General features: G+C 34.2%; 3 protein-coding genes, 2 long non-coding RNA genes, 2 other non-coding genes and 1 pseudogene across 9 annotated transcripts; 4 read left to right on the top strand and 4 right to left on the bottom strand.

The window, feature by feature from the left end:
* Positions 1-17,714: 17,714 nt before the first annotated feature.
* Positions 17,715-23,247, top strand: LOC107945572 (glucan endo-1,3-beta-glucosidase 4). The gene is made up of 5 exons (XM_016879631.2): positions 17,715-18,052; positions 19,014-19,154; positions 19,996-21,243; positions 22,667-22,694; positions 22,782-23,247. Exons 2-5 carry the CDS (start codon positions 19,091-19,093, stop codon positions 22,918-22,920), a joined length of 1,479 nt encoding a protein of 492 aa, XP_016735120.1. The 5' UTR covers positions 17,715-18,052; positions 19,014-19,090; the 3' UTR covers positions 22,921-23,247.
* Positions 23,248-39,060: 15,813 nt separating this feature from the next.
* On the top strand, positions 39,061-69,012 carry LOC107945580 (probable acyl-activating enzyme 18, peroxisomal; annotated as a pseudogene).
* A 12,932-nt stretch (positions 69,013-81,944) lies between these two features.
* On the bottom strand, positions 81,945-82,016 carry TRNAE-UUC (transfer RNA glutamic acid (anticodon UUC)). Its single transcript has one exon. It is a non-coding gene; the product is annotated as a tRNA-Glu (tRNA).
* Positions 82,017-86,374: 4,358 nt separating this feature from the next.
* LOC107945590 (probable polyamine transporter At3g13620) lies at positions 86,375-88,014 on the bottom strand. The gene has a single exon (XM_016879649.2). The coding sequence runs from the start codon at positions 87,863-87,865 to the stop codon at positions 86,474-86,476; it is 1,392 nt and encodes a 463-aa protein (XP_016735138.1). The 5' UTR covers positions 87,866-88,014; the 3' UTR covers positions 86,375-86,473.
* Positions 88,015-100,350: 12,336 nt separating this feature from the next.
* Positions 100,351-101,512, top strand: LOC107945597 (uncharacterized). The gene is made up of 2 exons (XR_001696636.2): positions 100,351-100,952; positions 101,230-101,512. It is a non-coding gene; the product is annotated as an uncharacterized lncRNA (long non-coding RNA).
* Positions 101,513-105,315: 3,803 nt separating this feature from the next.
* LOC121205294 (small nucleolar RNA R71) lies at positions 105,316-105,421 on the top strand. The gene has a single exon (XR_005900378.1). It is a non-coding gene; the product is annotated as a small nucleolar RNA R71 (small nucleolar RNA).
* A 10,939-nt stretch (positions 105,422-116,360) lies between these two features.
* On the bottom strand, positions 116,361-119,178 carry LOC107945604 (uncharacterized). 3 transcript variants are annotated; one of them, XM_016879669.2, is made up of 3 exons: positions 118,498-119,172; positions 117,380-117,459; positions 116,361-116,600 (listed from the first exon to the last, which is right to left on the bottom strand). In XM_016879669.2, exons 1-3 carry the CDS (start codon positions 118,999-119,001, stop codon positions 116,567-116,569), a joined length of 618 nt encoding a protein of 205 aa, XP_016735158.1. In that variant the 5' UTR covers positions 119,002-119,172; the 3' UTR covers positions 116,361-116,566. The 3 variants fall into 3 exon arrangements, with proteins under 3 accessions (XP_016735158.1, XP_016735165.1, XP_016735172.1); XM_016879676.2 differs by lacking the exon at positions 117,380-117,459 and having other exon boundaries at positions 118,498-119,178; XM_016879683.2 differs by lacking the exon at positions 116,361-116,600 and having other exon boundaries at positions 117,380-118,116; positions 118,498-119,098.
* Positions 119,179-120,922: 1,744 nt separating this feature from the next.
* Positions 120,923-122,121, bottom strand: LOC107945625 (uncharacterized). The gene is made up of 2 exons (XR_001696644.2): positions 121,584-122,121; positions 120,923-121,289 (listed from the first exon to the last, which is right to left on the bottom strand). It is a non-coding gene; the product is annotated as an uncharacterized lncRNA (long non-coding RNA).
* Positions 122,122-144,179: the final 22,058 nt, after the last annotated feature.

The following is a 144,179-nucleotide window of genomic DNA, read 5'->3' as shown; positions in this document are numbered from 1 at the left end:
ATCTGGATGACTCGAAGATTGAGGCAATATATGCTATATCATACGACTTGGCTAATTTTGAAACTTAATCCATTAAAGTACATGATAGAGTCAACAGCCCTAAATGGAAGAATGGCAAGGTGGCAAGCACTACTTTGGGAGTTTGATATAGTCTATGTGAGTCAAAAGGCTATAAAAGGAAGGGCGATAGCAGAATTTCTGGCTAGCAGATCTCTAGAAGATTATGAGCCATTGAGCTTTGATTTCCCTAATGAGGAGTTGATGTATGTGGCAACTACTGAAGAATATCCATGGAAGCTGAATTTTGACGGCACATCCAATGCGGTAGGAAATGGAATTGAGGCAGTCTTGGTATCCCCAAATGGTGATCATTATCCATTTACATGTAAATTGGATTTTGATTGCACGAACAATATGGCCGAGTATGAAGCATGCATCATGGGGATTCAAGCGGCCAAAGAGCGAAAAATTAGAACCCTGGAAGTATATAGAGACTCTGCGTTGGTAATTTACCAGCTTAGGGGTGAATGGGAGATAAGGGACCCCAAATTGATTAATTATCGAAAGGTAGTTTTGGAGTAACTTGAGGAGTTTGATAACATCACCTTCAATTATCTCCCACGGGACGAAAATCAGATGGCAGATGCTTTAACAACACTGGCTTCCATGGTTAAAACAAATAAAAAAGAGTATGTGAGACCAATTCAGATGAGTATTTCTGAGGTTCCATCTCAATGTTGTAACATCGAAGAAGAGGAAAAGGATGACCATCATTGGTATCAAGATATATTACGGTATGTGAGAAATCGTGAATATCCTGAACAGGCAACTGAGAATGACAAAAGAACCTTAAGGAGGTTAGCCTTCGAATATGTACTAGATGGGGACATCCTTTATAAAAGAAGGAAAGATCAGATGCTTTTGAGATGTGTCGACGCTGTGGAAGCCAGACAAATCTCGGAAGAAGTACATGAAGGTGTTTGTAGGACACATGCTAATGGCTTTACAATGGCAAGGCAAATCATGAGGTTTGGATACTATTGGTCCACTATGGAAGGAGATTGTATCAGCTATGCCAAGAAGTGTCATAAATGCCAGATATATGGGGACAAGATTCATGTACCATCTTCACCTTTGGATGTTATGACTTCTCCAAGGCCCTTTTCCATATAGGGCATGGATGTCATTGGGCCAATATCACCAAAAGCTTCGAATGGGCATCATTTCATTTTCGTGGACATTGACTACTTCACGAAAGGGGTAGAGGCAGCTTCATATGCTAGTGTTACCAAGTCAGCAGTAAGTCGATTCTTGAAAAAGGAGATTATTTGTCGATATGGAATGTCTAAGAGGATCATATCGGACAATGCATTGAACTTGAATAACAACATGATTGCGGAAGTCTGCAGCCAATTCAAGATCAAACATCATAATTCATCTCCATATCGCCCAAAAATGAATGGGGCAGTGGAAGCTGCCAACAAAAATATCAAGAAGATAGTGGGGAAAATGACTGAGACCTACAGAGATTGGCATAAGAAATTACCATTTGCACTCTTTGTCTATCAAACATCCGTCAGAACCTCTACTGGGGCAACTTCTTTCTCGTTGGTTTATGGGATGGAGGCAGTGTTACCCATTGAAGTGGAAATACCTTCTTTTCGAATTTTGTTAGAGATAAAGCTGGATGAAGCAGAATAGATTCAATCGCAGTATGATGAATTGAACTTGATTGAAGAAAAGAGGCTAAGGGCTATTCATCATGGTCAGATGTATCAGAAGCAAATGATGCGAGCTTATGACAAGAAAGTTCATCCAAGAGAATTTCACGAAGAGGACCTTGTACTGAAAAAGATTCTTCCCATACAGAAGGACTTTAGAGGAAAATGGATGCCTTTTTGGGAAGGGCCGTATGTTGTAAAGAAGTCTTTCTCTGGTGGTGCATTGATTTTGATAGAAATGGATGGGAAAAGTTTACCCAATCCAGTGAATTCAGACTCAGTCACGAAGTACTTTGTCTAAAGAGAAGGGAAGCCAAGGTGAAAACCCGCAAATAGCGCTTTGAGACTTCTAAAAAAAATGGAGAGGCTAAGGTGAAAACCCATAAAGGGCGCTTTGAGACCAAAGGGGTTTTGAGTTGAAAACCCGAAAGGGCAGCTCAAATTTTGAAAAGCATGCAGTGACCTTGCTATACCGGATTCGACAAGAAGTGGAGTGTGTTACATACCGGGGCATTAACAAAGTACTTTTGATCTTCTAAACACATGTTAAACTCAAAACAGTCTTCATGGAGTTTGTATACAGAAGCCCAAGCTGTGATATGTAGGGCATCTGATTTTTGTCTTGTTTACTATCTTTGGATTCTTTTTCTTCTCAAAGATATGTTTTCAGATTAATTTCCTTTTGTATTTTTGATGATTTATCTAACTATTCTCAAGATCAAATTAGTCGTCTTCCATTACTCATAAAGTGTGTTGCATTGAAATAATGATTGATGAACTAAATATTTTTACAAACGAAGTTTTGCATATTACTCTGGAAATCTTTAAATAATACGAGAAATTAAAACAGAACAATTGTTTGAAGAATTCCCATGAATGAAGGTCGGAGGTACTCGAGAAAATCTATTCTTCAGTCCAAAGGATGATTGGACAATTCAAACAATTCAATCCTAAGAGAGGATCATCTCCAGCAGGTCGTAACATTTGAAGAATGGTACAATAGGACCAATTTGATTCAAAGCATACGAGCAGAGTATGATTGATACTTCGAGTAAAATAAAGATGAAACTTTGATGGATGAATGAGTAAAGACGTCCGAAATAGGAGTCATTTTCATAACATTTTGCATCATAATATGTCTAATTAGGAGCATTTGACTCATTTCGATCATGGTATCCTAATCATTAGGCATGAGCACATACGCATTCTACAGGTTATGTCCTTTAGGGGACAATGTAGATCACCGATAGCAGATTTGGCATCTCTGTATTGACAAGGAACAAATCGAAGAATCAGATTTGGCGTCTCTGTATTAGACGGGGAGCAGATCAAAGATAGCAGATCTGACATTCGTGTGTTTACATCGAAGCAGATCGAAGATGATAGATTTGGCATCTCTATTAGACGGGGAGCAGATTGAAGATAGCAGATCTGACATTCGTGTGTTTACATCGAAGTAGATCGAAGATGACAGATTTGGTGTCTCTACATTAGACGGGGAGCAGATCGAAGATAGCAGATCTGACATTCGTGTGTTTACATCGAAGCAGATCGAAGATGACAGATTTGGCGTCTCTGTATTAGACAGGGAGCAGATCGAAGATAGCAGATCTGGCATTCGTGTGTTTACATCGAAGCAGATCGAAGATGACAGATTTGGCGTCTCTGTATTAGACGGGGAGCAGATCGAAGATAGTAGATCTAACATTCGTGTGTTTACATCAAAGTAGATCGAAGATGACAGATTTGGCATCTCTGTATTAGACGGGGAGCAGATCGAAGATAGCAGATCTGACATTTGTGTGTTTACATCGAAGCAGATCGAAGATGACAGATTTGGTGTCTCTGTATTAGGCGGGGAGCAGATCAAAGATTTCAGCATGGCGTCCTTGAGTTTGCAGGGAGCAGGTTGAAGATAGCAGATTTGACATTCCTGAGTTACAGTGAAGCAGTTTGAAGCTATCAGAATACCTTTAAAGAAGATGAGGATCAAAATTTCGAGCCTTGGCCAGGCCGGGCAAAATTGGTCCTTTTATAGTCTTTGCTCTATTTCCGTTACACGGCAATGAGCAAAGAGGGGCAGCTATAGGAACCCATTTTTGCCCGGGCCCGTGAAATGAAATAAACAAAAATTTATAAACCAAATTAAATAAATAAAGTGTCCCTGTTAATGTCCAATTTACAATAAACAGGCCTAAAGGCCTGATAACCCAAAACTCGATTACATTTTATAGCCCAATTAGTCAAAACCAAAATAACCATTAACCCAATACCCTTTTTCACTAGTAACCTAAGCAACTACTCGGTTACACCCATTAAACCTCCTAACCCAACAAATAAACACGACCCAAAAGGCCCAAACCATTAACAGGATCAGAGGACCTAGGGTTTTCTGAAACCCTAAGTGCCGCAAGCACCCCGACACCAGGCCTCATCTTGCGCCGCAATCGGCGTGCCAATCCCTCGTCACCGGGTCTTCACTCACCTGCAAAAGGAAAGAAACAACAGAGACAATACAAATATGGCAAGAAATAAAATCAAATATTGTAAATATTATTTTATGTTGATTTTCAGTGGCTATAAAAGCCCGAATCAAAACAATGTAATGGACTACGTTTTCTTACATGCACATATACAATAAAAATCAGGAAAATACAGAGGTAATTTACATCTACAAACCCTGTTTAATCTTTGCTTTAGTTTTGATAATTTCTTCTTGGTCTTTCTATGCTAACAGTGAAATACACTATCGAAAATCAATTTTTTTTTATTTATCGAAAGGAAACCCAACGTTTTTGTTTCTGTTGAATTTTTTTTATACAAACTATCGTCAAAAAGGAAAAAGGAATAGATTACCTACGATTTGACTCGAAAAGGAGTGTTTTTGGCTTTCAGGCCACCATGTGTGGTCGCGCCGATGGTGGCGCATAGGGCGAGTGCAGTGGATGCTCGTGGGGCCGATGGCCAGATGTTAAACCGGAAAAGAGGAGGTTTCAAAGGATTTTCAGAATTTTTTTTTAAAGGACTAAGTTCAAATGTTTTTTTTAAAAAAAATAACTTGTATAATGATATGAAAACGACGTCATTTTTACTTAATTCAATAAGTACCAAAACGACATCTTTTAGGGCTAGGATCCGCGTGTTGACCCGATAATCTGGTGAGGGTTCGCGCGTTTTTGATAAAAGGGCTAATTGCCCAATTGATCCTTCCGCATTTTTAATATTTATAATTTCATTTTATTTTTATTTTAATTTGGCCCTAACCTTTTATTTTTGTTTCAATTTAGTCCTAATGGCCATTATAAAACTTATTTTGGGAACGAAGTCGTTTTGGGGATTCAGGCTAATTGCCCAATGAGTCCCTCGAATTTTAGCGCGTGTTTCAATTAAGTCCCAATTTTTTTATTATTTTAAAATTAACCCTAGAGTTTTATTTTTATTTAATTTTAATCCTTTTTAAATTTTTTATATATAACTTATTTATTTTAAATATTTTATATATTATTTATTTTTACTATAAACATTATTTATATATGTAAAAAAATTATTATATATATTATTTTTATTTATGTATTATTTATTATATTTATTATATTTTATTATATATTTTATTTATATATTATATTATAATTATATATATTATTCATTATATTATTTTATTATTTATTATTTATTTTTATGTATAATTTTAAAAATTTGTAAATTATTATTCAATAATACATATATCATTATTAAATATTTAGTATATTATGTAATATTCTAAAATTTCCTATAAATTTTTGTTCCTATTTAATATATAATATTATTTTTTATAAAATATATATTAAATTATTATATCATATAGTTTTTTTATTAATTAATTAACCATTTTTAAAAAAAATTCTCCTTTATTATTTATATATTGTTTTAAATATTTTTAATACCTCATTTATTTTTAACGATATTTAGTTTTCATCTTTATTTTTGACTTATTTTACATATATTCATAATTTGTTGATTTATTTTCTTATTTTTTTTATTTAGTATTGTTTTAGTATGTTAATTTTATCTCATAAATTATTTGTATTTTTATGTTATTTATTATTTTTATATATTTGCATGGAAATTGATCATTTATGTTGTTATTTTAGGTTATACTTGTATGAAATATTATTGTGTGTACCATGTAATTTTATATTTTATGTTTATTATTTTCTATGTTTATTTGCATGACATATAAATGTATATATTATGTAGTGTATATTGTTATTTATTATTTGCTATGTTATATTCGCATGAAGTATTAATGTATGAATTATATAGTTTAGTATTGATATCTTGTAATATGTTAATATTATATCCTGATTGCATCATTGTTTAAAAAATATATACCCAAAAATATTTTAAAAAACGAGGCAATGTTTTTGTGTTTAGGGATTCGGGAAATGGTGCCCTAACATGCTGGGTTGCGATTCCCTATTTGTCTAAATACCTAAAATATCCTTCTAAATGAATTTTGTAAATTAAGAGATGATTTTTGTTACGAGAGTTTAAGAATATCGTGTCCAATCGTGCTGGATGTGATGTTCGTATTCTTTCGAGGCAAAGGAATCTCAATTTCCAACTCAAATTATTTCGGTTTTAAAAAAGGGATCATTTTTTTTAAATTCTCTCAAACTTTTAACATTAAGACAGAAAACTATTCAATTTGGTACCAATTTTGGGCGTTGCGAGGGTGCTAATCCTTCATCGTACGTAACTGACTCCCGAATCCGTTTTCTCACATTTTCGTAGACCAAAATATTTTATAAGGTGATCCAATCACACCTTAAAAGGTTGGTGGCGACTCCCATTTTCGTTTTCAAAAGTCGACCCCATTTTTCCAAAAACTCATTAAAAAATAGTTTCGACATCCCAGACATGGTCTTACATGGGATCACATAACGATGCCAAAGCCATGTCCCAGACATGGTCTTACATGGGATCACATGTCACTGCCAAAGCCATATCCTAGATATGGTCTTATACAGGAGCTCATTCACTCAAATATCAACATGATGATACCCTAAGTATTCCTCAAGTTCAATCGGCTTATGTCGCCACAATTCTTTAACAAACAACATTAATGAAATTCACCAAGACAATTAAACCATTCGTATAATATCAAATAATAAGCACATAATAAAATGTTATATTAATTATACACAAACTTACCTCAGTTCAAAATATGGACAATTACTTCGATTTAGTCCTAAATCTTGCTATTTCCCCTGTCTAGGCCCAGACTCCGTTTTTCTTGATCTATAATAGCTAATTTCACTTATTTAATATCCACATTATTCAATTTAGTCCAAAAATCATACTATGGAAAAATTACGCATTTGCACCTAAACTTTGACATATTTACACTTTTGTACCTAAGCTCGTAAAATGAAATGTGTTCAATGTCTTTGTTACCCAAGCCTGGCCGATTCATATTCCTTCTTATAACAGCCCACATTTTTCATCAAATCATATTTTGGACACTTATTTTTGCATGTTTTACAAATAAGTCCTTTTTGGTGTTTTCATGAAAAACCACCTAGGAAAATATGTTTATCTAATACTAAACTTTCATATTCCTTGATAAATCATCAAAATACATGTATAACACACATGAGTAAATTTTTGAACATAAACCCTAGCTTAAAAAAATGGTAGAAATAGCTAGTTCATGTTTCAAATATCTCAAAAACATAAAGAACATAAAAAACGGGGTTAGGATGTACTTACTATCAAGCTTGAAAAGTTGATGAAACCCTAGCTATGGTGACTCTTCAGATTCAGTACAAGCATGGGACATATGAAGAGATTTTGGCTTTATTTTCCCTTTTTATTCTTTTATTTACCAAAAGACAAAAATGCCCTTAAAGCCTTACTTTAAAATTTTACCCATGCACGCCAATTTTTGTCCATAAAAATAAAAATTGGGAAAATTGCTATTTAAAGACCTCTAATTACTAATCTAAAGCCATTTCATACTTAAAGCTTCTAGAATCTTTAATTTTGAATCTTTTGCAATTTAGTCCCTAAGGTTAAATTGGACACTTTGCACATAAAATTTCTTCATGAAATTTTCACACAAGTATGTAGTCATATAATGGCCCTTATAAAAATCGCAAAATAATTATTTCTACTTCAGATTCATGGTCACGAAACCACTGTTCTGACTAGACCCTAATTTGGGATGTTACAACTCTCCCCCTTAGGGATTTTTGTCCCTGAAAATTTTACCTATAAAAAGGTTTGGGTATTGACTTCTCATTGTTTCTTTAGGCTTTCATGTGGCCTCTTCAACCCCATGTCATTGCCATAACACTTTTACTAGAGCAATACTCTTGTTTCTTAATTGTTTGACCTCCCGAGCTAAGATTTTAACCGGTTCCTCACCATAAGTTATATTCAGTCGTATCTCCACCTCTGTAGGTGAAATCACGTGTGAAGGGTCAGAATGGTAACGGCGCAACATAGACATATGGAACACATCGTGAATCATTTCTAATTCGGATGGTAAGGCTAATCGATAACCCACCGGTCCTATTCTTTCAGTCACCTCATATGGTCCAATAAAACGCAGACTCAATTTCCCTTTCTTGCCAAATCTGAGAACTTTTTTCCATGGGGACACTTTTGAAAATATCTTATCACCGACTTGAAACTCAATTTCTTTCAATTTCAAATCTTCGTAGGATTTCTGTCTATCCAAAGTCGCTTTCAAACACTCTCGAATCACTTTTACTTTCTCTTCGATTTCTCGTACTAAGTCGACCCCATGAATGTGATTCTCTTTGAGTTTGGTCCAATATAATCGTGTTTGGAACTTGCGCCTATGCAAAGCCTCATAAGGCGTCATTTTCAAGCTCGTCTAGAAACTATTATTACAGGCAAATTCCACCTATGGTAAATATTTTTCCCAGCTGCCCTGAAGTTCGAGAATACAACACTAGAGCATATCTTCCTGTATCGTATTACTCTCTCTATCTGACCATCAGTTTGCGGATGGAAAGCGGTACTAAAATTTAGCTTTGTACCTAAAGCTTCCTGTAGCATTTCCCAAAACTGCGATGTGAATCTCGGATCCCTATCCAAAATGATCGACAAATGTACTCCATGTAGTCTCACAATTTAAGAAACATATAACTTGGCTAGCTTATAGAGTGAGTAGTCGGTACATACTGGAATAAAGTGAGCTGACTTCGTCAGTCGATCCACTACAACCCAAATGGCATCTTTCTTTTTTGGTGAAAACGGAAGTCCCGTCACAAAATCCATAGTAATCCGGTCCCATTTCCACTCGAGAACCGTCACAGGTTACAGTAAACCCGAAGGTACTTGGTGCTGCTTTCACTTGCTGACATATTATACATTTCGAAACAAATTCTGAGATGTCTCTTTTCATGCCCAGCAACCAATACAATCTCTTCAAGTCATTATACATCTTGGTGCTACCCAAATGGATTGACATACAACTACTATGTGCCTCGTGAAGAATTTTCCCGATAAGTTCATCATCCCTAAGTACACAGACCCTATCCTGAAACATCAAGCAACCATCAGTACCAATCCAAAAATCTGATTCAACACCCGACTCACGTTGAACTCTCTTGGTTTGCAAACCATTGTCACCTTTCTGAGATTCACAGATTTCTTGGAGAAACATCAGTCTAACTCTTAACTTTGCTAGTATCGAACCATCATCGGACACTGTTATCTGAGTGTTCATAGCTCTCAAGGTAAATAAGGATTTCCTACTCAAGGCATCGGTGACCACGTTCGCCTTACCCGGGTGATAGACAATCACCAATTCATAATCCTTTATCAACTCTAGCCACCTACGTTGCCGTAAATTTAGATCTTTATGAGTCATCAAGTACTTTAGAATTTTATGATCGGTGAATACCTGACACCTCTCACCATACAAGTGATGTCTCCAAATCTTTAATGCAAACATAATAGCAGTTAGCTCTAGATCGGATAATCTTTAACCCAATCCATTTAAGGATGCATCATTATAAACAATAAATTCTTTTCCCGGCTCGGGTTGCACTAATACTTACCGGAGCCTCAATCAACAATGCCTCTAATTTATCAAAACATTGCTGGCACTTTTCCGACCATTCGAACTTGGTATCTTTTTGCAACAATTTTGTCATCGGAGAGGCAATCATAGAAAATCCTTTAATGAACCTCTTGTAATAGCTGGCTAGGCCCAAAAAGCTTCAAACTTCAGATACGTTCCGCGATGGTTTCCAATAAAAAATGGTCGAAATCTTACTCGGGTCAACTAGGATCCCATCACCCGACATAACATGCCCCAAAAATCTGACTTCTCTAAGCCAAAACTCGCTTTTGCTAAACTTTGCATACAATTACTTATCTCCCAAAGTTTGCAAGATAATCCTCAAATGATCAGCATGTTCAAATTCGTCATGAGAATAAATCAGGATACCATCAATATACCACGAAAAATTTATCCAAATAAGGTCGGAAAATTCGATTCATTAAATCCATGAAAATCGCAAGAGCATTCGTTAGGCCAAAAGGCATTACCAAAAATTCATAGTGACTATACCTCATTCGGAATGCGGTTTTCGACACGTCTGAGTCCTTAACTCTCAACTGATAGTAGCCGGACCTCAAATCTATCGTGAAAAACATTGTAGCTCCCTTCAGTTAATCAAATAAATCATCTATCCTCAGCAATGGATACTTATACTTTACCGTCACTTTGTTGAGTTATCGGTAATCAATACATAACCTCATCGAACCATCTTTCTTCTTCACAAATAAAACTGGTGCACCCCACGGTGAGTAACTAGGTCTCGCGAAACCTTTATCTTTCAATTCTTGCAATTGGGCTTTCAACTCCTTCAACTCAGTTGGAGCCATCCTATACGGAACAAATGAAATGGGTGTCGTACCTAGAACTAGATCAACGTTGAATTCCACTTCTCTAATCAAGAGCAATCCAGACAACTCTTCTAAGAATACATTTGAATACTCACGTACTACTGGTACTGACTCAATTCTTAACTCTGATTCTTTTGTATTCAACATAAAGGCAAGGTAAGCCTCGTAACCCTTCCTTACACATTTCTAAGCTACCATAGAAGAAATCACTGCAAGCAAGCTATCCGAATCATCTGATTCAACCCGGAGAATATCACCACTTTTATATTTCAGTTCGATAAATTTTCTCCCACAGTTTACTACTACATCATGAGCAGTTAACCAGTCCATACCAAGAATTACATCGAATTCATCAAATGGCAAAAGTATGAGGTTAACCGAAAAATAGTGTCCTCTAATCATCAAAAGGAAATTCCTACATACTTTGTCAACTAGTACACATTTGCCTAACGGGTTTGACAATTTTATTATAAATTCAGTAGGCTCAACAAGCATGCTCATACTAGACACCAATTCAATACAAATATAGGAATAGATAGATCCCGGATCAATCAAAGTAATAACAGTAGCATCATAGATAGAAAATGTATCTATAATTACATCTGGGGATGAAGCCTCTTCGCGAGTGCGAATGGCGTACGTCCTTGCAGGAGCTCTGCCTTCGAGTTTCACAGTGGACTCTTTAGGTGCACTCTTACTACTCGCTCCATTACCCGGATTTTTTTGGGTTTACCACGACCAGCAATGTTACCTGATTTGGCACTTTGATATCTCTCATTTTCTGTCATCTCGGGGCACTCTCTAATAAAGTGGTTTGGAGAACAACACTTGAAACAAGTCCTGTCACTCCTACGACATTCACCGGAGTGACGTCTACCACACTATGGACATTTCGACCTACTTGGTCGAGTATTACCCGCACTAGCAATCGAGGTGGTCTGGGCCTTAGTACCCGAGTAATGTTTATCTTTATTTCTATTAAGGAACCCAACAAAAGCATAAGAGCGAAAATTGAAATCCCTTGACTTCCTCGATGTGGACTGAAATGACTTGCTCATAGGACTTTTCCTTGAGTCCCCAGTCTCTGACTCAGCCTTCCTCTTCTCTTTGGCCAATTCCTCACCATATAAGCTCTTCCGATGAGTACCACAAACTCTTTTAGCTCAAGCATACCAACGAACATCTGAATGTCTTCGTTTAATCCGTTCTCATAACTCTTGCACATAATGGCTTCGGTCGACACACATTCTCGAGCGTATTTGCTGAGCCTCACAAACTTTCGCTCGTACTCAGTTACTATCATTCTGTCTTGTTTCAACTAAAGTAACTCCTTCTCTTCTGATCCATAAATCTCTGATTGATATACTTTTTCCAAAACTCCTCTTGGAAAAATTCCCATGTCACCCTCTCCCTCGGTACTACCGAGACAAATGTCTTCCACCAATGTTAAGTCAAATCTCTAAGTAGTGATACCGCACATTTCATGTACTCTTTCAGTGTGCATGACAATTCTTCAAAAACCTAGATGGTGTTTTTGAGCCAAAATTCTGCCCGTTTCAAATCATCGTTAATACTAGCTCGAAATTCTTCAGCCTCTTGTTTCCGAATTTTATCTACCGAGGGTTTATTCAGTCTTATAAAATCCATACCTTGGGGTGCCACTGAAATAGGCTGAGGAATAAGCGGGGGTGAAGGAGGTTGAGCATTCGGGTTCGCTCGAATGAACTCCGTGTACCAAGTATCCATTATATGGAGAAAGGCTTCTCGAGCCCCTTCTCCTCCTCCCTGACTAACCGTGGGAGGTTGGGTATCAGTTGGCACGGTTCCTACAGCAAGAGTCGATGCTTTACTTTCTACATCATCTGCCACAGCCCGATTGGGATCTATTTACTATATGAGAACACAATTAAAAATTGTCAGGAGTCATCACACTATCACAATATATATATGGCATGTATAGTTAAACTCGTACACATACTACGTTAGTTCAAGAATCGACTAAACCATAGCTCTGATACCACTAAATGTAACACCCCTTTCCCGAATTTGATGCCAAAATAGGGTACGAGGCATTACCGGACATAAACTCACACAATCATACAAAAACGGGCCATAAAATTTTACCCAAATTTAAAAAATTTTCATTCACATGCATATCGTCCCTTATGTGGGCCTTCGAGGTCCAAAACATACATTGGGTGTTGTTCGAGACTAAACTGAGAACTTTCGGAACTTATACAATACTTAGAAAATTTTCCTATTTTGGAGGGTCACACGCCCGTGTGGGTAGGCCACACGGCCTCGTGGCTTGGGACACACCCGTGTCCCTAATCTGTGTAACTCTCTATTTATGAACAAAATGTCATCATCCGGCCAAGGCATACGCCCATGTGCTTAGGCCGTGTGGACAATTAAATTTCATAATTTTTCCATAAATAGGTGCAGACTTTACACGGCCAGGGTACATGCATATGTCCTATAGCCGTGTCTATCACACGGCCGTGTCTCAGCCCGTGTGTTTACTACTGGGCATTCTGTTTGTATTAATTAGGGTGCAAGGGACACACGGCCAAAGTACACGCCTATGGGGCGAGCCCTGTGTCACAGACAATTTAAACACATGCTCGTGTGTCTGCCCATGTGGACAAATTTAAGGTCATATTTCAAGCCATTTGCCACTCTTATTTACACAACACATTCATGGTTCCAAAGGTACTTAAACTCTCTCATGAATCTAGTTTGTGTATTCAATTTCTCAGCACTTTAGACTAGATTAAGACTCCATATCATAACAACTCTATTGTACCAAACACACATGTATCCATGAGCAATAATTATTAAATTGGCATGCATGCATTTTTATATCAATCCATATGCACACACAGTGATCTTCATCATTCAACCATCATACACTAGACCGATGTCATAATGGAATTGGCTCATACATGCATAAGTAAATTGGTTTACAACCCAATAGTCATTATAAGTCATATCTCATGGCCTTATACAAAATGAATCATAACACACTCATAAGCCAATACATTGGCTAAACTAATATGACATGTAACAAAACAACCAAGTTCCTATACATGCCATACTCAAAATAAAGAGACTAATTATACCTAAAAGATCCGATTGATAGTGTGATCGAGTCTCAGACGCCCTTTGATCCCCGAACTAGCTTGGTGAAACTATAAGAAAAAGGAAAGAGAGGGAGTAACCATAAAGCTTAGTAAGTTTATATGTAAATAACAAACAATGAAAATATGTAACTCCAACACATACATAACATCACTTAATTCATTACATTCTCCATAATCACTATTACCATATCCTATCTCGTTCAAATCTCACAATGCCTCATAGAACTCAAAATCATGATTTCTCCATTTTAATCATACCAAAATTATATCATTCTGTATTCTCGATAACTACGAGTTTAGCGTACTTACCTGTACCCACTCAAGATAGTTATACCTCGTCATTCTTTTGACACATTCTGGGACTACCCGTTGAACCGCTTGGAACACTAAGGGTTATTCCGGATATCATCTACACAAGGTAGAGTGCCAATGTCATAGTCCAAATATGGTCTTACATGAGACCACATAATGATGCCAATGTCATGTCCCAAACACGGTTTTACATGGGATCACACATATCGAAGCCGATAGCCCAGTTATGGTCTTATACGATGTCCCATTATGATGCCAATGCCATGTCCCGAACATGGTCTTACGTGGGATCACATAACGATGACAAAGCCATGTCCCAAACATGGTCTTACATGGGATCACATGTCACTGCCGAAGCCATATCCCAGATATGGTCTTATACGGGAGCTCATCCACTCAAATATCAACATGATGATACCTTAAGTATTCCCGAGGTTCAATCGGCTTTTGTTGCCACAATTCTTTAACAAAAAACATCAATGAAATTCACCAAGAGAATTAAACCATTCGTATAACATCAAATAATAAGCACATAATAAAATGTTATATTAATTACACACAAACTTACCTCGGTACAAAATGTGGACAATCACTTCGATTTAGTCCAAGATCTTGCTCTTTCCCCGGTCTAGGCCCAGACTCCATTTTTCTTGATCTATAATAGTAAATTTTACTTATTTAATATCCACATTATTTAATTTAGTCTAAAAATTATACTATGAAAAAATTACACTTTTGCCCTTAAACTTTGACATATTTACACTTTTGTACCTAAGCTTGTAAAATGAAATGTGTTTAATTTCTTTGTTACCCAAGCCTGGCCAATTTATATTTCTTCTTATAGCAGCCCATATTTTTCATCAAATCAATTTTTGACACTTATTTTTGCATGTTTTACAAATAAGTCCTTTTTGGTGTTTTAATGAAAAATCACCTAGAAAAAGATGTTTATCTAACACTAAACTTTCATATTCCTTCGTAAATCATCAAAATACATGCATGAAACATATGGGTAAATTTTTTAACATGAACCCTAGCTTAAAACAAGGGTAGAATTAGCTAGTTCATGTTTCAAAGATCTCAAAAACATAAAGAACATAAAAAAGGGGCTACGATGTACTTACTATCAAGCTTGAAAGGTTAAAGAAACCCTAGTTATGGTGACTCTTCAAATTTGGCACAAGCATGGGAAAGATGAAGAGATTTTGACTTTATTTTCCCTTTTTATTCTTTTATTTACCAAAAGACAAAAATGCCCTTAAGGCATTCCTTTAAAATTTTACCCATTAATGCCAATTTTTGTCCATAAAAATAGAAATTGGGAAAATTACTATTTAAGGACCTCTAATTACTAATCTAAAACCATTTCATACTTAAAGCTTCTAGAATTTTTAATTTTGCAACTTTTGCAATTTAGTTCCTAAGGTTAAATTGGACACTTTACACATAAAATTTCTTCATGAATTTTTCATACAAGCATGTAGTCATATCATAGACCTCATAAAAATCGCAAAATAATTATTTCTACTTTGGATTCATGGTCTCGAAACCACTATTTTGTCTAGACCCTAATTCGAGATGTTACATGCCAAATGACAAAAATACCTTCAATGAGTCGCATTTTTATTCAATTAAGCCTAAAACACTGTGAATGCCTCATAATATGCATTGAAGATATTTCAAAAGTCCAAACCCCAAAAAAAAATTCAAAGAATATAAAATTCTAGGATCGAAAATAAATTTTTTGAAAATTTACCGTATGGAACAATCAATTTATCAAACCAATGTGCATTCCTAATAAATTTTGTTGGATCCAATTGTGCATTTCATCCCTTTACTTTATAAAATTGAGATATTAATCACTCTATTTTGATTTATCATAATTTGGCCCTTATATTTTATGAAAATTGTCAAGTTAGTTCAACTTTTGATAAACCAGTAAGCTTAAATTGTTGATTTTTGCTAGTTTGTTGCATATAGATTGCTGGATTATTTATTTTAAATGATTGAATTGTTGAATTTTCAGGTTTGAGATTTAACAACAAGGCTTAACAATATTACTCAATTGGATTAACTTTTCAATTTTCTTAAAGCACAAAGATCAAACTTTGATAAATAAAGGGACTAACTTATCAAATTTCATAAATTAGAGAGATGAAATTTAAAATTAGACCAATTTTATTAACATTGTTTTAAAATTATTTTGTTCATATAATTATATCTTGACCTACATAATAAATTAAAATTAATAAATAGAGTAAAAAATTGTATGTAACAAAATATTATTATAAAAATATATGACCGAATATTAAAAATCATAAAAGCAGCAAAACCTAATCGCTTAGTAAACAAAAATTTAATAAAAAAATAGAAAATCAATTCACGCTACACTCAATTCAGCCTTCAATTATAAAAAAAATCAATTAAAACGAAAATTATACTATCATTGATCAGTTTAATCATTACGCTGCTAACGTAGCAAATGAAAGCTACGAGGAGTTGACATGTGCCATGCCACGTGAATATGTATGTTGATGTGTCATGTCATAGTAGCATTTTAAAAAATAAATAAACATTTTAAAAAGTTATTAAAAATTAATAAAAATGCATTAGAATGAACTTGAATAAATGATTGTCCATATTTCTTTGAATCTAGATATATATTTGACCAAATTTATTTTGAATGAATGTAAAACTACAAAAAAAACTATAAAATTATTAATTTTTAAAATTTTTAAAAATTAATTAAAATGCAAGTTTAGAATGAATATAATCAATTGATTTGTTCAGAACCGTAAAAGATTTTAAAAAATTATATACATATAATTTCTAAATTTTTTAATAATTATTTTTATATTGTTATAATTTTTTTATAATATCATACTCGTACAAAATTAATTTGGATAGATAAATGTCTAGATTCAAGTGATGTAAACGTTTATTTATCCTTATTAATTTTGGATACATATTTTTATTAATTTTTAAATAAATTTTTAGATTTTTCAATTTTTTTATAAATATGGAGTCAATATAATTATTTACATGACATGTTACATGTCAATTTCTAATGGGTTCTATCTATCACGTCAATGATTTGTAATGATTAAATTGATTAATAAAGTTTTTCATTAATAAAGGGAGACAATTGATTTTGTTTTGAGTCATAACTAGATGCACTAATTTTCATAAAATGTTTATTTTATTACTAATGGCTTCTAATTTTTCACCACTGAAAATTTTCGTTTATGTAATTATTTCATAAATATTATAATAATTAATAATAAATTAAAGAACTTTTAGCTTCTCTTTTTTAAGTAAAGGGAGAAATTTGGGGGCGGCGGAGATGAAAATTAATTAACTTTTAAAGGAAAAGGTAGATTAGGACAAACAAAACCTAATGTAAAATACTGCAAGAAAGAAAAACAGCAAAAAGTTACAAAGAAGTCTCTGGGTTCAGACATTTATTCAGTAGCGTTCAGACAATCAAACACAGTCAAGCTTAGGTTTCCTTAACTCTGAATGCCAAAATATTTCTAAATCTTCCGTTGTTAACATTAATTAAATACTGAAATGAATTATAAAAGATCGCATATTAAATAAATAATATTCTATTTTTCATGATTTTTAAAGAATATTCAGTAATTTATTAAAATATTTCATTGTTTTTTTAAGGATACTGTAATAAAAAAACACATGTTTTGTTTATTTTATTACCATAAGAAGGAAGAAATAATTAATTTGAATTAAAGTGAAACAGTGGGTGTATTTAGTGAAGCTTCAACCGCGTTTTCTACTTTCCTTTCCCTGCTGTTCTGGCTTCCACATTTATGTACAGAAAGTTCCTGTGGGGCTTTTGAACTTCTTTCTGCTGTTTTTTCTCCAAGTATTCTTTGCACTGGATTATTAGTTTAGTGTCTTCTTTTTCCCTTTTTCTGCAACTTGGATCAGGTACTTCCTTCTCTTCACTTCTTCCACTGGGGGACCTTCTTTCCCTTTATTATTTCAAGTTTGGCTTCCATGTTGTTTGAATATGCAATGTTTTTAGTTCTGGGTATTTTGGAATTACTGTTTTCCTGCACTCTGTATTTTCATTAATGTGCTTTGAATTAGAGTTTTTTCAGTTGATATTATCTACTCTTCTTATCCACTTCCAACTATGGATGTTCTCTTGTTCTGTTATACCGCTTTCTGGGACTCTCTGTTTCAGCAAAAGCATACAAAATGGTGTACATAAATTACGAAAAAAAAAATTACTGTCCTTAAACACCAATACTGCTTTGGGTACAATGAATCTTGCTAGTACTGGGATTTCTGCTTCCTCGCTGAAGAGATGATGCATTTGATGAATGAATGTTATGCAATGTCTTGTTCGTTTATTTGGGTTAAACTATGTGCCCAGTCCGTGTACTTTAGGCTTAGTAGCAAATTAGTCTCTCTATTGTAAAAATGGACAATTTAGACCTTGCACATTCAATACGGAAGCAAATATGTGAAATTATAAATGATGGTACGGTTAAGAATTGATGAATGTTGATTTCTCGTGTTTTAAAGTGATCTGAACAAAAAATGAGCACTTTTATCATTTTCATGTTTACAAGTTTAGCCTTTTGCTTTAAAAATAAATGCACAAGGATGAAATTACTCACTTTTATGGTGAAGAGATCAATTTGCTTTTCAGCCTATAGTACAGGGACCTGCCGGTAGTTTAACCATTTATTTGTAAGGAGCCAAAATAGGTCCACATCTGCTTTTGCTGTCCTGTAATACATGAATGAAGATTCTTTGTAATGTTCCTTGAATTGTTATATGTAACGTTAGCCTTGTGCAGTTGAATTTGATGTCATCTACCTGGTTAGTACGTTTCAACTTTTATCTGAATTAAACTATCTGATTCTGCTTTTGTTTGCAGAACACGTGGCATTTAAGCGCTGCTGAGAACAAACAGTGCGAGACTGGCTATTTAGATTGAAGCTTTTTAACAATCAAATGATTCTTGAAAGATGTCTTGGAAGCATGCTCCTGGTTCTAAGCATGCTCTCCAATGTGCTAGGTAATTTAGCAAATTTGTTGAGGGTTTCCTTTTTTTGGTCAGTTTCTATATGGGATGTTGAATCTGTACAGTTTGAGGCATCAGTTGTAAAAAGTGATAATCGTTATAATTGATTTTTCTAGTCAATGAGATTGTGTTTTGATTTTACTTATTCTAATAGTAATAACTGTTTGTACTTCTAATGGCTCAAATACTGCTGTTGAAAGTCTTTGAAAAATTGAAACCATGCTAGTTGTGAAGTTCCTGGTAATAAGTACTTCAAATCGGTTTAAGATTCAATTTTATTTTCCTAGTATTTAAAAGGTACCTATCAGACATGCTGTCAAAGATCTAGGGACCATTGAGATCAAAGGTCTTTTTTTTGGCCTCAACTTGTTTTGAGCTTTTTTTGTGTCATGCATTACTAGGTGCTTGTTTTTTTCAGAATTATGGAGAATGATGGTGAAATATTGAGGCTTTTATAGCTAGGGTAGGTAGTTCATTGAATATTATAAAAGTAATCAACCAATGGTTCCTTTATTTACTACTTTTCAAGAATAGATTGAAGCAAAAGCAAATGGGTAATCTACATTAAAAGGTCATTCCTTCAACTTGTTTTGAGCTTTTCTTGTGTTATGCATTACTAGGTGCTTGTTTTTTTCAGACTGATGGTGAAATATTGAGGCTTTTATAGCTATGGTAGGTAGTTCATTGAACATTATAAAAGTAATCAACCAATGGTTCCTTTATTTACTACTTTTCAAGAATAGATTGAAGCAAAAGCAAATGGGTAATCTACATTAAAAGGTCATGTAATAGTGTTTCTTGTAGATTCTTACTGACTAGATTCTTGATTATATAGGTGCATTTGTTGGGGTAAACATAGGTACTGATGTTTCCAGCATGCCGCCAGCTTCAGATGTGGTTGCTATTGTCAAAGCCCATCAAATTACTCATATACGACTTTATGATGCTGACCCTCACATGCTGAAAGCCCTTGCTGGAAGTGGGATTGAAGTAACAGTTGGAGTGACAAATGAGGAAGTCCTAGGAATTGGAGAATCCGCCTCAGCTGCTGCAGCATGGATCAACAAAAATGTTGCCGCTTACATGCCTTCCACCAACATTACAGCCATTGCTGTTGGCAGTGAGGTTCTTACCTCAGTCCCGCATGCTGCCCCAGTTTTAGTTACAGCTATGAATAACCTGCACAAGGCTCTTGTAGCTGCTGATCTCAATTTTCAGGTTAAAGTTTCAACCCCGCAATCCATGGACATCATCCCCAAGCCTTTTCCCCCGTCTACTGCTACCTTTAATTCCTCTTGGAACTCTACAATATACCAGCTTCTTCAGTTTTTGAAGAACACGAACTCCTATTACATGTTAAATGCCTATCCGTATTATGGTTACACTAATGGAAATGGCATTTTTCCAATTGATTATGCTCTTTTCAAACCTCTTCCCTCTGTCAAACAAATTGTTGATCCAAACACTTTGTTCCACTATAACAGCATGTTTGATGCAATGGTTGATGCAACCTATTATTCTATGGATGCTCTCAATTTTTCTGTGATCCCTATCGTTGTCACAGAAACTGGATGGCCTTGGCAAGGTGGATCCAATGAACCTGATGCTACCGTGGAAAATGCTGAGACCTTCATTAATAAATTGATCCAGCGAGTTTCCAATAATTCTGGTCCACCTAGTCAACCAACTATTCCTATCAACACATACATTTATGAATTGTTTAATGAAGACAAGAGACCGGGCCCTATCTCTGAGAAAAACTGGGGGTTACTTTTCACAAACGGCACTGCCGTTTTCCCTCTGAGTTTAGGTGGTCCTGGTCAGATCACTGGAAATTCTACTGCAGTTTTCTGTGTGGCAAAAGATGATGCTAGTGAAGATAAGTTGCGAGATGGGCTTAACTGGGCATGTGGGCAAGGCCAGGCCAATTGCAGTGCTATACAATCAGGGCAGCCGTGCTATCTCCCGAATAACATCAAGAACCACGCATCTTATGCTTACAATGATTATTATCAAAAAATGCATACTGTTGGTGGGACATGTGATTTTGATGGTACAGCCACAACTACTACGATCGACCCAAGTAAGTTCGCACAAGTTTTCTCTTCATTATGCTCTTAATTATCTGCAATATTTATCTGTTAAAATGCTTAAGTAGAATTTTAACTTTCAATCTAGTGAGAAAATTTTGCTAGCATGCTTATATGCTGCTGTTTCAAACTCCAGGTTTTGTTTAAATAGTTGATGGTTCTTTAATAAAACCAATTGTTTATTTTATCATTCGACCTAAAACCAATTGCAATGGCTACTGAAGTCCGACTTGAATATAACACCACTTGTTTTATTTGTTTAATTTATTTTGGTTGCTTTGCCACCTAGCTTGCCCCCCTCCCCTTTTTCTTAATCATTTTATCTTTAGGTGTTGATCAGTTTTGAGGTTTTAGCTTTCTAGATTTTATAATAAAGGGAAACTGTTAGGGAATTTAATAATTGCCGGTATGCACGACCACTACAATTTGTTGAAAATGTATATACAGTCATTGTCGACATGGCATTTTTGTTGAGTTGTCACTTATCATTACATTGTATTATCTTTTCTTCATTAGACAAATATAGATTAGCAAGATTCTAAAGTTGATCAAAATAATACTTTGCATACCAACAAAGTGTTGGGTGTAATGGTAAGTCACATTGCACTCCCCAAAAAAAGAATGTAGGTTCGAACTTTGGAGATGATAATGTTGGGAGGTGCTGCTACGAACCCCGAACATGGATAGTAATACGGACATTCCAAAAACATAAGACTTTACATTCTTGATTGAAAAAATTTAGGATACTTTAGATCTAATCAGGGCATTAACTTTCTACCAACTAAGCTGATTTGCCTTTGGGCATCAGCCATTAGCTATTGTTGCAATTGGTATGTTACAGTATTCTCAAGACTAATTTCGGATCCATGGATGTACATTGCCTGTGCCTTGGTTGGATTTTTTTTTTTTTTTTGAAGTATGTTTCGGTTTGGTAACCATATTACATTGTAGGGGAAATCATAGTTAGAAGTTGTATGCATGCATCTATGAATAGTTATTACATGTTTTCTGTGTGCCGAGTGTCTTTTGAGGTTTTTTCCCCTATGAAAGATCTATATTGCTTTGACTTTTCATTTGTTTTAAAAATACTAGTTTCCTACATGTTTTCGAACATGGATATAGGGATATGATTCTCCAAGAACCCTCCAAATACATGGAAAAATTTGAATACACCCACTTGGACACATATCCTACTGACACCAAGCCTGAGTAACATAGATCAAGATTGTTTCCTTCCAAGTGTTATTTATGTGAAAATATGCTCAAATTCTTTTCTATAAGCCCTCATATTGCATTTCATTGCTATCTTATTATGTAATTGTTATGTATTCTTCCCATATTTTCTATTTTTTAGATTGATATCCAGCTTAATCATTTTGAATGGCTAATTACTGCACTGGTGGATAACTTGTGCAGGTTATGGATCCTGCATATTTACCGGAAGGTGGGGTTTCAAATCTTTTACTGTATGTGATTCGTAGTAACAGTGTTTTGCTTAGAATCATGGCATTGTTTTTTCCCCTTTAAACAGTTCTAATTCGAGCACGGGTAGAGAGTCTCTGCCTCCTACAGCACTTGGTCCAATAAGTCCCGGAGGGAGTACAAAGCTTCCGCTGTCCAAGATTCAATTTCTAATCTCAGCAACTTGTCTTCTTGTAGTCTTGCTATGACACTCGATTTACGCCTAGGTGGTGGACTCAAAACTGCGATGAATCATCCCATTTGATAGGCAAGATTAAGTGTGATAGAGAATGTAATGAAATCCACATAAGTTCAATGATGACCGATGGTTATTTCTTTCGGGGCGGTGTTCACATGTTCATCCTTACCGCTTTTGATTCCAAGCTAGTTCATCGGTTTTACTTATCAGTTGCCTTGTGGTATTTTATTACATTTGCATTGCATTGCATTGTAATGATCTTGAAGTGGTAGTAGCCATTGTAGCATTGAATTTTTGGGACAGGAAATGAGAAAACTTGGATTTGTTAGTGGGTAAACTACTAATTTAGTTACTTATATTTTATTTAAGTTGCATTATGGTCACTGAACTTTAAAACCTTACAATATGGTCACTAACTTTATTGATTTGTTATATTTTTGATTACTAATTTGTTAATTGCAACTAACAGTGTAACGATAAGCTAACATGATATGTTATATCATTATTTCAAATGAAAATTTTAAGTTAAATTATACCGTTAGTAACTATGCTTTTTTAAACGTTAGAGCAATTTTTTTTTCTCACGTCCTTTCCTTTTTCCTTTCTCGCGATGAAAGCAATCACCAATGAGGAGCTCCATGTAAACTGAAGAGATTCTCCTAAATTTTAAAGCAATATTTCTAAATGTCTTGAGTTGAAATGCAAAAGAATAAAAATAAGACATAATTTTAAACCTGATTATGGGTTGAGTTTAGGTTGAATCGGTGCAAAATTTTAGGTTCATTTTCTAGGCTCAGGCCTAATTTGGCTTGAGAAAAGACTTAAAATTTTGTTTAAGTTCGGTCCAGATAAAAACTGCTAAACTCGAGCCCAGCTAGATCCATCTGTATTAAATTTTTTTATATAAAAACAAATTTTAAAAATATAAGAGATCAAATACACTAAAAACATTAAAATAAAAATAAATATTTCCCAACAAATTGAAAATACAATAAAACAAATTATACTCAAATAATACTAAGATAGTTACAAATTAGCAAACAAATGTCTCTAAAATAGTAGCATAATTAATAATAAAACAAGAATTATACAATATTCAAACAATAATAACAAAATTGTAGCAATATAATAGCAAAATGGCAGCAAAATAGCAATAAACAGCAACGGCGAAATTTTTTTTAGCCAAATTTTGGTTGGGATAGGCCTAAGTCAAAAAAATATTACAAAAAATCTAGCCTATTTAGAAAATGAGCATTACTTTTTTGTCTAAACCTATTTTTTGGGCCTATATTTGTAATACCCCATAACTGACCTAGACGATAAGGCCAAGCCTGAAGAGTTACTGTAACACCCCGTACCCGAGACCGTTGCCGGAGTCGGACACGAGGGGTTCACAAACTAAATTCGCTTACTATCGCAGTCCATTTTAAAAATTTCCAGGCAGTTGGCTAACTGCGTCACTGTCACCTTAAAAATCATATCTTGAGTTTCAAAACTCGAAAATCAGTTTCGTAATTTTTTCCCTGAAACTAGACTCATATGCCCATCTACATATTTTTTTCTAGAATTTTTGGTCGGGCCAATTAGTACAGTTTATTCGTTAAATTCTCCCCTGTTACAGGGTGCGACTACACTGACCTTCATGCATTACGATTTGGATATCTCCCTACACAGAGTCTCAATACTGATGCCGTTTGTTTCTATAGAAACTAGACTCAGATAGGAATCTATACATATATGGCATGACTCCTAATTATCTCTGGTTAATTTATAATGAATTTCCAAAGTCGGAACAGGGAATCCAGAAACCGTTCTGGCCCTGTCTCACGAGAACCTGAATATCTCTTAACATACTGTCCATATGATCGTTTCGTTACTTTCCTATGAAAATAGATTCATCAAGGTTCGCTTATATAATTTATTCACTATTTAATTCCATTCCTACTATTTTTAGTGATTTTTCACATCCACATCACTGCTGCTGCCAGCATCTGTTTTTTTTTAAGGTAAACTTTACCTATTTCATGATCCTCCATGGATCAACTAGAGTTTGTCATACATATTCCAAAAGTGATCAAGAATAACCCTTCCCATGGCTAACCGTTACCAACATTTCCATACCTCTCGACGGACAACATACAAAACGATTATAATGCTATGATCAAAGTATATTTAAGCCATTTTCGCATGGCTATCCAAATTTACACAAAACTGAAGGGTACATGACCAACAACAAAAGGGTAGTCCTATACATGCCATTTCAAAGTTCAACCAAAATTGTACCAAAAGGGGGCTTTGATAGTGTGGGAGACTTCGACTTCCAAAAATCCCGAGTCCGATAGCTGACGAACCAAAATCTATAAAACAGAGATTCAAAGAACGGAGTAAGCATTTAATGCTTAGTAAGTTTTAAGCAGTGTCAACAGATAACAATCAAATTATAACATAGTTGTTCGTATTTTTTATTTCACTCTTCCTTCGGGCATACCATCCCTTTACCGAATATGCACATCTCATCATATACAATAGGCAGATAAACTTTCACATAAAAGTGAGCTCATGTGACATAGATATATCGTATGATTTCACATAACCTCTCACACTGATCCGATGTCACATAATAATAGGAATAGTCTCATAGATTGCTCTCGTATGCATCACATAACTACCTTATGATTTAGTGCAAATCAAGCTCACATATAAACTTGGAGTACATACCTGTTTAACCTTTCGCATTGAATATATTTATAAGCAATTCTTATTACGAAGTCTTACCCGGACATAATCTCCACACGAAGTTATCGGGTCTTACCCGGACAAAATCCCCACACGTAGTCATCGGGTCTTTAGAGCTGGATATAGTACAAGCACGAAGCTTACAGACATTAATCAGTGATAATATTCTCGCATAAAGCCTGCAGGGTTTTAACCCGGATATAGTACTGACACAAATGCCCTTCGGGACTTATCACATTTATACACTTTCACATCCATCACGTTGGCCACTCGGCCCTGTCACATATATACACTTTCACATTCATCACATCGGTCATTAGGCCTTATCACATATATACACTTTCACATTCATCACATCGGCCATTAGGCCTTATCACATATATACACTTTCACATTCATCACATCGGCCATTAGGCCTTATCTCATATATGCATGTTCACATCCATCACATAGAATCCTAAATCAAAATATAGATTTTCATGTATTCACATCACAATTATCCAAATATACTTCACATACCACATATACTTTCACGTATACACACTGTCTTGGCTGAATCTACATCTATCATTTTCCAATATCACAATTTAGAATTCACGTATGGGTTTAATCAATAGCTTATGAGCAACTAAAACAAGTTTATCAAGGTTTACAACACAATCTCAAATTCAGCACAAGCTGTTTTTCCTGAGCAATAGTCACTAAATTATTTATAACTGGAGCTACAAAACTCCAAATCACTTTCCGTTAATTTTTCCTGAATATAGACTCGTATATCATCCATCCATAAAATTTCCAGAATTTTAGGTTTGGCCAATCAATACCAGATTTTTCTTAAAGTTTCCCCTGTTTCACTGTTTGACTAATCTGACCACTCTTCACTACGAATAAAATTTCTCATTTTACAGAATTCAAAATGTGTTGTATTTGATTTTATTTGAAACTAGACTCATTAAGGAGTCTAAGCATATAAATTTTATCTTATAACCATTTTTGTACAATTTATAATGATTTTCTAAATACAGAACAGAGGATTACAGTGTCATTCTGCGCTGTCTCACACAACTTTAAGTATCTCATTATCAGAAATTCCTTTGCTTACACGGTTTCTTTTATAAAAAACTAGACTCATTAAGCTTTAATTTCATGTCTCATTCAGCCTCTAGTTCAAATCCATAAATTTATGGTGATTTTCTAAAGTCACATTACTGCTGCTGTCCTAAGCAGACTATTTCAAATTACCCTTAAATTCCCAAGCTCAAACACTTAAGAACTTACTATTTGAACTTAGAACATATCATGGCCACATCATATCTTATTAAATCAACTCATCATGTCCTATTATAATTGAATTTACTCAACGTTTAATCACTTAAAACTTACCTCGAATGTTGTCGAACGATTTCGGCGGCTATTCGACCACTTTTTCCTTCCCTTTATCGGATTTAGTTCCCCTTTGCTCTTGAGCTTAATTCAAACAAATTTAACTCATTAAACTCTCATTTTGCTAGCTTATGGCCGAATATACACATAACTTATGTACTTATTCATGTGGCCGAACATACATGTCTATGTTGGGGCCGATTGCATCACAACACCATACCATTTCAATTTTTGGTCATGGTTAAACAAAGAACTTAATGTCTCACTCAAAAATGCTAAAAAGAAGATTCAAGAATCATCAATCCACCATCACATGCACCATTACAAAGCTTCACTTTTAGCATGCAAATGATATCAACACCAATCCACCTTGGCCGAATATCATCTCCATGACATAGTAAAGATTTGAACCATGGGCTATTTAGAACTCAAGCTAACTACTAAAACATGCATGCATCTCATGAACATCATCAAACATACCTTAGTCTATCAAACCACCATAGCCGATTTCCTCAAAGCTCTTTTTCCTTCTTTTTCTTTCTCCTATTCGGCCAAGAACAACATGAGAGCCTTTCTCTTCTTTTTTTTTTGTCATGCATGAGAATGATGAACACATTTTTTTCTCTTTGTTTTCTTCCTTCAATTTCTTATTAGTTTATTGCCCATGCTTCTTATTTTATTCTTCCATTAACACAACATGTTTCATGACATGTTTTGCCCATGCTTCTTATTTTATTTTTCCATTAACACAACATGTTTTGCCCATCATCCCTTGTCATGGCCGGCCACTAGTACTTAAATGGGGGGAAATTGACATGCAAGTCCACCCCTTTGATTACATGCACTATTAGGCCACTTGCATTTGCCTAGCACATTTCTAAATTTTCTCACATAAGTCCTATCAACTAAATTCACATGCAATTAACTAAATCGAAGCTTAAAACTTTCACACATTTATATTCACATATTTTAGGCAATAATTATCACATTCAAATAATTTGGTGACTCGGTCTAGCGGTCCCGAGACCGCTTTCCGACTAGGGTCACTTTAGGGGTGTCACAGTTACAATGAATGACAATCAAAACACACTCTACAAGTTATATTCAAACTCTGTTAAAGTCATATAAAGTTTTAATAAAGATAAATCAGTACTTCATTATTATCATCCAACTAACTGAAACAACAAAACAATTAACATTATTAATAATACTAAACGATATAAAATGCATAACCGAGCTCTCCATCCGCCAACCTGTTCAAACCTGTGATTTACTTGAAATCCATTCAACAATAATTAAATTAATATATCATAAAGGAACCAACTATTTACATATTCAATAAGGTACCGGTAAAAACTAAGATATCCAAGTGCAAATGTTGATTTAGAATCATACAGACAGATAACAAAATAGATGCAATTATTTAATACCAGTCGCTAGACACCATCTCTGACCCACCCAACACACCAAATAGGGTATTTATTACCCTTCCAACCCTACACACCACACAGTGTCAGTTTGAAACATTTCAAAGAATGCAGTCTAGCTGCCAAATCAGAACATAGATACCAATGAGCTATCCACTATTCCAGAACAGGATACTTCCTACTAATTCAATTCTCACCCGATGCATATGCAGATTTTACATGATAGTTAGTATAGAGTTTTATGCAAATACTCAAATATCGTTCATACTCGAATGCAATAAATTACTTTCATTAACATTAATCAAACATAATACACACTGATAATCAATACTTAGGTTTCAGATAACAAAATATCAGTTTATACAGTTTAATTCAGTTCAAACGGCCTTACAGAAGGCTTGTATTCAGTTCGAGCTATGTTCAGGATATGGCAAAATTTCGTAAACTGACCCACACGCCCGTGTGGTTTTACATAGCTTGGGTAATTAGCTTGTGTGGCTCCATACGGCTATGTCTTCCATCCGTGTGATCTTTCTTTTGCAAACTGTAAGCTAAACGGCCTGGACACACGCCTGTGTCCTTGGCCCATGTGAACCTTGCACCATCAAGGCCACACATGGTCTGAACACACACCCGTGTCCCTTACCCGTGTGGCTCTTACTTGGTGAACAGTGAGTTACATAGCCATGTGGCATTGACAGCCATGTTTTTCAGCATCCGAAATTCGTAAAAACTAGAGCTTTCAGTGCACACCTGAAGAAGTTTCGAAGCCGAAACAATGTATAAGATTCCCGAGACCTAAAATGAACAATTCATAACCAATTAAGAAATAATTTGAAACAACACTAAGATTATCACACAACCAACTCCGTCGAATTGTTTCGACACAAGAAAGTCCTAAATCACGTAGTAATTACCTCCGCACCACCGCAATCACTAATCTAGGACATTAAAGGGATCATTATCATCTAGGCCCTCTCTTAAAGAACAATAATCGAACTTATAAACAAAGGATTCAAATAGTTTAACTAAGAAGTCAAATATTTTTCCACAGTGCCAACAATCAACAACGATTTCAAAAATTGAACAACCAAACTTACAAAATGAATGGAAAGGAACTTACCCAATAGTAGTAGCAAATAAAAAGTACAAATCTAAGTCGACAACGAAGAGGAAAAAGGAAAGAAGAGAAGAAGAATAAAAACAAAAAAAAAGAGAAAAAAAAGAAAATGAAATAAAATCAAAAGAAGAAGGAAAGAAGAACGTTTAATTCCTATTTTAAAACTACCAATCAGAATTCTAACAATTAACAAAAATATTTCTATATTGCGTACATCGCGACTCAAACACAAGACTAATAAGGGGGCACATACTTAACCACTGAACCAACAAACTCATCCTTAATATTAATTTTCACAGAATTGAGCTTAAGCCAACAAGTCAAGGATAGAGGTTAGTTTAGAATAAAATAGCAAAAACTTTCTTAAGACAGCTTAAACTCCTAACTTTAAGCACATAAATAGAACACATAACCATAGATACAAAGACTTAATTACTATAGAATTCTACAATTAAACATTCAAATTTTGGGGTGTTACAATGTTTTTGCCCATACCCTCTCACTTTTCGAGTGGGCCTTCTGGTTTAGGCAGACAAAATCATATTTTTATGTTATGTTTTTAATTTTTTCTCATTTTATATTTGTGTCGTATAATTATGTTATATCTGAAACTTTGTGTAACACCCCTAACCCGTATCTGTTGCCGGACTAGGGTTAAAAGGCATTACCAGACATATCAGAACATTTCGCAATCATTTCACAATCAAAAGTCATACATTGTCATATCATAGTCAAATATCAACATAAAGTCTCTTTCTAAGGTCAACGAGACCTTAAACATACTTTGGAGAAGGTTCAGGACTAAACCGATCTCGTATAAAAATTTCCAAACACTTAGAAAAAATTCATGGAAACACAGGTCACATGCCCGTGTGAACAAGCCGTGTGCCTCACACAACCACCAAACACGCCCGTGGTGTAGGCCGTATGAAAATAGGGCATACGTACTAACTTATACCACAGCCAGAGACATACTCGTGTGTCTTGGCCATGGTCAAAACTAACTTAGGTCACACGGCTGACCATACGCCCTTGTGTCTAGCCTGTGTACCCTTCGAAATGGCCACACACGCTCATGTGCCAAGGTTGTATGCCTCATACGGCCTTCAGACATGCCCGTGTGTCTAGGTAGTGCTCGAGACTGACTTTAAATTGTATGACTACCCTAGGGGACACACGGCCGTGTAACATGACCGTGTGTCACACACGGCTGAGACACACGCCCGTGTGGACAAAAATAGACTACTTGAAAAGCCATTTTGCCACCCTATATACATAAGCTTTTAAAACCACATTTCATAACCTAATATGCAACCAAAACATTTCTAAAACAAGCATCACTCATACTTCAATATTACTAATCATTTCCATACATAATTCCAACTTAAACATACTAATTCTATGTAACTAATTCATACCTTAAACACATGATTCATATCACATTTATAACCATTTTAACCACAAAACTAACTTACCAAAAAGACCATTTCACTAGGCCATATATATACACCAAATTTACCATTTTTCATCACATATCATATACCAAAATCAAACCATAAGTTCAACCATAATCAAGCCATATCTCATGGCATGATATACCCATCTCAAAACATACCACATTAATTCTAGCCTATACATTTCATACTTTGATATATATATTTTCAAAAGGTACCAAAATAATATTTGATAGTGTGGTGATGATCTTCGATGATCCCGAAGCTTCCAGTAGCTTCAATATCTATAACACAATGCAAACACACACAAAGCAAGCTTTCAAAAGCTTAGTAAGCCATATACAAATAAACTTATCATTTTAAGCATATAAGCATCATAAAATATATATACTTCATAGCCAAATACTATCACAAACCACTTGGTTTATATACATTTCACATATTCCGAATTCATTTGCACATATAGCATATTTTCTCATACTTATATCACATATCATCACTTGAACATATACTTACTTCTTATTAACAAATGTTGAACACACCTCCACATACCTGAATCGGTTATTCATTCATTCAATCGCGTATTTCTCAGAATGCCCATTGAACCGTACGAAATTAAATAGGATATGCGAATAGCTCGGAAAGCTTGTCAAATGCCAACATCTCAAACGTGGTCTTACATGTAATCAAATATTGATGCCACTGTCCCAGACAGGGTCTTACACGAAATCAAATATGATGTCGATGTCCCAAACATGGTCGTACACGTAAATCTCAAATCGATGCCAACGTCCCAAATGTGGTCTTACACGAAATCACATATCGAAATCCTATGTCATGACATATGTATTCTAACTATTCCTATGGTTCGTACGAGACTTTTCGAACGTCGTCACATTATTGAAACTTTCTCGAATTTCTCATATTCAACTCCAATAGCCATTCATCACTAATCATTAACATATAAGCAATAATAACTCAATTCAAACACATTTATTTGTATATCGACTTACCTTGTACTAGAATGAACGGAAACGAACGACTATTCAACTACTTTCGTTTTCCCCCGATCTAATTTCGTTTTCTTTGGTTCTTGATCTAAACATATTCAAATTTGGCTTATTCAACCTCACATTCATTCAAATCAATCCATAACACATATTTAGGGAATTTTAAAAATTAGCCCTCATATTTTCACATTTTAATACTTTAGTCCTTAATCACAAAAATCACAAAATATACAAAATTTCTATATACACATGCTTAGCCGAATTTTCCCTTAGATCATATAAGCCCACATATTTCATTTATTTCACATTTTAACCCTTCAATTTCTCATTTTTACAAATTAGCCCAAAATACTCAAATTCATCAAAAATCCAAACACAAAACATATTAATCCAACACATATCTTTCATTTTCCATCTACTATCATCACAAAGCTCTCAAAAGCATCAATGGCATAATTCAAAATCATCATCAAATTCTGAAATTTAAGCATGGGCTTGATAAAATACAAAGCAACGATCACAAAAACGTAGAAATCATCAAAAACCAAGCTAATTACATACCTCAATCAAGCAAAATGAGTGTCGAACCCTAAGCTTGAAGATGACTCCTTTTTCTTTTCTTATTTTTGGCAAAAACAAGTGAAAATAAAGCTTGAATTTGATTATGTTTTATTATAAACATTATAATAGCCATTTTACCAATTTAGCCTTAATATAATAAACATTTAAACTTATAATGGATGTCCAACAATGTCCATTTAATATATCAAATGGTCTAATAACATAATAAGGGCCTCGCATTTAATAAACCAAAGCAATTCAGCACTTTAGCAAATAGAACACATCTTTTGCATTTTTTTGTAATTAGGTCCTTTTTGCATTTTTTTGTAATTAGGTCCTTTTATCAAATTAAACACACAATCGATAAAATTTTCATACGAAACTTTCACACATATCAAATATCATACTGTAAACACGAAAAATAATATTAAAAATATTTTTCTGACTCAAATTTGTGGTCCCGAAAATACTGTTCCGACTAGGGTCTAAACTGAGCTGTTACACTTTGGGTCCAAATACCATTATTCTTATAATGTGCACGTAATTTTTTTAAAATTTACCAAAATATAAAAATATATAATTACCTCCAAAATAATATTTGTTGCTTTATAAAATGAATGTACTTTTGATAGCTTTGCAACTAAATTGAAACCTGATTAATGAACGATATTAACTCAATCAAACGAATATCAAACCATCGTATTATTAGGGCAATTTTCATTTTTTTCTTATGTATTAGTTCTAGCCTTAATATATATGCATAATGACTTATTTGGTCCTCCAACTTTACAAAAAATGTCATTTTAGCTTTCATTTTTTTGGCCTTTGAACTTGTTCTCAAATCACCTCGAAATAAATAGAAAAGTTAACGTCGGTTAACTTTGCTAGCGTGACATCCACGTGGAGAAATTAATTAATTTTTAAATATTAAAAAAATAGTTTTTTTATTTTTTTAAAAAAATTTATAATTTATATATTTTTGGAATTTATATATTTAAAAAAATTCATTAATTGCTAACATGGCATGCATGTGTATGTCACGTTAGCAAAGTTAACATATTTTAATTTTTTATCCATTTTGGAGTGATTTGACAAACAGCGCAAGTTAACCATTATAATTGGTGGGTCTCATTGAATTGGGTATAATTGGAGCACCCAATTACACTTTTCAATTCAATGGGAGGGTGAGAATTAGAGTAATTACACATGCAATTACACTCAAATTCAATTTTAAAAAATTATTTTTATACAAGTTATAAAAATTATATTATAAACTTGAACATGTATAAGTGTTTAAGATAGTTATGACAAAAAAAATATTAAATTAAAAATCTTAAAAATTTATTTTATAAAAATATTTTATGTATTTTATAAAATTATAGCAAAAGATTATAATATTTAAAACCTAAAAAAAATTCTAAATTTTATGGCTAAAAATTATTATAATTTTTATGTTATAAAAGTGTTATAATGTATTTATTAGAAAATATTTTTTGTTTTAAAGAAATATTTTCCATATTAACAATATCCTCTTAGTATAGCATAAATAAAAAAAAAGGTTGGATCATACTAGCATGTTGCACATTTCATAATTTGAATTATAGGTGAAATTGAGAAAATTCATACTTCGAATAGTGCATGAAAGAATAAGATCTTAATGATTTTAATGATGGTTGAACTTGGTTAAGGACCAATAAATAATAATAAAGAGCATATGTTAAATATTAAAAATGGAATAACTCTACAAATATGCACCAAAACAATTTGATAAAATTGTATATGATATGTATTTTTCTTATTATTTTTATTAGTAATCATATTATCAACTATTTTTTTTATATTAACATAGTACATATGATGGCTTGATTTTAATTTTTTTACTTGTTTAGAAATTATTTCTTATCATACTAATCATTTTTATAGTAATTAGTACTTTTTTAAATATAAATTATATAAATGTGTAGTTACAGTTTGTACTACCAAACATGACATAAGGAATTATGAGGTAATTACAAATGGTCGCCCAAACACGTTTAAGAATTACAATTCTTTGTAATTAGAATAGAGTGTAATTACTATTGCACAGTGCTATCTAAAAAACCTTAAATAAAGAACTAAAATTATTTTTATTTTTATTTTTTGTAAAATTGGAGGGTCAAATAAGTTATTATGCTTAATATATACATAAGATTGCAATGGAGGGTTGCATTTGCCTCCCTCAGGCCTTGTTTATGCTTACTTGACAAATCTTTTTATTATATACACCGATACTGTGACAGTCCTAAATTGACCCTAGTTGGGAAGTGGTTTCGGGACCACAAAACCTAGTTAAAAATTTTGTAAAATATTGATTTCAGTGTTTTTGTCATGTGAATTACCTATTGTGAAAGTTGGGTGGTCTAATTTAGATAATTGGATGCTAAATTATTTAGTTGGGATTTGATTGTATAAAGGAAAATTTTAGAAGTCTTTTTCTTAAAGTGGCCAATTGTTAACATGGCTAAAATGTGGGGCTTGCATGTCAATTAGACCCCTTTTATTTTAGTGGACGGCAATGATGAAGGGAAATTTGTATCTTTGTGCTTTTTATATTAGTAAAATAATGATAATTGGTTTTATAATATGAAATGAATATAAATATTATAATGAACACATGGTGATAAAAACAAAGCTATATGTTATTTCTTCTCACCTTTGCCGAGAATAAAGAAAGAAACTAAGGAAAGAAGGCTTTGGATAATCGACCATGGAGGTCTAAAATTCAAGGTAATTTCTTGATTATTTGAGCTTCATCTTGATGAATTGAGTTCCTTGCTTGGTACCCTCCTTGACCCATGTTTCTACTTATTTTATCTTTGAAAGTGATGTCTTGGGAACATTCGGTTATTGGGGGGAGTTTTGAATGTGAAAGCTGTACTAGAAATGGAATTTGGAGTGTTTAATGGACTCCATGTTGCTAAAATTTACATGAATAGAAATTTCTAAGCTTAAATTGTAAGAATTTGAGTTGTGTGGTTTAAATTGTCAAAGATGCATTTGGCAATTGATTATAATTTGTTAAAGGGTGTAAAGTATTGATAGTTCTAAATGGTACATAGTTAAATGAAGATGGAAGCTTGATAAAATTTTATTTAGAATGAAAGTAGGAGAAATGTGTATTCGGCCATGTTGTGATGAGTTGAATTTGAATGGTTGATGCTTTAGTTTATAAATGGTCATTAGATGAGTTTTAAACTTGTTAAAGTTTGATAATTTGGGGGTGTTAAATTGGGGAAAACGTGTAATAAAAATAGGTTGATAATGTTTGTTTGTTAATTGATGTTTGCACCATTGTCGAATGTGCTTAACATTAAGGCATGATTTAGTTAAATGCAAACTAATGGAAGAATGGAATTTAGCTTTGCCGTACATGTGTTAAAATGATGGAATTAGTAGGAAATGGGTATGAGCTTGTCAAATTTTTGAAATTAGGACCTTGTGAACTAAATGATATTCGGAAATGGTACTTTTTACATGAGGAATTCGGTGTTAATTGTATTAAATAAGGTTGAGGTAGTTGCTGAATGTGTTTATAATTAAGTAAGGTTAATAATAGAGCAATGAGTGGCTAGTAGAATCTAGTTAGTCTTCTTGTTATATTCGGCCATGAGTTTGTATAATTGGTTTGTAATAGATTAAATTTGTTTATTCAAGCTCAAAAGCTTAGGGAGTCTAATTCGGATAAGAGAAAAAGCTACCTAACTGAATAGTCGATCTGTAATCGTTCGACAACTTTCGAGGTAAGTTCTTAAGTATTTGAGTTTGATTCCTTTGTAAGTTTTAAGTTTTTAAATGGGATGAATAGGAATTAAGTATATACGTTAAGGTCAATGACTTTTCTAAATGATGGCATATATGATATTATGTTTTAAATATGTGAATGAGAACTTTACAGAGTAAATTTGTATAAATCTGCTTGGGACAGCAGCAGTAGTGTGTTTTGGAAAAATTACCATAAATTGTGGGAATTGAGTTAAAGGCTGAATAGATTATGTAATTAAAGCTTGATGCGTCTAGTTTCGTATAAAAGAAATCGTGTAAGTAAAGGGGTTGCCGATAATGAGATTTTTTTTAAGTTGTGTGAGACAGAGTCAGAATGGCTCCGAAATCCCCTGTCCAGTATTTGAAAAAACATTATAAATCGTACAAAAATGATTATAAGATAAGATTTATATGCTTAGACTCCTTAATGAGTCTAGTTTCAAACAAAATAAACGAAAACATATTTTGAATTCTGTACAATGAGAAATTCAATTCTTAGTGAAGAGTAGTCAGAATAGTCAAGCAGTAAAATAGGGGAAACTTTAAGAAAAATCTGGTATTGATTACCCAAACCAAGAATTCTAAAAATTTTGTGGATAGAAGATATACGAGTCTATTTTCATGGAAAATTAACGGCACATCATTTGGAGTTTCATAGCTCCAGTTACAAATAATTTAACGACTGTTGCTCAGGAAAACAGCTTGTAGAGAATATGTGATTATGTTGTAAACATTGATAAAACTTGTTTTAGTTGCTCATAAGCTATTGATTAAACCCATACGTGAATTCTAATTTGTGACATTATAAAATGATATATGAGTGTTAGATGGATCTTTGATATTAAAATTGTGAAATTGTAAGTTTATAAGTATTCGAATATGAAATGATAGTATGGCTTGAAATTGAATTATTCATTGGAAAATGATAGATGTAGATTCAGCCAAGACAAAGTGTATACATGAAGTTTATGTGGTATATGAAGTATATTTGGATAATTGTGATGTGAATATATGAAAATTTATATTTTGATTCAGAATTTTATGTGATGAATGTGAATGTGTATATATGAGATAAGGCCGAATGACCAATGTGATGAACGTGAAAGTGTATTTATATATTGTGGCCAAATGACAAACTGTGGAAGGTGTGTTTTATTAGATATTTGATGAGGCAAATAAATTACAAATATGATAGTCGATGTGAATGCTGTAACATGTGAATAAATATGCATGAAACTTTGTGATGTAAATCCGGGATTTAAGACCCGATGACTATATGTGGTGACTATGTCCGGGTTAAGACCCGCTGACTTCGTCTGGAGATTTCATCTGAGCTAAAGGTCTCGCCGATAATCCGAGTAGAGTTTAAAGCTATAAGACTTCGCAATAAGAATTGCTTATAAATATATTCAATGCGAAAGGTTAAACAGATATGTACTCCGAGTTTATATGTGAGCTTGATTTGAACTAAATCATAAGGTAGTTATGTGATGCATACGTGAGCAATCTATGAGACTATTTCTATGATTATGTGGCATCGGATCAATGTGAAAGGTTATGTGAAATTATACAATATATCTATGTTACATGAGCTCACTTTTATGTGAAAGTTTATCTGCCTATTGTATATGATGAGATGTGCATATTCGGTAAAGGGATGATATACCCAAAGGAAGAGTGAAATAAAAATACAAACAACCATGTTATAATTTGATTGTTATCTGTTGGCACTGCTTAAAACTTACTAAGCATTGTAATGCTTACTCCGTTTACTTTGCTTCCTCTGTTTTATAGATCTCATTTGGAAGCTACAGACTCAGGGATCGTCAGCAACTTGTTACACTATCACTATCCACTGCTTGGTACTGTTATGTTTTGGGTTATTTTATGGCATGTGTAGAATAGACCAGTGGCAGAAGAATATTTTGATTAATGTATATAAGCCATGCGAAAATGACATCTTTTGAATGTGTACTTATAGAAGCTTAAATTGTATCCCTGGCTGTCTTTAGTATTTATCTAAAAGAATGTTCTTTATTTCAAAAAAAATCAAAATTTTTACTGTTCTGATATGAGTTTCAAGTCCGGTAATGCCCCTTTACCTATTCCGGCGACGGATACGGGATAGGGGTGTTACAGATACAAATTAATACATCAATTTAATCTTTATATTATTAAAAAGAATTAAAACATTAATAATTTAAATTTTATTTTTTAGCAAAATTAATATTTTAAAACTTTTATAATTTTGCAAGTTAAATATTTTGTTTGGAATTAAATTGTAATTTTTTTGTTAAAATATATTGTTATCCCTTTACTTTTACATAATTAGAGACGAAATCCCTATACTTTAAAGATTAAAAAAAATAAACTTTTTAAAAATTTAAAAATCATATTCCAATTATATTAATAGTTTTCATCAAAATTGATTAATATTTTTGGACAGGCAAATTGGCATATTATTGATTAGAGTGAAATTTTTAGATTGAAATATTAAAATGAATTAATTGTAAGTTTTTAAGAATAAACACCAATTTTCAAATCTTGTTAAAGTACAAGGACGGAAGAGACATTTTAACCAAATAATTATGGTTAAAATTTAACGTTAAATCATTGGTTTTTTATTAATACAAATGAGTTTCAAGGTAGATGGGAATTAAAATTAATACAATTAGTTTCACATTTAAGATAAGTTGATTAGGTGGCTCACCGTCTTTTCTTGCACCTAACTCCCACTAGCGGCTATTATTGGAACACTCAGACTTGGGTTTCAGTGTTGAGCAGATGGCGAAGAGGCTAGGTGAAGTGGCGTTAGAAGATTTGTACAAAGCAGGCGGGTCAACCATAAGCATAGAGGGAGCCACCCACATTTACCAAGCCATAGCAGCAAGCAAAGCCTCTGACCCTGACCCAAGACGGGTGTGGAAAGAGGTGGTGAGTAGGAGAGTGTTAAAGCCATGGCACCCTCATCACCTGCATCAGTTGGTCTACTATTCTGTCTATGCCATCTGGGATGTCTCCATCAATGGCCCTCCTCTTTACTGGTTTCCTTCCCTGTATTCTCTCTTCCTTCTTTCCTCATTTGCTATTTCCGTTGTGTGAGTCAGCTTTCAGGCTCCAATCGTTATGAATTTATTCAAATTTAAAACTTCTCCAAGTGAAGAACATCTATGCTGAATTTATGTTTTACTCGTATATTTGAGGGATTATATAAATATTTTTCAATTTTAGGAGTTGGTAGTTTTGAGAGGTAAATATTAAAATTATATATCAATTTTGATACATTAATTTTAATTTGATGTATTTATACACATCAAATTTAATTTTGATTCAATTTTCACATTTCATTAAACCGTTATTTATAAGGCATAAGGCACAATTTTAAGTTGGGATATGTCGAAAAGTTCAGATAATACAGGTTTCCGATTTCCTACATTATTTGCTGTGAGTTCAATGAGTTGAATCTAGTATATCTTCTACTAAGCTAGCCTTTTCTTTTTCAGAGATGAGTCCAAAATTACAAACCTGGGACGAATAATGGAGATTCATGGCCCAAAGCTTTTAGGGACTTCATACAAAGACCCTATTGAAAGTTTTAGCCTCTTTCTGAAATTTTCTGTCCAGCATCCTGAGGTAAGCACTTTTTTTTTTCCTTTGTACATTGTGAGGTAAATGATAATCTAATATATAAAGTTAAAGGGGGTCTTTGAATGATTTCAGACTTACTGGTCTATCGTTCTTGAAGAGCTTTCAGTTGTATTCCAGAAATCCCCAAGTTGCATTCTAGATAACAGTAACAAGCTGAAACCTAGTGGAGCATGGCTTCCTGGTGCAGTTTTGAATATAGCTGAATGTTGTTTATTGCCCTCTACTCACCCTACAAAAGAGGATAACAGTTGTGCTCTTGTGTGGAGAGAAGAAGGCCGTGATGATTTGGATGTGAATCGCATGACATTAAAGGAACTTCGTGAACAAGTAACGTATGATCCTGTCACAGTTTGCAATCAGATTGTATGCTCTTGTGGGCTGCTTTCTTTTTCTGTGTTGCATTAATATAAGTGAACGCCTAGATTTTGAAAAATGAACCACAGGGTGGTTGCGAATGCAGTGGATGCCACATTCTCAAAGGGTGATGCAATTGCCATTGACATGCCAATGACAGTGAGTGCTGTTGTTATATATCTGGGAATTATATTAGCTGGATGTGTTGCGGTGTCCATAGCTGACAGTTTTGCGGCCAAAGAAATTGCGACTCGTTTGCGTGTCTCTAATGCCAAGGCTATCTTCACTCAGGTATATTTCTGGCTATCAATTTTTCTTTAAAAGGGTTGTAATTGCCAAAGAGTATGAACCAAGCCATCCTACAACTTTCTGCTTTCCAGTGCTTTTTTTGCATTGGCTGACATGTTTTTATAATATGACATTTGATGCATATTAGTTGTAGGAGCTAGTAAGGTAAAAGTATCATTCCCTGCATTAGGAGTAAGATTGTATTTTGCTCCTTCAATTAAAAAAATAGATAAATTAGTTCCTGTATATTATCAAAGAGCAAATTGATCCTTTCTTTTAAAAAATTTATCCATTTGTACTGTTAAAAATTGACGTAGCTGACTGAATAATTAGTCGGTAACACGTGGCATGCTATGCATACCTCATTTTGACGTGCATGGATCAATTTTTAGCGGTAGAAATGGATAAAATTTTTAATAGAATGACTAATTCGCTCTTTGATCTAATGTATAGGGCCTAATATTTCTATTTTTTTAGTAGAATGGGTAAAATGCAATCTCTATTTTTTTAGTAGAATGGGTAAAATGCAATCTAACACCTAATGTAGGGACTGTTGGAATTCCTAAGATTAAGGACATAAAACTTACCTTATTACTAGGAGTTCTCTTGTAAATAGAAACTAATCTCAGTCACTGATTCTTAGGAAGTTACTGTTTTTTAGGGATTGTTTTCCTTGTTTGTGTGAATTCCTCTCTTTATAGGTGTAAACTAATTAGCAAAATAATAAAATAATCTTTTTCTAAGTTTCTTCATGGTATCAGAGCTTTAGGATTCATTCGATCCTGCTCATTCGTCTCTAATCTCCCTTCCTAAAAATCCTTCCGGTTTAGTCCTCCTCCCATGGGTAACGTCAATGAAACTCTGTCGGAAACTTAGACTTCACAAATAACTCAGAATATCAATCAGGGAATCACTCAATGTGAACTTAATTCCTCCCTTATAATCACCAATCATCGGCTAAATAGGAAGAACTTCTTACAATGGTCTCAATCGGTCCTTATGGTGATTCGTGGTCGTGGCAAATTAGGATACATCAATGGAGAAATTCCACGACCAACCACAGCTGACCCGACTTATGCCACTTGGGAACTCAACAACTCGATTGTAATGGCTTGGCTAATTAATTCGATGGAAGGCCATATAAGCCGCATCTATTTTTTTTTCAAAACTGCAAAAGACATGTGGGATGCAGTCAAAGAAAACTACTCGGATCTTGGAAACGCCTCCCAAGTATTTGAGATCAAGCTTAAGTTAAAGTATATCCGACAAGGGACACTCGAAGTAACTCACTACTACAACAATCTGAAAATGTTGTGGCAGGAACTGGATATGTACTATAAGGCAGATTAGAGTGAAGGATTGGAACACACCAAGTTTATGACTCACCTCAATAATGAACGTCTTTATGAGTTTCTAGCAGGACTGAATCGTGAGTTAGATGAGGTCCGTGGCCGAATTCTGGGCAGATCACCTCTACCAACCATCGGTGAAGCATTTGCAGAAGTTAGAAGAGAAGAAAAGCGCCGTCTTGTCATGATGGGAGACTCAAAGGAACCTAAACCTATGGCACATCTTGGCAACCGGCCTACTGAGACCTCTGCCCTCATCTCCAGAGGTCCACAGCCACAAAAACCACGTGCTGGAAATGATTCTGGATCAACTAGACCATGGTGTAATCACTGCAACCGTGTTGGTTATATAAAAGAAAAGTGCTTCAAACTCCATGGCTATCGTAAAAAAAAAAAAAGAAGGATAATAAGACTGCCCTGTTATCCTCCACTGCTGCAGATGATGGTCTCGATGTTCGCTTAACCAAAACCCAACTTGAGACTCTCCATAAGATACTTGGTACTTCCACTGCTCATGGATCTCTAGCCACCCAAGGTACTGGCCTCAATATTGCCTTTGAATCTAATAATCAATCCTCTTGGATACTCGATTCGGGTGCCTCCAATCACATGACAGGTAACTCCACTTTGTTTCACACCTACACCCTTTATCATAACAAGTCCCGAATCTGCATGGCTAATGGTTCTTACTCACCTGTGGCTGGAGTAAAAGGAGAACAAATAACAGAGAATTTTTCTCTCGATAGAGTCTTACATGTGCCAAACTTGTCCTGCAATTTACTTTCAATCAGTAAACTTACTAAGGATGAAAAAGTTCTTGCTAAATTTTTTGCAATTGGTTGTGTGATATAGGAACAGAAATTGGGGAGGATGATTGGCACTGCTAAAGTTGATGATGGACTATATGTTTGGAATAAAGACAGCACACAAGGAGGATTGGCTCTATCCACTTCAAAAGAGGACACAATTATGTTATGGCACCGTAGGTTAGGGCATCCAAATTTTTTGTATTTGAAGAAACATCTTCCGCTGTTATTTCGAAATAAAAGTATTAATTCTTTGAAGTGTGAAATTTGCCAATTATCCAAACATACCCATGTGCCATTCCCATTAAAACCATATATCCAGTCCCAACCATTTTCATTAATCCACAGTGACCTATGGGGAGCCAGCCGAGTGAAAAATATTACAAGGGCTAGGTGGTTTATAATATTCATTGATGATCACACTAGGGTATGTTGAGTCTATCTCCTCAAAGAAAAATCTGAAACACCCAAAGTATTCTAAAATTTTCACTCAATGGTTCGAACCCAGTTCAACTCTACCATACATACTCTCCACACTGACAATGGGAGAGAATACTTTAACTCTGTCCTAGGCCCATACCTTTCTGACCAAGGCATCATACACCAAAGCTCTTGTTCTGACACTCCTCAACAAAACGGGATCTTCAAGAGAAAAAACCGTCATCTCCTTGCTGTAGCTCGAGCCATAATGTTCACCATGAATGTTCCAAAATACTTATGGGGAGAGGCTTTCCTCACTGCCTGCTATCTCATAAACCGAATGCCATCAAAGGTCCTCAATTTCCAAACACCTTTAAATACCTTTCTAAAGTCCTTTCCTCTATTTCATGTTCCTAATCTTCCAGCCAAAATATTCGGTTGCAAAGTTTTTGTCCATAACAATCAACCAAATCAATTCAAACTTGATCCTCGAGCCCACACCTGCATCTTCATTGGATATTCCCCCACACAAAAAGGCTATAAGTGTTACTCACCAACCTTGCGCCGAATGTTTGTATCTCGGGATGTTACCTTTTTTGAAAATGAACCATACTTTGCAGCATCTCATCTTCAGGGGGAGACTTTCAATGAAGATGAGACCCTTAATACTCTCCTCATTATACCTCATGATCCTACAACTACTATCACAAACAAGCCTAACAACCAAGGTGCTATGGTAATCCCAGATTTAGAGACTGTTTCCCTTATGCAGCAAGAAATTAGCCCGATCCTTCCCAATAACAATACCACCACCGAAGTACAGCCCCTTGATCAAGGAAAATAGCAAAAACAGGTTCCCGAAATACAGTTTTACTCTCGAAGGAATCGATCTCCTGAAACTGATACAGTAGTGCCAATTGCATCCCCAACCGAGGACTGTTCTGAAACAGAAGTCTCACCTCCGTCACCATCTATCTATCTTCCAATTTCAGTTCGAAATGGCACAAGGAGCTGCACTCAACACCCTATTTCTCGGTTTGTATCCTATAGAAATTTATCTAAGTCTTACAAAGCTTTTGTGACTAATATTGATTCTGTAAAAACTCCAAAAAATATAGAAGAGGCTCTTGAATCAGCTAAGTGGAGACAAGCTGTGATGGAAGAAATGAAGGCCCTCAAAAACAATGAAACATGGGAAGTTTCGAATCTACCTAAGGAAAAAAAACAGTAGGACACAAATGGATCTTCACTACGAAATTTAAACCTGATGGCCGTATTGACCGATACAAGGCTCGACTTGTGGCTAAAGGCTTCACTCAAACTTATGGTCTTGACTATGACGAGACGTTTGCACCGGTTGCCAAGCTAAACACCATTCGAGTCCTCCTATCTCTTGCTGCCAACCTTGATTGGCACTTGACTCAATTGGATGTAAAAAATGCTTTCCTCAACAGAGAATTAAGTGAGGAAATGTACATAGATTTCCCACCCGGGTTTGAAGAAAGTAAGGGCCAAGTGTGTAAGTTGAAGAAATCCTTGTATGGGCTGAAACAATCTCCACGGGCGTGGTTCAGCCGATTTGTAAAAGCTATGACCAGCAGAAATTACACTCAAGGGCAAACAGACCACACCATGTTCTACAAGCACTCAGAAAAGGGAAAATGCTGCATCCTCATCGTTTATGTGGACGATATAATATTAACAGGAGATGACTCAAGAGAAATTGTGAGGTTGAAAAAATTCATTGGTACAGATTTTGAGCTTAAAGACTTGGGGAATCTTAAATACTTTCTTGGTATGGAGGTAGCAAGGTCCCAAATAGGTATTTCCATCTCCCAAAGGAAATATGTTCTTGATCTACTGTCAGAAGTTAGTTTGATGGGCTGCAAACCAACTGAAATTTCTATGGAATTTAACCTTAAATTGGGAACTGATAAGGATGGAGAAGAAATCAACAGGGGGAGATATCAACGACTAGTAGGAAAACTCATCTACCTATCTCACACCCGTCCAGACATAGCCTTCAGTGTAAGTGTTATCAGTCAGTACATGCATGCCCCGAGGGAGAAGCACCTAGAAGCTGCATATAGAATATTAAGGTATCTGAAAGGGACTCCTGGTAAAGGCCTGCATTTCAAGAAAACTGCCAACCAGAATGTGGAAGTCTACACTGATGCAGACTGGGCAGGTTCTGTTAACGATAGACGCTCTATAAGTGGCTATTGTAGTTATGTTTGGGGTAACCTTGTGACGTGGAGAAGCAAAAAACAGTCTGTTGTAGCACGCAGCAGTGCAGAGGCAGAGTATCGAGCACTATCTCATGGTATATGTGAAGGAGTTTGGATACAAAGACTTATGGGGAACTAAAAGTGCCTTACACCAAGCCTATGAAAATGTACTGTGACAACCAGGCAGCTGTCAGCATAGCACATAATCCTGTGCATCATGATCGCACCAAACATGTGCAAATAGATCGCCACTTTATAAAATAAAAAATACACTCAGGAGAAGTGTGCATCACTTACCTACCTACTAGACAACAAGTTGCAGACGTATTAACTAAAAGTTTGAACAGAAACATGTTTGAAGAAGTTATTGGCAAGCTGGGTTTGATAAACATCTACACTCCAGCTTGAGGGGGAGTGTTGGAATTCCTAAGATTAAGGACATAAAACCTACCTTATTACTAGGAGTTCTCTTGTAAATAGAAACTAATCTCAGTCACTGATTCTTAGGAAGTTACTTTTTTTAGGGATTGTTTTCCTTGTTTGTGTGAGCTCCTCTCTTTATAGGTGTAAACTAATTAGCAGAATAATAAAATAATCTTTTTCTAAGTTTCTTCAGGGACTTTCATGATACTTTTATGTATCATGCTAGTAATTATCTTATTGTTGATTTGTCTTCTATCCGAAGGACAAAAATGTTCATGAGGAGGCAATAATTGTAGTTCTACTTTTTATTTAGAACCCAAGATTTGTAAAAGAGAAAGGAAATTAGGAGAAGGTTGTTTAGACAGAGGTAAGAGTTACAATCCCAATTGATTCCTACAAATTTGCCAACTATATACAACTAACACTTTCCCTAAAACTAATGTATAGATATTGGTAACCATGAAATTAGGTGAGATAGTAAGAGTTTATCGTATATTAACTAGTGGTTGAAGGTTGGACCTTAGCCTTGAATATGGAACTGCTCTAAACCTTGTGGCCAATGTCTCCCCCTTTAATGGGCTTCTCGCCTTAGGTATGAAGTAGCTTTAAAACTCATGACCAGTGCCTACTTCTTAATGGGCCTACAAAACACAGAAGATTAATTATTGGGCTCACTCCAATAGATTTTCTTAGAAACCAAAAAATATATATAGATATTGATCATGTCCAACTTGTTACGTAGATGGTCAATTAAATTTTCATTCAATGCCTTTTGTGAATGAAAAACGAGTTTGGACTGCATAATGTTTGATTATAGGTATGGAAAACAATATAAATTTAAAATCCTTTAAAAATTTGTAAATTATTTTGAAATGTTTATAAACTTAAAAACAAGTTTTTAAATGACTTGAAAAATATACAAAATTATTTTAAAAATGTTTCTAAGTATTCTTAAGCAATTTTAAGGTTATATAACGGTACAAGCTTATCAATATAACTAAGTCAATAATCAAAATTACATAGAATGGGAGCATTGTATCAATATAACCATGGACAAATCGATGCATCTAAGGACATTTATTGATACATTAAGAATTGTATCAATACGTCCATGATGTCCTTAGATGTATCAATACGCCATGAATCAATATAATTCTCCCCTTCTATGCAATTTTGATTACAAATTTAGTTGTATTGATATATCTCAAGCTTGTACTAATACATAGTCTCAAAATTGCTTAAAAACACTTAAGAACATTTTCAAAGGTCACTCAAAAATATTTCTTATATTTTCTAAGTCATTTAGAAATTTCTTTTTGATTTTAAGAACACTAATTTTTAGAGTTATTAAAATAAATTTTACAAATTTGATTAATAGATTTTAAAATTTATTTTGTTATATAAAATAGTTGAAAATAAAAAAATTTGGGAATTTGAACCACCTTCGATAAAATCCTAATTATCAAATTTAAAATAAAAGGCAAAATTAATGTTAAAGGCCACTTTTTTAAAAAAAAAAAGAAAAGAAAAACAAATTAGATCATTTTTCATCTTATATCAAACGCGTTTTTTCCTTGACAATTTAGCTTCCTTGATTAGATGGTTTAAATGTTGGAAAAAATTGGTTTAAAAGCGATTTTTTATCACAACGGAAAAGTAAAAATTTGAAAACTGAACTATTTTGTGATATTTATAGCAATAAATTTTTCCTAAAAAGTACTTGTATTTTGTATGAGACTAATCCTAGACATTCTTGACTTTCAACCGAATGATCTTCTCCATTATTCTCTTACCAAAAATCGCTTTGAGTGTGGTCTCGAACAATCACGAATCAAATACAAAGCCAAGAATAATTTTATTATTTTCAGTAGGAAAGTAAATCTCTCTTTATAGAAATTGATAGAATTGTTTTTCCTAGAAAATTGAATTTATACTTAGAAGATAAAATATGAATATTTTAGGACAAAATAACAATATCTCAAAATATATGTGTTTATCTCTGCCAGTTCCATCTATTTATAGGAAGGCATTGAAGAATTTTGGTTGAATTAGTAGAATACAAATAATACTTATTTAATACAAAAACAATTCATCTTATTCTACTAGGAGAGAAGGGCGACTAACCTTAGTTAATTATACTAAGGTTACAACCCCTCATACACATTATGAGGGGTTTTGGACCTCTCCTATATAAGGTCCAATTATACATGCTTATTGAACTTTTAACTCGACACTTTATAATTTAATCCAACCCAATATATGTTTTTTTAATTTCCCAAAATAAATATTATTTATTAAATTAATTTTAATTAATTAAATTTTAATTAAATAATTTTCTCAACCCAATTCTAATTTCGTTAAAGTTAAAGCAACTTTACTGTAAAAGAATTTATGAGAAAATATATTTAATTTTCATATTCAACATATTCACAATAACCAATAAATTTAATTTCATTTTCAAACTTCAATTATTAAATAAAAATTCGAAAAAATTAAATTAATTCTCAAGTTATTTCTATACTTAGTGAAAAATCACATTCATTTCCGAATGTAATACATTTCTCTAACTTTATCATATCTATCAACTTTTGTTTCATTTGATTCTAAATGCAATTTGTTTCTGGTTTCAACGAGCTAGCAAAGAGATCAATTGAACATATGTAACTAAGGCTCAAATGATTTATAATTAAGTTCCAAGTTTTTGCCTGTAACACCCTATACCCAACCCGAATCACTGAGTCGAGATATCAGATGTTACAACACATGAACACGTAGCAAGAATTTAAAACAATCGACATGTAACCCTTTTCCTATAACACTTCTTATTATTTTATTAAGAGTCTTCATAATAAAAGAATTAAAGGAAATGTCTAATAATACATCAAACTTTTAAAATCAATATATGACATTACAATTTAGAAACTTTGCCAAGGAAAGACTTTTAAAGCGTAGTGTAATGAATGCCTATTCTTCAGAATGCCCTTTGTATGCATAATATTGTAACTCGCATTGCTACTCTAGTGCATTTCTAGCTTGGTCCCTCTAGGCGTACCCACTCTTAAGTGGAATTTGCAACATAACCAAACTTGATCGCCTTATACACAAATCACCTTGAAGCAATTATTGTTGATATCCTTATTTTGATTATTTTGGATTTCCTTTCTGTCTTCGGCAAATACCTTTCCAATATCAGATGCATGCTATACGCCAACTTCCATACTTGATCATTTTATACACAAATCAACTCATAGGAATATTTCTGGATTCACTACTCAATACGAATCTTATTTCTGTTATGACAACCAGTTGCATTTCTCATAGCAATACCTATACAAACTTACCTTCTGCAAATTTTCACTCAGATGGTCGTTAAACACTTATTCCAGAATGGTGCACTTACAGATATTACTCTTGGTGGATACTCATACTAGCTGATTTTTAAGATGAACTTCATACCGATTCTTAAAATAAATTGACAATTATTAAATTACTATTCAAATCACATCTTATTCTGATAGATGATACATTTTAAATCATTCCAAGGAATCCCAAACAACCATGATACAAATAGACTCCAGATAACCTCTATACTTGACACGTAGATTACTCATATTTGACAAATACTAGATAATTCAGATTACTTTACACATCATAAGCAAATTCAAATCTGACATCTATTAGACTACTCATGATTTCGAATACGTCAAATTACCCATATTGACATACTACTGTGGCAGATTTGCCTTTCAGAGAATTCTTTCAAGAAATGTCTTCAAGTCATAATTAATTTCTGCCATAAGTCTATCAAAGGTAGAGATACTTTTACACTTACCAGTTTTTTATCATATCATTAGCTAGAAGTGAAGTCTTAAAGCTTACCTACATCACGAAACAGAAGCGTTTGACTAGATTTCACTTCAAGGATGTTACATAATAAGTCACACAAATATGACAGTATATGCCATGCAGGCTTTATAGAGGATTACATGTTTATTGTTCCATTGGATTAAATCAAATGGTGTCATGGGGTTTCTCCTACATGGTCTTATACATATTTTCATGTCGTGATTTGTCAGTTTAGTCTACATATCACTAGAGGCATCACTATGAGTATTTTTATTGTTATATAATGTCATAGGTCTTCGTCACATGGTCTTACACATCTTTATATCGTGTTCTGCCAGTCTAGTTTACATTTTACCAGAGGCTACACCATGAGTATTTTTTTTTGCTATATAATGTCATGGGTCTCTACCACTTGGACTTACACATGTTTTCATTTTGTGATCGACCAATATGGTTAGCAATACAGCTGCCCTACCAAAGGCATCACAAATGGATGTTTTACTCAGAATTCACTTGCCTAGATTTCTTCACACACCTGACTAATTCATACGCTATCATATCAGAATTTTACATGCATACTTACCATTCAACTTCTTATTCAAGCAACTCACACGTATCATCCTTACACATATAAAATCTTTACAATACTTCACGTACACACTTACACCCATCAGTTATATTAGATGACATCAACATACTAATTTTCATTGTAATCTAACATATATGAGTCAAAATAAAAACTTACATGAAACTCACCTTCACTATAGCTCAGAGTTCTAAATCTAATCGTCTTTCCCGAAATAGCAGCAACGATTGCTTAAAAGTACCAGAAACTTCATTTTAAAACTCATTTACAGATAGTTTATTGACATCTCAATTACAAAAGACCCTTATGCATAACCTCTTAATTATAATCTATTATTTTATATTTCTTTACATCCTTACTTTTTCAAAATCATAATATGTAGAGCTATTAGACTTACCAAGACGTTGAAATATCCATAAATTATCCTAAAATCCTTAGCTTCTAGTTTAATGAAGAAGGAAAGAATGCTTAGGTTTAATAAGAAGAACCTGAATGTAAAACAGAAAGAAGAAATGTCGTTTCAGGGTTCCCTTCTTACCATATATATATACTTAATTCTCCTCAGTGGATATTGACAAAGGTTACATGCATACAGAAATTGTCCCTTAAATGGCCTACAAAAACCAAAAGAGTTATAAAAGAGATTTATGTGCCAGTGCTAGTTGACCAATTAATTCAGTTGGCTCCTAACCAGATCTTGTTACAAACCTACTTTGCACAATTTTAAAGCAACTGGGTGTATTATACCTAGGTGGTGACTCGCGTATGACGTGGTCTTAAAGACACTTTAGTCCCTTACAACTTTCTCAAATACTTAGTAGGCGCTTCACGTTCAGCCAACACTCTGAGGCATAACCTTCATTTGCCGTACTCTTTCTTAAATCGAATAATATCCCAAGATGAAGTCCTTAGATACTTGTATGAGCAAATACCTTTTGCGCCAACTTTAGTTCACCAAAAGTTTGTAGATTGGTGAACTACACTGCCAAAGTTCGTCAAAACAGGTAACATTCATGTCTACACGCTTTTTTTCTCGAATATTCCAAATTTGGAGTGTGACATCGCATATTAATTATAAACTCATTTATTCATGAAGTCATTCATTTATAGTATCATGACCGAGTTCTCGCCAATTAAATATCTTTACGAAAGCTACTTGATCTGTACTCATCTAATAACATTGTCATAATTCTGTTACCTTTATAGGATATCCTTAATCTCTTTGGGATAAAACCGCTCCCAATATGATCCTATTTTATCTCATGGTAACCATTACATCTTCCTTCATGAAAAGTCAATTACTATCGAATAGTAATTAAGCCATTCATCATAAAAACAAATGACCCGTGAACATATTTACTTTTCATCTATCATATAATTCTAATGAAAGGATATTATTTACCTATTTATTGGGCTATGAATTTCACTATTGCGAATGGTGCTATATACTGCAGAAGTCGTATACCTAACACATCAGCTTTCGATTCTTTATCTATTTGAACTTAGGTTTTCACTTACATCAAAGCATATGACTCACGCATACATAGCCCATCATGCACTCAGGATTAAGATATGTCACACTATGAATATCGTAAGTGAATAAACACAAAAATAAATTCAGGATCTATTCTACCTAGGTCCTGTTTGATGTATTGTTAGTCCAATCAGTCACAACTATATATCTATCTTCTAGGAGTCATTTTCTCCGATGCTTAAGATAAAACATCTTCCCAATCAGACTTGATACATGACATACATCTTTCAATTAGTTTTCTCATTTCTGATTGGACTAAGAACATGTTTAGGTTCATTTACCAAAACAAGTTATTTTTCCATATTACAATTCAACCACGTAATATCGCTTAGTATTTGTTATTCATTAGATAACCAAAAAACTAATATTTGCTTCCATTTAATGTAATTCATGAATAATTTTAAGGGTATTAATATAATTCATGGATAATTTTATAAAATCAATTTGTTCGGAAAAAATTACAAGTATACAAACGAATATATTACACTTAGGGAACTAGATCCAACATTAAATGTAATGGCCGAAATTTAAGGTTATCGGAACAGTGGTTTCGTAACCACAAATCCGATTTAAAGAGAAATTTATTTCAATATTTTTGCATGAAAATTGATATGATAGGAAAATCGTATGAAAATATTGATAGAAAAATTTTACCAATTTAGTGGTTAGTTAGAAAAAGAAATTATTGAAGAAATTGGGTAAAAACAAGATATCGGGACCTCTATCTTGTAAAATCGAGTCGAAAATAATTTTATAAATATTTATGAAATGTTATTAGTGTGATATTAAAATTTCGTTAGGAAATTTTAATGTTTGGGTAGTCAATTAAATGAAAAGGACTAAATTGTAATAGGTGTAAAAGTTGCTAGAGTGATTAAATAGCTTAAGAGTCTAATGAGAAAGGATTTAAAAGGCAATTAGACCCAAAAGTTATTTAGGCTGGACGGCAAGGGTATGAAATCAGCAGAAAAATTGATAAATTAAGGGTAAAATTGGAATATTGCAAAATTAACTAAATAAAGCTAGGACTAAATAGGAAATATCTAGATTTCTCTTCATTTCTCTTCAATTCCAGCAGCTAAAAACGCTATAGGAGGGTTCTCTAAGCTGGTATTCCATGCTTTTTGCACCAAGTGAGTTAATCCTTGCCTTTTTCTAGTAATTTTTGTGTTTCTATGACTTTTACAACAAGGTCCTACTATTAAATTCATTAGTTTTTGATTTCATGGATGAAATTGAAGGTCACCATGGTTGAGTTTTGTAAGATTATGATGAAATAGAATGAAATTAAAGCTTTAATTTGTTTATGAGATGATTTTATTAGGTAATTTCAATAGAAATTGATTTTTAGGACCTAATTCTAAAAATGCTTGGAATTAAAGTCTATTGCTGAAATTCTGATTCCTAAAGGTTGTAAACTAGTTTAAGGTGATAGAATAAAATGTTAATTGAGAAAAATCAGCTCAATTGAGAGGCTAATTGAGTAGGGACGAAATTATCATTTATTAAAAGCTTAGGGGAAAAATGGTAATAAACAGCTTGCACAAAAACAGTTTGGACAGCAGCAGTAGACTAACTTTGAAAAATCACCATAAATTTTAGAAATCGAATTAGAAGATGAAAAAAATATGGAATTAAATATTATTGAGTCTAGTTTCTCATAGAAGAAATATTGTAAGCAATGGATTTGTAAATTTTGAGATATAATGAATTTTGTGAGACAATGTCAGAATGAATTCGGGTTCCCCTGTTTTTACTTTTAAAAATCATAAAAAATTTAAGAAAAACAATTATGGGCTTAAATTTATATGTATAGAATCCTTAATGAGTCTATTTTTAAGAGAAACAAACGAGAACATTATTTGAATTCTGTATGAAGAGATAATTAATTTTTAGTGAAGAAGGGTCAGAACTGTCGACAGCAGAACATGGGTGACTTTAAAGAATAAAATGTACTTATTGGCTAAACAAAAAATTCTGAAAATTTTATGGTAAAAAGATATATGAGTCTAGTTTCAGTAAAAATTAACGGATCTTAATTTGGAGTTCCTTAGCTCAAGTTATAAATAATTTAGTGACTATGACTTAAGTAGACAACTTTGAATGAATTATAAATAATAGTTGAATTATAGAGAATGTTGCATATGAACATGAAATGTATTAAATTGATAATTAAATTTATTTATTTAGATCCAGAAGATTCAAATACGAAGCTAGATCGAGGAAAGGAAAAAGTTCGGGATTAGAAGATTTTTTTTGTTTACAAACAAGTATCAAGGTAAGTTCGTGTAACTTGAATTATATTCTTAAATGCTTGAAATGCATGTTTTTGATATGAATATGATTTGAACGTTCATTATATGGAAATTTATGAAACATTGATATATTTGATAAAATGGGAAGAAACCCCGTTTGAATGAAAGGAAAATTCGATGGATCTCTGTAAAGGAATTGACGGTAAAAAGGATCTAGCCCGGACGGGTGATCCTATCCTGATATAGCCCTCCCGAAGAATATGTGTAAAATGGATTTAGCCCGAACAGGTAATCCGAATTAGGGTCTGAATTTAGCCTGGACTGGTAATTCAGATCCAAGCTCATTAGAGTAATTGTCGTTGCAGGGGATTTAGCCTGGACTGGTAATCCCGCTGCAAGGTTGAGGTTCGCGGGAGTGTGCTCTCTGAAATGGATATGTGCGCACATGAATATGAATTGACGGACCCAGAATTGTACAATAAATGTGTACCTCTGAAAATCCATCGAAATTCTGATAAATTTAACGGGATAAATATGGAAAAATAACAAGGAAATGGAAATCATGGTATTGACGAGCTCATCAATCATAGTATATATTATTGGTACATGGAAATTATTGTACTAACTTGAATGTTGAGTTTGTGCATATTAGGGTAATAATGCATTGAACGGATATAGGAATGTTTATTGTATTGTATTGAAAATATTAGGTAAGTATAATTCTTGTTACATGAGGTTACTAAGCACAAAGTGCTTACCCCGTTTCCTTTTTCCCTGTTTTGTAGTGTTAAGAGCTCGGAGGTCGGATTTGGTAGGAGACGCATCACACTATCAACCTCAGGACTTCGGTATATAAAGAAACTTTATTTTGGAAATCAATGGCATGTATAAGCTAATAAAGTAAATGATTCTGTGAAATGAATGTAGAGTTAGCCATTGGTATGGTTAACAAACCTGGTTTTGGGTATGTGATGACGTTATTTTATAAATATACATGAATTTATCTTGAAATATGTTGAATTGGATTGGTTGATTTGGATTGGTCTCGATATAGTATTGCAGAGAATGTTAGATATCTGTAAAGGGATTATATTGAGTTTTCCTAAAAAAAAATAAAAAAAATTCGTAAAATCCGGTAATACCTCGTACCCTATTCCAGCAATGAATACGGGTAGGGGGTATTACATTAAATGCTTGCATTTTTCACTCATATGGCTTAGGTTTGAATACTTTTTTAAGTTTATTTCATTTTTTTATGAAATGAAGAAAACAAAACTCAACAACTAACTAGTTCTTGTGATCAAAGCATCCTAACTTAAAAGGTACCAACACCAGGCAAAGGTTTATCAAACATATGGAGTTGCAGATTCGATTCAAAGTTGTCAAAGTTATATTTAGCCAAAAATCAATAGCTCGATTCGCTTCTCGACTAATATGAGACATTCATACTTCCCATTCCTGATAGCAAGATCATTAATGATCTAAACCAACGCTAATAATCTACTATCAACCATGTCATCATTTAGAATCGAACAACCAAATTGTTGTCGCTCTCCACCATAACTTTCTTCAATCCTTTATCCAAAGCAATTGAAAGTCTATGACTGATTGCCCACAACTTTGCCTCAAGTATTAAAGCAATTTCCAATCGCCACCCATATCCAACTATTAGTCTTCCTACTACTGCTCAAGAGCTATTTAAAGCAACAGCTAAGGGTTTCAATCGGTTAACCAACCCGAAATAACATCAACTGAATTAACCGACCTTTCAAAATTTTTAACCGTTAACTGAGTCGAAATTTTTTCAAAAAAATTAACCGAACACAAAATTTTTCAGTTAATTCGGTCAGTTAATCGAATTAACCGAAAATTATATATTTTTTAATTTTTGGTTAAAATAAATATAAAATTAACCGAATTAATAGAATTAACCGAATTACCCGAATTACCTGAATTAACTGAATTAACCGAATTAATCGAATTATTTGTATAAAATTATATTTTTTATTTTTAGTTTTAGATTTTTATTTTTATTTATTAAATTATTTTTAATTTTTATGATTGGGTTGGGTTGGGTACTTGGGTTAATATATATTAGATTGGGTATTTGGGTTTATGTTGGATTGGGTTTGAGTGAATAGTGGGCTATTTATATATTATAATTTTATTTATTAATTTTTTCGGTTAAACCGAAAAAATTCGGTTAATCGACCGATTTCGAATCGAATTAACCGTTAACCAAAAATTCAAAAAATTATTAACCGACCACTGACCAAATTAATTCGATTAACCGACCGATTAACCGAATTCGGTCAGTTAACCGAATTTTTTCGATTTTACCCGAATTTTGCACACCGTTAGTGACAGCTCCATCACAATTTAGATTAACCCAATTTGGAGGTGGCAATTGCCATCGGTCAATCCTCATATCACTACGAATTTGACATTATGCTAGGGCATAATTTCTAGAAATCGGTAAGGCCTAACTTCAGTAACAATCAATAGTATCATTCGCGCTATAGTTCTCTCTTTGAAAAATCCCTGAATTACATTTCTTCTAAAGCCACCAAAAATTGACTACAAACAATGTCTTCCACTCAGCCCTTTACACTAAGTCATTGAACCATTATCAAAACAATTAAGCAACCAAGAATACACATTAGAAGAAAAGCTTTCATGCAAGGTTCTAGGAAATATCCTAGTCCAAACTGCATGATCAAATGTTTAATCTCTCAACACATGTATCATACTCTCAGTCAACACCTTTCAACGTTGGTAAGAAGTTTGCATTTCCATAGGAACTATAAAATTTTTTTGATTCTCTAGAGGATTGATAGTTTTCATAAAATAGACTAAAGTGTATCTTTTGGTTCCAATCAGCCATCCATTGAGTGTTTTTAATCTAAAATAGTTAACTTTCTAACCTTAGACCTCTTTCACACACACATTTGTCAACTCCAACAGTGTTAGTTCATGCGAGGACTGAAGCAACTTGTAAAGTAATTGATTGGTCCAACACATGGGCAGCTGAATCCCATCTCTAGTTCCCATAGATATCCACTATATTTGAAACCCATTTGAAACCCAAACATTTTTTAAACCACTGGCCTCTCTATTTTATTTTTTCTTATTAAAAGACTTATATTACGCAACCAAACATCCAGCCAAAATCTCACACTTCTCCCATTACCTAATGCCCAGCTAATGTTACTTCGAAACAACCCTCAGACCTTCAAAAGTGAGTGCCAAACATAAGAGCGGTTACTTCTACCAATAGAGGGGCAACCACATTTAAGGTGGTATTTGCTTTTGAGGACTTGGACCCATAACTCGTTATCTTTGGTGAAAATGCCAATCTCTAATTTGAAAAGAAAAGACTTGTTTTGATCACATAATCGCCTTAATCCAAGGCCTCCATTCTCCACATGTTCACGAACAGAGTTCCATCGCACTAATGTGAACCTCAAATGAAATGCCGAGTAATTTTATCAATTTCATTACACATACCCACAGGAATCATGCAAGTCTGTATAAAATAATTTAGAATGGCTAAAAGGATAGCTTTGGCTAATGTTACCCTCCCTGCCATGGAAAGTAGTCTTGCATCATAGGAATTAAGTTTACTATGAACCTTGTCCACAACGAATTGAAATGTGCTATGTGTTACCCTTTTGTGTAAAAGCGACATCCCCAAATATGTTCCAAGATCCTCGACAACTTGGAATCCCATAAGATGATTTAATAAATTCACATCTTCATGGTCGACATTTGAAAAGAAGTAAACCTTCATCTTCTAGGAATTAATACGGTGCCCAAAAAAGTAACTGAACTTATCGAGAATTGAGCTAACCAGATAGGCCTACTCCATATCTGCTTCACAGAAAAGTATAAAGTCGCCGATGAAGAAGAGGTGTGATACCATTGGACTTCCCCTAAAAAGTTGTACTGACTTCCAGGACTTATCTTGAACTACACCATGAATCAGTTAACCCAATTTTTCCATACAAATCGCAAACATATAAGGTGATGGCGAATTCCTTGCGTAGGTTGAAAAAATTCAGTGAAGGAGTCATTCCATAGAATCTACATAGAATAAGATATATAGTGCATAATAATACAAATTAATTCAATTGGTATTCTAACATCAACCAAAAAATCTTGTATAAAGTCCCATCGAACACGATCATAGGCTTTTTCTAAATCAACCTTGATCGCCATCCATCATTTTTTACTTTTGTGAATTTTCATTGAGCGGATGACTTTTTGCGCAATAATAATGTTGTCAGTGATATAACGACCCAACACAAAGCTGACTTGGTTAGAGGCCACAATATTTGACATAATTGGATTCAATCTATTCACAATCACCTTAGTCAAAATTTTATAAGGCATTGTGCAAAGGATAATAGGGCGATAATGATACAAATTCTCAAAATAGACTATTTTTGGGATAAGGACAATAAGTGTTTGATTCCAAAAACAGATCCAATACTCCTCCCTAAAAAAATCCCAAATCATGGAATAAACCGAGGAACCCACAACACCCCATTAAGTTTGATAGAATTGCGTATGGGATCCATTAACACCAGGTGCCTCCAAAGGGGCATATTGACCTTCAAATCTCATCATTAGTATCCGGGGACTTCAAAAGATCAAATTCATACTGCCCAATCTTTGGGAAAACCCCTCTCAACATCTCCTTCAACAAAATACAACTTATAAAAAAAGGAAATGGCAATAGATTTAATGATTTTATCGTCATAGCACCAATTAGCCCCATCTAATCAGAGAGTCTAAATTTGATTGTGACGGCGACGACTGGTAGAGTTCTATATGCAATAAAAGTTAATCCCTTCCACAAAAACATTCATTTAGTAAGGTTTGGGTTACCATAGCAAACTGTCACAATAAACTAGTAATAAAAAATTATAGATGAAATCTTTAGATGAACAAATTGTGTATGGTTGAACAAAACTTCAACAGATATAGAGTCCTTCCATAAAATCCAGATGTTGCCAACGAAAATTTTTGCTTCAATTCAGTGTGAAAACGGAAACCCAATTTTCAAAATCACACAATCTGCTTGCCGACCACTCAGTCGAGGTCCAAGCAACGCTACCAATGATGGACTAAAATCTCAGACATATTCAGCAAGAGTACGATGAAATCGAATATGACCCGTACCTTGACAATTCCAAATAGAGAACTTACAATTCATAGGAAAGATCCCAAATGTAAGTAAAAAGATACCCATACTTCAATTGACTAAAATTGAGTCAACATCGAGCGCCGACTCCTCATAAGTAGTACTTGAACTTCCTACCTCATTCGCCTTATGATCCGGTTTAGAATCAATTCCTTCCACAATACCACTCATTGCATCCTTGACTAGAATATCCTTACGAGACCCAATCGAAATTTAACCCCTTCCCCTTGAACTTCTCTTTTAGCTTCTCTCCATTTAATAATATTTTCATTTTCCTTGGACGAAAAAATGGTAGCATCCATCATGAATCCTTCACTTGCTCCATCTGGAACCTTCCCTTCATTCCCAATAATATTAGGGTGAGTGTTTTCCTCTACAGAAACAACACAATGACAAGATTGATCAAGAGATAAATATCTCGTCTAGCTTGGTGATGCAAAAGGTTGGGTTCAAAATCTCTTTCCCTTTCTCCAACAAGCCTAGAGTCCAGACCATTAAAGACCACAGTAGCACCCTTTGGACCCTAAATATCACCTTGGACTTTTAACCCAAAGCCCACTGATGTACTACTCTCACCAGGCCCTTTAAGATGTAATTTATGCATCTCTAACCCTGTACTTTACTTCTCTTTACCTAATGCCCGTTTGTTTCTTATTCATAGCTTTAAGCCCAGATTTTGACATCTCTTTCGATTTCCCAATAGAAGGCAAGTTTTGCCCAAACACAAAATTTCATGTTTTACTCCTATTTTTTTCCTAAAATATCTTCCGAAACATCCTCCTAAATTGTAGATAGCACATCAAAATTAAATTTCCCGGATTTGGTGCCTTGATTTTCGACGCCTGAAGAGTTACCTATTTTGGGGTAGTTTTCTTGTCCTACGCTTACCACCATCCAAGAGCCGTAACTCTCCTCCTCCACCCTATTTTTAATATTCACCACCAATAGTTTCTTTCTTTCAACAAATTCTACCTCATTGTTCCTCATACCAAGCGCAAGACATCTCTCCTTTAGATGACCATAGTGCCCACATTGAAAGCATAAGTAGGGAGGGACTCTTATTCAACCCTTTGAAGTTGGCCATCAATTCGGATATTAGAAATCAAAGAGAGCCCCAATTCAACATCGACAGCCATGTGAGCGAATTGAACTCTCGTCCCATTATCTGTATTATAATCAATACGAATAACATTCTTAATCACCTCCCCAATTGCGAGCCGAATACTTTTTTTTTTATACATCACACCAAGAAGATCCGGTAAGCGAATCCTAGCAACCATATTGAAGGGGTACTCTTGCATCGTGCTAAAGTTTAGAGTCCATGGTTGTACTATCAAAAACTGAAAAAAAATCACCCAGTGCCCAAATAAAACTTTTATATAATCTTCAATAGATCTAAATTTGGCCATTTTCAAGATCCATTAGTTGAAACGTCTGAGTTGGTTTCCACAAGATGAAAGTCTTGCTAAAAAGGGTGTTGAAACCAATGTCCTGGCCTAAAAGTTTAATGATCACAGTCTTTGACATGCTATCGCCCATAAGTTAATGCACCTGATTAGAAAAATTAATTGAAGGAATTCCTCCATTATTATTAGTAACATCACCCTTCATCAATTCAATATCCTTCTCAAGGCTCTCACCCAACAGTTTGCTCTCCCCATATTGGTTTAGGATTTTGTCTCAAAAGAACATTTTGTCCATCCCAGCTACTTCCATAATAACATTATCCTGGTCAAGAGGGTTTTCTTCCCATAGCCGAACTTTCTTCGTAGCCCTACCAACTTTTTGCCCCTCCTTGCGATCACCTTTTTTTTTAATTAATGTTTTTAATTATTAAACATATTATTTTCAAGTTTTTAATTAATAAACTTGCTTTTAAGTTTTTTAATTTATTTTTCATATAGATAGAATAATACCATGAAAATAATTTTTTATATATCATTATGTTAAATATATTTTATTTTTTAAAAGCATCAATTGATTTTTTAAATTTATTTTTCTTTATATATAATTTTTATATGTCAAATATTTATTATTTTTTGGTCATTGTAGGTATAGTAGATTCTAATATATAAAATCAATTTATTATTTCAAATATCATTATTTTTAGTAAATATAAATTTTATATGTGAAATATTTGTTTTTCTATCTATATAATGAGTGTGACAAGTTTTAGTATTATATATTTTTGTATGTGTATTTGAAATATTTCACATATAAAATGAATGATATTTAAAAGAAAATTTTGTTTTGAAATATTTTACATATAAAAATAATAATGATATTTGAAGTAATTATTTGATTTTATAATATTAGAATCTATCATACTCACAATGTATGTGGAAAAAATATTTCACATATAAAAATTATATTTACTAAAATTAATGATTTTTGAAGTAATTCATTGATTTTTATATTAGAATTTACCATACTCATAATGTACATGAAAAATAAATATTTAACATATAAAATTTATATAAAAAAATTAACTGATATTTTTAAAAAATAAAATATATTTAACAAAATTATATATATAAATTAAGGGAGGGATAATTATGTTTTCAAAACAAAAGCTCTTTTACACCCTCTTTTATCTTTTTGTACTATTAATATTTTAATGATCTAACTGTTGAATTTAGTATTTTATTCATATAGATCATGCATATAAAATTTGATGAAATTAAACTATTTGATTTATGTAAAAAATATTCAGTCGTTAAATATACATTAATATATTGAGTATTGTAGATTAATATGATAAAAATATCGGATTGATTCAATGATTTGATCATTAAAATATTAACCATACAAAGAGATTTGAAATGGTGTAAAACAGCTATAGTTTTACACGTTTTACTCCGGTGTAAATGGATTATTTCCCAAAAAATAATATTTTCATTACATAATTACATAATTATTGTTTTTTGTCTATATAAATAAAGAAGTATAGGACCCATGTTTGAACTTTGGAGATGACATTATTAGGAGGGGTAGCCACGAACTCCGAACATAGACCGTAAAACAAATACGAAGTATATATAAAAAAGAAATTATTAATTAAAAATAAAATAAAATAACTTAAACGACATGTTTGTTAATTAAAAATTTGAAAAAATCATGCTTATTAATTAAGAATTTTTTAAAAAATAAAATAAGAAACTTGAAACAACATATATTAGGAAAAAAACCAAATAATCAAAGAGGTTGAGTAGAAATATAGGCATTTAACCATCCAACCAAATCATCTATATTACAAATAAAAGCACTTTGGTATCCTAAAAAACGTATTTTATGGAATAAGCTTTTTGTTCGTTTATTTTTTAAATAAAGTAATATATGGTTTAATTCACTATTTTTTTTTATTTGTGGCTTTTACCACTAATTTTGCCTAAAAAAGAAATGAACAAATTAAACTAGAATAAAAAAAATAATGCAGATATTAAGGGATTTTTTCTTGCATTTCTCAATGATTTATATTACATATACAAGCCCAAACTAGGGCATAATGAAGGAAAATCCTCCACTAAGGAAAAAGGAAATAAAGGAGAGATCTAGCATATATATATATACCAAGATTCTCTTTGTTACAACATAGCAAAAATAAGAAAATCAAATCATAGAAAAAAAAAACCTTTAACTATCTCATTGAGAATTCCACAATTAAGAAAGAAAATTAAAGGGTAGAAATTGTCCAATTAAACCCTATAGCAACACTAGTGATTAGAAATATCAATGATTGGACAAATTCCCTACAAACCTCAAATTGATTTGCGACTAGAAACGTCAATTGTTGCACCACTTGGAAACTTGAACTCAAAAAATTTTAACCCTCCCATTCTTTATAAAGTTTTTATGCAGGATTATGTAATCTTCTTCCTATATGCTGTCCAATGAACTTCCTTTCCTAGTTTTACTTTGTCTTGAGGTGCCAATGTTTTCCCCATTTCTTATTTATTTTGAATTGACAGATAAAGGCAAGGTTAAGTGCGTAGCTCTTATGGTGATTAGCTTTCTATTTCACTTTCTTTTGACTCATGCTATGGTGGATGTATATTAGGCCCACTGGCTTTGCTTAAACTTTTTTTATTTGGCTTTGTATTGGAAATGATACAATTTCTTACTTTCAATCTAGGATTTTATACTAAGAGGAGGTCGAAAGTTTTCTCTATACAGGTAAACTCCTTTCCCATGCTTAGATGTCGCAATTTCTTCTTTCAAGTTTTAGCCGGTGGAAAATCCATGTCTTTGTTTTTCTATGTATGTTGCTTGGACTCATGTAAGAGTGCCAAGACGGTTATGGTTAGATTTTGTCTAAGATAGTAGATGTTTGTAGGTCATGTTCTCGCATCCATGTGTCGGAGTCAGAGCAACATAGCTTTCTACCCTCGCTACGTGGGATGTTCCTTTAGGGAGCATTTTGTCCTATGGGGCAAGGAGCTATATAATACCTATTCATGTGAGCTTGCTTGCTTTGGTCACATTCTCCTCATTGAATTCTTCAAATAACAGCTAAAAGTTACTTTGTGTATGAGTGATAGATTCCATGCATCTTTGAAGGTATGAAATGAGGTTCAACACGTAATCTTTCTTATGCAGTCGCGTTGTGGAAGCTGATCCATTTAAAGCTATTGTGCTCCCTGTAAGCGGGAACAGCGTAGGCGTTGAATTAAGAAAACAAGATGTATCATGGAAAGAATTCCTGTCCAGTGCCAGTCAACGTCCAAGGTATTCTTAGGATATTATTAGATGGATGAAGTTTTGGAATGAAAGGATCTCTACCATTCTCCTTCATTCAAAATGGTTAACACAACTAAACACTAGTTTACCTTTTTTTTTTTTTTTGGTGTGTGTGTGACAGATCCAATCATTACTCTCCAGTTTATCGACCAATAGACTCTACCTTCAATATTCTATTTTCATCCGGAACCACAGGTGAACCAAAAGCCATCCCGTGGACACAACTTTCCCCAACACGATGTTCTGCGGATGGGTGGGCTCACAATGATATAAGAGCTGGAGATGTTCACTGCTGGCCAACAAATTTAGGATGGGTGATGGGTCCAATTGTACTCTTCACATGTTTTTTAAATGGTGCAACACTAGCTCTGTATCATGGATCTCCTTTGGGGCGTGGTTTTGGGAAATTTATCTAGGTAATACTTATATTTCTCTTTCCACTAAACACTAAATACTATGAAGGGATCTTCTAAAAGCAATTCTGATTTTCAATATGCATATCATATAGCATCTGAAGAAAAAAATGATTCATTCGAAACAACAGAATTTGGCATTGCAAATCTTAGGAGCAATCTTGCTAATATTATACAACTGAGGAAGATTAAAACTGAAGTTAAGTAATCCTGGGTCTATCATAGCCTTATATGAAACACAAAAAAACCACAAGCTCTAATATGTTTCTGACGATATAGATTCTAGTTCTACACAACAATTAGCAGAGAAAAATAAAATGATGCTGCTTTACCCACACAAGACGTCCTCTCAACTGGTCTGGATAGGGGTTTCTTTTCTTTTCCTTTTTCAGATTACCACTCTACCTTAACTAAATGTATTCGGTTTTGGATTTTTTTTTTCTTTTGACTGATTCACTTATTCCACTTGAAAAAGAAATGGGTAAATTTCAGGTTTAAAATATATAAACTTAATTTTGGTTTCATAATTTACTTGTTTAGTATTTATATATATATTTAAGATTTTTTAATAAATTTTACTTTTTGAATTTATATATATTCATAAAATTTGAGGAATTCTTTTTTATAAATATTTTCTACTTTTGTTTTTTTAGGACCAATTTGCACATTTTCAAAACTATTAGGGACTTGAGGGGTATTTACATCATCTTGTCATTTAAGTTGTAAAATTCAACTTGACTCAAACTCTAAAAATCGAATTACTTATTCAAGCTAATTAAGAAAAATGAATAACTCAATTCAATTAACTCAAAATTCAAAAAAAAAATTCAAATCAAATCGAGTTGTACTCACCTTTTGCTCAGATTTTCTCAAGCTTGAGCCTTTTTGGATTCAGATTTTTGGGGTTGGATTTTTTTAGATTCAAGCTCGGATTGAGCGAGGAGGGCTCTAACAAATTAAACTAATTTTGGATATTCTAAGTTTTAAATATTTCAATTTCAAATGCAATAATTAATTTTACTTTTATACGATGACAAAGCAATTCAAATTTGCCTTATAAAAGGCATAAATTATATATATTTAATAAAATTCTTTTATATAAAATAATTAAACTGTTAATTATGTGTAAAATTTATTATTTGATATGTATATTAATTGACAGAAATATATTTTATTATTTATTATATTATATTATATTATATTATACTAATAATTGAATTATTTTTTATATTTTTTATTAAATTTATAAACTCGATATTCACAGTCTAAACCTAAATAATATACCCATTATTGCCTAAAGTCAAAATAAACTAATTATAGTCCAAATGTGAAGTCTAAAATAAAAAAAAATTAAACTCGATATTCAAATATAATTTATAAAAGTTAAAACTCAATTTAAAATCTAATTTAATAAAAATAATATTTTATTAAGATATCATTTTATGCTTTGTTAATTGTACACATGCATTGCAATATACTAAATTACATATAACTATTGATACTACATCTTTTATTATAATATATATGAATAAATCTCAAAATTTTGGTTTAATGTGCAATTTTATAAATGACATTTTGATTTATCCAATTCTCACAAATTATCAACATAATTATTGATATGGCATCATCTTCTGTTTATATATACATACACAAATAATTATATTTACCCAATATAAAAGTAAATTGAGTTATTTATTTCTTTAAATGTGTATGATTGAATCAAAATTAAAGTTTCATGTATACATAATACATTTGAACACAATAAAAATATCATGCGTAGATTATGTCATTATATATTTTATATTATAATTAAATTTAAATTTTATAGATTTTAATAGTGATTAATTATATTATTTACTATATATAATTATAGTATTAAAAATATTTTATATTCAATTAACTTTTTAAAAATTCATTTCACTTTATAATTTCACATAAAAATTATTATTAATTTTTTTCCTTTTAATAAAATTTTAATATTAATATGTAATATTTATGAATACATTTTCATAAAATAAATAACTACCATTTATTTTTATTTTTTCATTAAGTAATTATAAAATTATATTAATTATTAATATATATTATGATTGTTGAGCTATAAATTCGAATTTTTTTAAACTTTAGATTGAATTTATTTTGAATTTGGGACAAATTGATTTCGAACTTAAATTCTTATGGATTTTAATCTTTCTTAAACTCAAAATCTGTTAGATTGAATTTTTCTTTTATCTCGAAATTGTTACAAGCTCAAATTGGCACAGCGGAACTTTTAGGTAACCTTAATCCCCAAACCCCCCGACTAATTGTACTATGAGGATAACATTACAAGTTTAGTCCACTCTAACCTCCAACCTCCGGTAGTTTGCTACAGCTTGGTGACTGCCGAAATCAATAAGTTTCTTTTGCTATGCGGCAGGAGACTATGAGAACTTCCCTTGGTTTTGGTGAGATAAGGACAGGCCTTCATAGGGAAATGTAGCTGACGGTTTAAGTTGATATTTATAGTAAAAATGTTGGGTACATGCTACAAGTAGTAAAAAAATACTGGATACTACTGTTTAATATCTTAACTCACCTGGTTTTAATGTTGTTCTCTTGCTCAGGATGCTGGAGTAACTGTTCTGGGCACGGTTCCAAGCTTAGTAAAAACTTGGAAAAGTTCAAACTGTTTGGAAGGCTTAGACTGGACAAAGATTAAGTAATTCTTTTAAATTTCAAGCATAAATGTTGTTTCATGACTTGGAATCTCAACAAAATGGACTAAGAAATAAATATGTTTAGATGCTTTGCTACCACTGGAGAAGCCTCCAACGTTGACGACGACCTTTGGCTCTCTTCAAAGTCTTACTACAAGCCTGTTCTGGAATGTTGTGGAGGCACAGAGCTTTCATCCGCGTATATTCAAGGGAGTTTGCTGCAGCCACAGGCTTTCGGAACCTTTAGTACTGCAGCAATGACAGCAGGCTTTGTCATCTTGGATGAACATGGGCAGCCTTATGTAAGAGCATATTCTGTCTTGTTTCTTTCTGTTGTGTATATTACTACATTTACTTTCATCTTTGTGACAGCCAGATGACAAAGCTTGTGTTGGTGAAGTGGGTTTACTTCCTCTCTACTTAGGAGCAACCAATAGATTGCTTAATGCTGATCATGAGAAAGTCTATTTCAATGGAATGCCAATGCATAATGGAATGGTAAGGTCATATGCATCATTCTTAGGATATATAATTTTTTTAGTAAAGAATTCAATATACTCAATGAAGGTAAAAAACATACAAACTACGAATGATCATGGAGCACCTTAATTGTACATTCTCGTGATTTTGATGTATGCACCGGCAGCGCCTAAGGAGGCACGGGGATGTCCTTAAAAGAACTGTTGGTGGCTATTTGATCGTACAGGGCAGGGCTGATGACACCATGAATCTTGGTGGCATAAAGGTACAGCGTTCTCTCTATTTAGTTATCTGATAACGATTCAAATTGAAGGTCTTTAAACTATAGGCCTGCTTCATGACTTACACTTTGCAAGCATTTTGGAGTCTGCTTCCCAGGAATTTCAAGAAGCATTTCTTTTACCATCGATGAAACTGTACTTTCGGTCCCTTAATGTTGTAAACTCAAAAGCAACTTTAGCATGAAATGCAAGTCATTCCTGATATGCAGACAAGTTCTGTTGAAATCGAGCGTGTATGTGACGGAGCTGATGAAAGCATCTTGGAGACTGCTGCTATCAGTGTAGCTCCACTGGGTGGTGGTCCAGAACAGTTGATCATGTTTGTGGTGCCAAAGCAAGAATATAGTCATCAGCCTGAGAAGTTGAAGATATTATTCTCAAGAGCTATTCAAAGCAACCTCAACCCTTTATTTAAGGTTAGGCTACAAGACATAAAATATCTTTTTCATTTTTATACAGTGTCTGGGGACCTAACCTACCCTAATAATGTCATATTTAAACTCCATAAAATTTAAAAATTACCAAGTTAATCCCCATTTTATCTAAGTGTTTACTGAACATGTCGTTTCACTTCTCCCAAGTGGTCTAGCTTGTTTTTCTTTTTCGTTTTTAAATGCAGAAGTAGTTTTAGATGACATCATTAGCTGGATTTCAGGTGAAGAGAACTGGATTTTAGTGGCATTTTACCACAAGGGTCTTAAGGACTCGATTTTGAAGGAAGGCAGCCTATTTTTGGCTTTGCTACCATACCACCGTGTCATGTTCTAAATCTCTTTTGGTTTTTGACGATAACAGGTGAGCTTTGTTAAGATAGTTCCGGAGTTTCCTCGAACTGCTTCAAACAAACTATTGAGAAGAGTTTTGAGGGATCAAGTTAAGCAGAAGCTGTCCCCTCGAAGCAGAATTTAATGGAAACTTAGGTGGTGGTTTAATATTACTCAACCCAACAACACCCAAATATGGATTTTCTTCCTCCCGAGTTATGGTTTGTAACATGAAATAAGGTAAACAGAGATCATCATGTATTATAAGAATGGCTCCATTCCAGTTCCTGGAATTATGCACTTTGATGGTACTTGATATCATGTGTACGTATAAATAAATATAGGCGTTGTTAAAACAGCTATAGATTGTTAAATGAATATGGCCTAGCTAATAAGCCAATTGTCAAATCTAAATTAGTAACAAATTTTACAGCATTTTTGAACATTATTGGGACCATTTTCCACTTTTTGTACAGCATCAAGGAACCCAATGGTCTTCACCTGCATCTCTTTGTAATTTTATACGACAATGAAAGTTGGATGTCTTATACAAGTGTGAAGAGTGCATGTTGGACACTGACAAAGATCCCGGCCGTATGATAGAAAACGAGTAATTAATTAAATGATGTGACGTTAATTTATAATATGATATATTTAAGTATGTTTTGTAAATAAAAGGATATTTCAAAAGAATCTATCTCGGATCATTTAAATAAATTTCTTAACTTTTTGTATATAAATCATAATGCTCTATAGTATTTGTAAATCATAATTAGTTAGATAAAAATGCAGCCTTTTTATGTTTTTGGAGTATTTTTTTTTAAATTCTTTGATCTTATATTAAAAATTATATTTGATTTGGTCTCTGATCATGATTTACTCTATTTGATTTCCTTGATTTGTCTTCCTCTCATTCTCCCTTGCCGAGTATTCTTTTCTTGTTGCTTTGGGCTGTTTCTGCTCCTATCCTACGATGTAGGGTGACTTATCTTTAAGAACCATATCCAACATGTCTCAAGATTAAAAGTTCGGATCTTCAATTTCTTGATTCATTCAATTTTTGGAACAATATGAAGGATAATTTATGATGTTGTCCTCTCTACCGCTACCGTTGATGTGTCCAACATGCCTCAGGTGTTCCCCTTGCCCACATACTGCAGACTTGATGGAAGAAAACAAAGAAGCTCGAATTCTCATACTAACCATTCACAATGCCAACAAAAACTACTATTCTCTATTGGCAGCAAATGAGAGGTAGTCTCCATGATTTTAGTAGCTGGGTTTAATGTAGACACTGCACAATACAACAACACCAAGTTTCAAGTATCAGATTTAAATGGTCTGACAACTACCAAGTAATTGTTTTTTAACTTTGGTTTCGAAAGGAAACAACCCAAAAAGAAAAAAAACTTGGTACAAATAATATTTTTAATTCATTTGTTAAAGTAGCTTTTAACTTGAAAAAAAAAGGGTATTATAAGGGATTTTTAACTTGGATATTATTTCTAACCCTTTGTATTTGCATAAATTACATGATTATTAATTTTGTAATTACATGATTAGTTAATTAATATTGCTTAGTGATAGCATGCAAAGGGTATTAACTGATGTATACTAATTGGATACTGCATGAAACCATATATAAGAACTCTTATTCACTATGTTTATGTTATTGAGATTTGCACGAGCATGTTAGTTAAATGTATTTATTTTACTTAATGATTTTTGACATGCTAAGATTAGGACACAACAACTTGGTTTACTTTCTAATACTAATGATTTTTTTATGAAAAATATATAAACATAAGTTTACTAAATATTCTATCTAAAAAGATTTGGTATTTAAGATTTAAGATTGTCTGTTGTGACTCACCTCTCTTGCGTTGTTTGTTACTCTTATTCTAAGTTTACTAAAATTAGGTTATGATGTAAATATAAATTGATTGTAGTTGTGCTAGCAAGATTAAAATATATTTTTCTCAAAATATTTAAATTCAAAACCTATTATGAATAAAAGAGTTCAAACAAATAAAGAAATTGTATATGCTTTTACTTGAAAAAGTCGGTAAGAAACTATATTATATTTATATAATTTGAAAATTAAAATTCTTATAAGAAAACTAATAAAATACTTTTTTTATTTTATAGAAGAATTATCTTCCTAAATTAAAATATTTAAAAGTGTGGATAATAATAATAGATGGATTGAGGATTTGGTTAGGGCATTATTTGCCAAAGACCACACGAACAAGATTTTGGCTCTTCCTACTTACGCTAATGAGGTGAATGATATTTTGATTTGGGGCCATGCGCCTAATGGGGTTTATTTTACTAGGTTCGGATACAATTGGCTACTTCTTAACTCATTGGGATATGGACCGCATTGTGTTTATTGGAATGGAATTTAAAAGTTAAAGATACTTTCCAAGATCAAGATGGTTGGGTGGAGATTTGGTCATTCATCCTGGCCACAACTATTAAATGTTATTTTTTCATCGTCAAATGACCCTCAATGTAGAAGATGCAGTGGTTCAAAAAAGTATATGATGCATTCCATTTGGGATTACCCTTTCTCAAAAAAGGTACTGATTTTATGTGCTATTGCCTATTGATGATAGCTTATTAAATGTTACATTTTGTAGGGCCATTGGTTGGTTGGAGTTCTCCATGAGGAAGCTCGACAAAGAGGCCTTTACAAGCCTTTTGGTGGTCTTTTAGCATTTTTGAAATGTTAGGAACGTTGATATTACTCAAGGAAAGGCAATGACCCCGCAAGATGCTGTTATTCGTGTTCGAACCTTTTATAGAGACTTGAGCGTTCACAACCTTATTCGTACACCCATTTTGCTTAGGAGGCCGAGGGTTGTGAAGGGAAATCTCGCGTGGAGAGCAGCTCAAGATTAATGTTGATACGGCTGTTAGGTGTGGGTCCCACTATGTGGGAAACCCATAATTTCTGCCACATTTTATTGTCTCTTTTTGGTTTTGTCAAAAGCCATTTTTGGGGGGCTTTTAACGGGTGATGTGGGCAGAAATTTTTGCAGAGCTAAAACAAAAAAAAATCTCAAATTAAAACAGAGAGAAAGAGAGAAGAAAATTTTAGTTTTTCAAGTTTGGTGCAGCAGTGATCAACTCTTCGATCGAAGGTTCATCCGTAGTTCGATTGAGCTGATTTTTGGACAGCAGCTAGGCGATAAGGTGTTCTTGACTTTGTACGGTCGGATTTTTCATTCGAGTCTTGTAGCATCGAAAATACCCATTTTTCAGCAGCTGCGTTTTTGGTGATATTCTCTCATTTTTCTCTCTTTTGCTAAAGATTATATATTGTTAGCCTTGTTGGAGTTGAATGCTTGTTGTAGGCTTGATATTGTGATCTTGTAGTTGAACATTTGATGATAGTGGAACTCTTGATCGGACTCTAAAGTCCCGTGGTTTTTACCCTTGATTTAAAGGGGTTTTTCACGTAAAAATACCGGTGTCTCTATTTATTTTTGTTTTGGTTGCATTAGTTGATTTGTGGTTGATTAAGGTTGCTAGAGAACATATCTTGTGCTTGCCATAATTTTTGACAGGAGTTATAAGGAGAGAAAGAACACCGGTTGTGCTTTCGCTTTGTTTCGGTTGTTAGGTTTCTTCCCAACAAACTGGTACCAGAGCTTGGTTATTGTGTCAAATAATTATGGAAATTAATACGAGCAAGATGATTATGTTGAATGGCACAAATTATCAACTTTGGCGGAATAAAATGAAGGACTTGTTGTTTGTGAAGGCTTTGCATCTTCCCGTCTTTACTACTCAAAAACCCGATTCGAAAAGTGATGAAGAATGGGAATTTGAGCATCAACAAGTGTGTGGCTTTATTCGGCAATTTGTTGAAGAAAATGTTTACAACCACATTGATTAGGAGACACATGCTCGAACATTGTGGGAGAAGCTTGAAAGCTTGTATGCTTCGAGGTCGGGCAATAACAAGTTGTTTTTGCTAAAGAAAATGATGGCGCTGAAATATAAAGAAGGAATGTCTATAGCTGACCATGTTAGTGAATTTCAGAGTGTGATGAATCAGTTGATTGGTATGGGAGTCAAATTTGATGACGAGATTTTAGGACTTTGGTTGCTTGCTACTCTACCAGACTCTTGGGAGACCTTTCGAGTCTCACTCATTAATTCTGCCCCACAGGGTATTATTACTTTGGATTTGGCTAAGAGTGGTGTGTTGAATGAAGAGGTTAGAAGAAGATCTCAGGGTTCTACATCACAGTCCGAGGTGTTGGTTATCGAGAACAGGGGGAGAAACAGAGACAAAGATGGAAAGGGTAGAGATAAAAGCCGAAGCAAGTCAAGATCGAGATACAAGAATCTTGAGTGTCATCATTGTGGTAAGAAAGGTCATATCAAGAAATATTGCTTCAAGTGGAAGAAAGAGAACAAAGGTGGTGGTGATAAACATGATCGGAATGACGATGAAAAATCCGAGCGTGTTGCTACTGTTACTCGTGAAGATCTGTTAGTTATTTGTGATGAGAATTTGGTCAACCTAGCATACGACGAGACTAGTTGGGTGATTGATACTGGTGCATCACTTCATGTCACGTCGAGGAAGGAATTCTTCACATCTTATACTCCTGGTGATTTTGGGGTATTGAAGATGGGTAATGATGGTTTGGTTTCGGTTATTGGTATGGGAGATGTTAGCTTGGTGAGTAACAATGGAACAAAGTTAACTCTCAAGGATGTCAGACATGCACCGGATGTCCGTTTGAATTTGATTTCTGCAGGAAAGCTTGATGATGAGGGATTCTGTAACACCTTCAGTGAAGGGCAGTGGAAGCTGACTAAAGGCTCCTTGGTTGTGGCTCGAGGAAAGAAGAGTTCAAATTTGTACTTGATGCAAGCTTTGACTTCTCGAGAGACGGTGAATGTGACACTGAATGACAGCTCAACTGAGTTGTGGCATAAACGACTCAGTCACATGAGTGAGAAGGGGCTTAGCTGTTTAGTATAGAAGAATCAACTTTCGGGTTTAAAGAATGCTTGATACGGGGTTGCGCGCGGACCAAGATCGAGTTGCCAAGTCACGAGAAACTCCTACGAAAACCCTAAACAATTAGATCTGAAACGAAACAGAAAATTAAAAGATTAGATTTTTGAATTTTCAGATCTGAAATAAAATCCCCAAATCAGCAAAGAATCAAATTGAGAATAGAAATAAGTGTTAGGGTTCTTGAAACCCTCAAGGAGATTGTGATTCTGCCCAATTGAACACCAAGATAGTTTTCCCCAAATTTCGACAATCTAATTTCACCCAAAAAGAGTATGGAAAAACCCTAGAAATTGGGGATTTTTGGGCTGATTCCTTAAGATAGAAAAAGGCTGAAAACACAATAAGAACAGAAAATAGATTAGATAATGATTCAGCACAAGTAGAAATAAAGAAAGAATTGACAGTAAGAAATTAAAAGATAAGTCCTAAGAAGCCTTGAAATCTCGAAAGATCTCACAACTCCCTTCAAACGGCTCTAATCTCCCCTCCAAAGAATATCAATGGCAAGAAGAAGGTTGAAGATGGCCCCCACAATAAAAAAGATTGTTAAAACAACTTCTAAAGAAAACTCAAGAGAAAATCCTTGAAGAACTTAAAGAGAATTTTCACTCAAATCAAATCTAAAATTTTCAATGTAATTGTAATGTCATGTAGGGTGGTTGGCCAAGCCATATAAATAGGCCTTTCAAATGTTTTCCTAATTTAATTAGAACACTAAAACTAAAACTAAAAAAAAAAAACTCCTAATTATTTTAATATGGAAATTCGGCCAAGGGTCTTTTATTTGGGACTCTTGGATAAACATTTAAACTAAGTAAAATAAATAAATAAATAAAAATAAAACTTTACAACTTGGGCCACTTTGACAATTTGGCCTGATTTTCAACTAAGTATGGGTGGATTTCTTGATTGGGCTTGGAATCTTCTTATTGGGCCTTGCCCTCAAGAATTTGGGCTTTTGTGACTCGTATCATTCCCCCCTTCCTCAAAAAGATTCGTCCTCGAATCTGAAAAATCAAATGAACTCGACTTTCCTCTATCGAACGGGACTAATGGCAATTGAGTCCACTGAAAAGAATAGCCATGAGATAGTAAATAGCAATGGAAACAAGCTTGTAGTCCAATCATAAGCATAACAGAACAGGTATAACGCATGTGAATGGACAGATTCAGATTACCATGCAAACAATCTAATTTACTCACCACTGCCTCGTCAAATATTTGAAACAAAGATGGACATGTTTTAAGGCATTCAGTCGTCTCACATTGTTCCCACAAACCATGAATAAATTGCGAGTAATAAATCAAATGGTAAACATAATCGTCACAAGTAGGTATTTGAAAAGATTTACATGGTTCACAGAGTTGCATAATCATACCATGCATTAATCGACGGTCTATAGATTCACTCACACATGCATTATCAAAAACAAGAATCTTTTTATCAACCATCAAAACAGATAGATCATCAATAAATAAAATAGGACAGTCAAGCACGTTTCGATCTAAGTGTTCATCAACACGATCTTTATCACTATCCGAGGAGTACAAAAGTGTTTCAAAGGTTTCAAGCATCTTACCTCGATAAGCAAAAGAATAAGGGTCGATTTTACCTTTTTCATTTAAAACAAACCTTCGTTCATCGGGGGCATAGTGTAGTCGAATCTCCGTTGTTGAGTTAACCTTTGTCAAATGGAACTCAAACTTCATGTACAACCACATAAACTGTTTAAGGCAAGAATATAAATTGAAAACAAATTTGGCAAATTTCGTTACCTTATTCTCCAAAACAGATTTGGACAAATTCAAGGATTTTACACAAGGTAAATCAAGAGAATAACAAATCACGCTTCTTTTCGTAATGACTTTATCAACCACAATCGAAAAGTAACAATTAATCGGATCAAAATGATGGGATCTTTTAAGAACTAAGTCACCAAAAGTTTTATCAATAATTTTCAAATCTGCACTGGACTCGGTTTCTAAAATTTCCTTACCTCGCTTACCTTCGGGATCATGTAGTGTGATTTCATCTTTGCTTAAGTTGATCGTATGAAAGCGTCTTTCATTTGAGAGGTATTGAAGTTGAAAGTTATCTTTCGATCTTTCGGGAACCTGAAAAGTAGCAACACAAGAAAAATTCATATCTTGGTTAGTGGAAACATTCCTCACTAGCCTTTCCTCGTCTTTTTCTTTTGTTTCTTTTTCTAACTCATTTTCTCTTCTTTCTTCAACTTCTTTTTCAATTTTCTTTTCTGTTTCACATTCCTTTTCACTCTCAATCTCTTTTTGCTCTTTTTCATTCTCTTTTTCTTTTTCCTCACTTGTTTTAACAGAATTTCTCAGTTTGATTTGGTCCTCATGGACTTGTTCCGGAGTGAGCGGCACTAAGGTAAGTTTCTTTCCTTGATGCTTGAAAGAATACCTATTGGTACGACCATCGTGAGTGACTTTTCGATCCAGTTGCCATGGTTCTCCTAGCAACAAATGGCAGGCTTGAATAGGCATTACGTCGCACACAACTTCGTCTTGATACTTACCGATAGAAAAGGCAATGCGCACTTGTTGAGTGACCCTAAATTGGCCTTCGTTGCTAAGCCCTTGTAGTTGATAAGGTTGTGGATGCTTGGTAGTGGTTAAGCAAAGCTTTTCCACCATCGTCGTGCTGGCTATGTTCGAGCAACTTTCACCATCAATAATAACTCTACAAAGCTTACCTTGTACATGGCAGCGAGTATGAAAGAGATGTTCTCGTTGCTGCTCGCTCCTTGGTTTTGCCAAAGATGATTGTCCACGATCATGAAAATCATCATCCATTCTAGTGACACGTCGAGGGCCGCGCCTTTGGGGTTGGTTATCCCTATCTTCCTTAATTGGATCTCGATATTGATGTTTTTGATTCACTCGTACCTCATTCAAAGTAGTATTCAATGCTTGAAGTGTAGCATTTATTTGTGTGATTGCAGCAGTATGTCCATCTAACTGTTGTTGGACTTTCATAAGTGCATCATTATTATCACCTTTAGACATCTTCAAAACCTGTAAAAAATAAACACTCAACACTCAAAAATAAAAGTTAGCAAACCTCACCATTAATCACTCAAAAAGAAAATTCAAATTCTCAATGAGGTCGAATTCAATCTTGTGAGTTCTTTATCAGAGTTTATATCAACCAATTAGAGAGTGTGAACCAAACTACCAAAGAATCCTAATTTGCACTAGGATGCCAAAAACTGACGAGACACCAATTGATTCGTGTTGCACCGAGGAAGAAGTTGTGCACACGTTTAAATCCTACTAACACAAGAAACAAGAAGGTGTTAGATAACGTAAAGGAAGAATAAAGGTAAACAAATGAAAACCTACAGCTAAGAATCAATAAAAATTGCTGAAAACAGAAAACCCGAAAAACTGCGGAGTAACTTGACAACTTCGTTCGAGGTGTTCCCGATCTCCAAAAATCACGAAATTAAATCTGGAGTGTCCTTATATATTTAATTTTTGATCTGGAAAATTTGGGCACCAAATTCAACCCGCTGAATATTTTTTTAATTTTTTTATTGGATTTCGTCTTTTTTCAATTTTTTGACTTTTTCGACTTATTTTTTTGCGGGAAATATTTTTGTATATTCAATAACAGTGCCAAAAATATGTATGTAAAATTTTAGATCAATCAGAAAACGTTTACCCACTCAAATGAATTTTTTTCGAAAATTTTTCTGGGTAAAACTGCTGTTTGTAATTTAAAAAATAGAGATCAGTTTAGAAATCAACCAAGAACACCCAAAACGCCCAAAATCTGATACCAAATGATACGGGGTTGCGCGCGGACCAAGATCGAGTTGCCAAGTCACGAGAAACTCCTACGAAAACCCTAAACAATTAGATCTGAAACGAAACAGAAAATTAAAAGATTAGATTTTTGAATTTTCAGATCTGAAATAAAATCCCCAAATCAGCAAAGAATCAAATTGAGAATAGAAATAAGTGTTAGGGTTCTTGAAACCCTCAAGGAGATTGTGATTCTGCCCAATTGAACACCAAGATAGTTTTCCCCAAATTTCGACAATCTAATTTCACCCAAAAAGAGTATGGAAAAACCCTAGAAATTGGGGATTTTTGGGCTGATTCCTTAAGATAGAAAAAGGCTGAAAACACAATAAGAACAGAAAATAGATTAGATAATGATTCAGCACAAGTAGAAATAAAGAAAGAATTGACAGTAAGAAATTAAAAGATAAGTCCTAAGAAGCCTTGAAATCTCGAAAGATCTCACAACTCCCTTCAAACGGCTCTAATCTCCCCTCCAAAGAATATCAATGGCAAGAAGAAGGTTGAAGATGGCCCCCACAATAAAAAAGATTGTTAAAACAACTTCTAAAGAAAACTCAAGAGAAAATCCTTGAAGAACTCAAAGAGAATTTTCACTCAAATCAAATCTGAAATTTTCAATGTAATTGTAATGTCATGTAGGGTGGTTGGCCAAGCCATATAAATAGGCCTTTCAAATGTTTTCCTAATTTAATTAGAACACTAAAACTAAAACTAAAAAAAAAAAACTCCTAATTATTTTAATATGGAAATTCGGCCAAGGGTCTTTTATTTGGGACTCTTGGATAAACATTTAAACTAAGTAAAATAAATAAATAAATAAAAATAAAACTTTACAACTTGGGCCACTTTGACAATTTGGCCTGATTTTCAACTAAGTATGGGTGGATTTCTTGATTGGGCTTGGAATCTTCTTATTGGGCCTTGCCCTCAAGAATTTGGGCTTTTGTGACTCGTATCAATGCTACACTGAAGAATTGTGCTCATTGTCTAGTAGGAAAGCAGAGAAGAGTTTCATTTAGAAGCCATCCTCCTCATAGGAAATCAGAGTTGCTAGAGTTGGTCTATTCAGATGTTTGTGGTCCGATAAAAGTAAGATCACATGGTGGTGCACTTTACTTTGTGACTTTCATTGATGATTGTTCAAGAAAGCTATGGGTTTACACTTTGAAGTCTAAAAATCAAGTCTTTGAGGTGTTTAAACAGTTTCAAGCATCAGTTGAAAGGGAAACTGGGAAGAAGTTGAAGTGCATTCGTACTGATAATGGTGGCGAGTACACAAGGTCGTTTCATGAGTATTGTCTGCGACAGGGAATCAGACATCAGAGAACACCACCAAAGACTCCACAGTTAAATGGGTTAGCTGAAAGAATGAACCGAACATTGATTGAGAGAGTCAGATGTTTGTTGTCAGATGCAAAGTTACCAAGATCGTTTTGGGCTGAAGTTTTGAATACAGTGACACATGTGATAAATCTGTCTCCTAGTGTTCCTTTGAAAGGTGATGTGCCAGATAGAGTTTGGTTTGGTAAAGACGTGTCATATGATCACCTACGTGTGTTCGATTGTAAAGCATTTGTTCATGTTCCAAAGGATGAAAGATCCAAGTTAGATGCCAAGGCTCGACAATGCATTTTTATTGGTTATGGTCTAGATGGTGAGTTTGGTTATAGACTCTATGATCGAGTTCAGAAGAAACTCGTGAGAAGCAGAGATGTCTTTATTGAGGATCAGACCATTGATGACATTGATAAGACAGAGAAAGTGGATTCACAAGGTAGTGGTGACTTGATCGATGTGAATCCGGTTCCCCTAGACTCTTCACCAGATCCTATCCAGGATGATGTGCATGGTGATGTTAGTGGTGACCATCAGACTATAGGTGACTTTGATACTCCCATGGATGATGTTGTGAATGATCAACAACAAGCACCTATAGCTCCACCAGCAGTTCCACTTCGAAGGTCTTCCAGAGATCGACGATCTTTTGTCAGGTATTCTCCTGATGAATATGTTCTTTTGACTAACGGGGGAGAACCTGAATGTTATGAAGAGGCTATGGAGAGTGAATGCAAAGATCAGTAGGTTGAAGCGATGAAAGACGAACTTCAATCCGTGCATGAGAACCATACTTTTGAATTGGTGAAACTGCCTAAGGGCAAAAGAGCTTTGAATAATCGGTGGGTTTACAGGTTGAAGCAAGAAGAGAAGTCTTCATCTCCAGGATACAAAGCTAGATTGGTCGTCAAGGGTTATACTCAGAAAAAGGGGGTTGATTTTGAAGAAATATTTTCTCCGGTTGTGAAGATGTCCTCTATCAGAACTATACTGAGTTTGGCAGCTTGTTATGACCTAGAGGTTGAACAAATGGATGTGAAAACTGCTTTTCTTCATGGTGACTTGGAAGAAGAGCTTTACATGGAGCAGCCAGAGGGTTTTGTTGCACAAGGGAAAGAGGACTATGTGTGCAGATTGAAGAAGAGCTTGTATGGTTTGAAGCAAGCTCCAAGGCAATGGTACAAGAAGTTTGAGTCTGTTATGGGGGAGCAAGGCTACAAGAAGACTACTTCTGATCATTGTGTGTTTGTTAAGAGATTCTCTGGTGATGATTTTATTATTCTTTTGCTCTATGTTGATGATATGCTTATTGTTGGTCAGAATGCTTCTAGAATTGAGAAGTTGAAACAAGAGTTGAGTAAATCCTTTGCAATGAAGGATTTGGGGCCAGCAAAGCAAATTCTTGGCATAAGACTGACACGTGATAGAAAGGCCAAGAAATTATGGTTATCACAAGAGAGGTACATTGAGAAAGTACTTCAAAGGTTTAGTATGGACAAAGCTAAAGCGGTGAATACTCCCTTTGCTATGCACTTTAGATTGAATGTTAAGCATAGTCCTTCCACAGAAAAGGAGAAGGAAGAGATGCAAAAAATTCCTTACTTTTCAGCCGTGGGTAGTTTGATGTACGCAATGGTTTGCACGAGACCAGACTTGGCTTATGCCGTTGGTACAGTTAGTCGGTTTCTTTCTAATCCAGGCAGAGAGCATTGGAATGCAGTGAAGTGGATTATGAGATATCTTCGTGGCACTTCCAACATGAAACTTTGTTTCGGCAATGAGAAACCTGTTCTTGTTGGGTATACAGATTCAGACATGGCCGGAGACATTGACTCGAGGAGATCTACTTCAGGTTACTTAATCACTTATGCAGGGGGAGCTGTGGCATGGCAATCGAGACTGCAAAAGTGTGTTGCATTGTCCACCACCGAATCAGAGTTCATTGCAGCAACCGAAGCGTGTAAGGAGATGCTTTGGACGAAGAAGTTTGTGCATGAGCTTGGTTTTACTCAAGAGAAGTATGTCCTGTACTGTGATAGCCAGAGTGCTATTCATCTTGGTAAGAACTCAACTTTTCATGCTAGATCTAAGCATATTGATGTGAGGTACCATTGGATACGAGATGTTCTTGAAGCTAAGCTGTTAGAGCTTGAGAAGATACACACTAATGATAATGGTGCTGATATGTTGACGAAGGCCTTACCAAGAGGAAAGTTTGAAGCATGTTGTTTGACCTCCGGCATGGAGGCATTCCCCACATAGTTGGAGGGGGAGATTTGCTAGGTGTGGGTCCCTCTATGTGGGAAACCCATAATTTCTGCCACATTTTATTGTCTCTTTTTGGTTTTGTCAAAAGCCATTTTTGGGGGGCTTTTAACGGGTGATGTGGGCAGAAATTTTTGCAGAGCTAAAACCAAAAAAAAAAATCTCAAATTAAAACAGAGAGAAAGAGAGAAGAAAATTTTAGTTTTTCAAGTTTGGTGCAGCAATGATCAACTCTTCGATCGAAGGTTCATCCGTGGTTCGATTGAGCTGATTTTTGGACAGCAGCTAGGCGATAAGGTGTTCTTGACTTTGTACGGTCGGATTTTTCATCCGAGTCTTGTAGCATCGAAAATACCCATTTTTCAGCAGCTGCGTTTTTGGTGATATTCTCTCATTTTTCTCTCTTTTGCTAAAGATTATATATTGTTAGCCTTGTTGGAGTTGAATGCTTGTTGTAGGCTTGATATTGTGATCTTGTAGTTGAACATTTGATGATAGTGGAACTCTTGATCGGACTCTAAAGTCCCGTGGTTTTTACCCTTGATTTAAAGGGGTTTTCCACGTAAAAATACCGGTGTCTCTATTTATTTTTGTTGTGGTTGCATTAGTTGATTTGTGGTTGATTAAGGTTGCTAGAGAACATATCTTGTGCTTGCCATAATTTTTGACAGGAGTTATAAGGAGAGAAAGAACACCGGTTGTGCTTTCGCTTTGTTTCGATTGTTAGGTTTCTTCCCAACAAACTGGTTCCATTGCCGGGAACTGAACCCGGGTCTCCTGGGTGAAAGCCAGATATCCTAACCACTGGACGACAATGGAACCAGTTTGTTGGGAAGAAACCTAACAATGGTAAAACCCCTTTAAATCAAGGGTAAAAACCACGGGACTTTAGAGTCCGATCAAGAGTTCCACTATCATCAAATGTTCAACTACAAGATCACAATATCAAGCCTACAACAAGCATTCAACTCCAACAAGGCTAACAATATATAATCTTTAGCAAAAGAGAGAAAAATGAGAGAATATCAACGGCTTGGCTGGCTAGGGAGCACTTGGCAACCTATGGTGCAATGGTTCGAGTTTCAAAGGGCATGGTTCAAGCAGTTTTCACCATACATCTAGATGGAGCCTTTACACATTCGGCCAAGGCGCTTGCCATTATTGGAGTCTTAAAGATCGCAAGAGCTTGATTATCACCACATCATTATTGACTTGGATTGTTCAACTATTGTTATTCAGCTTAATAGTAGTACCTTGGATTCGTCTTTGTATGACCTAATTATTGGTTTAGTTTTATCATTTTTTCAATAGCCTCATCGATGGACCAATGGGGCTGCGCATAAACTAATTTATTGACCTCTTATTTAAAATATTAATTTACGATTTAATTTCAATTATCTAAATATCATTCAACCATAACTATAATCATCGACATTTTCTTTTAAAAAATACACTACCTAAAAGAAATAATTCCGCACACCAAATCTCAATTTATTTAAATAATACCATAGCTCACCAGTTCAAATCAAGCAATCCCATAGCTTTGAGATTGCTTTTATAATCAGTTATGAACTATAGGTAATAATTGCGTACGGCACCCACAAGTGGGATAGAAAGTTAATGTGGGGATGACACCCAAATTATTTTTGTTCAAATGAATGCCATCCACTTGCAAGTGTCATTTTCAACAAGTGTACGGTACCCATAAAGGGATCATTTTTATGAAATAGAGATATTTTTATTTTTTTATAGAAAATAAAAAAAAATTAGAGCGAACATGTTTAATTGATTTTTTTTTAAAAATTAGAAAATTAAAAAAAATACTTTAATTGCCTTCATTAAAATTATTTTGTAAAATTAAAAAAATTAAAAACAATAATTTTTAACGTTGATGAATGGACACAAACACAAAATATCAAATTTCTAGTGGGCTTTAAATACATTTAAATGTAGAAATTATGTTATTTCTCATTATTCCACTATGTGAAAAAAAGTTAAACAAACGTAGTTTCATATTTTTATTTTTGGAAACAAAATTTTATTTGTAAAAACACCCTCTCAAGTCCTTATCAATATTTTTATTTTGGACAAATAAGTCTCCCCGAGTAATTGAGTAATTGTACTTGAAAGTGATATATATAATATAGTAATATGAGGATAAAGAAAAGGAAATAAAAATAAATAAATAATTATGTTCACATTATAGTTTTTTTTTACACATGACATTATCTATTTGAAGTGCTTCTTTACAATTTGGGTAAATTATTATTTTATTCCATACATTTTAATTCTTTTAAGTTATTTCTTACATTTTGTTTAATATTTTTTATATGTTAAATATAAAGTTGATTTTAAATAAATTTATTTTTATTTTAATATTTACTTAATTGAATTAAATTTTAATGTTATAATATTAAATTTAATGAATATTAATTTGTTAAGCTTAAAATATAATTTTTTTAAAAGACACATTAATAAAATTTATCAAATTAAGATTATATTTTTCAAATATAATAATAATTAATTATATTTATGGATTAAAATAGAGCAAAGATAAATATAAAATTAAAAAATTGGATAATAACAATTTTAATATTAAAACATGTAAATATAAAGAACAAACGCTAACACTCAGGTGGATACTTCCAAACTCTATGGCTCTGGTGAAAGAGCATATGCAGAATAGGTGATCCATGGTTTCGTCCTCAAGTATTTATTAGTTCATGAAGTTGCTTCTAAGTTTCAAAATTTGTAGGTTTCTAAATTCCATGATATCTTTCTAATCTAATTATTGTGGACTGCGCTATCCATTTAAATTTTAAGAGATTTTGAACAAAAGTATTAGACTTGAAAAAAAGTGATCGAATAAAAAATTAGACCTGTTTAAAATATGAGTCGGGATCGGACTTGAACATTCAAGACCTAAGCCTAGCATTTCCCAGCTTGATTTTTAAAGTTTGTAATATTTTATATTATGTAATTTATAACACATAAATTAAATCTATAGTAAAATATAATACTACTATGATATAAACATTAAAAAATGTTAAGATAATTATTTATAATATTTTAATAAATTAAAATTAATAAAATTAATAAATATTGAATTAAAATAATATAAATATATTATTTTATTTTTAAAAAAATATTGATAGACCTAAAATGGGCTTGGGTTAGTCTTTTGCAAATATGGATAGTTAGAGTCCTTAGCGAGTTCTATCAGGTAAAGCCAATGATTAGAGGCATCAGGGGCGCAATGCCTTTGACCTATTCTCAAAGGTAGGATGGCACGGCTGCTTCTTTGAGCCACACCACGGAATCAATAGCTTTGAGTGGGCCATTTTTGGTAAGCAGAACTGATAATGCAGATGAACTGAAAACCGAGTTACGATGCCTAACTGTGCGCTAACCTAGAACCCGCAAAGGGTGTTGGTCGATTAAGGCTTAGTTTGGATGCATAGTATGTTTACGTCCAGTGAGATTAAAAACAGCGGTAGTGGTGAGATTAATTACTGATGCGATGAGATTAGATATTGTAGCGGTGAGATTAAAAACAGCGGTAGAGTATGTGTTTGGATTCAAATGCATCTGTAGTGGTAAGATGATAATAGAAAATAACTATCAATGACATTATATTAGAAATAATATATAATAGAAGTTTTTAAAATTATTTTACTTTTACGAAATCATTAAAAATATGTGAATTTATAAATTCATTTAATAAAATATTAAAATGTATCTTCCGATATTTTATTATATAAAATGGAAATTTTTAATATTTTAAATTAAAATAATTAAAAATTAAAATAAATAATCTAAAAGTAGTTAATTCAAGGAATAGTAAATTAAAATTTCTTTTGATAATAACGTATATTAGTTTGTTATAAAATAATGGGGAAAATGTTTATTATTTTTGCTTTAACCATCAAAGTGTTTTTTTTTACTTTTCTTTATTCAATTTATTAATATATGAAAAAGAACAAAAACAACTTTGAATTTTCAATTGGACATAAATGGAGCAGTGAAAATTTTAGGGTGTGGCGAGATCTATTCCCTTCCACCGCACTGGAATTTGGTCATCCAATGGGAGCTTTGTGCTGGGATTGCACAAAAATCAATAGAAAACACATTGTACTGATGCTAAATGGAGAACCAAAGGAAGCCTAAGACAGCAAGATGGTGGTCATGGAAGTTGAAATCCGCTAAGGAGTGTGTAACAACTCACCTACCGAATCAACTAGCCCCAAAAATAGACGGCGCTTAAGCACAAGACCTATACCCGACTGTCAAGGCAAGGGCCAGGCCTTGATGAGTGGAGGGCGTGACATTCGCCACAAAACTTGGGGTGCGAGCTCAGGCGGAGTGGCCGTTAGTGATAATAGCAAATATTCAAATGAGAACTTTGAAGGCCGAAGAAGAGATGATTTTATAATTTTTGGAATTTTTTATACAATATTAATTTTTTTTCAATTATGGTAATATTTTTATGGAGCTTTGAAAAAATTTATTAATTTTTAAATGATATTGTAAATTTTTAAATATCTTTGTGATTTTATTAGTTTTTAAAAAAAAGATATTTAAGAATTTATTTTTCAAAATTTTATTATTTTTATATTTTTAGAAAATTTTCATAAATTTTTTATATTATTTAAATCCAACCAATTATAACTAAACACATTACATGTATTAATGGAAATTAGTGAACAAAAAGTAGATGAATTCAATTAGTTTTTTTAGATGGATACATTTCTCCAAAACGGAGATTGACACATACCTAAGGGGGGTTTTTTCATCATTTTAATTTCTATTTGCCATAGTTTTTTTTTTTTGAAGATAAAAATTATTTTCTAAAAGTGAAAATAAAAATGAAGAAAATTTCCATAAACCCTTTGTTTTGTTTGATTCTGAAGCTTTAGCTATCTTTACTTCAACTTGATATATCCTAAAGAGAAGACAAAAACATAAGTTGTTTGAGTTGTTTGATGCGTCACTCATCAACTTTATTTTGGTCCCACATTAATACAAGGCATTCATTATGAAAAGAAGAAAGAAAAAGTTAAGCCCCTCTTAATTCACAACTTTGAATCGTTACCTCTATGGTGTAAATATTTTCACTTCTACTCGTAGCTTTCGTAGACACATTTTTTACATAAGCAACAATTAAAAGAATAGGGATATAATCATATTCTTTAACATAATAATTGATAATAAACTAATTTTTACATCAGCAAAAAAAGAATAGGGATATAAGTTATAATAATCACTAGTCACCCTAGCTATTCCAAATCTTCATCCTCAACATTGGTCAGCCTCTTGGATTTGCAGAAATTCATTACAAAGTACCATACGATTGTAACAAGTGTAACCAGACAACTCACTGAAAACACAGTTCCAGTAGCCACTGACATGATATAGACCAAAAACCCTGAAGGGATCAAGCACATCACTACCAAACCAGGCAACTTCATCGGCACTTTAAATGGTCTTTTCATTGTTGGCAACTTTCTCCTCAACCACAGGAATGATGCAAATTCAAGCAACATCCCTAAACTATATAAGAAATTAACTGAAGAAATTAAGGTAGTAAAGTTCATAAAAGAAACTCCAATAGTTATGGAAGTTGAGACCAGAATTCCCACCCAAGGTGTGTTAAACCACTTAGATCTTACCGAGAAACATTGTGGCAAAAAACCTAATTCAGCCATTCCTAGAAGCTGATAAACACAGCTGCTCAACTGTGCTTCATATAGTCCAATGATGGATAAAACAGCACCAATTTCAAGAAACACTTTTAACCATTTGCCTGCGATGATTTGAGCCACATCAGCAAAATACCCTTCAACCCAAGCTTGTTGATTGAGTGGTGTAGCCCCAGTAGCAGCTAAAAGAGGCACTAAGTAAGCTAAACAAGTGAGCAAACCAGCTGAGAAAAGGGCTTTAGGGAATGTCTTTTGGGGTTGCTCAACTTCACCTGCCAAAGTACTGGCATTATCCCAGAAGTTGAGGTTCCAAAAGAGGGTATTGAAAAACAATGACCAATTTTTTTCTACACCTTGATTACCCAAACTAATCCATCTGCTAGGATCAATCATGGGAATTGAAAACAAAGCCAATAATAGGAATGGGATGAGTGAAATAAGACCTAAACACACGGCAGTATAACCCACTATGACCAAACCTGTGTAGTTCAAGAAAGAAAGGAACAAAGTAGAGAAGAGTATAGCAGCATAGCGAGGCAGCCCCGAAGAGAGAAGTGGGAAAACTAACTTGATATAATCGACACAAAGAACTGGGTAGGAGGCTAAGTTGATAACTCCACTGAGGAATTTCCAAGAGCCCATAAGTGAACCCCAGAATGGCCCAAAAGCCCTGTGAGCCCAGATAACGTAGCCACCGTTACCAGGGAAGGCGGTGGCCAGCTCAGCCGTGACCAAGGCCTCAGGTATGCTCCAGATGAAAGGGAAAATAAGGAAACCAAGTATGGCCCAAAGGGGACCAGCGGCACCCACAGCAGCCTCCTCGCCATAAGCACCCCCGGATACCTCGAAGTAGATGAGGAAGATGAGGGGGATGATGGATAGCTTTTTGGGATTATGGATGGAGGCGGTGGTGGTTGGAAGAGTTTCTTCCTGGTTGAGGAGGTAGTCTTGGGCGGAGTCTTCCAACATGATAAGAGAAATTTCAATTTTTGTGGGATTGGGTTTGGATTCTTGAATCTTGAATATTCATTGTTGTTGAGTTATATAATTGTGATAGTAGGACAAACAATGGCTGCCATTTGCTTTTTGCTAACCAAGCTTGGCCCAACCTTTTTTTGTCTTTTTTCCCGTGCCAATTGATGAAGGAACTAGATTCTTTATGTTTTAAGATGTAGAAATGGTAGGACAAAAAAACTGACAGAAACCTACTTTCCCCTTATTAGTATTTCCTTATTTAAAATAAAAATTCATTTAGTAATAATAATTAATTGCCTCATTTTAGGTATGATTGACAATAAAATATATCTTTTTCTCATAATCGAAAGTAAATTATACAATTAAAAGATAGAATAAACTACCAATATCTATAACCACCATTCCTTATCACTTTTAATATTTGGAAGGGTTGATTTTGCAACTGGGGCAGGGCCACCAAGTTGGGAGTCACATGTGATCCACTTTTTCCAAATATCTATGTACTTTTTTCCATATTAAAACATTAATAAATAAGAGATCCATGGTCTGTAAAAAACTTTTTTTTTTAAACTATAACTGGATTTTCCTTATATCAACTTTTATATAACTATAAAAAAAATTTAATATACTGAGGAAACCCTTTTTAATATTTGAGGGAGAAGGCAAAGTAATAACATCTGATAAGGCACAAAGCCCACATCCTATTTTATCTCTCCTCCATGATGATTGGAGCTACAGAAGCTCCGCATGCTTTATATCTTCCTTTCTATTAAAATAATAAAATAATTTGAAAAAGAATGTTTCAACCCAATAATCAATCAAAATTATTAGATTAAATATAAATTTGGTACCCGAACTTGTTTACTTCTCCCAAATTAGTATTTATGGTTTTTTGTTCTAAATTGATACTTGAACTTTTTTTTCGTCAACTAAATTGATACTAGGGGTGTACAAAATTCGAGTAAAATCGAAAAAATTCGGTTAACCGACCGAATTCGGTTAATCGGTTGGTTAACTGAATTAATTCGGTTGGGGTTCGGTTAAAATTTTTTTGAGTTTTTGGTTAACTGTTAATTAGGTTCGAAACTGGTCGGTTAACCGAAAAAATTCGGTTAACCGAAAAAAATTAATAAAAAAAATTATAATATATAAATAGCCCACTATTCACTCAAATCCAATCAAACATAAACCCAAATACCCAATCTAATATATATTAACCCAATTACCCAACCCAACCCAATTACCCAACCCAATCATAAAAATTATAAATAATTTAATAAATAAAAATAAAAATCTAAAACTAAAACTAAAACTAAAAATAAAAATAAAAAACATATAATTTTATACAAATAATTCGGTTAATTCGGTTAATTCGGGTAATTCGGGTAATTCGGGTAATTCGATTAATTCGATTAATTTGGTTAATTCGGTTAATTTTATACTTATTTTAACCAAAAATTAAAAAACATATAATTTATGTTAATTCGATTAACCGACCAAATTAATCGAAAAATTTTCGGTTCAGTTAAATTTTTTGAAAAAATTTTGGTTCGGTTAACGGTTAAAAATTTTGAAAGGTCGGTTAATGTTATTTTGGGTCAGTTAACCAATTGAACACCCCTAATTGGTACTTGAGCCTAACGTCATTAAGTTCAAGACAGGTAACGGAATAATATTGTGATACGTGACATAAATGATGTCATGATGATGTCATAATATAAAAAATTAAAAAAAAAACTTACTTTTCTTTTTCTTTTTGACTTTTCTCCCCCAATTTTTTTGTTCCCTTTAATTAATTTTCTTTTCTTTTGTTTTTTCTGTTGTTTCTTCTTCTTTTTTCTTACTCCCTCAGCCCAAGTTGCTCTTCTTTTTTTTTGTGTAAAATTTCCACTAAACATTGTCGAGCTGCTCCGTCCAGTTCAATTCACTCATCTTTTCCTCTTTAAGGTCTTTAGCAGTGACGGATGATGTCGTCAAAATAATGGCCGCAACATTGTTACGCCACGGCAAATACCAATCTGCTGATATTTGTTAGAAAAATATACTACTGCAAAACAAATTTGTTAACACTGAATGGAAAAATAAATCAAGAATTAAGAAATTAAAACTTACTGCGCCACAGAAAAACCACTACCTTAGAACCGAATTCGCCCTGATCAGTGTAATCGTGCAATGGATGTTGTCCCTCAAGGTTAACACAATGCTTCAATATTCGTACACCCGAATAAGAAAGGTGGAACTCAATTGGTATTGCTCTTCTCAAGAAAATCACAGTAGGATTAATTCCCAATAAAGTTTGGAAGGGTCACAGTTGGTCCTGCTTAAAACCCAAACTCCTAGACAAAATTTTCTCTAATGTGATTTAAGGAAAAACAACATAATTTAAAAGGGAATGAAAAAGACGCGAGAGAGAAAAGAGTTGTTGATTGTTGCGTTTTTCTTTCTGTTGTGAAAAATGAGGAAAAACATCTCTCTATTTATACTAGTAACAGAAGGGTAAATAGTAAATATGCAAGGGCAAAAGAGTAAAGATCGTAGGGCTAGTTACAAAATTGACCCACCATTTCCACACAACAATCAAAAAATATTTCTGTTCTAGATTTTTTGTAAGAGTAAAAAACAAGAAAAAGTAAATCTATTTTAAATCAATTATTTTTCTAGAAAATAATATAAGAATTTTATCCAAAAAGAAACACACGCGATACTTGTCGAAGACACATGTGGATACGAATCGGGCCAGACAGGCGACAACATACGTGTGTTAGGCCTATAGCCCAATTACTCAATGAGAGTGAGAAGTATGGCTATATATAAACCTTCTTAAAAGCCTATACATAACTAATGTGGGATATACCCATTTACCCACAACCCTTTGCATTACCAACAATCCTCTATTAATGCAAAGTAATTTGAAATTTTTGTAAACATCAGAAAGAGTAGAGGTTTTTTGGTTAAAACGTGAGAAGAGCAATAACGAACTTAGTTGCTTAAGCACTAGTATCTTGTGGATTTGAACTAATACATAGTGAAATGAGTGATTCTTCTTTATGCAAGTCTCAAAGCCCAATTTCAAACCTATTGATGTGATGGGCTCACACTATTTATGGCCCAAAAATAATGTCAAAGGCCAAGCAAATCAAATCAGGATTCGATTAAAAACAAGATTCGAGGATGAATCTTTTCGAGGAAAGGGTGAATGATATATGCACAAATGGGGGTGAAATTTATTAAATTCCATTCATCGAAGCTACCAATTTTCAAATTTAAGAAATTTCAAACTTGCGATGACTTTTTGGATGGGATCCAGGTGTTTCTAGGTTGAGATGTCTTTATGACGTTCGAAGATCTATCTCTTAGCTTCGAAATTCACTTTTAATAACTCTATTTTAAGTTTAGGAGCTCAACTTATGACCATTTTAATTAAGACTGAGTGAGCATAATTTTTGGATGTGATTATGATAGGAATTACGAGTTTCGGGCTTTTAATTCGAGTTTAAATCATATTGGATTTGAATTTTCGGCTTAATTTTTATTATATATGAGCCCAATATTGTATTTATCAGCTCTTATTACTTTATTATTCCAAATTTTTAATAATTATTAAGTAGTTTAATTTATTTAAGACTTTTATATTAATAGGAAAGTTTAGTTTAAAACTACTTCTTATTTAGATTAATTAGAGTTCTAGTATACTTAAGAGTTTTATTTAGATTTATTTAGCTAGCCTATATATAGGCCTTTGCATTATACACAAAGCAAATAATTTATTATTATTCAACTTCTCTTTTGAGTTAATAAATTCTCTTTGAGTTTTCTTTGAGTTTTGTTTTCAATAGTTTCTCTTGAGTTTCTTTTAAAAGAGTTTTAACAATCTTTTCAGATTGTGGGAATCATTTTCAAACTTTTTCTTGCCAAGTTTCTATAGTGGAAGGGAAATTAGAGCCGCTTGAAGGGGGTTGTAGATTCTTCTTGTTTCGAAGGCTTCTTAGGACTTCTACAAGTCACGTTCTATCTTTTCCATTTATCTTCTTTATTTTCTTTTTTATTATTCTAATATTTGGTCTTATTATTCTATTTTATTCATATTGATTATTTATTTTTAATTTTTCTCTTTATTTTTTATCTGACTTGGATTCATTTGCGTTTTAGGTTGTTTCAAAATCTAAGTTTCTTTCAAACATCTAAAGCCCTAAGTCAAATCCGTGACTTTGACAAACTTTATGATCCGCTTCTGCATTCATCTGCCTCATTCTTTATCATTTCTCTTTAACAATTGAACGAATCTTAAACTTGTTAAGATATGAGTTAACTCATGACACACAACTAATCTTAGATCCAATTGATGTTCCACGATAAATCAACAAGTTTTAGTCAATGCACCTTAGGATGCTTGTAACGCCCTTAACCCGATCCAATTCGTCGGATCCAAATCTCAGGTGTTACAGTTCCTATTATAAACTTATTCATGTCTAAACGTTTAAACTTTCAACAAAATACATCTTATTTAATAAGACTGCTTTGCTAGATCACGTCTGGGCATACAGTAACTAATTACAAACATTAAACATGCCTCTTCATTCAGCGAGGGTTTACAAGTATATATATTACACTTATTTGGAAAACACATTTTATTCTCACTACGAGGTTTCTAAATAGATTATTTATAATGCTTTTTGTCAGACTTGATCACGTCACCTCAAGCTCACTCTTTATGCATAACATCCCATCTCACAATTCCTCTAGCGTAGCCCTGGTGTTGTCCCTCCTAGCATAGCATCAAATCGGCTTACCTGTGACATAAAAGACACAAAGGTAAGTTCATGAGAACTAAATGAACAAATCTTTCTTTACTTGATTCATACTTGAGAATTCTTTATTCATCTCCTTTACTCTTATCCTTCCCTTGACTCAAGCGATTACATCCTTAAGGTTCCATATTGCCCTGTATCACGCTTCATTATGATATTATAACTTTCTATTCCTATCATTTTTACCTTACATTCTTGATCATGATATTCATGTGATAAGTTTTATAAAATTATAATGAATCGTTCTTGAAACTAACTATTATCACGATGAAGGCAAGTGTACCTATCGAACAGTAGTATAGCTTTAGCAAGACCGGATTGTGGAACCCAAAGGAACTAAAAGTACTAGTAATGACTGTCTTCTTATTATCTAGCCTAAGAATAATGCGGTTTGTTTTAACTAACTAGTTAACTAAACTAAGAAATCACAGAAAATAGAATTGGGGAATTACTTTTGTTAAAACTCGATTGATTGAGACAATACCTAAGGAAAAATCCACCTAGACTTCACTTGCTATTTGACTCTGAATCGGACGGTTTATTCATTTGACTTGATCCGTAGAAATCCCTAAGTTATATTATTATCCCTCTCGAGACTAACAACGTCTAACCCTAGGTTGAATAATTGAAATCTCTTTCTAATTAACTCCCTAGGATTGCATTAACTCGATCTATGGATCCCCTTATTAAGTTTCATCCTAATCTGATAAAATCTTGTCACCCTATCTTTAGGCGTGCAACCAACTCTGCTTAATTGTGACAAATGTACTCTTAGACAGGGTCTATTCCTCCTCTGAATAAGAGATTAGCTTGAATCAATATCCTGGAATATCAAAATAAGAATTAAGAACACATAATTAAGAACAAGTCAAATATTTATCATACAATTTAGAAAATAATAACAAGATTTGTCTTAGGTTTCATTCTCCTCAGGTATTTAGGGGATTTAGTTCATAACTAAAAAAGAAAACATCTCAGAAGAATAATAAATACAAAACATAAAGAAAACCCAAAACTCCTGAAGGGAAATTGAGGGGAGATCTTCAGTCTTGATGATGAATCTGATTTCTGAGATGGATCAATCGACTTTCCTTGAGTAGTTCCCTGCCTCCTTCCCTGTGTGTCCTTTTTTTGTCCTCTAGGGTGTATTTATAGGCTTTGGAATGCCTAAGAACCCTCAAAATTGGCTTTTTCCTGAATTGGACTCAACTTGGGCTTGGCAGGGACACGCCCGTGTGGCACGCCTGTGTGCGATTACTTCAGGTCGTGCTCGAGCCTGTTAGAATGGCACAGGCGTGTGTTCTACTCGTGTGAGGAAGTCCAGGCCGTGTTGATTTCGTATGTTGGCCCATTTTCTCCGTTTTTGGCCCATTTCTCGTTCCTTTCGCTCTTCTATGCTCGTCTAAGTATAAAACATGAAATTAAGGCATTAGGAGCATCAAATTCACCAATTCTAAGGAAAAATCATCCATAAAATGTGTTAAGCATGGGGTAAAAATATGTATAAATTACGGTTTATCAAATATCCCCACACTTAAGCATTTGCTTGTCCTCAAGCAAAATCCTCAACTCATAATCAAAATAAATTCTTTTCAACTTATAATTTCTATCGATAATATCTCAAAATAATCCATAGGTAATCATACATTGAAAATTCAACTGAACGAACATCAAAGTTTCAAACATTCCAAGTTGAGTATTTTATCATGAAAACATAGGTGTCTCCCCTTGTCTAAGTAATTACCTTTGATTCAAAATGTCACAGAGTTTCACATCCTCACTAAAGATTCACTCAAATCACTTGAGGTGTTTAAGGACAATAAATGAAGCACTTAATAGTCAATAATGAAAAGTCATTACCATAGGCTTGCATGAAAATCAAATATCCACCACTATAAATTGAGATGAAACATCAATCAAAAGGTCTTTAGAGGGTTGTAACGAGGCTTGGTTAAGGGGTGTGGCCATAAGCTGAAAGAAATGGTTAGAATCGAGATTGAATTGAAAAATTGCCTAACTAGAAAAATGACTAGTCAACAATTGCGTACAACAAAGCTTTTTTCTCGGAATATGAAATTTAACTTCTTTAGCTCAGAGGATCACTACTACTAATATGTATACAATTTTTTTTTAAAACAAGTCAAATTACAAAAAAGAAGAATAAAACATAGCGAAGCAATTATTCCAACTCAAATCTCGACAAAAATAGGGATCAAATTAATTTAGGGGATTTCAACAATAATAAGTTATGGGTTAATATTAAAGGTAATACAAGAAATGACTTGTTAGCTCAACGGAGTTTACTAAGGGTTAATCGTAGAGGTAGGCTTTTCATGGCATGAGTGGGTTAATCCTAAATACCTTTTTCATTTTGACATATCAAATCAAATAGTGTGGTCTTGACATGCATAATCAAGCAAATTCTAGAATAACAGTTCAATACTGACGCACTTATAATGAAAGTGAGCATGAAAGAAATAATAGATGTTCTAAAGGCTCAAGATCTCACAAAAATTATGGTTTTTTTTATGTTTAAACTTGTGAATTCCAACTCAAGATAATACTTAACCTTGGGGAAACAACCTAAAATTTTAAATTCTTAAAAATTAACTTATCATGCTTAATTATGTAATGTCTTAAAGTTTAAATAATCAATGCATGAATGCCTATGTAATAAAAATCATAAATCAATCAAAATTTATCCTAAACATGATATGAGAGCTTTTCAAGAAAACAAGGCAATCATTCAGGGATTTTTCTGATATAAAAATGAATACCCCCCACACTTAAGATGTACATTGCCCTCAATGTACAAAGATAGATCTATAGAAGAGAATATAAAAATAAGATAGGGAGAGAAGTGAAACTTCCTGAGTGATGAATGAATTTCCTTGAACTGGAGGTTTGGAGAACAATCGGCGTGAGGGTGGAGGAGGATACTCTGGCGGTGGTAGAGGTTCATTAGTCCATAAGTCCTGCGCCAAAAGAATATTATATCTGAAGTTGGTTATGGTCGTGATCGAGCAGGACATGGCAGTCGTGAAAAACCTTTCCTAGTGGAGTTTCGAGTCTTATGTGATGATGAGCTGAAGAGCTCTTTATAATTGTGATAAAATCAGGAACTCTTTAAGAGGTATACTGAAGCATAATTACTCATAATGACATAGCCGAAGAATAAAAATTGTAAAAACTTAGGATAAAATAGTATTAAAAGGAAATAAAATAAAAAAATAATTTCAAAATATTAAAATAAATAATAAGTGTTTATAGAGAAATTGGGGTACACGGCCGTGGGGCACGCCCGTGTGCTCTAAGCTTGGCCCGTGCTTGTCGTGATTTTCGAAATTAGGCGCATTGGTGTACACGGCCATGTTGCACGACCGTGTCAATCTCCGTTTGCTTCTCTCACGCCCGTGTATGAAGACGCACGCCCATGTTAAATTGATAGGTTTACCCACGGTTTCCAAACATGGGCATGTCGCATACCCGTGTTATTTTGGCAGTTTCGCCCACGGCCATGTCGCACGGCCGTGGCTACTTATCGCACCCCGTGTTGGGGAAAACTTTTTTGCCCTGTTTTCACACGGCATAAAGCACGCCCATGTGCTAGGCCGTGTCTGTGTGGGAAACCTGTATTCAAGAGTTTCATTAGTAAGTTAAGTGTTAAACACTAATATTTTAAAGAAGTTAATACAGTTAGTGCTCGGGTTGCCTCCCGAGAAGCACTTATTTATAGTCTAAGCTTGACTTACCTTTCCATTGAATGGTCATGGTGGTTCGAGGAGTTTATACTCCTCATTCCTGCTGTGAATCTCATCAAAATAAGGTTTTAGGCGGGTATTGTTTACCTTAAAAGTGCCGAACTTAGGATGATTTACCTCGACTGTACCGAATGGAAAAATGCTAAGTACCATAAGAGAGATTTCTTCATTCTGTTTGGTAGTGACAATGTGAGGATCTGCGGCATCTAATAAAACTTTATTTCCAACCTTAAGTTGATTTGGAAAGGTATTGAGCTCATCCTGGCGTAGTTTTGTTTTATCGTTTGTTCTTGATTTATGCGTCCGCCATTCATCTAGCTCCTTGATGTGTAGCCTTCGTTCTTCATGAATAAGGCATCTACTATTGCTTGAAAATGGCTCATGTACTTCATTCAAACTCATTTCCTGCAAAGTAGGTTGCACCATATTGTCAGTTTTAGTAGAGTGGTTTAGACAATCACCTTTAATTTTTGATGTGTTGCCGGAATTACGAGCTTGAAGGGTGATTGTTTCGTCTCCTACGTGAAGTGTGAGCTCACCTGTGCCAACATCAATAATCGTTCTAGCAGTTGCTAAAAAGGGCCTTCCTAAAATCAAAGGAATGTTGCTATCATTCTCTATGTCTAGAATAATGAAGTCAACGGGAAATATAAATTTATCGATTTTAACTAGCACATCTTCAATAATACCCTTAGGAAATCGTATAGTTTTATCTGCTAATTGAATGCTCATCCTAGTCTGTTTGGGTTTCCCAAGACCTAGTTGTTTAAACATTTTGTAGGACATGACGTTACTACTAGCCCCTAAATTAGCTAATGTATTATTAACATCTAAACTACCAATTAAGCAAGGAATTGTAAAACTCCCTGGATCTTTTAATTTTTTGGGTAGCTTATTTTGCAGAATAGCTGAGCAAACTGCGTTTAGCTCCACATGCGACGCCTCGTCCAACTTGTGCTTATTTGTTAAAAGCTCCTTTAAAAATTTCATTGCGTTTGACATCTGCGATAGAGCTTCAATAAACAGTAAGTTAATATGTAATTTTTTTAAGTGTTTAAGGAATTTACCAAATTGTTCTTCTGAGCGGTCTTTCCTTGTCGCATTAGGGTATGGCACACGAGGTTTGTATTCTGTACTTACCGATTTTTGCTCATTGTGGTCTACCTCACCTTTATCTTTGCTTATCTTAGTTTCTTGCCTTGGTTCTAGCTCAGGCTCAACGAATCCTTCTTCTCTTGGGTTAGGTTCAGTATTACTTGGCAAGCAACCTTATGGTCGTTCAGAGATTAGTTTGGACAGCTGGCCTATATGAGTTTTGAGCCCTTGGATCGACGCTTGTTGATTTTTAAGTGCTGTCTCGGTGTTCTGAAAACAAGTTTCTGACACCAAAATAAATTTAGATAGCATCTCTTCAAGGTTCGGTTTCTTTTCCTGTTGATAGGGTGGTTGTTGAAAACCCGGAGGATGTTGTGGCCTTTGATTCCTTGACCGCCCTACGAGAAATTGGGATGGTTCCTCCAACCTGTATTATAAGTGTTACTATATGGGTTGTCGAAACCATCTTTTTTCAAAGGTTTTAAATTTAATGAAAAAACCGGGAGGGTCGACTTTTTGAAAAACGAAATATGGAGCCGCCACCAATCTTTTTTGTTTAGGTGTGATCGGGTCACCTAAGGATTTGGTTATTTTAATAAAATATTTCTTTTTACTAAAACAACAATTTTGGTCTACGTAAATATGAGAAAACAGGTTCGGGAGTTGGTTACGTATGAGGAAGGATTAACACCCTCATTACGCCCAAAATTGGTACCAAATCGATTAAATATTGTCCTTATGTCTGAAATTTAAAAATGTTTTTGAAATGCGGTTCCTTTTAATAACATTTGAATAACCCGAGTTGGTCATTAAAGTCATCTTGTTTCAGAGGAATATAGCATCATATCCAGCATAATAGGACACGGTCCTTTTATACCCTCGAAAACACGATAAATTTTGACTTTAAAAAGTTTATAAGTTGAAAATTACAAAAGGATGCCCAATTATTTGGTCCGATGAAAAATCGAACCCACCACAATAGGGAACGATTCCTTGAATTTCTAAGCATTGAACATTGCCTCGCCTTAGAAAACACGAGTGAAATTCTAAAGGAATATTCAATTATTTTGAACAAACAGGAAATCGCAACCCAGCACGATAGGGCACGATTCCCGACTTGCCAAACATCGAGTATTGCCTTCGTTTTGAAGAATTTTTAAAGACGTGGGTGAAATTCCAAAAGAATATTTGATTGTTTTGAACAAACAGGAAATCGCAACCTAGCACGATAGGACACGATTCCTTGAATTGCCAAATATCGAACATCGCCTTCGTTTTAAAGAATTTTTAGATGAATAATTATAAAAATGACTTAAAACATATTAATGCGACTTGTAATGAGACAAAATTAATCATAAAGATTCGGATTTTATAAAACCCCATTTCATAAACCGAGTGGAAAACCATGATATGGGATAATGTACGCATGTAAGATACAATACTCGACGAACAAGAATAATGTGTCTTATTTAATCAACTAACAAAATAAATAATTAAATATAATTAACCTAAAAAATATAACCCGACTACAATCTTGCATGGGAAATAATTGATATATAATACAATAAAGAAACTAATAATATAACAATACAACACCACAAAACAATAGATAAAAATATGCCAAAATAATGTATATAGCATGATATAAAATAAATTGATCATAAAAGCTAGCATGTGCTAGAATCCGAAATATTTTATGTAAACTAGGAATGTATATATGCACAAAAATTTGAGTTAGAACATCAAACAATAAAAATATAGAGTAAGTAATATGTATACTTTAATATATAAATGAATTTCAAAAAGAGTATTATTAGAAGCATTTTAAAAAGACAACTATACTAAAAGATTTAAATCCAAAACTTATCGATTATATACAATATACATAAATATAGTAATGGATGTCAACATAAATTTTTGAATCAATGGCGTACATGTTAGAAAGTTTTAAGACAAATAGATTATATGAGTATAACCATATAAAAATATTTAAAAGAATGTATATGAAATACTATGTAATATGAAACTAGTGATTGTACAAAAATAATTTGAAACAAGGTTTATTCATCCACAATAATTAATGTCCATAAAGTAAAAAAGCTTAATATAAACAACGCTTATACAAAAGGATAATAATATAGGAGAATATTTGAAACAAACAAAATATATAATACCAAAATTAGATTTAAAATAAATAAAAATATATATAAGTAAAATTAAAAAATATGAACATATTCAAAATAGGATTCAAATAAGTAATTCGATATAAATCATGTATATGTATATACAAATATTGATATATGAAAATAAAATATTATATAAATCTTTTAAACATAAAATTACATGAAGAAAATTCTAAAATGATTATATGATATAATAATTCAAAAAAATGTACAAAATGTTTTTTTTAAAGAAATACCAAAATAGACCATACACATATAATAAAGAATGTAAAAAAAAATATGAAAGGTTTTTTTTTAAAAGGACAAAAAAAGGTATGATAAAATATGTTTTATATATGTAAGGTTTTAATATCTATTCAAATAGATTCGAGAGAAATAATATATGTGAAGTAACATAGAATTAATAAGATATATAAAATAAAATCTAACTTTATCATGACCTACGTATATTTAATAGTATATAAGAAAACTTGGAAGATATATTATACAAAATCTTTAAAACCATACAATATACAAAACTAAAGAATATCTTAATAACTCAAATATATATACATTCATATATAAAATAAGTATTGAATAAATAAAAAAGAATAAAAAAATGAATTATACAAATCAAAAGGACTCAATTAAAATAAGATTAAACTAAAAAGATAATTAATAAATAAAATAAGCTACTGCAATTAGAAGAAGGACTAAAGCTTAACGCGCTCGAACAAACGAGGATTAAAAATGAAAATGTCCCAAATACTAAAGCGCAGTGTTTAAACGCGGATTTATTTGAAACAAAATTCAAATTACATGGGCAAATTTAAAACATAGAAATGTGAATAAGACTTAATCAAATGTTAGCGCAAAAGAGGAAGGACCATTTGTGAAATAACCCTTAATAACCAAAACACGTGGGTCTGATCGTACATGGGCGGGTCATCGGGTTTTTTCATGAAACGATGCCGTTTCAATGCCAACACTCCAGGCATAAAACGACGCCGTTTTGAATATGTATGTAAACTAAAACTTTGCCCTAAAACATTCATTTGGCTGATTGTTCTTCCAAAACAGATTTCAAAACCCCCATTTTTCTTTAAACTCTTCAACCCCTCCGCATTCTCAGTCGACTGTTGGGTTTCACCGGCGCGTAATACGCCTCCACCACCACCGAGGCTCTAACTGAATCCGCAAGGATCCGTTCACCTTCGAACCGGAGAAGTAAACGATTAGCAACACCAAAACTAAGGTAGAAATCCTCCCATTTTACGTATTTATGCAATAGATTCAAAAATAAATAAATAAAAATAGCAAATGAGCAAAAAATGGAACACCTTTAACAATGTTTCTTTGGCTAATCGTCTCTGTATATATTTTTTGTATCTTTATCCCTTTTTTTAGAGGAAGTCCCCCTTTTACAATTTTTTGATTTCTCTTTTTATAACCGAAACGAAAAGAAAAATACAATATTCATTTTTGTCCTTTTTTGCTACCATTTCTGCTGCTTTTCTTTTGTCCTTTTGCAGGTACAAGGCCGTCTGCAAGCGTGGTATGCTGGTACGAAGACGTGGAGGCTGTACGGAGGTGGCGCTAGGGCTGGGGTCATTGCGGCGCAAGTAGAAGCTGCTAGGGTTCCTGGCTATGCTTCTATTTTGGGCCATGGGGTATTGGGTTAGGGTTAATGTAAATGTTTTGGGCTGTTTTTTATTATTTGTAAAAAGGGTCTTGAATGTTGGGCTTGTATAGTGTATTTGGGCTGTTTTGTACTAAAGACTTGGACTGTGGACATCTTTTTGGTTTTCTTCTTCATCTTTTTGTGTTTTTAAATTGTTTATTTTTAGTGTTGGGTCCGGGCTAAAATTGGGCATTACATGGGTTATTTTGGGATCTAGAGTTATTGTTACCCATATATTGGACTTGTTCCTCCTCGATGCTAGGGTTGAAGGGTTGATATTCTGTGCATGCTCCTCCTCCATTAGAATCGCACTTCATTTGTAACAGCCTATTTTCAGTGAAATTGGAACAGTGGTTTCGTGACCACAAATCTGAGCTAAAAGAAAATTTTATTTTAAAATTATGACATGGTCTATATTATGATAGAAAGGTTGCATAAAAATTTTGATAAAAAAATTTTATTGCTTTTGTAGTTAATTGAATAAAAATACATTTTTGGGACTCCGTTCTGGTAAACCGGATTCGTAAATATTTTTAATAAATAATTACGAAGTTAGTTGTGTGGTTAATTAGGTTTTGGATAGGTGAATTTGTTAAATTAGAAGCAATTGAGTGGAAGGACTAGATTGAACATAGGGTAAAAGTTGAATTATAAAATAGAGAAAATTCAAGGGACTAAATTAGAAATTACACCATGAATTGACATGTGTGTGGTAAAAATAATTTCCATGTGTATAAATAATATACATATATTAGTAATTATTATATATTTACTTATAACTTAAGTAAATATTATTATATTATTATATTATTATATTATATTAATTAAATAAAGTAAATAAAATAAATTAAATTATGACAAGTGTGTGGTAATAATAATGTAAATGTGTAATAAATACATATGTACATTTGTAATACATATATGTATTTATTTATTATAGATATTATAATATAATAATATAACTAAAATATAATAAACAAAAGAAACAAAAGAAAGAAAAAAGGGAAGAACATAATAGAACCAAAAAAAAAAAAACTGGGGAGAAAGAAAGAAAAGAAAAAGGGAAAGAAAGAAAAGGGAGAAAATGGGGTTTAAGGTTTCAAGTTCAATTGGTAAGCCAATTTAGTTCCTTTTCTTATAATTTTGATGTTTTTGGAATCCTAGAATAAAATACTACTTAGTATATGTTGAAATTTTGAAAGTTAGTAGATTTTTGGACATGGTTTATGTTGAATTAATTGATGAATTAGGGGTTAAATTGATAGAATTTCAAGTTAGAATTAGGTAAAGGATTAAATTGAAGAATAAATTAAACGTTTTGTGTAAAAAGGGACTAATTTGTAAACTTGTGAAATTTAAAGAAAAAAATTCTGAATTTTATGAAATATAAGTGCTGTAAATGTGAGATGTAAAAATCAAATAGGCTTGGAACAAGGATTATTTTGCATAGATATTAATTTCCAAGCCTAAGGACAAAAATGAAATTTATGAAAAGTTTAGGGGCAAAATAGTAATTTTGTCTAGAACATGAGTTGAATTCAAATGAGTATGAAATATGTTGAATTGATGTTAAATTTATTTATATAGACTCGGAAAGATCGAAAAAGGAAAGTGATCATGGAAAAGAAAAGATATCGGATTAAAAGAATTTCGATTACAAGTTGCTATCGAGGTAAGTTCGTATAATTTGAATGAGCATGTAAATATGTTAATTTAAATGTTGTATTGTATTGTATATGATGTATGAAATTGAATATATGAATTATATAGATGTAAAATGAAAGAAATGATACATGTTTGGAAATTAATAAATGGGTGAAATTCCGTTTGAATATTGGTGATCGATGGATAATGGAAATTTTCCGAAATATATGAGGTTCTGCATGTGTTGCAGAAATGGATTGAGCTAGGATGGAAAAATCTGACACAAGCCTTCTCGAGAATTAAAAGTGAATAGGATTTATTCCCGATTCACTCAAAGAAATTAAAGTGAATAGGATTTATTCCTGATTCACTAGAAATATATAAAGTGAATAGGATTTGTTCCTGATTCACTATGGTAACTCAAGGTGAATAGGATTTTCCCTAAAATGATAATCCTGATTTGCTACGGTTACTTGATATGTAACTCGAGAGAGTGCTTGATGATTTAACATCCTAAGGGCTAAATCCTGGATATGAATTGACGAAATATGAAAACGTACACTTTGTGTGTACTCTTAGAAAATCCATCAATAATTCCAATGATTCAACGGATGAGATAGTAAAACAAAACATGAGAAATATGAGATGGAATGAGACAATAGCATGATGAGCTCATCTATGCCTATTGGTACGTTTGTTACTAACGTGTTTGATTGAAATGTTTATGAATAGGCAAATAACCAAAATGAATGAAAATTATGCTTTTATATGATTTAAATATTAAATATGATTGGTAAGTTTGATTCATGTTATATGAACTTACTAAGCATAAATATGTTTATTAGATTTTATTTTCCTTGTCTTATAGTGCTTGAAAGCTCAGAAGAAGTGGAAGACGGGTCGGAGACTTCATCACACTATCATCCTGTCAATTTTGGTATAATGGTTTACTTATCTTGAAAACGGCATGTATAGCTAAATTAGTGAAATAATAAATGTTACACAATGTTTGGAAGTTAGCCATTGGTATGGCTAGCAATGATGTATATATATATAAACATATGAGTTCATAAGGTTATAAATGGTTCTCATACACACATGGATGAAATAGTATAAGTATGGTAAGGAAAAATATGCATATTGATGTGCCATATGGTATATTAATTAAGGATATATGATATTACATAATAGGTATTTGTGATGTTAAAGTAGAGTTTTCTTACATGAGGAACTATGTTCATAATATGATAGTGAAGGAAAATAAAAAGGGAATGATAGGAAATATTGTAGTGAAAGGAAATAAAGGTGTTATAAACTTAGTCATTAATATTTTGCACTAAAACAGTCTTACATAATAGCTGTAGTCTGACTTTGAAAATCCACCAAAAATTGTGAAAATTGAATTATAGGTTAAATTAAATATGAAATTAAATCCTATTGAGTCTAGTTTCATATAAAGAAAACTTTGTAAGCAAAAGAATTTCATATTAAGAGATATTTGAATTTGTGTAAGACAGAGTCAGGATGATTTTGAAATCCCCTGTTCTAAATTTAGAAAATCATTAAAAATTGTAAAAAATAATTTTGAGTTATAATTTATATGATTAGAATCCTTGATTAGTCTATTTTCAAAATAAATAAACAATAACATCATTCGAATTTTTTTCTAAGAGATAATAAAATTTTTGTGAAGAGGGGTCAGGACTATTGGACAGTGAAACAAGGGTGAATTTAAAGAATAAACTGTACTTATTGGCTAGACCAAAAATTCTGAAAATTTTATGGAAAAAAGATATGTGAGTCTAGTTTTAGGGAAAATTAGTGGTTCTCAATTTGGAGTTCTTTAGCTCAAGATATAAATAATTTAATGACTATGACTCAGGTGGACAGTTTTGTTATGAACATAGGAAAATTTTTGAAATTATGTATAATAATTCTATAAACTTCGGTAACATATTGTAACCCTATTCTGGCGACGGATACGGGTTAGAGGTGTTACATCATCACTGGATGTACCTACAAAGAACCAAGTAAACCATCAATCTTTTTATTTAGAAGTTCTACCTGGTTTGATAGCATAGTAACCGAATCGACGTTATAAACGCCTTCCGTTTTAGTTGACTTAGTCTTCATGACTTGCCACTGATAGTTATTCAGTGACATCTCTTCAATAAATTCGTAAGCCTCTTCAGGTGTTTTGTTATTGATGGTTCCCCCGGCTGCTGCATCAATCATCTGTCTTGTCGAAGGGTTCACACCATTGTAGAATGTTTGAACTTGCAACCATAGAGGTAATCCATGGTGAGGACACCTTCACAGTAGGTCCTTGTATCTCTCCCATGCATTGTAAAAAGTTTCTAAGTCCATATGTACAAACGAAGAGATATCATTACGTAATTTGGCTGTTTTAGCTGGTGGAAATTATTTTAATAAAAAATTTTCGGTCATTTGTTCCCAAGTAGTAATTGACCCTCGTTGTAACGCCCCAATTTTCGGGAATTCTGTGAATGTTGGCATAGGTTTAATTATGTTAGTGGGCCTTTAGAAGGCCCAAGCTTAAGATAGAACCCAGCAATTTTAGTTAATTTTTGTTCCATAAGAAAAAGGGGGGTGAAATTATAAAATAGAACCTATGTGAAAATGTTTGAAAATGCTATAGGCTAAATTGAAGTGGCCAAATAAATAGGAGTGCAAAATAGGAGGATTTGCATGACAAACCTCCCATTTTACATAAAGTGGTCAGCCATCATGTTGTTGTAGACAATATGAGCATTTGATATCCATAATTCATGGTACAAATTGATAATGAGTTAGGTAAATGTTCCATGATAATGGGTTAGGTAAATGTTTCATGATAATGGGTTAGGTAAATGTTCCATGATAATGGGTTAGGTAAATGTTCCATGATTGGAATTTCATGTCTTTTGTATTAAAGAATTAAATGGATGAAATATGAAATTTTATTAAAAGAAAAAGGGGTGAAAAGAACAAAGTTTTTTCCATCTTTGTTCATCATAGCCTAAAGTTAGAGAAGAGAAAGGAGAGGAGAAAGCTCTTGAATGTTCGGTCACTTGGGGAAGAAAATTGAAGGTAAGTTCATGGTAGTTTACTTCTATCTTGATGTTCATGAGTTCTTCTTGATTCTACCTTAACTCTTGAAGCATATTTTGGTTTTTAGTTGTGTTGTGAGCATTTAGTCATGAATTAAAATGAAGGAAATGGTTGTTGTTTCATGTTCTTTTGATGAAAAATGGAAGATAGGTGAAGTTGAGCCAAACAAATGAGCATGCATGTGCCTTAGATGCTAAGGGGAAAAATCGGCTGACATGTTGTGCTTTAAAATGATGAAATGGAGATTATACTTAAGTAAAATCATAGATATGTGATGATTGATTGGTGATATACATGTTTAAATGACAAGCATGCAAGTTAGGTGTGAAAGAGTGATTTGGTAATAAATCTGCTTGGGACAGCAGCAGTAATGTGACTTTGAAAAATCACCATAAATTGTGGGAGATGAGTTAGAAGCTTCATAAATTATGTAATTAAATCTTAATGAGTCTAGTTTTAAATGGAATAAACGAGAACATATTTTGAATTTTGTACAATGAGAAATTTGATTCGTAATGAAGAGTGGTCAGATTAGTCAAACAGTGAAACATGGGAAACTTTAAGAAAACTCTGGTATTGATTGGTCATACCAAAAATTCTGAAAATTTTATGGATAGAAGATATATGAGTCTATTTTCAGGGAAAATTAACGGCACTTTATTTGCAGTTTCGTAGCTCTAGTTATAAATAATTTAGTGACTGTTGCTCAAGAAGACAGCTTGCAGTGAAATTATGATTATGTGGTGAATATTGACAAAAATTTGTTAATGAGTTGCTTATTGATTTCTTATAAGCTTACTATGATCTGTAGGTGTGGTTGGCCGAATATTGTAAGGGGTTAATACGTAGTTCGTATTTGAATAGTTAGATTAACGTGTTAGTAATCCAATTGTAGGCAGTTCGTGTGTGGATCTCGTCAGCATATCGTCGCAAACAGGTGTGTAACTAACAGCCTCTTTCTTAGTCTGGATCGGCAAAAGTCGAAATGTCGAAATGCCGAAAACCGGTATTTTGTAGATTTGCGAGTGTGCGAATGCTCGTGAGGTAAATCGATTAATGTTTTCGGTAAGCTGCAAAATTTGGACTGCAAAGTGCATGATTTCTATGCCCTCGATATTTTTGGGCTTAATGGGCCAAAATTGGAATGATGGGCCAACGGACCTAATTTAGTAAGAACCCTCGGTACGTGATTCTGTTAGTACGTGAAAAGTGGGAATATGCATGAAAAACCCTAAAATAGATAAATTACTGAAATACCTTTAAAAGTGGAAAATTTACAATTTTACCCCTAGTAGATAAATTATCGAAATACCCCTAGGGTTAAATTGACCTAAATGCATGTTTGACTATTGTTATTTACTGCATGCCATGTTGTTATTATCTGATGCATGGGATTGGGATATTGACGGAGGAAGTACTGAAAGTGGCTTGTCCATATACTGGAGGCTTTGCCTCAATTTACTGTTAACTGAGCAGCAAGGCTGCAACTGTGGAGTGTTGGGCTGGGTGGGTTGAGCTATTCCCCACATGGAGTGTAGGGCTGGTACGGGTGGAGTGTAGTGGTTGGTGGGTTGAGTAGTCTCCCCAAATGGGCTTGCATATGTTATTGATGTTGCATGTATTTTGAAATGGGCCTATGGGCCATACTGTTATCTGAATAAGGGGCTAAGGCCCAGTTTATTGTAATCTGAAAAAGGCTCTGGTCCAGTACCACTGTTACCTGAATGGGCTTAGGCCCAATAGGCTTGAGCTGACTTGGGCTTTGAATGGGTTTTCCTTACACACTGAGTTTTCCCAAACTCACCCATTTTATTTTCATCCACGCAGGAAATCCCCAACCATAGTGGGCTTGGAGCTGTGAGGGAATTCGGAGTGGCTACCCGTTTTGAAAGTTTGATTTTCTTCTGGTGAACTGGACATCATTTTATTTACGTTTGAAGTTTTGGGTTTTTAAATGTAATAAGGCCGCTTAATTATTTTTGATGGTTTTAATATGTATTACTAAGATAGGTATTACTTATTTTAACTGTTGAAATTGGATAGCTTTAGGGCGCGTTTTCAAAAACAACAATTGATTTCAAAATAACACGACAACAAGCAAAGCTTCCACAATGAAAGTATTTTCCAAAATTAATCACTTTTACTAAAAATGACTTAATCAAATCCGTTTCCTAGAAATATCCATGACGTTAAGGTGTGGCAATGGCGGTATGCATGTCTAGGATTGGATCCGAAGGGAGCTTGGTACTTAAGCAGTCCGATCGACTCACCACTTCTTTTCCGATTTACTACCTGGTGCACAGCTTCCATTCACTTTAACCTATAATGAAATTATCTTTTAAAACACTAAGTAAGTATTTTTGTATCAACAATATAAAATGTTTTGAACGCTTCGATGTGGCATGTCGGATCCGGTCATAACGTCTGGGCCGGGTTTGGGTTGCTACACTCGTGGTAACGAGTTCAATCACTATTTAGCTTTATTCCTCAATGAAAAAGGGAATAACCGAAGACGAATGGTATTGTCAGAAACGCCATTAATTTTAAATGTATCACAGAATTCTAGAAAATTTTCCAAGTGAGTGTTTGGATCCTCATCTTGCAAACCATTAAACTGAACAAATTGCTGTATCATTTGATTAGTGTTAGGTTTTAGTTCAAAATTATTCGCAGCAATAGCAGGCCTAACTATACTTGACTCAGTTCCTGTTAAAATAGGTTTAGCATAATTATACATAGTACGCGGAGCAGGATTCTGATTAACAGCAATCACAGGAGGTAGCGAATTTTCTTGGTTTTCAGCCATCTCCTCGGTTGGCGTTTGAATATTGTCCTCTTGCTCGTTTTCTGTATATCTTAAGCTTCGCCTTATTTCTCTTTGGTTTCTGCGAACTGTGCAATTGATTTCTTTTTCAAAAAGTAGTGGTCCTGACGGGTTTCTTCTAGTTATAAACTATAAAAACCTGCCAAGAGAAAGAGAAAGGAAATTAACAAATAATAATAAAAATAAAATAAAATTAACTTGCAAGAAAAAAATAAATGGCTAAAGCAATAAAAATTGAGTGTTCCTAATATCTTAGTTCTCCGGCACAAGTGCCAAAAACTTGATCGTGATATTCGTGTGATAAGTTTTATAAATTTATAATGAATCGTTCTTGAAACTAACTATTATCATGATGAAGGCAAGTGTACCTATCGAACAGTAGTATAGCTTTAGCAAGACCGAATTGTCGAACCCAGAGGAACTAAAAGTACTAGTAATGACTGTCTTCTTATTATCTAGCCTAAGAATAATGGGGTTTGTTTTAACTAACTAATTAACTAAACTAAGAAATCGCAGAAAATAGAATTGGGGAATTACTTTTGGAAAACTCGATTGATTGAGACAATACCTAAGGAAAAATCCACCTAGACTTCACTTGTTATTTGACTCTGAATTGGGCGATTTATTCATTTGACTTGATCCTTAGAAATCCCTAAGTTATATTATTATCCCTCTCGAGACTAACAACATCTAACCCTAGGTTGAATAATTGAAATATCTTTCTAATTAACTCCCTAAGATTGCATTAACTCGATCTATGGATCCCCTTATTAGGTTTCATCCTAATCTGGCAAAATCTTGTCACCCTATCTCTAGGCGCACAACCAACTTTGCTTAATTATGACAAATGTACTCTTAGACAGGGTCTATTCCTCCTCTGAATAAGAGCTTAACTTGAATCAATATCCTGGAATATCAAAACAAGAATTAAGAACACATGATTAAGAACAAGTCAAATATTTATCATACAATTTAGAAAATAATAACAAGATTCGTCTTAGGTTTCATTCCCCTTAGGTATTTAGGGGATTTAGTTCATAACTAAAAAGGAAAACATCTCAGAAGAATAATGAATACAAAACATAAAGAAAACCCAAAACTCCTGAAGGGAAATTGAGGGGAGATCTTCAGTCTTGATGATGAATCCGACTTCTGAGATGGATCAATCAGCTTTCCTTGAGCAGTTTCCTTCCTCCTTCCCTGTGTGTCCTTTTTTTATCCTCTAGGGTGTATTTATAGGCTTTGGAATGCCCAAGAACCCTCAAAATTGGCCTTTTTTGAATTGGACTCAACTTAGGCTCGGCAGGGACATGCCCGTGTGACATGCCCATGTGCGATTACTTCAGGCCATGCTCGAGCCTGTTAGAATGGCATGGGCGTGTGTTCTACCCGTGTGAGGAAGTCCAGGCAGTGTTGATTTTGTACGTTGGCCCATTTTTCCGTTTTTGGCTCGTTTCTCGTTCCTTTCACTCTCCTATACTCGCCTAAGTATAAAATATGAAATTAAGGCATTAGGAGCATCGAATTCACCAATTCTAAGGAAAAATTATCCATAAAATGTTTTAACCATGGGGTAAAAATATGTATAAATTACGGTTTATCAATTCTTTATTTTGTTCTTTCGTAATTTCTTAACCATTCATGTTACAAAGGGCCTTACAAACAAAATACCTTTGGTTCGCCACTCATGCTGGCGTACTCTAGTCTCGTTGTTTTTACCATGTTACTGTACTGGGTTAGCCATAACACTTCTTACTGATCTTTTCTTTTAGAGTTCACCATACTTATTGATCCTTTAGAAGACTTCACACACTGTTTTACAAGAGTCTGCTATGAGTTCCTTTCTTTTCATTCAGAGTTCATCATATAGGCATTTCTTTCAAATGGTTGCCGCAAGGGTCATTCTTTAGATGGCACCACGAATATCTTCCTTTTCAGAGATAGCCACAAAGGCTTCCTAATCTAGAGATTGCCACAAAAGTTTCCTTTTCATTAAGTACTCGCCATTCCTTTCATACTCTCGCCACAAAGACGTCTTTTAATAGGTTTGTCATGAAGGCTTACCTTTCTAGAGTTTTTCTACAAAGGTTGTCCTTTTAATAAGTTTGCCATAAAGTCTTGCCTTTCAAGAGTTTTGCCATGAAGACATTTCTTTCACTGGTGTTTTAGGCAACAAGGATTTGCCTAGGCTCACATTTCATGAGGTTTGCCCCTCATTGTCCTAGGACATGCAAAAAACCACATTAGGTAATAACCTTCCTTTAGTCTTTTCATATAATGCTATAACACAACTATGGTCTTACATGATATGATCATTTAGGTGCCATGGGCTTGTCCTTTCAGAGATTTGTGTTTTTAGTCCCAACAGGCCCCTTTAAACGACTTTGGAGACAGACACAGATTCACCATGCATTGACCCATCATACAATGGCATGCTCATGACAGACATATCCATACTTCTGACTCATATACATACCATACTTATTCAAATTCATGTCCTCTACTTGGTCCATCAAACTTCATACAATCCATACATGCAAGATCATAAACCTTTCATTTCGCATTAGAGTTATTACATCATACTTTACTTGTAACAACCCATTTTAGACCCTAACCGGAACGGTGATTTCGAGACCACAATCCGAGTCAGAAAAATATAAAAAAATTTATTATTTTTTGTGTTTATTTTGAGTGAATTTATATCTGTGAAATTTTCGTGATTTAATTTCGTCGTTTAGGTGTCCGATTAAATAAAAGAACTTAATCGCGTAAAATAAAAATTTAATGGTTAAATGTGAAAGTGCCTAATTGTTGTTGTCTTTATTAGTGGAGGTACTTATAATGCAAATAAACCCTTGAAATGTTGCATGGACACATTCGGTCAAGAGTAGGTGAATTATAAATAGTTTATATTAAGGTTAAAATAGTAACTTATGAAATAAAATGTTATAATATAAGATATATCATAAAATAATAAGATAAAACATAATGTGCTCATATTTCCTCATAGCCGGATATCAAAATAACCAAAGAAAAGAAAAGAAACCTAGGTTCGGCAATATTCAAGCTTAATCAAGGTATGTATCTAGCTCGGTTTTTGATAATTTCTACGTTTTTGAGATCGTTGCTTAGTAACCTTCAAGGCCCATGCTTTAATTTTTGATTTTGATGAATATTTCGAGTTGTGCCATTGTTGATAGCTTGTGATTTTTGTTATTTGATGATGAAAAATGGAAGATATGTTTTAGATTAACATATTTTGTATTGGAGTTTTTGATGATTTTGAGTAATTAGGACTTAATTGTAAAAATAAAAATTTGAGGGATTAAAATGTGAAATTGATAAAATATAGGGACTTTTATGAGCATGGGTACTATTCGGCCTAACATGGGTGTTGTGAAATTTTGTGTTTTATGCAATAGGGACTAAATTGTAAAAATTATAAATGTTAGGGGTAAAATGGTAATTTGCCTATTTACGTGTTTTTGGGCTAAATTGAATGAAAATATGTTTGAATGAGCTTAATTTTAATATGTTTAGATCAAGAACTAAATAAATCGGACTTGGACTGGGGAAAAACGAAAGTTGTCGATTAGCAGCCCCGTCCCGTTCTACGACATCCAAGGTAAGTTTATAAGAAAATAGGCGTGTTTAATTGTAGTTAGATATTAAAAATACATGCTGTTATGAAATGTTGAAGTTTATATTTGATATAGCCGAATATGGAAAGGCTTGATTACTTCGTCTCTAAATTCGATTCGACTGAGTTACGATGTCCGAAAACCCCGTATGAACCTTAGGAATAGCTAGGATACATATGTCATGACATAGGATTCCGATATATGTGTGCGAGTAAGTCCATGGCATCGATAAGTGTTTACGAGTAAGACCCTGTCTGGGACAGTGGCATCGATATGTGGCTACATGTAAGACCACGTCTGGGACGTTGGCATTGTACGATATGAGTGATAATCTGAGTGTCCTATCCGATTCCGAATGGTTCATTGGGCAACGGTAAATTGTGTACGGATGTGTATTACGAGTTAAATGGCCAGGTATGAATTAACTTGATATCCACTTGAGCTAAGGTATGATAATACTATGAACCTTTGTTATAAATCATGTGTAATGTTAATGAAGAATTTGTGTGTTTGGTATATGTATTTGGCTTGTGAACGAATGATATGTGAATCATTGAAATGTTACTTAACAGGTGTACATATAAATCGTGTATTCGGCTACTTAGGTATTATATAAACATTGGATGACATTTGATGATTCTTAAGTTGTATAAAAGAGTAAATGGATGTGCGGTTATTTTGGCTATTAGTTGGAAGATGATTTATAATGTATTAATTAATAGTATTCGGCTTAGATGGTTAAAAATACATTTCATTTAGTTAATATGAACGAAATATGTTATTGAGTTGTTTATTGCTTATGACTTACTAAGCTGTGGTAGCTTACTTTGTGTAATATGTTACTCTGTTTTATAGATTTTGAAGTCAAGCTACAAGTTCGGGGATCGACAGTCAAGATCATCACACTTTCTACAGCTGTGGTACCTTTGAACTAAACTTGAATTATGGCATGTATAGGCTGGTTTTGGAGTTAAATATTTTGGAAACGAATGTATATACAAGCCATGCGAAAATGGCTAAATTACTTACGTTGGTTTTTGATTGTGCTTTGGTTGTGGTTGTTTCTTTTCTTATGTTCGGTTTTAGATTGATAATGGTATAAGTTCATTTTGATTCATATGTTGTGTGCCATGGATGAATATAGTATGGGTTGTGTATTGAAATGTTGAATTAGGTTAGTGACTTTGCATGAGGTAGGGAGAAATATGCTGTAACTTATAAACATTTATAAGTGATGCTATATGATTGAGTAACAAAGTTGGATTATAATTTAGTAAGTGACAGGATAAGTTCGATCATAAGCTTGCTATATTAATTTGGATTTGTTTGAGATAAGGTGAAATATACATATGTGAATTTGTTTTTATGCTTTACTTTAGATTCGTAAATGCATGGACATAATTCATAGTAAGCCTAGATTTGGGTACTACCATTCGGTGATCAAAGGTAACAAGTAGTAAATACATGTTAAAATTGTTTTGATTATTTATTTGACATGTGCGCTTAAATGAAGTGTGTGCAAGGATTGTTATTAGCAATTTATCTCCAGTTTGATAAGTTAATGAATTTTTGCATGATAATATATTAAATTATCATTAGGGCTCTTTTAGGGACTTATGCTAAATGGTAAAAAAAAAAATGCGGTTGAGTTTGGTAATAAATATTGTATTCTTAATGCGATAATGATTTATTAATTTAACATTTTAATTTGCCTTATAGTTTTGTTTGGTCATGGTCAGTTACAATTACTTATATGTTTATAAGTACATAAAAAGTGAAATAGACTGCCTTAACGTATTACTTATGAATAACATAATAGTTAAAGTAGTAATGCCATATAAATAGATAAAACAAAGAAATAATAATGAGATAACCTGTACATACACGTGACATATGTATCCATTAAGCCAAATGATTAATAATGATGCCATAGATGTGTTCCATGTTTCGTGTATGAAGTAAACATTTAAATTTTGTATGTACATTTTAGATTATACATTATTTGTGATGTATTCTATATCTTAAATTTATTTTAAGATTTGATAATGAATTGAGTTATGAGCTTATATGTGATCTGAATTTTGATTTATAATTTATAAACGACGTTTGTATGAATAATAGTTTAATCGGTAATACCTTATAACCTTAATCTAATGACGGATACGAGTTAAGGGTGTTACATTACTAGTTTCATTTTCATCATTTTATCACCTAGCATAGAAATTTCTAGAAGGCATATTATAAATGCGAGAGTTAATTTAGGGACTCACCTGACTTATACCTCCTTTATAGCTCCAAATTCCGGATCTAGGCCTTTTTCTAACGGTCAGTTTCAATCACTACTACAGAACAGGGAAACCCATTAAGGTCTAGCCATAAACCCTTAAATAGAGCCTTATGTCATTAACCTTACCCGAAAGAATGAACTTATTCTTATAAAACATATCATGGAAGATCTTGGATTTTACCTTGGCATGAACCACCCATAGGTAAAGATCCAGATTAGCACCCCCGCTTTTGTGAAGGGAGGAAGCACTCTCGACTGCTTTAGATCTAGACCAAAGAAATACTTTTTTAAAAAGAGAGGAAAAACTCCCCTTCTCTAATTTCAGATTATCTAAATATACAATGTTTTTCCCTATAAGGACTTGACACACATCAAAAATCTTATTCTACCTACCGTATGGGTGGTTTATAGCAATAAGGAAACGTATACAACAATCCGCAATTATATGTATAAATAATTATTTTTGGGTCAAAATAATGCATAATTTTGCGTCAACAACTATCCTATATACAAGATAATAAAATGATATATTAAAAGTATGATATAGGGATTCAGGAAGGAAAGGAAGGGAAGTGTATAAGCAAAGTAAGGCTGACGAGTTAATGGTTTTGATTTTTAACATTAGATAATGTAAATATTTATGAAAACGACATAGTTTTGCCTTTTTTTTATCTAGATTTTCAGATAACTCGAATTGCGTAATTCATATTTGAGTTAAACTGAAAAATTTAATTTTTTTATTTGAGTTTATTCAAATAACTCGATTAACTTGAATAACTTGAACTATTTAATTCAAATTTTAAATTTTTTATTGAGTTTTTCGAATAGTAATTTCTAGGTCCATTCTAGATGTGTAAAATAGTAATTTCTTTAAAATTTTAAGGATTTTTATAGTTTTGTACTTTTTTAAATTTTTAATAATTATTTATGATTTTTTACAATTTTTTACCATTTTAATATTCTTTTTGTAATATTTGAAATTTACGTCCAAAATAAATTTAGACAAATAGCTGTTTCAATTCATTCCGAAAGTAAAATTTTAGTAATTTTTTAAATAATTTTTAAGGTCTTTTATATAATTTTTAAAATATATGTTGGTATAACACACCACATCAGTAACTTATTAACATAGTATTCTACGTGTTAGCTCTATAAGCCACGTTAATATTATTAACAGTTAAACCAATTAACTAATAATTTCTAAAAAGAGCTAATTAAATAATAATTTTAAGTTCGATAGAATTTATAAAATTAATATTTTTTAAATTGGATTAACAATCAAATTGGTTAGATTGTCGATTCGTTGGTCTAACTGATTCAATTAAAAGATTATTAAAAATTTTAAAAAATTAAATTTAAACAAATAACATTTTTAACCGGTTCAATCGTTTATCAATTTTCAATCTGAATGGTTCAAAACCACTATCCAAATTGATATCTAACCAACTGGTCCAATTCAAACAAGGGTCACATCGTAAAACTGAAACCCCATTTATATGCCTAGCGAATTGAGGCAAAGAAATAGATCTCACACATTAAAACTATAGTTAAAATATGTACGTCCATTATTTACAAAATCTACTTATAACACATTCTGATGCCAGACCCATCCTTTTGGAGTCTGCACAGTACCTCTCTCCATTCCATGCCAATACACCACTCCATGGCACCTACTCCGTAATTAGCTCCTCAATTTCGTTTCTAGGCGTTGGAAGCTGAAATTACAAACGTCACTGGACATTAAACCACAAGGAAACTCAAATCTCAAGCCTCTGGAGCATACAAATAACAAAAAACAGAGTCCGAAAGGAACTCTTAGGAGCATAAAGGGAAAAAAAAGAAAAAGAAAAGAAAGAAAAGGTATTAATTGATTTATCAGCATTAAACTGAGTATAGTTTACAACTAATGTTTTCCCTTAAATGCCCATAATCATGGCCTGAGCTGCCCTGTGAACACAAATAAGTAATTAAGATTATGATGAAATGCTTGATGTCTTGAGTTCCAAATTAAACACCTTCATTAAAGTGTGGACTAGTGAATGGTGTTTCAAGCAAAAAGGAGGAAATCAAAGTTATCAAATTACACAATAGAGAAGCATTTGAATCTAGATTAATGCATGCAGATTGCGCATAGCATGATGACCTTTATTGGTGGGTTACCAAGCATCAAGTATATGTAGATAAATATTTGAAGAAATTGACTGCCATTTTAACACTTCTTTCATCTCCATTCTTATCTTGTTCATGCATGACTAATACCACATTAAGAATATATGCTAAAATATACACTTTTTTCATGTCAACATTCTCCATTTGTCCATGATTCATGGGGCATAATCATCTCGTATATCTACTGACGACATAGATAAAACATCCAGGAGCAAAAGAAGTTTCAAGACATAAAATTGGCAACCAAATAGCTTTTTGTAGATGTGAACAATGAATCATATTCCATAGATACAAGGAAAAGAAATAAAAGGATGAAGATTTTGACTTTAATGTCCCATTATGATACAACTCCAGAAAGAACTGGTAACTTGAATTCAGGTAAAATTTCCTTGTATCTTCATGAAGCTGCATAGAAAAAGAATTTTGAATCTTAAATTAGATAGCCACATTTAGTTGGACTTGGATGATGGGTCCTCCATCTAAGGAGCCTCCAGTATACAATTAAATTTTAATCCTAATAAGATAGTTTGATGAAAGACTTGAAGGACTAAAATACTTTAAAACTCATCTTCTTTTAGCGTATCTTCGACACATTTTAATACTGCCTGGCAGCTCACCAGGCAGGTGACCAATCATTGACTCATACTGTAGACTATAAAGCATAAGGGACACCAACTCACTCAACGAAATACTTTTATTCTTTGCCTACCTCAAGTTCCCCTTACTTTCCTCCAAGAAGTAGAGATAGGGAAAACTAAAGTTCCCAACAATTTGATTACTCAGAAGGAGTAAATGCTTGTAAAATTGTTATGTAATAAGCCATGCCATTTTAAGTAGTTCAATGAAATAAAATCGCATTAGCAAAGACAGAAAGGGGTTAAAGGGGACGATGTGATTTGGTTTTTTTTTTTTTTTTCATCTTTCATGTCTGTTTTACTCTCCATATTTGGAGTTGGTGACTGCTCCTGAACATATGTCTCCTCTTTGAGAATGCAATGTCTCTTAATATTGCACTCAACACTTGATGACATGGATATATCAATATCACCTTCAAAAACCCTCCTGGTAGATAGAAAAACTTTAGAAAAATTTGAAACATAGTATCACCCTACAGCTGATCTTACAGAGTTTTGAGGGGCTGCTTATTTTTGGGGAAATGTTTTTTTTTCCTTATTTACTTTGCTGTAAATATGACAAATAAAACAAGATAAATACTAATTATAGGGTTGCCTTAGTCGGAGATTGAACTAATACTAACAAGAAGATAGTCTTTGGACTAAAGCAAAAAAAAGTAAGGAATCCTCCCAATACTTCTGCAACACCTTCAACTAACTCCCATAAGAAAGGAAAGGAATCTAAGAGTGAGTGGGGAAGTTTGGCTGAAACATGCCTAACTATAAGAATCCAGATACAGAAAACAAACTAAAAAAAATTAGAGTATACCTGAAGAAGTGATTCCGAAGAATATTTACAAGAGCCCGTAACCTCATCACGGCAAGAATGGATGGTTTTGAACTGGTCAACGTCTAGCTTTTTGTTGATGAATCCAACTTGGAAATATATGGAGTCGGAGGGTGGCAAATCGACCTTGATCTCATTCACATCGAACCACAAGAAGAACCGCTGCACCTGAATGCCTTCCAAATCGGTAATGGAGCCATAACCCAGTTTTCCAGTGATGGTCTTTTCGTAGTAGACCAAGTACTCGAATTGAATGTAGCAAGGGCTGTCCAACATGACGATGAACCTCCCATCATCGTGGAGGACGTAATCGGTGACAGTGCTTGGTAGAAGCCCACTGGGGAGACCGAATTTAGGAAGGATATCCCAGACAGAGGGAGGAGCAGGCTGAGGCTCAAGGACTGATAGAGATTTGGGGATTGAAATGAGGAAGATTAGATAGGCTAGAGCTAAACCCAGATGGGAGTTGAAGTGGTTAGCCGCCATGGATGGAAGATGGAAGAAAAGAAATGAAAGTTTAGTGAAGATATTTGAGTCTGCGGTCTCTGTATATCCTTTTCATCTAATATAGAGCCTAATAGAGATTAAATCTATTAACGAAGACCGTAGCATGGTAACAAGTGTTGCGGCTACATTCCGCAAGCCCATCTCATATGCTGGTTGAAGCCGGCGTAAGATTTCTAAAGAGGCAGAAAAATCTGCCTTTGCACAGCTGGTGGTGTGCCACATTGATAAAATTACTTTTTTCTATAGTAAACTGACATAGGATTTCCATTTTATAAAATACTAAAGCTTACTTAAGTTTTTATGTATTAGAGCTATTATAATTTTTTTTCTCATATATCGAATTTCACTCATTGACTAAAAACATTCACATAATATTGGTGGTCCAAAGATTTGGCTTAATTGGTAATGAATTGAGTTGCATGCTGGCCCCCATGTTTTTTTTATAGTTTTGAGCAAAAGTATCACGTAAGTTATTGTAATAAAAGTTAAATTACATGTAATATTTTTTATTAATAAATTAATAAATTAGTTTCTATATATAAGATTAAAGGATAAATATACGTTAGCATGCTATACTAATTTTTAACAATAGAAATAGATGAAATTTTTAATAAAAAGAATTAATTTACTCTTTTAATCTAATGTACAGGAATTAATTTATCCATTCTTGAGTAAAAGAGGCAAAATACAAATTGATGGATTTATTTTTTAAAGTGTTGTTGTGTGTTAGGTTTTTTTAGGAAGGTTTGGCTCTTTTGTGGTTTATAAGGCCTTCTTGTTTCTGTACAGTATTGCTGTGTAATCCACATTGACGTGGTTTTTAATTATTTTCAATTTGATCCCAATTGATGACAAAATTATAAAAAGAGGACAACTTAATCAATTAAACTTATACATTGAAGTTGATTGCACTAACCAACCACGTCAACAAATATAAATAAATTTATAATATTATAAAAATATTAAAAATATAAACAAGCGCTTAAAATTATTAAAATTATAACAAATTATAAATTTCATTTTTATATTATAATATATACAAGCGCTTCCATTATTTTCTTTTTTCTTTTCGTTTCAAACAAAAGTTGAAGACAATACTTCCCTCCCTTCCTTATTTATCTACTTTATATCTCAATGCAGGATCCCCACTTAAGTTAGAGATTTAAGAATAATATTAACATATTTTATATTTATTTAAATTTGTTTTGATCTGATATAAGAGTTTAAAATTTTATTTTAATATGTTCATATTTGTAAATATTTAACCACACTCATTTTAGACTCGTCTATATTATTTTTTAAAGAATAAATAATATGTATTTATATTATTTAATAATTTAATATTTTTATTTATAGTCATCTTAATATTTTTTAATATTTACATTATAGTAACATTATATATTATTATATATTTAATTTTTATGTGTTATAAATTATATAATGTATAAAAATAATATAATATAAAATATTACAAACTTAAAAAAATAAATTGAGCTTAGGCCTTAAATGTTGTTGTTAAGCCTCACCTTTCCACCGTTACAACTTTTAGTTTTAGAGAATAGCCCAAAACTAGTTGAATATTAAAAGAAGGATAATGAAATTGTATTGTTGTTGGGTTTGCTCTTTTAGCTCTCTCATGTGCTGTTGTTGATATGTAGGGGTGTATTCAATTCGGGTTTGTTTGAATTAAATTGTTTTATTTGGTTTTTTTACTTTTGAAATTGATAATGTCTAAAGTGATAATTATAGTTGAATTCAATTGGTCAGTTTTTTATTAAATTTAGGCTTTGTAAAATAAAATAACATCATCTTAAAAATTCTAATATTGCAATTCTTAATTTTGTTTTTCACAACAATCATAATTCATGCTCTAGATTTATTTATACATTTAAAAAGTCAATTAAATAATTAAATTAATATCATAATCATTGTAGTAGGCCAAATTTGCCCGACCCATATAAAAACAAAAAAAAACAAACTAAAAATAAAAATAAATAAAATTATAACAGCCCATTAAATGTTTAAAGTCCAATTACATAGCCCAAACCCAATTACATAACCTAGACCTATTTTTAAAAAATCCAAGACCCAAATACAGGCCCAATAGGCCTAATGTCTAAAACAAGAGCCAAGGCAGAAACCCTAGCAGCCTTGGCTTGCGCCGCAACACCCCCAGCAGCCTCCAGGCGCCGTACAACGTTCGTGCCTCCACGTCAACAGCCCTCGTACGCCAGCACAGTCTCTGTACGACGCCAGCGCACCTGTACCTGCAAAGAAATGGACAAAAGGACAACAGCAACAATGGCCAATACAAAAAAGAACAAAATTGTATTCTTTTATTTCTTTTTTTTGAACATTCGGCTATAAAGCCGATGAGTTTATATTGTATAAGGGTTCTTTTTTACTCAAGCATACAGAAGAAATAGAAAGCAAAAATAGAAGGTGATTTCCGATTAAGAGATCTCTAAATGCTTTATTTCCTTTAGTTTCCTTTTTTTTTTGATTTGTGGTTCTTATATGTGAAAGAAAATAAGAGAAAGAAAGGAGGAAAAGGGGCTTACCTGGTACGTGCGTCATGGGTCACCCTCTACTTTGTTGAAATCGAAGTCAGAGGGAGACCTAGAGGCTAAAACTCTCGTCCTCTAGGCATGATGTGCAGGTGATTGTCCGGGGAATGGGAATCAATGGAGGAAAGGGGATCTAGGGTTTGTCAAATGAGAAGAAAAAGGGGGAGGCTAATGTCCTGCTAGGGTTCGGCTGAATGAATCCTTATTTAGCCTTTTAAAGGAGCAAAAACGGCGCCGTTTGGGCCAAATGTAACGGCCAGAAAACGACGTCGTTTGGCACTATGCCCGACGACCCGACCCGAGAGCCCCTGGGATCCGCGTGTTTTCGCGGTGAGGGGTTAATTTCACATTAAATCCCCCCCCTTTTGCCCCGCGTTTAAACCAGCCCATCTGCGCTTCTTTTTGCTTTTTAATTTCTTCCTATAATTTGCTCTATTTCGTAATCAAGTCCGCGCTTGTGCGCAGCGTTTTAGGGCATAGATTAATTCCATTCTGGGCCCCTACGCATTTGTGCATTTCGCACTTTGGTCCCCTTTTTGATTACTTTATTTATAAATTAGCCCATTCATTGTAATTGTATTTTGATTAGATCCCCCTTTTATCTAAATAGTTCATTCCCTTTATAATTTGTCCCTATTTTTTATTTTATAAATTATTTTAATAATTTTATTTCATTTTAAAACCACTATTGTAATGTTTTATTTTTTTTATATATACGCTATTATACATATGTATACATACCTTATAGTAAAATTATTTTATTCTATGCATCTTATTAATTCTATATTATTTTACGCATATAGCCTTTTAAATTTATTCTCGTCTTTTATTATATAATCTTACATAACATATTTTTTAAATTATTATTATATATATATTTATATTTGGTCTATATATTATTAGACCCATGTATTTTAATGTGTATTTTTGCTATGATAATATCTTTTGTATATATGTTCTATATAAATTATTTTTATACTTACCTATAATAGCATATATATTTGACTTACATACATTTTTTAACCTATACGTATTATCATTTTCTATAGAAATTTACATGTAATTACTTTTAAATTTATGTATATATATATTAATACATTCACTACTTTAATGGATTTTTCTATTTTTAAAACCCTTTTTGCTTTGTGATTTATCAAGTATTTTCAATATACATATATGAAACAATTTTGGAAATTTCATTTTTTTTTGTAATTATAAAATTATTATCTTTGAGTAGATCTATATATTATATCGCTTAGGTGTTTGTGTAGTCTATTATTTTAAACGTTTTGATATAAGGATATGTATAATCTTATGTTCCTTTTTATAACAAACTTGCATGTACATATGTTTTATAAATCTATTTTGTGTATTAAGTCTTGTCATATATCTTCATTCTCATTCTTTTATATTACATTATTTAAATCATCATGTAGTTGGTCAACTTATATTTTATACGTCCATTTATTCGTCATTATTGTGAAATAGTTTTATCCCATGTTGCTTCTTTGATTTGCATTTTATTTTGTGCCTCTAATAATTTTATTATGCCATATATACTGCCGTTGCATTTTATTTATTCATTGTTTCATATGGCCTTGTTAATTATTCTTCATGCATGGTTGAAATTGAGTTATATTTCCAAACTAGTTATGCTTATTCATTTAAGTTATTGTAGTTGATTGTATTACCTTCATTTTTTTCATTGTCGTATTTTTATGCATACACATATTACCCCATTCAATGTTTTCCTCTTGATTTTTGAAATGTGGTTTTATAAAACCCAAATTTCGTGATTAATGTCGTCTTATTTCAAATCGAATCGATGCGTTTTAAGCTAGTTTCACAATTTTTTTTTAAAAATTCTTTAAAACGAAGACGAGATTCGATATTTGGCAATTTGCGGAATCGTGCCCTAACGTGTTGGGTTGCAATTTCGCATTTGCTCAAAATAATCGAATATCCCTTCAAAGTTTCACTCGTGTCTTCTAAAAATCCTTTAAAACGAAGGCAATACTCGGTGTTTGACAATTCGAGAATCATGCCCTATCGTGCTGGGTTGTGATTTTTCGTTTGTTCAAAACAATCGAATATTCCTTTAGGTTTTGATTCATGTTTATTAAAAACCTTGCAAAACGAAGGCGATGTTCGATGTTTGGCGTGTGACAGCCCTAATGTGACCCTAGTCGGGAAGTGGTTTCGGGACCACAAAACCGAGTCATAAAAATAATTAGCTGTCATGTTTGATGCTTATTTTATGTATATATGCATGTGTGAAAATTTCATATTTGAATTTTGTTAATTCTAGGTGAATTTTAGTAAATAGGACTTATGTGAGAAAATTTAGAAATGTGCTAGGCAAATGTAAAGTGTCCTATTAATGCATGTTATAAAAATGATGGGTATGCATGTCAAATTACCCAAAAATTGAGCTAGTGGCCGGCCATGCTATGGGTGGAAACATGTTGTGTTAGTGTGTTATGTTAGAAAGAATAAAAAAAAGGGGTTAGTATTAAAGTAATGCAAAGGGAGGAGTGATGAAAAAAAATTGTCTCATCCATGTTTCCCCCCCATAGCCGTGAATTGAAGAAAGAAAACAAAAAAAAAGTGTTCATTCTTGAACATCTTTGGCCGAATAGAGGAAAGAAAGGAAGGGAAAGAGCTTGGAGAAAATCGGCTATGGTGGTTCACTAGATTAAGGTATGTTTAATGTTGCTTTGAAAGTTCATACATCCCTTGGATGATTAGTCTAAATTCTAACTATCTCATGGATGGATTTGGGGTTATTAGAGAGTTAGTATTCGACTAAGAGGCTTCAAAAGTTTCGGTTGAAGCCTTGATACTATTAGCATGTTAGCTATATGGATGTGTTATGATGCTTGAGGTGTTAGATAAATTTAAACTCATCACCAAGTTCTTTAAGCAACCCAAGTTAAAAGTTTCGGTATTGAGGTATCTTGAGCATTCGGCCATGGTAGGAAGTAGAAGAAAAATATGGTTGTTGTTAGATGAAGTAGAGTCTAACAAATGAGCACACATGTGCATTAGTTGCTACATGGAGAAGAATCGACTAGCAAGTTGTGTGCTAAGGCCGAATATAATTTTGAACATTATTGAGTAATGTATGTGTTTTGGAATTGATGGAATGGAGAGTATGCTTAAATTGCGTTATGAACAATTATATGTTAAATCAAGGTTTGCTAAGCTAGATATTAAGGTGAAGTGCAAATGTTAGTATTTGATTTCTAGTGTATATATGTGTATTAGTCGAGTTTTGAACTTGAAACAAAAATGGTATTTAGTCAATACAAGTGACCATATTTGTAGAATGTATTAAGTATACAATCGGCCTCAACATAGACATGCATATTTGGCCACATGAATAAGTACATAGGTTGTTGTGTATGTTCGGCCATAGGTAAGCATATTGATGGCTTTATCTTGACTTAGAAAATTCGACTAAGGAGAATATTGGCTAATATGTTGAATTTGATTCGTGATTTCATACATATATGACTCTAATGCCTAATATATAAGGGCTAAGTACCTTGAATTCCTCTTTGATGTTCAAAATGATTAAATCAATTTATTTGTTAATATTAAGCTCAAGAGCAAAGGGGAACTAAATCCGATAAAGGGAAGGAAAAAGTGATCGAATAGCCATCGAAATCGTTCGAGAACATCCGAGGTAAGTTTTCGAGTAATGAGACTTAGTTTATGATTTGATTAAGGCATGACGTATGAGCATAACAAATATACGGTGATATAATGATTCTACTTGAACTATGTGTTGAGTTAATTAGTCTATACGTATGACGGGTAGCCGTATGTGCATAGAGATCATGTCATAAAGCAAACCAAACCATGCTGTTTGTAAGTGGCTATTGAGCTGAAAATGGGAATGCTTAATAGGTGACTTGTGTTTGAATTCTAGTTATGAAAATGAAATAGAGATGTGTCATGATTTATTGATATGTGCATGAATACTCGGATGATAACCGGGCTAAGTCCCGAAGGTATTTGTGCGAGTTACTATTTTCGGGCTAAGTCTCGAAGGCATTTGTGCGAGTTACTATTTCCGGGCTAAGTCCCGAAGGCATTTGTGCGAGTTACTATTTCCGGGTTAAGTCCCGAAGGCAATTGTGCGAGTTACTATAACCGGGCTAAGTCCCGAAGGCATTTGAGCGAGTAGCTATATCCGGCTAAACCCCGAAGGTACTTGGTTGGGAATGAGCGATCTTGCTATAATAATTTCAATTAACACGCTCGTAAAATCCCAACGATGAGGTACGTTTCGTATATGCATTTGAGTAATGATTCCGTTTAAATATTATTCGCTCAGTCGATTAATGAGCTTCCGGCTTTTGGTTAAGTTGATCCCTTATGTATGAATATAAGGGTTGGAAATGTGAAGTAGGATTGATTGTTGTGAATATGTGTATATGAAATTATCCGTTTAGTTATATGAATGCTATACTTCAATTGTGCCTAATTTCATTGCTCAAAACTTACTAAGCATTAAATGCTTACTCCGTTCTTTGAATATCTGTTTTATAGATTTTGGTTCGTCAGCTATCGGACTCGGGATTGTCGAAGTCGAAGTCGTCCACACTATCAAAGCCCTTTTGGTACACTTTTGGTTGAACTCTGAAAATGGCATGTATAGGACTACCCTTTTTGTTGTTGGTCATGTACCCTTTGGTTTTGTATAAATTTGGATAGCCATGCGAAAATGGCTTATATACACTTTGAGCATAGTATTATAATCATTTTGTATGTTGTTCATTAAGAGGTATGGAAATGTTTGGAAACGATTAGCCATTGGAATGGTTAATCAAGATCATATTTTGTGCTATATATGATAAAGGGCTAGTTGAATCATGGAAACTATGAAATAGGTAAAGTCTACCTTAAAAACAGATGCTGACAGCAGCAGTGGTGTGGATTTGAAAAATCACTAAAAATAGTAAGAATGGAATTAAATAGTGAATAAATTATGTAATTGAACCTTGATGAATCTATTTTCATAGGGAAGTAATGAAACGATCATATGAACAGTATTTTATGAGATTTTAAAGTTTTTGCGAAACAGGGCTAGAACGGTTTCTGGATTCCCTGTTCCGACTTTGGAAATTCATTATAAATTAACCAGAGATAATTAGAAGCCATGCCATATATTTATAGATTCCTTTTCGAGTCTAGTTTCTATAGAAACAAACGACATCAATATTGAAGCCCTGTACAGGGAGATATGATTTTTAAGGTGACAGTGACGCAGTTAGCCAGCTCGTCTGGAAATTTAAAATGGACTGTGCAAATAAGTGAATTAAGTCTGTTAACCCCTCGTGTCCGACTCCGGAAACGGTCTCAGGTACGGGGTGTTACAATTTTATTGGTATCAGAGCTACGGTTTAGTCGATTCTAGGACTCCCGTAATTCGTTTGGGTCTAGCTATACATGCCATTATGTGATTATTTGATAGTGTGGTGATTTCTGACAATTGAAAATGTGTTTATTTATAGTAATGGATCTCGATCCCGACCGAGTGGTAGCTGATGATCTTGAGAGTGTAGCGCCTGCTCCCGTACAAGGGACAGTGTCGGCGGACTCTCAACCTATTGCTAGTAATCCGAATGATGAGGCTAGACAAGCTTTTTATAGCGTGATGAATGATTGGTTCAACCAATACATTCGAACTAATACGGCTGTTCCACAACCTCCATTCCCGACAAATACAACCCCCGCACCTACAATACCTCCGGTAACTGACCAAATAAGGTCAAATAAGCCCCCAGTTGACAGAATCCGAAAACACGGGGCTACTGAATTTAAAGCTACGGACAGCGATGATGCCGAACAAGCAGAATTTTGGTTGGACAACACTATTCGGGTACTCGATGAGCTATCTTGCACACCCGATGAGTGCCTAAAGTGTACTATCTCCTTGCTACGTGATTCTGCCTACTATTGGTGGAATACGTTGACTTCTGTTGTGCCCAGAGAGCAAGTAACTTGGGAGTTTTTCCAAACTGAGTTTCGAAAGAAGTATATCAGTCAGAGATTCATTGACCAAAAATGGAAGGAATTTCTTGAACTTAAACAAGGTTCCATGTCGGTTACCGACTATGAACGAAAATTTGTGAGGCTTAGCCGGTACGCACGAGAATGCATTTCTTCAGAAGCTGTGATGTGTAAACGTTTCGAAGATGGACTGAATGATGATATAAAGCTGTATGTTGGCATTTTAGAAATCCGAGAATTTGTGGTACTTGTCGAGCGAGCTTGCAAAGCCGAGGAGCTCAGTAAGGAGAAAAGGAAAGCTGATATGGGAGCAAAGGAGTTTCGTAAGAGATCTTCGGGAAAGCCCTTCCAACTGTCATCGAAGAAATTTAGAGATGATCTAGGCCGATCTAGAGACACTTCGGGCTTTTCTAGACGAGATCGCGATCGACCCCCTGTGAGTGCACGAGTCACTTCGGTCGCCAGTGTTGGAAATGATCGTCGAGATAGAATGGAGTGCCAGTATTGTGGTAAATGGCATTTGGGGAGTTGTAGATTCCATGACCGCTCCTGTTACAAGTGTGGATCAGTTGACCACTTTATTAAAGATTGCCCGAGGTTGTCTGAACAGAATGTAAATCAGAGTGGGAAACCGGGTGCTACCACTGCTCGAGGTAGACCATCTAGAAACACGGGAAATCCTAGTGGTGGTCAGAGAGGATCTAGAGATGCTACAACCAGATCTGAGGCTCGCGCTCCTGCTAGAGCTTACGCTATACGCGCACGCGAGGATGCTTCCTCGCCAGATGTTATTACCGGTACTTTTACTCTCTTTGATACTAATGTGATTGCTTTGATTGACCCTGGTTCTACTCATTCTTATATATGTGAAACCTTAGCATCCAGTAAGACTCTACCTGTTGAGTCTACTGAGTTTGTAATTCGGGTGTCAAATCCCTTGGGTCGTTATGTGCTTGTCGACAAAGTGTGTAAGAAATGTCCCCTAGTAATTCGAGGTTCCTGTTTTTCGGCGGACTTGATGCTTTTTCCGTTTGATGAATTTGATGTTATTCTTGGTTTGGATTGGTTGACCGTGCATGATGCTGTTGTGAATTGCAAAAGCAAGACTATTGATTTAAGGTGCACAAATAATGAGATAATCCGAGTTGAGTCTACTGTCTTGAGTGGATTGTCAACAATAATATCCTCGATGTTAGCTCAAAGATATGTGAGAAAGGGGTGTGAAGCGTATCTTGCATACGTACTTGATAATAAAGAGCCGAAAAGGAAACTTGAATCTGTGCCGGTGGTTTGTGAATACCCGGATGTTTTTCCCGAAGAATTACCGGGTTTACCACCTGTTCGGGAGGTAGAGTTTGGTATTGAGCTTGTACCTGGGACTACACCGATTTCGATAGCTCCGTATCGTATGGCACCAACCGAGTTAAAAGAGTTGAAAGCTCAGTTGCAAGAGTTGACGGATAGAGGTTTCGCTCGACCAAGTTTCTCACCTTGGGGTGTACCAATATTGTTTGTGAAAAAGAAGGACGGAACCATGAGGTTGTGCATCAACTATCGTCAACTGAATAAGGTGACAATAAAGAATAAATATCCGATACCGCACATTGACGATTTGTTTGATCAACTAAAGGGAGCCTCGGTGTTTTCAAAGATAGATTTGAGATCGGGTTATTATCAGTTGCGAATTCGAGATTCGGATATACCCAAAACTGCTTTCAGAACGAGATACGGTCACACGAGTTCTTAGTGATGCCGTTTGGGCTCACTAATGCCCCTGCGGTATTTATGGATTTGATGAATCGGATCTTTAGACCGTATTTGGATTGGTTTGTAGTTGTGTTTATTGATGACATCTTGGTTTACTCAAGAGATGAAACCAAGCATGCTGAACACCTGAGATTAGTGCTGCAGATCTTACGAGATAAGCAGTTATATGCTAAGTTCAGTAAGTGTGAGTTCTGGTTAAGAGAGGTTAGCTTCCTGGGTCACGTGGTATCTGCATCGGGCATTCGAGTCGATCCGAGCAAAATTTCAGCCATACTTAACTGGAAGCCTCCGAGAAATATTACTGAAGTTTGGAGCTTTTTGGGACTTGCCGGTTACTACCGACGGTTTGTAAAAGGTTTCTCGATGATAGCCACACCAATAACAAAGCTACTTCAAAAAGATGTTAAGTTTGAATGGACGGAAAGGTGTTAGAAAAGTTTCGATCAATTGAAAACCCATTTGACGGAAGCTCCAGTTCTAGTGCAGCCCGAATCAGGCAAAGAGTTTGTCATTTATAGTGATGCCTCCCTACTTGGGTTGGGTTGCGTATTGATGCAAGAAGGTCGAGTTGTGGCCTATGCGTCGAGACAATTGAAGCCACACGAGAAAAATTATCCGACCCATGATCTCGAACTAGCTGCCATTGTGTTCGCCTTGAAAATATGGCGACATTATTTATTTGGTGAGAAGTGCCATGTATATTCGAATCACAAAAGTCTCAAATATTTGATGACTCAACGAGACTTGAATCTACGACAAAGGCGTTGGCTTGAGTTGTTGAAAGATTATGAGCTTGTCATTGATTATCACCCGGGAAAGGCTAATGTGGTTGTGGACGCCTTAAGCCGGAATCACTGTTTGCTTTACGAGCGATGAATGCACACTTGTCTGTTCTACCCGACAATGTGTTAGTAGCTGAATTAAAGGCCAAACCATTATTGATTCATCAAATTCGTGAAGCTCAGAAAGTCGATGATGAATTGGTTGCAAAATGGGCTGAATGTGTTTCGAACATGGAATCAGAGTTTCAAATTGACGATGACGATTGTTTGAGGTTCAGAAGTCGTTTGTGTGTCCCAAGAAATTCAGAACTTATTACGATGATTCTGAACGAAGCTCATTGTAGCCGAATGTCAATTCACCCAGGGAGTACGAAAATGTACAACGACCTGAGACATCAGTTTTGGTGGCATGGTATGAAACGAGACATTTCCGATTTTGTTTCGAAGTGTTTAATATGTCAGCAAGTGAAGGCCAAACATCAAGTGCCTACGGGTTTACTCCAGCCGATCATGGTACCTGAATGGAAATGGGATCGAGTCACGATGGATTTTGTGTCTGGGTTGCCATTGTCGACAAGTAAGAAAGATGCGATTTGGGTTGTTGTTGATAGACTGACTAAGTCGGCTCATTTTATCCCCGTACGTACGGATTTTTCATTGGATAAACTTGCTGAATTGTATGTTTCTCAGATTGTGAGATTACACGGGGTACCTATTTCTATTGCATCGGATAGAGATCCGAGATTCACCTCGCGATTTTGGAAGAAATTGCAAGAAGCCTTGGGCACCAAGTTGCATTTTAGCAGCGCTTTCATCCCCAAACCGATGGTCAATCCGAGCGGATAATTCAGATACTCGAGGATATGTTGAGATGCTACATCCTTGAGTTTAGTGGTTCATGGGAACGGTATCTACCTTTGATTGAGTTCGCTTACAACAATAGTTTTCAGTCAAGCATTAAGATGGCACCTTACGAGGCTTTGTACGGTCGAAAATGCCGAACACCATTGTTTTGGACCGAGCTCGGTGAAAGTAAAATTTTCGGAGTTGATTTAATCAAAGGTGCTGAACAGAAAGTAAAGATAATTCCTGAAAGTCTAAAGGCAGCATCAGATCGTCAGAAGTCATACGCGGATTTAAAACGAAGAGATATTGAGTATCAGGTGGGAGACAAAGTATTTCTTAAGGTGTCACCTTGGAAAAAGATACTCAGATTTGGCCGTAAGGGAAAACTGAGTCCAAGGTTCATAGGGCCATATGAAGTATCCGAATGAATTGGTCCAGTTGCGTATAGATTGATTTTGCCCCCTGAACTTGAAAAGATCCACGACGTCTTTCATGTTTCGATGCTTCGACGTTATAGATCTGATCCATCACACGTAATTAATCCATCAGAGGTTGAAATTCAATCCGACATGAGTTATGAAGAAGAACCGATTCGTATCCTAGCTCGTGAAGTGAAAGAGTTGCGAAACAAAAGGGTTCCGTTAGTAAAAGTGTTATGGCTCAAACACAGAATCGAAGAAGCTACTTGGGAACCGAGAACTCTATGAAAGAATGATACCCAAACCTATTTACCGGTAAGATTTTCGGGGACGAAAATTTCTTAAGTGGGGGAGAGTTGTGACAGCCCTAATGTGACCCTAGTCGGGAAGTGGTTTCGGGACCACAAAACCGAGTCATAAAAATAATTAGCTGTCATGTTTGATGCTTATTTTATGTATATATGCATGTGTGAAAATTTCATATTTGAATTTTGTTAATTCTAGGTGAATTTTCGTAAATAGGACTTATGTGAGAAAATTTAGAAATGTGCTAGGCAAATGTAAAGTGTCCTATTAATGCATGTTATAAAAATGATGGGTTTGCATGTCAAATTACCTAAAAATTGAGCTAATGGCCGGCCATGCTATGGGTGGAAACATGTTGTAAACATGTTGTGTTAGTGTGTTATGTTAGAAAGAATAAAAAAAAGGGGTTAGTATTAAAGTAATGCTAAGGGAGGAGTGATGAAAAAAAAATTGTCTCATCCATGTTCCCCCCATTGCCGTGAATTGAAGAAAGAAAACAAAAAAAAAGTGTTCATTCTTGAACATCTTTGGCCGAATAGAGGAAAGAAAGGAAGGGAAAGAGCTTGGAGAAAATCGGCTATGGTGGTTCACTAGATTAAGGTATGTTTAATGTTGCTTTGAAAGTTCATACATCCCTTGGATGATTAGTCTAAATTCTAACTATCTCATGGATGGATTTGGGGTTATTAGAGAGTTAGTATTCGACTAAGAGGCTTCAAAAGTTTCGGTTGAAGCCTTGATACTATTAGCATGTTAGCTATATGGATGTGTTATGATGCTTGAGGTGTTTGATAAATTTGAACTCATCACCAAGTTCTTTAAGCAACCTAAGTTAAAATTTTCGGTATTGAGGTATCTTGAGCATTCGGCCATGGTAGGAAGTAGAAGAAAAATATGGTTGTTGTTAGATGAAGTAGAGTCTAACAAATGAGCACACATGTGCATTAGTTGCTACATGGAGAAGAATCGGCTAGCAAGTTGTGTGCTAAGGCCGAATATAATTTTGAACATTATTGAGTAATGTATGTGTTTTGGAATTTATGGAATGGAGAGTATGCTTAAATTGTGTTATGAACAATTATATGTTAAATCAAGGTTTGCTAAGCTAGATATTAAGGTGAAGTGCAAATGTTAGTATTTGATTTCTAGTGTATATATGTGTATTAGCCGAGTTTTAAACTTGAAACAAAATGGTATTTAGTCAATACAAGTGACCATATTTGTAGAATGTATTAAGTATACAATCGGCCTCAACATAGACATGCATATTCGGCCACATGAATGAGTACATAGGTTGTTGTGTATGTTCGGCCATAGGTAAGCATATTGATGGCTTTATCTTGACTTAGAAAATTCGACTAAGGAGAATATTGGCTAATATGTTGAATTTGATTCGTGATTTCATACATATATGACTCTAATGCCTAATATATAAGGGCTAAGTACCTTGAATTCCTATTTGATGTTCAAAATGATTAAATCAATTTATTTGTTAATATTAAGCTCAAGAGCAAAGGGGAACTAAATCCGATAAAGGGAAGGAAAAAGTGATCGAATAGCCATCAAAATCGTTCGACAACATCTGAGGTAAGTTTTCGAGTAATGAGACTTAGTTTATGATTTGATTAAGTCATGACGTATGAGCATAACAAATATACGGTGATATAATGATTCTACTTGAACTATGTGTTGAGTTAATTAGTCTATACGTATGACGGGTAGCCGTATGTGCATAGAGATCATGTCATAAAGCAAACCAAACCATGCTGTTTGTAAGTGGCTATTGAGCTGAAAATGGGAATGCTTAATAGGTGACTTGTGTTTGAATTCTAGTTATGAAAATGAAATAGAGATGTGTCATGATTTATTGATATGTGCATGAATACTCGGATGATAACCGGGCTAAGTCCCGAAGGCATTTGTGCGAGTTACTATTTCCAGGCTAAGTTCGAAGGCATTTGTGCGAGTTACTATTTCCGGGCGGCATTTGTGCGAGTTACTATTTCCGGGTTAAGTCCCGAAGGCAATTGTGCGAGTTACTATAACCGGGCTAAGTCCCGAAGGCATTTGAGCGAGTAGCTATATCCGGCTAAACCCCGAAGGTACTTGGTTGGGAATGAGCGATCTTGCTGTAATAATTTCAATTAACACGCTCGTAAAATCCCAACGATGAGGTACGTTTCGTATATGCATTTGAGTAGTGATTCCGTTTAAATATTATTCGCTCAGTCGATTAATGAGCTTCCGGCTTTTGGTTAAGTTGATCCCTTATGTATGAATATAAGGGTTGGAAATGTGAAGTAGGACTGATTGTTGTGAATATGTGTATATGAAATTATCGGTTTCGTTATATGAATGCTATACTTCAGTTGTGCCTAATGTCGTTGCTCAAAACTTACTAAGCATTAAATGCTTACTCCGTTCTTTGAATATCTGTTTTATAGATTTTGGTTCGTCAGCTGTCGGACTCGGGATTGTCGAAGTCGAAGTCGAAGTCGAAGTCGTCCACACTATCAAAGCCCTTTTGGTACACTTTTGGTTGAACTCTGAAAATGGCATGTATAGGACTACCCTTTTTGTTGTTGGTCATGTACCCTTTGGTTTTGTATAAATTTGGATAGCCATGCGAAAATGGCTTATATACACTTTGAGCATAGTATTATAATCGTTTTGTATGTTGTTCATTAAGAGGTATGGAAATGTTTGGAAACGATTAGCCATTGGAATGGTTAATCAAGATCATATTTTGTGCTATATATGCTAAAGGGCTAGTTGAATCGTGGAAACTATGAAATAGGTAAAGTGTACCTTAAAAATAGATGCTGACAGCAGCAGTGGTGTGGATTTGAAAAATCACTAAAAATAGTAAGAATGGAATTAAATAGTGAATAAATTATGTAATTGAACCTTGATGAATCTATTTTCATAGGGAAGTAATGAAACGATCATATGAACAGTATTTTATGAGATTTTAAAGTTTTTGCGAAACAGGGCCAGAACAGTTTCTGGATTCCCTGTTCAGACTTTGGAAATTCATTATAAATTAACCAGAGATAATTAGACGCCATGCCATATATTTATTGATTCCTTTTTGAGTCTAGTTTCTATAGAAACAAACGGAATCAGTATTGAAGCCCTGTACAGGGAGATATTCAAGTCGTAATGCATGAAGGTCAGAATAGTCAAACCCTATAACAGGGGAGAATTTAACTAATAAACTTTACTAATTAGCTCGACCAAAAATTTTATAAAAAAATTTGTAGATGGAAATATGAGTCTAGTTTTAGGAAAAATTTACGGAACTGGTTTTTGAATTTTGGAACTCGAGATATGATTTTTAAGGTGACAGTGACGCAGTTAGCCAGCTCGTCTGGAAATTTAAAATGGACTGTGCAAATAAGTGAATTAAGTCTGTTAACCCCTCGTGTCCGACTCTGGCAACGGTCTCGGGTACGGGGTGTTACATGGCGATTTGAGAATCGAGCCCTATCGTGCTGGGTTGCGCTTTTTCATTTGCTCAAAATAATTGAAGATCCCTTCGGAATTTCACTCGTATTTTCTAAGGTGAGGCAATGTTAGATGTTCGAAAATTCGAGGAATCGTGCCCTACTGTGCTGGGTTTCGATTTTTCGTTGGACCAAATAGTTGGGAATCCTTTTGTGATTTTCAAATTATAAATTTTCGGACGTCGAAACAAGAAGATTTTGACAATCAACTCGGGTTATTCAAATGTTATTAAAAAGGAACCACATTTCAAAAACATTGTTAATTTTAGACATAAGGACAGTATGTAATCAATTTGGTACCAATTTTTGGCGTAGTGAGGGTGCTAACCCTTCCTCATACGTAACCGACTCCCGAGCCCATTTTTTAAAATTTTCGTAGACCACAATCGATGCTTTAGTAAACCGAAAATGTTTTATTAAAATAACCAAATTCTTAGGTGACCCGATCACACCATAACAAAAAGATCAGTGGCGACTCCATATTTCTATTTTTCAAAAAGTCGATTCCCCTGTATTTTCATTAAACCTAAAATTTTTTAAATAAAAAGGGTGGTTTCGACAGCTTGGCGACTCCACTAGGGATTGGTTGAGAGTCGAGCCATAAAAATCGATTATTTACTGTCCTTTTGTCAAAGACCGAAAATTTATTTTGAAAAAATCATGTATCTTTCGATTGCATTTGATTGTATGATCATTTTGGTGCGGGTCTCATAGAATAGTACTGCATTTCATTGCATGACTGCTGTGGTCACACCTTCTAAGTAGGAGTAAGAAGCTACGCTTTCGTGAGGTTTTCACCTCCGCATGGGCTAGTGGATTGCTTCCGGGGTACATCCGTACCTATGATTTTGTGAGATTTTCATCTCCGCATGGTCATAGGGAAATGTATCCCCCCGAACCGAACTCGATCTATATAAGCCTATAACGGGTGAAGATTGAGGAATCTGCTGGTTCGGGTACCCTATCCCTAGAACTAAACCACATATAGTGAACCTTAGAAGCTATCCTTGGGTAGAGCCACGTCGAGCTTTAGTACTTACCCGTATATGTGTTGTGATTATCGTTTATGTGCTTGCATTTTATCGATATTATTTGATACTAACCTGTGTTTTGTTTTGATTGTCTTTTTTTGTTGCTTGACATTGCATATTAAAGGAGGTGTTAATCCGTATTCAATTACTAAGTTAGAAAGTCTGACATGGAGAATGAATTTCTTAGTAAAGTCGATGATAATGCGGCCGTTCGTGCATGATCGAAGAGGCTACAATCAGAGAGAGGGGATAGCTTGGCAGAAGGGTATGTATCGGAGTTGCAGGATTTCACTCGCGTCAATGTAGTACAGAATGAGCTGCAAGAGTTGAGAGACATTTGGGCTAGTTGGGATGAAGGGATCAAGCAATTATTTTACCAAAGCTATGGTGACATATCCTACATACTAGACATTAGAATGGATAAGCATTTGTTCCTAGTCTTGGTGCAGTTTTGGAATTCTGCGTACAAGTGTTTCACTTTTGGAGAAGTGGATTTGGTACCTACCATAGAGGAATACACTACGCTGCTTAGGTGTCCAAAGATTCAGGTCCGGAAGACATATGCCCAGGTTTTTAGTAGTCAGACCTTCGTGAAGAAATTGATGAGCATTTCTGGGATGAGCGAGCCTTGGGTTATTGCTCGGATTCAGCAAAAAGGAGACAGTAAATATATCCCTTGGGAGAATTTACGAGATTTGATCTTGACGCATCTAGACAAAAGAAAGAGGGTCGACATCTTCGCCTTAAGCATCTATGGATTGGTAATTTTTCCTAAGGCTTTGAGGCACGTGGATGAGGCAGTCATTGACTTATTCGATCGACTTGAGAAAGGAATCACTCCGGTACCAGCGATATTGGCAGAAACGTTCAGATCTTTGAGCTCATGTCGGAAGACAGGCGAGGGACGGTTTATTGGATGTGCACAGTTGTTGATGGCATAGTTTCACGGGCACTTTTGGAAGGTAGACAAGGTTTCCTATCGGGTCTTTTTCGAAGGTTATTCCCCATTAAAAGAAAAGGCAGCCATACAAAGAAGAGAGAATATCTCGGAGGAGAAGTGGATGGACATTCTTTAGAACCTCAAAGAGGGAGATATCGAGTGGAGAGCTTATTGGATGGTTCCTGATGAGATCATGTACCGATGTGGTAACTTTGATTGGGTGCCGTTGTTAGGAATTTGGGGAGCTACTGGGTATACTCCATTACTAGCCTTGAGGCAATATAAGTCAAGGCAGTTTGTACCCATGACCTACGGACTTGCTTAGAGTGAATTCTCTTTCAAGGGTGCTCACTATAAGAAGAGAGTTCGGGAGTTATCGGATGGTTGGAAGCAAACTTGTTGGGTAAAGAGGTTAGCCGTCAGTTCTATGATAATGCTCGAGTATAACGAGTGGTTTAAAAAAAGGGTTAATGATAATATTTGTAACACCCCGAACCCGAGACCGTCGCCGGAGTCGAACACGAGGTGTTAACAGACTTCAAACCACTTATTTGACATTTCCCAGACAAGCTGCCAATCTGCGTACTAGTCGCTTTAAAAATCATATCTTGAGTTCTGAAACTCAAAATCCAGTTCCGTAAATTTTCCCTGGAACTAGACTCATATACCTATATGGTAGAATTTTTGTAGAATTTTTGGTCGGGCCAATTAGTACAGTTTATTAGTTAAATTCTTCCCTATTACAGGGTGCGACTGCACTGACCTTCATGCATTACGATTTGGATAACTCCCTGCACAAAGCTTCAATACTGATGCCGTTTGTTTCTATAGAAACTAGACTCAGAGAGGAATCTATAAATATATGGCATGACTCCTAATTATCTCTGGTTAATTTATAATGAATTTCCAAAGTTGGAACAGGGAACCCAGAAACCGTTCTGGCCCTGTCTCACGAGAACCTGAATATCTCTTAACATACTGTCCATATGATCGTTTCGTTACTTTTATATGAAAATAGACTCATCGAGCTTCGATTAAATAATTTATTCACTATTTAATTCCATTCCTACTAATTTTTGTGATTTTTCAATCCCACGTCACTGCTGCTGCCAGCATCTGTTACTGAAGCAACTATGCCCATTTCGTGATTTCTCATTGATCTATCTAGTAATTCATCATACATATCACAAAATTATAATCATGACTAGCCATACCAAAGGCTAATCATTGTCAAACATCTCCCTACTACACTATTGCCATATCATGAATCTTAACACCAAAATTAATCAGCCATGACATATGGCATAAAAAGAAAATCGAATTACCAAGACTTACGACCTAACGTTATAAAACCAAATCCAACCGAACATTTATGCCATTTTCGCATGGCTAAAATTTTACATACCAAATTTCAACAAAACATATTAGCCTATACATGCCGAAATGTTCTCCTAGACCGACTAAAAAGAAAATACCAAAAGTTGCTAGCCGGTGTGATGACTCCGATGACGGCCCGATCACGCAAAAAGAGACGAGTCCAAGAAACCTAAAATAGGTGACAAGGAAACACCGAGTGAGTATATAACTCAGTAAGTCATAAGCAATGCACTACCATCCATTAATAACATTATCACAAGAGGAAGCAAAATGGAACGAGGCTAGTTACTCCATCCATACCGAACCATACCATAGTTCCTCAAACCTATCGGTTCAAGCTCATACCAAGTCATGCATTCACATTCCATATACCAATCAATAGGATATTTGAGGCATTTTCATACATCATTTTATTTTCGTTACAATCATACAACTAAACGACCTTTCACCTATTCCATGATAAATCTTATGTACGTGACTTCAATTATAATTGTCACATAGGTTCAAACTTACCAAGCTCAACTTCAAATATAAACATAGCGCTTATTAGTCACGAACTCAAGGTACTTACCCGATCCGCTGTCCGTGATCAACTCAATAATGTCGCACACTTAGTGTCCATAGTGATTCAAAAGTATATATTAAGTCCGCACACTCAGTGCTATATAATCAACTTGCACACTTAGTGCTACATAATCAAACTCGCACACTTAGTGCTACATAATCAAACTCGCACACTTAGTGCTACATAATCAAACTCGCACACTTAGTGCTGTACAATTTAAACCCGCACACTTAGCGCCAATCTCATGATCATAAATGTTTATACCCGCACTCTTAGTGCCGAGATCAACAACTCAATACATCTCACCTCTTTTCTTTTCATTCAACACTTTCATCACCACATACATACATGTATATATATATTTATCATTCCATTCAGCATCATTACATAGACGTTATGACCATTTAAATTAATACAAACTATATGCTTAATGACTTACTTTATGTTGGGTAAAATAATTCCGAGTCGGCTACTCGATGACCTTCGATTTCCCCTTGTTGGACGCCTCTCCTTTAGGTTCTTGAGCTTAAATAAATAAATCAACTAGTTTAATTACCTTGCTAGTTATTTATATCCCGTAACATTAATAGTTTCATATCAAAAGAAGCATACGGCAACATTTTATTTCAAGGTACATATTCATAATTCAAATTCGACCATATAAACCAATATCATCCACTTGATCAATTATAGAGAATTAAAGTTAATATCACCATGTGTACTCTATATGGCCCATTATACATAATCAAATTTAACATCATCTATATATTTACTCATATGGCCGAATATACATACCCCCATATAATATCATTTTCATTCCATTTAACACTTAATTTCCACCACATAAACACTTGGCCAAATAATCCTAAACTAGCAAAACTCCACATTTGTTCATACCATCTTTTAAATTCACATGTATATTTTATTTTTACATGAACCATAGCCGAATCGTTTTAACCATGAGTAACATAACAAGCATAAATCATGCTTATGGATATACCATGGCTGATTCAATCTAATCACATCCAAAATCATCAACCATTTTCAATGCATATAACATATATAAACATGAATAAGTTTCATATAATCTCTTAACACATTAATTTCTTTCATCAACAATCTTTTGTTACTTTATCCATCAAAACTTAAAGGTAAGAAAAAAATCAAGTTCTTCTCACACATACCATAACCGAAAGTTCCATCCAACACTCTAAATTCGAAATTTTAGTATGGCTAGGTAAGAAAAACGTGATGATTAACCTGAACAACTAAGATTTCAAAAGAAAGATTAACAAAATTTACTAACCTCCTCTTCATTCAAAAGGCCGAATGCCTTTGCCCCCCTCTTTTTCTTCTTCTTGTACGGCTAAGAAGAACAAGGTAATAACCCCCTTTTTTTTACTTCTTTTATTATCCTTAGTATTTCTTTTATTATTTCCTTTCCTTTACATAAAATAATGACCACTTCATGGAAATTTACCACATATTCTAATATATGCTCCATCATGGCCGGCCACTATGTATAAAAGAAGGAGTATTTGACATGCAAAGCCATTATTCTCACTACATGCTTTAATAGGTCCTTATAAATTAACCTATCACATTTCAAAATTTTCTCACATAAGTCCTATTTACTAAAATTCACCTACAATTAAACAAAATTCAAATATGAAATTTTCACACATGCATATATACATATAATAAGCATCAAATATGATAGCTAATTATTTTTATGACTCGGTTTAGCGGTCCCGAAACCACTTCCCGACTAGGGTCAATTTTGGGCTGTCACAACTCTCCCCCACTCAAGAAATTTTCGTCCCCGAAAATCTTACCGGTAAATAGGTTTGGGTATCGTTCTTTCATCGAGCTCTCGGTTTCCCAAGTAGCTTCCTCGATCCCGTGTTTGAGCCATAACACCTTTACTAACGGAACCCTTTTGTTTCGCAACCCCTTCACTTCACGAGCTAGGATACGCCTCGGCTCTTCTTCATAACTCATATCGGCTTGAATTTCAACCTCCGACGGACTAATTATGTGCGAAGGATCAGATCTATAGCGTCGAAGCATCGAAACATGAAAGACATCGTGAATCTTTTCAAGTTCAGGGGGTAAAATCAATCGATACGCAACTGGACCGACTCGTTCGGATATTTCGTATGGCCCAATGAATCTCGGACTCAACTTGCCCTTTCGGCCAAATCTGAGTACCTTTTTCCAAGGCGAAACTTTAAGAAACACTTTATCTCCCACCTGATATTCAATGTCTTTTCGTTTCAAATCCGCATACGATTTCTGACGATCCGTGGCTGCCTTTAGACTTTCACGGATTACCCTTACTTTCTGTTCGGCATCTTTAATCAAATCGACTCTGAAAATTTTACTTTCACCGAGCTCGGTCCAAAACAATGGTGTACGGCATTTACGATCGTACAAAGCCTCGTAAGGTGCCATCTTAATACTTGATTGAAAACTATTGTTGTAAGCGAATTCAATCAAAGGTAAATACCGTTCCCATGAACCACTAAACTCGAGGATGCAACATCTCAACATATCCTCAAGTATCTGAATTATCCGCTCGGATTGACCATCGGTTTGTGGATGAAAAGCGGTGCTAAAATGCAGCTTGGTACCCAAAGCTTCTTGCAATTTCTTCCAAAATCGTGAGGTGAATCTCGGATCTCTATCCGACACGATAGAAATAGGTACTCCATGTAATCTCACAATCTGAGAAACATACAATTCGGCTAGTTTATCCAATGAAAAATCTGTATGCACGGGGATAAAGTGAGCCGACTTAGTCAGTCTATCAACAACAACCCAAATCGCATCCTTCTTGCTTGCTGACAAGGGCAGTCCGGACACAAAGTCCATTGTGACTCGATCCCATTTCCACTCGGGTATCATGATCGGCTGAAGTAATCCTGAAGGCACTTGATGTTCCGCTTTCACTTGTTGACATATTAAACATCTCGAAACAAAGTCGGAGATGTCCCATTTCATACCATGCCACCAAAACCGACGTTTCAAATCGTTGTACATTTTCGCACTCCCCGGGTGAATTGACATTCGGCTACAATGAGCTTCGTTCAGAATCATCGAAATGAGTTCTGAATTTCTTGGAACACACAACCGACTTCTGAACCTCAAACAATCGTCATCATCAATTTGAAATTCAGATTCCATATTCAGAATACATTCAGCCCGTTTTGCAACCAATTCATCGTCGACTTTCTGAGCTTCACGAATTTGATGAATCAATAATGGTTTGGCCTTTAATTCAGCTACTAACACATTGTCGGGTAGAACAGACAAGTGTACATTCATCGCTCGTAAAGCAAACAGTGATTTCCGGCTTAAGGCGTCCACAACCACATTAGCCTTTCCCGGGTGGTAATCAATGACAAGCTCGTAATCTTTCAACAACTCAAGCCAACGTCTTTGTCGCAGATTTAAGTCTCTTTGAGTCATCAAATATTTGAGACTTTTGTGATCCGAAAATACATGGAACTTTTCGCCAAACAAATAATGTCGCCATATTTTCAAAGCAAATACGATGGCGGCTAGCTCGAGATCATGGGTTGTATAATTTCTCTCGTGTGGCTTCAATTGTCTCGACGCATAGGCCACAACTCGACCTTCTTGCATCAATACGCAACCCAACCCGAGTAGGGATGCGTCACTATAAATGACAAACTCTTTGCCTGATTCGGGTTACACTAAAATTGGAGCTTCAGTCAAATGAGTTTTCAGTTGATCGAAGCCTTTCTGACATTTCTCCGTCCATTCGAACTTAGCATCCTTTTGAAGTAGCTTCGTCATTGGTGTGGCTATCATCGAGAAACCTTTGACAAATCGTCGGTAATAACCGGCGAGTCCCAAAAAGCTCCGAACCTCAGTAATATTTCTCGGAGGTTTCCAGTTAAGTATGGCTGAGATTTTGTTCGGGTCAACTCGAATACCCGATGCGGATACCACATGACTCAAGAAGCTAACCTCTCTTAACCAGAACTCACACTTACTGAACTTAGCATATAACTTCTTATCCCGCAAAACTTGCAACACTAATCTCAAGTGTTCAGCATGTTCGATCTCATCTCTTGAATAGACCAAGATGTCATCAATGAACACAACTACGAACCGATCCAAATATGGTCTGAAGATCCGATTCATCAAATCCATAAATACTGCAGGGGCATTAGTGAGCCCAAACGGCATCACTAAGAACTCGTAGTGACCGTACCTCGTTCTGAAAGCAGTTTTGGGTATGTCCGAATCTCGAATTCGCAACTGATAATAGCCCGATCTCAAATCTATTTTTGAGAACACTGAGGCTCCCTTCAGTTGGTCGAACAAATCATCGATGCACGACAACGAATATTTGTTCTTTATCGTCACTTTATTCAGTTGACGATAGTCAATGCACAACCTCATGGTTCCGTCCTTCTTTTTCACGAACAATACTGGTGCACCCAAGGTGAGAAACTTGGTCGAGCAAAAACTCTATCCGTCAATTCTTGCAACTGAGATTTTAACTCTTTTAACTCGGTTGGTGCCATACGATACGGAGCTATCGAAATCGGCGTAGTCCCTGGTACAAGCTCAATACCAAACTCTACCTCCCGAACAGGTGGTAAACCCGGTAATTCTTCAGGAAAAACATTCGGGTATTCACAAACCACCCGCACAGATTCGGGTTTCTTTTCTAATTCTTTATCATCAAGTACATACGCAAGGTATGCTTCGCACCCTTTTCTTACATATTTCTGGGCCAACATTGCTGATATTACGGCTGGCAACCCCTCCAAATCCGTAGACTCAACTCGGATTACCTCGTTATTTGCGCACCTCAAATCAATAGTCTTGCTTTTGCAATTCACAACCGCATCATGCGCGGTCAGCCAATCCAAACCAAGAATAACATCAAATTCATCAAACGGCAAAAGCATCAAGTCCGCCGGAAAACAAGAACCTCGAATTACTAGGGGACATATCTTACACACTTTGTCGACAAGCACGTAACGACCCAA

This window comes from Gossypium hirsutum, chromosome A08, assembly GCF_007990345.1.
Source record: "Gossypium hirsutum isolate 1008001.06 chromosome A08, Gossypium_hirsutum_v2.1, whole genome shotgun sequence".
NCBI lineage: Eukaryota > Viridiplantae > Streptophyta > Magnoliopsida > Malvales > Malvaceae > Gossypium > Gossypium hirsutum.
This window is presented reverse-complemented; position numbering and strand designations above follow the sequence as displayed.

Excerpts from the sequence above, each read along its gene's own strand:
- LOC107945572 (XM_016879631.2), top strand. The coding sequence starts at position 19,091 with ATGATTCTTGAAAGATGTCTTGGAAGCATGCTCCTGGTTCTAAGCATG. Across the intron at positions 19,155-19,995 it reads CATGCTCTCCAATGTGCTAG|GTGCATTTGTTGGGGTAAAC; the intron begins GTAATTTAGCAA and ends TTGATTATATAG. Across the intron at positions 22,695-22,781 it reads TCCTGCATATTTACCGGAAG|TTCTAATTCGAGCACGGGTA; the intron begins GTGGGGTTTCAA and ends CCCTTTAAACAG.
- LOC107945590 (XM_016879649.2), bottom strand. The coding sequence starts at position 87,865 with ATGTTGGAAGACTCCGCCCAAGACTACCTCCTCAACCAGGAAGAAACT.
- LOC107945604 (XM_016879669.2), bottom strand. The coding sequence starts at position 119,001 with ATGGCGGCTAACCACTTCAACTCCCATCTGGGTTTAGCTCTAGCCTAT. Across the intron at positions 117,460-118,497 it reads CTTCGGAATCACTTCTTCAG|CTTCATGAAGATACAAGGAA; the intron begins GTATACTCTAAT and ends TTTTCTATGCAG. Across the intron at positions 116,601-117,379 it reads TATCATAATGGGACATTAAA|CTTCCAACGCCTAGAAACGA; the intron begins GTCAAAATCTTC and ends TTGTAATTTCAG.